Genomic DNA, 144,179 nt, shown 5'->3' on the forward strand with positions numbered 1-144,179 from the left:
AACAACTACTGTAAAAAATTATAATCCATATAATCGATGTAAGTATTGTTAAATACACAAAATGTGAACAATAGAATGATAAAGATGTTTCCAGACTAAACCGTCCACAGTTATGGTTTATTGAGAAAAATACTGATATTTCCTTATATTTTAGGCTTTATTGATGAAATTTTATATGGTAGGATGTTTGTGATACAACAGACCTACACATATGCATCAAATGTGATATCTTGAAAATCTTTTAAATCACTGCTCCCAAAGGTAAACAGGACCTTTAAGCTGCAGTATATCAAGCATTATAGTCTGTTGAAATTTTATAATAGCCAGGTTCTGCCCCACCCCCAGGAAAAAGAAGTAAACAAAATGTAATTGATAAGCAAACAGAAACAGAAACCATGCATAAATGTTGTGATGAAAGCACAATGTGACTACTTGAACTAAAAACAGCTCTACGGGGCACAAGAAAAATGTATGTTATAGTGATTGCTGCCGTCTATTGCCCCCAAAACCAGTGATCTGATACTTTCCTCATATTTTTTCACACAACATGACAGGCTTTCATAATTTAATTTTTTTTTTTCTGTTAAATGTTTTTCAATCCTTTTCATGTCAGTATCATAACCTACTCATTATTTGAAAGCAACAGCTAGTTTTGTTTTGTTTTGTTTTGTTTTTCCTGTGCTGTTAATATTTTTCCTCAGTTGTATTGCAAAAACTTGTAGTTTCAGGTGAGGTGGACTCCATTTGTGTGAGTTGTTTTAGAATGCTCAGGGCAGTGCGAGAAAGAAGAAAGGCGTGACTTTAAAATTTCACTGTTGAGACAGGCCGAAATACAGCTTTTTGGGTTGAGGTCATACACCTGTAACTTAAGCTTTTACATTGCTACACAGATTGATGTTAATCAAGCTCTTTGTTTGTACGTATTCATTTAGTTTATCCAGAAGTTTCCACCTTACTGCCCTCATCATCTGTTTTCTTTCTAAACTGTTTTTCTGTATTTCTCATATTACAATCTCAGAAACTAGACCTATGTGATTAGGTAAAAAGTTGTTATTATGTATTTCAGTAATGCCTAGATATTCGGGATATTAATTCCGCTATAGCTCAGTAGTGAAGGTAGGCCTATGCCACAGGACATGATGACATTGTTTAATGAGAATCGCTACATTTGATTCATTCTTGCAAAATCCAAAATGATGATTTTACCAATTTTTACCATGTTTATGTTCTCAGACCAAGGACTTTTCTATACATGCATAGCAAAAAAGCAATATAAATTAGGAAAATGCCTTGAGTTTATGTATGGGACAGAGGAAAGGGGGAATTATCCTTTAGCTTTCCACCGGCACTCCATGGAATACTATCACAATCTTATGTTGAATGCGGTAGAACAAGGAAACAGAAAATAAAGACATCATCTCTTTCCATAGAGGTCATGGGGATCATGAGTCAAGACGGTTGAATAAACATGATATATTACCACTTGGCCCCATGCACCGCTCGCTCGGAGTTCCACCCTTCTTGTGTTCAGGGTACTTGGGCGTTTGATTTGTAGAAAGTGTTTTCCAGTGTGTTATGGGTCACTGACGTATCAAACACGTTTTGATATGAAATTGTATCTCTTGTATATTTTGACGATAGAAGTACTTACAAGTGCATATGGATCAGCGGTATTTTCATATCATCAGAGTGTTGAGAGTTTCAAGTGGGTATCAACTATTGGGGAGGCTCTGATTACAGCTGTGTAGCAATGCACGGCGTAGACAGACTGACCTACTAAAGCTCTGTGTTTCACCGCTGATGAATTGCTGTGAATAAGGCTCTTGACTCATTTGGAACATCATAAGCCAGATTCACGAACAGGAGTTATTGGTTTCGTATCGTGATTCCAAAATTGATTCTGTTTGCCACCATGCACACACGGCAAAAAGAAAAAGGATCACTCAGTTGCAAATGAAGAGCTTTGCATGTCCACACTTTGCTTCCCTATTAGAAACAATGACTAAAGCCTTGCTCCCAGGCACCAGAGTGTGTGGACCCATTGTGGCAAGTTGTAATATGGGATTAGAAAAAAAGAAGCTATGGTCTTCACATGAGGTTCACACATGGTGCGCAGGGCAAATCATCACAAGATATATATATATAAATAGATATATTTATATATATATTTTTTTTAGCCAACCTGAGCCAAAGGCTCAAGTGAGCCATTGCGATTGTTCTTCGTCTGGAGTCCGTCGTGCTTCGTGTGTAAACTTTTTACATTTTCATCTTCTCCTTGAAAACCCTAAGACCGATTTTTACCAAACTTGGTCCTAGGGGATTAGGATCTCAATTTGTTAAAATGGGCACCATGCCCCACCCAGGGGGCCCCCAGGGGGCCAACCCCCCCCCCCCCTCCCAAATTAAGGAATCTTTAAAAATCTTCTTCTCTAGAACCAGAAGTGATAGAGCTAAACTTGATACTATGAAAGGAGGGGGAAGGGGTCCAAATTTGGGCCCTAATTGTACATTTTCATCTTCTACTTGAGAATGCCTGGTCAAATTTTAGTAGAGCTGTGTGTAATTTAGATTAGTGACTGCATGAAAGGTGAACTTGCACTACTCAGGTGAGTGCCCGGTCTCTTGGTATTTTTTTTTTTTTTTATCTAAAGCTTAGACTTTGGCATTGCAGCACATAATGCAAAAGATTAATATTTGTAAGTAGGTGTGTGTCCACACATAAGAATTAATGCCTTTTGAATCGTGTTGCAAAGAATTTATTTTCAAAAACTGTTCATTTTGAGTGTGTGTGAGCAGGAATATGTTGCAGGAGGCAGCTTCTATGTACAGGTAATACCCTGTTGATGTCACAGACAGTGCTAGCTTCCAAAATTCAAGTTGCCTTGACATATACAATTCAGATAGTTGGATACACTAGATGGTGCATGCTGACCATCTGTGGGTAGTACATGAGTGTACTTAAAGGCATAATTTAACATTTGCAGATGAAACAAAAAACCAGCATTAGTGCTTCAAAATATTTCTAAAATGTGAGTTAGGGATAGAAACAACCGCTGTGAAAATTTGAATCCGTATAATCAATGTTAAGTATTGCTAATTACACAAAATGTGAACAATAGTTATAATAAGAATGCTTCCAGACTAAACTGTCTACAGTTATGGTTTAGTGAGAAAAATGCTGATATCTCCTTATATTTTAGGCTTTATTGTGAAAAATTTATATGATACGATGTTTTGTGATACAACAGACCTACACATATGCATCAAGTGTAATATCTTGAACATTTTTTTAAATCACTGCTCCCAATGGTAAACTGGACCTTTAATGTGATCTTGCCAACTCTGACTCTGAAAATATCTTCATGGGATGATGCAAAGATCTGCTTTGTTGATTGTTCTGAGGCTCTCCCTACATCAGTTTTTTGTTTGCTTTTATAAAGCTTTTATTCGCTTTTATAAAGCTTTTATTCAGGTATTTAAAAAATGTAGGTTAATAAACATGTAGCAAAGTGAAATTAATTGTTCAGGCATTTAGTTTGAAATCGTGGCCCGTTGCATAAAACTTACCGTTGAATTTCAATGGTAACTACCGTCAAAATTAGGCATCACAGCCAATCAGCATCAAGGATTATAAGCTTTACCGCTAATTTGAAGACTTACCGCTAGAAAGGAGCGGTAAGTCCAGCGGTAAGGGTTTTATGCAACAGGGCACAGGGGCCCGTTGCATAAAAGTTACCATTATGGTAACTTTGCCATCCAATGGTAACTTCCATGGAATTCTTGATTTTGATTGGCTGTTGAGTATTGTTGCCATGGTAGTTACCATTGGATGGCAAAGTTACCATAATAGTAACTTTTATGCAACGGGCCCCCGATGTTTTCACTTACCTTTGTTGGTTCAAGAAAAAAAAAATCCACACTTTGTAAAAAGGAGTTAATCTCAGGTGGCAGTGTGTAACTAAATCTAGTTTGACTGAAATTCCAAGATTGCAAGTTTACTTTATGACATATAAAATGTATTTATATTGTCAAATATCCTCTTATGGTACCTGAGTATGGATATGAAAATCAAGTGTTGAGAAGAAAAGCCAAATATGTTAATTCCGTCAGAGCATTTTGCACTGTTCCAGAGCTGCCAATTCTCCTTTATTCTGAAAACTTACATACATTTCATGTTTTGACAAGGGAGTTATTTCAGTATATACTTTTAAACCTCCATTGCATGGAAATTACTTTCACCTACGTTTTTGTGTTGAGATGCATGTAACACATTGACTGCTCTTTGACTGCTGCATTTGCTTTGAGTTGTGCAGACAGATTTTACATTCATTATGTACAATGTATTTGATACATTATAGATCTAATGATAATTGTTTGATTGAGATTATACATCATTTCACGGTAAAGCCTGTCTAGTACAATATCCATTTCATCAATGTTTGCATTGGCTCTTTTTGTCATGTGCTGATCTACCATGACACAGAGAGAATCTTTCTTTCAGATGAAGAAAAAAAATCCTTTTTAGAATCGCATTATTTGAAACACGTTTCTAACCAGGTTTAGAGTTTCATACAGTTAAAATGCTGACTTGAATCTTGTCCATTACAGTAAATGGCAAACAGTATTCCATGCTCCTGCTATGTAACACAAGCTCCTGTCGCTAATTGCTAGTTGAAGAGGCCACTCAGTGCATATTCATTAATTGAACATTTACCTACCGTACATGTGATAGGCAAAGAGCACATGCTACCTCAAGCACAAGTGAGTAAGGTCAAGCTACACGTAAGCTGTGCCCTCAAATCATGAGTCTGTTGTAGGGTTTGACCTATTCGGACGGACAGATGCACGCCCAGAATTAAGCAATCTGCATTGGAATTATGGAAAGCACCTTTGGACTATAATTGGCCAAATGTGTTTTGAAAAACACCATGTGGAGAATTGTGATGGAAGTTTGTGTGCAAAATTACTCTGTTGAAGTGATATGAAACATGTTCTCACTATGAGTTCTTTTGACTGCTTGATGAGGGCTCAACATAGTAAAGATGATTAAGTTCTTTCAAGCTGCAAGAATTGATTTCTGCTTCAAATTACCAATGACACCTAGCAGTAGATCACAAGGAATAGTAGAGGACTGATATCGTATGATCTTCACAAGCCAACAAGCAAATACAAGCCTATAGATACGCGTATCTGTGTCGTACGTAAAAGTAGATATAAACAACCTTCTCTTGATACTCACTGAGTAGTTTAAAGTCCATCTTGTTTTTTTAAAAAGAAAAGAAACGGACACTGTAAAAGCAAAAGTAATCAGTCAAAGTGTGTCAGGCATGGGTCAGTAAGGCAAGTGCGAGCTGAACCACAGTCTTCAAAGAGCAGAAAAACCCAGGAGCAGCCTCCTCCAGGGAGCAATAACAATTTGAATGTTTTTTCAAGACAATCAGGAGTCCATCCTAGGCGGGTAACCCGATACTTCCCAGATGCCCGCTCAGAATGTGACACGGAGGGGAATCAAAAACTTCCAGTCCTGTCAGGGCTAAGCGAGTTTGGCTCCTCGACAACCAATTTGCCATCTCCAATTTCTGGTGCTTCTTCGTGAGATCCCCGCGTGCACGATATCCCCAGGAGTCGCAGGAAGGACTTCTCTCCATCCCCGGCCATCCCTCCAAACCTCCAGGCCCCCGTGCGAAACAATTCTCGGCTGCCGAAAGGAGGTTAGGTGTTTGTTGGCCGTCTTTACTCACTTCCTGCCGAAAAATGCCAGCTCTCGCAGTGCTCCAGTCCCGGGAGTCTCCGGGATGATGAAACGAAAGGGAGAGGAGGGGGGAAGGAAAAGCCGAATCAAAGCCCTGAAAGAGCCGGGTCCCAGTTTTTCCAGCTAAGGCAGCATGTCGTGCAATGACACGCTCGGGGTGAAGATGCCCGTAAATGGCGTAATTGAAAACACTGCCACATCAGGAAATCCATGGCTGTGGATGCAGTGTTTGCCCGCATCATAGCAACAGAAGAGGGCAAGGGGATGCTACCACTCACTCTCTCGTGAGGAGGAACTGCCAATCACCATTACAGCAATTGTCGGCCATCAAAGGGGCTCGCGAAAAGACGGAGTGACAGATATAAGGCAAAAGTCGTTCGAGCCACAATGGGGAAAAGGCATCTCGCAAGGATGTGATGTAAGTGGTGTCATCTGCCCCTCCAGTGAAAGTATCATGCACAGGGTGCGTTCGTCAAGATGATTCAATACATGGTTATTCAAGCAGAAAGATGCAGGTGCTCCTTGGGGATTGCAAGTAGATTCAGAGGATATACACTCATATGAGAACCTTTATATCAGTTCTCAAATTTGGTGAAATTTTTATTGTAATGAATGCATTGCATAACCTCAAATCAGCAGAAGTATATGGAAGGAATTTAAGGATAACCCTTATGATCTGTGATTTTGGTCAAATCATAGGATAAATTTAGGAACTGTCACATTGCATGGACTTGGGTAAACTGGCTTATCCCAAATTTGAGCTGCAGACATCTTGGCCCTCAGCATGATGTAAACAAATTTTACATCTTATATGAAGAATCATTGTTTGGGGTGAGACAACGCTGCACACTGGCACTGGTCTGACAGTCCAGAGCAGTGAAAATCAACGTCGGACCAGTAACATACAAGGAATGGACCAGTTAAAAAATGGAAATGGTAAAACTGGGTATCTACTGGTCAGACAGGGTCAGGTCAGACCAGGAAAAAAGAAAATGGGATTATGTGCAGCCCTGCTTAAGAGCTGTTCAGTTATCACACAATCAATGATATACAAGAAATGTGTCACCCTTGTCCATGTGTGCCATACTAGTGCTTTAAAGAGGTAGACATCAAGAAAAGATACAACAAAGATAAAATATGCATATTTTGATTGTGCATTCCAATTATTATTGTGGCTCTTCCATCTCCCTACCATTCTTTTCTAGAGGTATCTTCTTGTGTATGTGGGCGTGTTTGTTTTTGTGCTCGTGTATGTTGATTTGTTAGTTAGGTATTTCTTTTTTTATTAGTCATTCCTGTATTCTTTAACATCTGCTGCCTTGGAGTGATGCCCTATGCATCTCATGGAACCAATCTACTTCGTCCAGTGTGCAGGAAAACTGTTACGGGTGCAACTGATTATAAGGGTTTAACCAATATCTTTAGAGGACATTCTGTTATCTTATCGAAGTTTCATGCTAATTTGAAATCCCTTTGCTGGTGAGGTTAAAAAAAAATCTACTTGACCTAGAAAGAAAAAAAAAAAGAGGGAAATCAAAACCTGATGTATCAAGAAAAATGGGGAAAATTGTCATTTACTGTAGGTATTCAGTCATTGCTCTGCTCTACGTACACCAACACTTGTGGCTGTGGGGATTAGCCACTTGGCCATAAATTCAATTACCTGAAATTTCCTCAGTTGCTCCTGTCCTGTCATAACAAGCATGATTCCTACAAATTGTACTAATTATGTCTCCCAAGCTTAATGTCTTCATTGGTGGCAAATGAAATGTATAACATATTTCCCCCCATTTTGAACAAATTAACTTGATGAACCGGCCAAGGCCGAGTTAGATTGTCTTGCCCAATCTGATGCTCAATTTGCCATGGTATTTGCCTCGGGAATGATTTATTGATTCTACAGCGTCAATCTCAGACTTTCTCAACTCTCGCTGACTGTCTCTATGGACTGACTTGGGGTATCTCTATGCATTCTCCGATGCGTAGTAACAAGTCAAAAGTGATTTATTGGGATAAAAAAAAGTGCCAATACTATGATCCCCTTGTCAACCACAGTCTTCCTTCCACTTCAGGTGCTTTTCATATCTGCTTGACCCAGCTAGAGAGAGAGGGGCCATCACTTTTGTTTTCTTCTCCCTCTTGCTTTCTCTCTCTCTCTGTTTCTTTTGTGTGGCCAAAAATTGACATAGGAGTGCAGGGTCACTAAGAATTGGAAATAGGTTATCCACAAATTGATAAGCAGCCATTGAATCTCTTTCAACCAGATTCATATAAACTGGTTTTTTTCGTGGACGTGTATCGATGCACAACCATATTTTATCGATGATGTACTGTATGAGCAGAACCACAAGGAATGGTAGAATCAATATCTTTGATCAAGTTCTCAACTGGGAAGGTGCAGATGTGTATTTTTTCAGAGCTCCTGGATCAAATTCCATTCATAATATTTGTCTTTCTTTTAATTTACCCTTTTAAAAAATCGCACATGACTGAAACAATGATATTTGAATCTTGCTGAAATCCTACCTCACCTAGATCTTATCAGTTTTCTGGGCTGTCTCTTTTGGAGAGTTAATGCAGGTACTTTATATTGGTTTTGTGTTTGCATGAATGAAAAACCAGATGCACCTCCACATACATTTCTGCTCTCTTCTGTGATATTGCTATTTTATCATTCTTGTATTCCTTTGTCCTGTTTTGTTCAATCTGTCATCAGGGAAATGTAACTTTTCATAGCCTATTCTATTTCATCGTGAATCGTTTATTTGGGTTGTAGTTTGTGCAATCAAATTTTAGATTTATCTCTCAAGACCTATGAAAAAATTATGGTGTAACATCAGAACTATATGTTTCACTGCATTAATGTTCCCTGATATAATATTTTTTAATGATTGGGGCAAGATGATAATTTCTACTTTTGTTCTTCTTGGACTCTTGGTCTGTAATTCAAGATTGTAACAATCTTCTCACATACATGTACCTGTTCATAAAGGAATTGACTTGTATACCAGCATCCATTTTGTTGAGGTTTATTGCAAATAACCTCCAGATATTTTGTAGAACATCATATTTTTCTTTTCAGTCTAGAAACTTGTATACCTACAGACAGTCATGCATGGCCAATAATGTGAAACATACAGGAGATCCATTTTTTTTTTTTTGTGTGTGTGTATGTGTGTGTGTGCAATATTGATTTATAACTTAATTTTTTATGTTATTTTGCTCTGGAAGGGGCAGAATTATACATTTATCAAACCAATTAGTTCAAGTTATACCAACAAGACAGACAAATCAAGAAGAAAAGAAAAGAAATTAAGAGACTCTGAACAGAAACTGCACGACAAACTCATCCAGGCCACTTACTGTGGCAGGAAGTATACAATCAAGCCATGGACTTCCTCATCTTTCTGTGGCACAGCATTGAAAAAAAAAAAAAAAAAAAATCAAATATATTTCAGAGCATAGTAGCTTTGGTCAATTTGGTCAGCACAGATGTGTTTGTGTTTGAATGACCAAATTTCCAATATGACTTAGCACTCAATGTCAAGTTAGGCCTCCATTGTTTTTTTCTTCTTCCTCTTCCTCTCTTTTTCTTCATCTGTAGTGAGAAGAGAGCAAGCAATCCATGGCTCAGACTGTCTATTAATGCCAGCTGGAATTCATTATCCAAATCCTGATAAGATCTTTGCTTGCTTCTTCTAGAGGATAGTAGATGTGTTTCATATTTGTTATTCCTTTCACATCCATAGTCATATCTGTAGTGGATTTCAAAATCAAATGCTTCCAATCTTACAAAGATATTGGACAGGAAAAAAAAAAATCCAGGTGTGAACACACACCTCCAAAACACATGAAAAAAAAGAAAACACCCAAAACACTCACATATATATGTGTGTGTGTGTGTGTGTGTGTGTGTGTGTGTGTACTGTAAAAGTGGATATTTTTGCGCGACTAATTTTTCGCGCTTGGCCGGGTGAGAAGAGTTTCGCGTGTGTTTAATTCCGCAGAATCAAGAGACCTAGTACAGGAAGTTTAGAACATACGGCAAGCAAAAATATTCGTGTGTTTTTTTTTTTTGTTCTTTTTTTTGCGCTAGTTTCTGGTTGCGCGAAATGCGCGAAAATTTCAACACTGCAAAAATTTCCACTTTTAAAGTATGTGTGTGTTTATATATATTTTATGTATATATACATAAGCCTGTACATATATTTAGGTTTCTATATATATAATACGCGAAGTTGTTGTTGTTGTCGCGGCCTTATGTATTTCCTGTTTTATTCCGGCGTTGCTGGATTGTCTATCTCCTCCCGAGCCGTCGGCTCCGAGCAGCTGCGACCGGTGCCGTCGGCCGCGGGAGAGTATCCTGCATCGAATGGCGCGGGTTTCGTCCCCGTTCCTCCTCCGTGTCGACATCGAAGACGAAAAAGAAAAATTAATTAGATAGATGCATAATGCATGTTTGTGCGTGACGTCAGAGCTGAGCGTTTAAATATTCACCGATCCTGCGCTGGACTCCTGCTTTCTCGATCGTCCATCTTTTAGCTTGCAGAGACAGTGGGGATACTAAAGTCAAAAAGATGATGGCGTGCAGCGAAATCTCTGTCATATTCCGGCGGACACGCACGCACACACACAATGCACTCTCGGGTACGGTATGCCAGTGTGTGGCCTGCGCCTGTGTATGTATTGACGATGGTTACACGAAACACTATCTGCGTGGGCGTGATATGGACACTCATTATGGTATATCAATACACGGCGCGGTCATTGTTAGTACAAGGGCATTTACGTACAGCGACGTTCGCCATTGGCGTGCCCAAATGAAAACAACGAATGCTGTTATTTTATTGTATTTTGCACAACTGCAGGATACTGCAGCTCAGGTACGTCATTTAATGTACTCTCAAGTCGGGTATCATTGTACTCAGACTGTTCAGGACGGCTAAATATCCACTTAAATTTTGTCCTTGCCGATCGTACCCTTCCATATCAGAGTACACGCGCCGCTGTTCATTCGTTTACTATGGCTGCTGTAAATATGAATATTCATAAGACGAGCGGACGCGGGGGAAACCCTCGCTTTGCTGACCGCCAATTTTTGAAGTTACAAGTGGACATCAGATGTGTGGTTCTATGGTGCATCAAACCAAGTTTTGGTGATAAAAATAAAAAAGAGGGAGCAAATGACGACAAAAATATTCTTCTTTCTCCCATTACGTTGGAAAAGGAATATTAAAGAAAAAATACGAGGCCCTGAGACCCATGGATTCCCACGGGTGCCTACTTATTAAACCTAATGACTATGATCTCCCCCTCCCCAAATATAACAATGATGATTATAATGATAATATAATAATAATATTAATAATAATAATAATAATAATAATAATAATAATAGTGATAGTTATAATACTAATAATAACAATAATGATGATAATAATGATGAAAATGTACAGTCTGAAGCAGAAGAAGGACATTAATGATTATGATAATAAATGTACAATCTGAAGCAGATAAATGGGTGGTTCTATGATCCATCAAACCAAGGTTTGGTGATAAAAACAAAAAGAATAGAGCAAACGAAGACGAAAATATTTAATTTCTCTCAGCACAATAGGGGTCTACATATGAAGTAGTCCTACCCAGCACAAGATTACGTAAGATAGTGCAGTGAAGCATTTTTTGACAGTTTGCGCAGGGCTGTCTTCAGAAATGCTTTTTATCAAGAGCAGAAAAATGGGGGAAACAGATTTTTACAATTCTTAACATTTCCGCCTCCCTTGGTTGATCATCCCTATATTATGACTCTATTCTCTCCTCTCCCCTAAATAATAATAATAATGTTAGTAATAATAATAATGATAATAACAATAACAATAATACACTGAAATAATGATAATAATACAATAGGCCAATGCAAATGAATGGGGAGGGGGTGCTATGATCCATAACTTAAGAGTGGGCGGAAGAGACACAAACAGGTACTGGATTGTTTTGATGTTTAAATTTAAATAGCAATGATAATGAAGCTATTTGAAACGTCTATCAGTCGTAGAGAAACCTTGACATGACGGAAAAAAGATATTCACTATCCTTGACCGATTAACTTTTTTCCTTAATTCCCTTGATTCATCCCCATGTCAATGAATAATATAAAATAATAATAAAACCGAATGACTAAGATCTCCCCTCCCACAAAATAACAATAACATTAATAATGATGATGATAATAATAATGATAATGTTATTTATTATGATAAGCATAAAAACAATGAACAGTATCAATGAGATAAACGGGTGGTTCTAGATCCATCAAACCAAGTTTTGATTATGAAAACAGAAATGAGGGAGCAAATGAAGACGAAAATATTCTTTGTGTATTTCTTCTCTCATGACGTGGTTGAAGAAATATTAAAGGAAAAATACGAAGCCCTGAGACCCGTGGATTCCCACGGGTGTATAATACTTATAAAACCTAATGGCTTTGATCCCCCTCCACAAATAACAATAATAATTATAATAGCAATATAACAATAGGGGCCTAATGAGAATAATAATATGATAATAATGATGATGTATAGTCTGAAGCAGATAAACGGATGGTTCTATGATCTATCAAACCAAGTTTTGGTGATTAAAAACAAAAAGGAGGGAGCAACTGAAGACGATCAAAAATAATATATTTTTCTCCATTAACGTGGGAAAAGAAATAGGAATGAAAAAAAAAATGATAGGCCCTGAGACCAGCCGTGGATTCCCTCGGGTGCCTGCATGGATGCAAGAGCAGGGGGTATAATTAATATCAAAGTCATCTCCCCATTCCGACGGGAAGAATCTGTGGGCAGAACTTCCGGAGAATCTCATAAGCGTTTTTGATAATTTTTCCCTGAATGTTTGTTTTGGGGTTTTGTTTTGTTTTTTGTTTGTTTGTTTGTTTGTTTTTTTGTTTTTGTTTTTTTGTTCTGCGGTGGTGGAAATGTGTGTGTGTGGTGGGGGGGGGTGATGGTCATGGGTAGAAGAGATCGAGCACAAGTAACGAAAGAATGAGAAAAAAAATTATTTCATCAATAAAAATGTGCAAAATCGTATCTATGAGAAAAAAAATAAAACCCTCAGACCCGTGGATTTCCACGGGTACTGCTAGTAAAAAATTAATCACGGCATTGTCTTTTCAGAAAGGACACCTTAAAAGACTTTGTACTACCATCATGTTCATAATCATTTCTGTGTAGTGATTACAGTATGAAGAATTGCATTTTTGGTTTGATATGATTGGGCATTATGTTCACCATTGTAAATAAATATGTAATTTTTTATCTCCTTATTGCATTTTTCTTTTCTATCTTTTTGTATGTGTGCAGCGTTCCTTCTTTAGGACCCTGCTGATGTACGGCTTCCATTTCCTGGTCTGGTTTCTCTGTGTGAGAGGCATCCGAGATACGCAGTGCGGCTTCAAGCTGCTGTCCAGGGAAGCAGCCCGTGTCGTATTTCCCAACATGCACGTGGAGAGGTGGTAAGTGAACAAGAGCAAGGATGAAAAGTTTCCTGCTCAAAGCTTTAGGGGTTGTGGATGTCTTTCAGGCGCCTAAAGAAATCATAACTTTTATTATGACGTATTAACTTTTTTAACAATTGGTCTGTTATGTCTATCTGTGTTTATTTATGTGATTATGGGATAGGTTCCTATTGTTTTCAAAGATATGGAGGCCCAAAATAGCTCAAGATTCTTGACAGTTTGCCCCTATCCAGTTTTATTCAATATTTTTAATTCTGTGCCATACCATACATCATCATGTGTGTGTGTGTGTGTGTGTTTTGTTTAACACTCGCTCAATCACAAATTTTGCATGTGGTTGTAATTTTGCAAAAGCGACCATGACACCATTGGCAGGTTTTTGGTTTTGCTGTTTTCTGTTTAGTCTCTTCCCCATGTTAATTGGTCCTTCCTTCTCCAAAGATTTCCCATCAGCCACTGTGGCCCAGCATGCTTCCTAACCTTCTCCATGATCTCAATAATTCTTCAACCCATCAAATCTTAGAATCCCTGATTCTTTGGTTTGATGCTGTGTCCCTTCATTATTCAATTTTACTAGTTATACATGTATATTATTATTGCTAGTGTTCCACGATGAAGAGTACTGTAAGAGTGGATATTTTTGTATGAGTGATATTTCACTCTTGGCCAGGTAAGATTAATGTTGCATGTTCTTAGTTCTACAGAATCAATATAGAAATAGTAATTATACATAACAAGCACAATAATTTGTGCACTTTTATTTTCACCTTAATTTCATTTTGTGCAATGCGTGAACATTTTCACTTATAATATGGATAAAGTAAACATACTTTTTCTCAATTGAGCCCTGTGTTGGTCATATGTAATTGTTAAGCAAAATTTTCAAAAGCTGTCCCATTGCTAGCATTGCAACTTACAATGTATTCTTAAATTGGTAACACATGTAAGAAGATGTAAATTTCTGTTTGTTCTCAATTTAGTATTCTTTCCTCTAAATTCCTTTTAATCTTTCTGCAGTGTCAATAAATCTAAGCAGTTCTGTCCAATCTTTCTCTAATATGAGATTTGCAGTAGAAATCAGAGGTGCCAATTTTGATTATGACTATAATTCTGCCTCAAAATTTCGCGATGACGTGATGGCTAGTTTGCTAGTGAATTCAAGTTTATGGATGTTTTCCCGTGAGGACCTACAATTGTAGCTAAAAGCATGTCCATCCATGTATTCATACTCCATGCATTTCAAACGGTGTAATGCACTTTATGTCTACTGAGTAGTTGTTGATATATTTTTTTCAGGAAATGAGTCTTATTTGCGCATCATCGTGAAGTTTAGAGACCTGCGACTTCCATTTCGCTCTGTTTTATGTTTTATGATTCCTGTTTCATCTCATTACAGGGCCTTTGATGTGGAGATGCTTTACATCGCCCAGTCCCTTGGCATAGCCATATCAGAAGTAGCCGTCAACTGGGAAGAAATTGAAGGTATGACACTTGCCACACATGTCCCCTGGGCAGCATTTCATTAAACTTATCAGTCACTGAGAACTGTCAAGCTACTGAAATCCTTGCATCTGATTGGCTGAGAGCAAATTTTTTCCAGTGAAAATCATTGACAAAATGCTTGATGACGTGCCCCCTGCAATGAGTAAGTTTTGAAAAGAAACCCAAACAAGAACACTTGTAGCCATCCTCGTGAATGAAAGTGATCTCGTCGGGGATATAGGAGAGAAAGGGATAATGAGAGGAGGAGGGGAGGGAGTGGGGGGGGGGAATGAATGCCCATATTTGATTAACTTTCCAAATTCTATAAAAGCACAGACACACAAGAAGGATTACAGTATCTATTAATCATATTTCATTATATTTCTATATTATTTGGATCATGAAACACGCAAATATATAAAGTCATCCTGGTAATAATAGATTGACAGTGCCTTGTGTATGCCCTTGACACAACTTGCCAGAAAGAGTTGTTTTCTAGCATATCTCCCACATCTAGCCATTTCACTTACTGTATATGCCATATTTAACAAGTGTAAGTTTCTGAAAATCGGAACTTCCAGACAATTTCATGAGTGGTTAAATTGGCGATTGTGGAGTACAGGACTGCACAGAGAAATGTATGCATGCACATCACATTCATGTCTTGATTTTTGTGTGTCTTTAAATTTGCGAATAGCACTGGACTCGCTAAATTCCTGTAAAAATAAAAACCTCCCAAAATATTTGGTGTATACAGTATCAAGATGGTTGCTGGTCCCTGACAGGACCAGAGAGAACTGAGGTTGGACTGTATACTGTATATGGCATACATGTAGCGAGTCTAATTGTTCACGAATCGGGACTTCCCGACAATTTCATGAGTGATTGAATTGACGATCATTGAGTACAGTTATGAATGGCAAAATGTATGTGTGCACTGCCCATTCATGTTGAAATCAGAGTAAAAAAAATTTGCGTGTCAAATTTATGAAAAGCACCTGACTCCCAAAATTTGTGAAAATAAAAACCTTGCAAAATATAGGGTGTATACATCATATGAAATATGTACTTTTATCTTGCCGTATGGAGCTGTTAAATTATGACCAACTCATCCTACACTTAAAGCAGCCCCCCTCACCTGGACTTTTCACAAATATGGCATGGATGGTTTTGTTGTTGTTTTAATTTTCTTTTGTAGAGGCCAGGGATGGGAAGGGGGCTGAGGGGGATGGGTAGCATTGAGACCATATATATTTATATATTTTTTCTGTCCTTGAGCTGTTAGGTATAATCTACACTCACAGGTAGACAGGTGATTATAATTTGGAGTCAGGAGGCAGGTATCAGTACAGGCAAAGTAGGTCAGGCTACCACAGACACACCGGAAGCAACACGTGGAGTCACTTCGTGGAGTGTCACTTGAATTTGCCATAACATGATTAATGGCAACAGCCAGCCCTGTACCATATTTAGCAGGTTTCCTTTTCTTTAAAGGAACAAAAACAAGACAACAGAAATGCTTGTTTAGCCATTTTTTCCCCTAAGATTATGCATCATCTTTTATCTTGACTATTGAAGAGGGATGTTATGCCAGAGATAAAGTGATTTCATATCTGTTTCTTAATTTATATCAAAAATGTAAGAATGCATGCTCTCTTGCTTCTTATCTGTTCACCCTGATACTGTAAAGCCGGAAATGTTCATGCGAACGAAACTTTTGCGAATTTCGTGAGGAGCCAAGATTAGTGAAAGTAAACCAGAAATTTTCATGCTCATAAAACTTCTGTGAATTTTGCAAGGAGCCAAGATTCGAATAAGTAAAATGCATACAAAAGTTTTTGTCTATACAGTGCATTGAATAACACAATAATGCTCTGCACCATCATAGTCAGCAATTAGTGAAAGTTTCATACTGCGATATGTTTCTTGTTTTACAGTATTTTATACAATTCATGCCATGCTCATATTTTACCTTTAACATACAAATAAAAACAATAACAAAGGATGACTGATCAAAAATGTACTTCTTCATCCCCACCCTCACTCATTGGCACAAAACTTCTCTCCCTCTCATCAATGATGAATTAAATAATTCTTGATTATTGAATGACTAAATTCATTGATGAATTAAGTAATTCTTTTTCCTTATTTTAGTTATATTTCTTTTTCATTTTCTTTATTTAATGAAATTTCTCTCTCTCTCTTTCTGCTTTGCCTCCCTCACCCTCCCCCTCCCTTTTCAATTTCTATCTTGTAGGTACCAAGATGATTCCATTTTTCAGCTGGGCACAGATGGGTCGTGATCTCATTCTTATACGACTGCGATACCTCTTCAGATTTTGGAAAATTGACCCCAAACTGAAGGTGGAATAGGAGATCAACTCACAAGTAATAACCTAGTTTTTGCAGAAATCAATTATTTTTTTTTCAGTTACATCAGAAAGGACAGTTAGTATCATGTTATTGTGAGAATGAAAAAGGATTTAAAAAAAGAAGAAAAAGAGTGTATATTTCAGATATTTGAAAAAAAGAAAGGTTATAATTCTGTTATCTGCAAAAAATTGATAGAGTTCTTCATTATGATCATCGTATGGAATGTGATGTATGTATAGAGTGTGTTTTTGTTACCATGGTAATGTCACATGAGCTGAAAGTAATGAGAATTGATAACAGGTCTGTAGTAGAAGTAAGAAATAAAGTGTAGCTAGGTCTGACAGTATTGAATGGGATTACTTAGTGTGAAGTTTTGAGGTCACATGTCAGGATGAGATTCTTGCCGCCTGTTTTGTAGTAAGGAGAAACCATGTGGTAACTTGTGATTTGGTCTGTGGAGTAATTCTAAACAAGTTGACAAAAATTGTAGTAGTAATGCCACTATCACATCGCTTTGTGGTTCCTTAACGATGAAATATCATGACATCTATTACAGTGTACCTCGGAATATTAAGTTGCTGTATAAACAAGTGTTGGATCCCTGTGGTCCATCTCATAAATGCTAAAGTTTTGATCACAGCTGAGCGTAATGTGAATATACCTGTGATAGTGAATTATCATGGACAGAAAACAGATGTGATCTGTTTGATCTGATGAATTTAACCAAAGGAATCATGTTCAAAATATGATACATAGAGAAATAATTCAAGGCATGACATGAGTTTTGTATGAATATCAGGTATGCTGAATAACTTTGAGTATGGTATTACTGGTCTCTGAATAAAAGCCACTAATCAAAATACTCAGAATTACAAAACATGTCCCTCAATTTATCATACAATGTAGGAAGCCGTCCATCATTTGAAAACACCCCATCATTCTTGAGATTCCATTCAGATATCAAATTACTGGTAAAATATTCAATCACCCAGGCTCTCAGTTTCAAAGTCAGATATAACTTAAGGTTTGTCGTTCAGTTGGTTTGTTGATACGTTAAGTGATTCTTTTTTCTTCGTAAGTAATTTTAGTTATGCTTCTTTTTCTTTTTCTTCTTTTTTTTTGTTTTCTTTATTTAATAAAATGTCTTCCACTCCTGGCAATGACAAGCTGTGAATATGATTTCATGACCTTGACTCCAATATTCACCAGGTGACACATGTTGTAATGTCTGTAAATTTCTATTAAACTTATCCTCGCATAGGACTTGTTGGATTCTTTGCCAGTAAAGGCCATGCCTGATTGTATCTTTTGCTTTGGGATTTGTCTTTCTTCGAGTTCACATTCTTGCAATACCTCTTGCCGGAGACACAAGTCTCATCTGCAGATGAAAATATGACCTCCAAATCACGGATTTGAAATGTGACTATTGCAAATGCATATCTGTCTGTACAATATAAAAAGAAAATAAAAAATCTGGCCAATTCTCATATTGAGATATTTTTGTCCAGAATTTGGTTCTTCTTTCAGAGAAGAGATAGATCATATCAGATGGGAGTACTGTAAAAGCACATTTTTGCGCTCAACCGGGTATGGTGAATTTTGCATGTTTTTTAATTTCACAAATGGTCAGTACAATTGAGTGAGCATTTCAAATAACTCATTGCTGCCGTGGCGGGTATGGGCTGTGGCAAAACATACTACGGTAAAAAAAAAGTAATGAGTCCACATTTTGACAGCAAATTCACTATGCGCTACAAGAATAGCAAACATGAAGAAAACTACAAGTAATATTCATAGCAGTTACACCCCTACAATAAACCTATCTTGAAACCAAAGATATGAAATTATATTGCATAAGACAAGCAAAAAAAAAAGAAAAAATGTGCAATATTATTTTCATGTCAGTTTATGTCACAAGAATTGTAGAAAAATTCCACTTTTAAGATATTCAGGCATTGTATCAACATGTATGATGACTGTCTGTAGGAATTCATTCAGTGTACCTTTAAACATCAATCCATATAATTTATAAGAACATTTCCACAAAAGAAAGATATTGCTTTGTGCCATCAGTAGAGCAAGTTCTTAGAATCATGTTAATGGTATTAACTTCCTGCACCTGCACAAATTTTGGATCATATCCATTTTTCTCCTGTGAAATTTTGTTATGTGCTACACAATGCATACTTACTGTGTAGCTACACATTGTAGTATTATCAAGAGCATTGTAAGCACTATGCTAAGAGCTTGAAATGTTCATATTGTTCATTGTGTGTGCTCTTGCTTTGAGTGTATTATTGGAGGTCAGAATCACAAAGGACACTTTGTTCATAATATATAAAGTTTTCTGTTTGGTGGATACTAGATAGTAGCTTATTATCAACACCATCATTATGTATGCCTATGGGTTTCATGTTTGTGAACAAAAACAGTGTGAAGTTTGGTAAAGAATTTTATGGAACAAAAAGTTTCAGGAAATCTTTGTTGATCATGTGGCGAGTTGAAAGTCCTGGATGTGAGAATCTGCATCCAGAAAAGATGCGGTTGGCCCTGTAACCGACTAATTTTACTTGTGACGGCTTTGCGAGAACAAGTACACTCATGATGGACTGCAGTGCATGGAAATTCAGGTCATGTGGTATTTGGAAGATATCTTAGTTAAATGGATTCCACTTGTTTCAGTCTTATAATAGTAGGTAAGATATCATTCCTGAATCAAACTTGAATATATGGATGTGACTTTTATTTTATTATATTTTTTTTTGGTCAAGGGAAAGTGACCAAGTGGAAATGGTCACAATTTTAAGCTCTTATTCAGAAGTATGCAAACCCAATTTGCCTAGAGTTTCAACTTGAATTCATTAAATTCAACTTGTGTGATGCTCCTGTTGATAACCCTTTCCAGTGTACAATGTGCATTAAGTCTTCATTTCTTGTTTGTTTGTTTGTTTGTTTGTTTGTTTGTTTGTTTGTTTGATATTTTTTTTTAAACTGGTTTGCTTATCATAAAATTTCTTGTACTACAGGACCACAGTCTTATGTTATTTATCAACAGCTAAGAATCAGTTTGATGCACTGGTACAAATGTATATTACCTGATTGTAAAGGAAATTTGCAGACTAAGCCACTTTTCATGTTCCTTGCTTGGCCAAACCCTCACACAAGATTTTGTACCCTAAGCTCCCTTTCTCCCTATTGAAAGAACTAGAAGGGAAACATGATTTTGATTTGGGGCATGAGGAGTAATTGTACGTCATGAGCTCAAACTTGTAAGCTGCTGGAAGAAGACTTTCCTGGCATAGAGTGCTTACAATTATATTGTGGTATACTTACTGCCCATTAAATCTTTCTTTTTTCTGTCTCTTTTTCCCTTTCAAAGGAAAACAGAGAGAGAGAGCAAGATATTGAAAGAGATTTCAAGTTTTGATGTTGCGTGCATGTACCAATTTATTATCACAGGGTCTATCGTAGGTAGTTGCAAGAATGTTTGTGTCACCTCCGAGCTCCAAAGAAAAATATTCTTCTGGATAAGGCGCCGCATTGTTCATGACAAGTAGGTGCCAAATTCTCTGTGAACTAGCTGTAAAAAGTGAGAGAAGGCAGATGAACTTTGACAAAGTGCATCAGGGCCCTGTTGTATGAAAAGGTAAAATCAACTTTAAATTTCCCTACAACACAGGCTGCCATAGACTTACAGTTGAAATCAACTATAGAATCAACTTTAACTCTTCATAAAACAGGGCCCAGGTGTCTTTAGTGTGTGGTACATTGGTTGTATCAATTATGACGGCCATAGTCCAATACTTGGTGAGTTTTTGTTTTTCAACTGGGTTATTGAGATGAAGAACTGGCATATAGTTTTCTCATTACACTGCATTTCAATTCCCTTTCAAAAACATTCTAGTGGTGTGGTGAGGAAGATACAGATATTATTGTATTGTACAATACTTCTAATGAAAGTACATGTTGTGCAAATTTTGATTGAGTATAATGTGTGCAGATAATGTATGAGAATATAAGTTGTGTGAATTCTTCTTTCTCCAGTGCTCAAAAAATGGACCACCATGCTAGTACTGCCCTCCCCATCTTGGGTGATATGAGTAACAATTGATTACTGGTATGTTGAACAACTGATTTCTTCATCAACAGAAATTTAGAATGTAGTGCCTTATCAGGTTGGCTGCAACTAGTGCATTCTGTTTCAGAAACAGGCATCAAAATCCTGTGACCCCTGCATAAAGATCTCCTCGAAAGTGCACAAGTATCTGTGTGCTATATTTTGGCATTCGTCATTATTACTTTGGGATCAATGAAATCATCTGAATTTCTGCCAGTGCATTCCTAATCAGCACGATAGACTCTGTGTAGATGTCATTCATTTTCCCCACTTGTGTTGAGAGGGTCATTATTGCTTTACAAATGATACATGTATTGATTATGCAAGCCTTAACTGATATTTGATTATCAATAACAGCAAATACTCTTGAAATCATTGTACACAGCAGTAAAGAACAGAAGAAATTGAAAATAAAATCTTATTTTGAAGTCGAGTCAAGTTGGAGTTTTTGTAAAGCATGTTGGCAAGAATTATGAATGATGCTGATCTATCTGTGTGTGTTGACAGGGAAAGAGACCAATAAAATGAAAGTAAATTAATCATTCCAACTGTATACATTTTGATTCAACGAGTGACATTTTGAAGGAGGAATGAGTGTGTTCATACCTGGGAATTGTAACTTTGTCTTATGCCCATGGTTTGGCCTCATCCAACGTGCATGATCTAATCCTGTGTAGACCAAATGGGTTTAGCTGTATTGGTGTTAGACAATCTGGTAATTAGACCAACTGGAATAAGACCAAGTGCCTATAAAGATTAGACTGTAAAAAATGTGCATTTATATGTAGTGAAGGGTGTCATTAAGAACGCCAAGTTTTCATACCAATTTCCGTTTTAAGATACTCTCTGTGTCTTTCATACCAATTTCCATTTCAAGATACTCTCTGTGTCTTTCATACCAATTTTCATTTCAAGATACACAGTGTCTTTCACTGCTATATATTGCTCTTGTACATGTACAAGAGCAGACTGAAAATACTAACCAAATTTGTGGGGGAGAAGCCTACTCAAAACTTGCCCAAGAACTGTAAAACACGGATATACACACACCCAGAAGGAGTATCAACACAAATACAGGTATGCCTGATCATTTCGATTAATTATGTGTAAATATAGTGATGATACTTTACATACACGTACTTAAAACATTTTGACGCATTTTCCCTCACAGGATGTTTGAGAAAAGCAAATTATAATTAATGAGTGTATTGTGTGTGTGTGTGTGTGTGTGTGTATGTGTGTTTAAGTGTGAGGGTCGTCAGTTCCCTAATATTCGCCTTTCATAAGAATTTTAACCTTTGAAACTAATGGGAATGTAACATTACAACTTATTTTTCAAAGTACACTCCGATAGTACACTCTGGAAAATATTATAACAAGGAACTCTGGACAAAAATTGTTGCCAGTCTAACAGATGCTCATTAGTAAAATGGCACATTGTTATCAATTCAGACATGATGCAGAAGAACCAATTCTCTTCCTTAAATGCTCAACGTCACTGAAAATGTTAATGATTACGTGCAGTGTACGCGTATACATCCTTACTTAATTATGTATAGAGATGGTAGGGAATTTTCTTGAGCAGAATAGGGACCCCCCCCCCCCCCCATCTCTGAGTGGGCAAAAAGCTCGTTCTGTTAACTGAGCCAGAATGAAGCACACACAAGAGAGTAAATTAAGAATAAATGGGTTTGAAATCAGATGGTAAACGTTGCAGACATTGGGGGGGGGGGTGTTTTGTTTTTGTGTCGTTGTTTTCAAAAATCTGCAACTCGTCTTTTTTGACGAATTGCGTGCAATTAACGAAGTTTGTGAAAAGGGGAGCATGTGTGTTTTGTGTGTGATGTCATTCGTTTCAGCGATTGTTTGTTTGATTGTTTGTTTGTTTGTTTGTTTGTTTGTTTGTTTGTTTGTTTGTTTGTTTGTTTGTTTGTTTGTTTGTGTGGCAGAGGAATGCGGATGGCCGTTTGTAATGCCACATTAGTCATGACTGGAGCGGCCGGGGTGGATAAATTGGCATAGTTCGCCATAACAAGAACGCTCCCTGAGAGGAGGAAATAGACTGCGTGGGTGTGAAGCATGCTGACTCAACGCGGTCATTCACATCCAATACAATCACTCTTCTGGTATTGTTTTAGCACTTTTTTCCCCCTTTCCTTGAGTGATTAATTCCACGCGGAGAAAGTGCATATGATAATCTTATAGACTCAAGGATGACCGCCTAATGTACTGGAAACGATATTGTTATAAAACTTTATACATCACTGCGGCGGAGGCGTATACCACCAACCATGTCAACAATAGTCAAACAACGTCATTCAAAAACAGCGGACCGTGTAGAGGAGTAAACGTCATTCGCATCAGGAGTCCTGGCTCGTAAGTTATCGTGACTTCCTTATCATACAGATCAAGGAATGGTAAAGACAACACAAGGAGCAGATCACAAAATCTGTATACATCAAGTTCGGAACACAGCGACTGTACTGCTAACGCAAAAGCACTTAACAAATTTGGTACTTTTGATATCGAACAAAATCACATTATTACCTATATTTAAAGTCAGTGAATGAGCTAAAATGGCGTCATAATTTAGACAACGCAAGGGTGGGGCAGTCTTGGTCATGTGACTTTGCTTTCTTTTGCAAAATACCTATTCGCCATGTGCGTCAAAATGACGCGTTGCTTTTTGCTTAGTTCGAACTTTATAGTCTGGAAGCTCGTGAATGATCATGTCGGACACTTGCACTACGTATGTCCGCTTCCAATTATCATGAAATAGAACACTGAAACAAAAGTAGAATAGCACCGTACGAAAGACCTGACGGCTCAAATGCATCGCACATCTATTATTGCCAATCAATATCATTGTAATCACAATCGATGACACATCAATCAGTAATGTTGTGCGTAGTGAACGTCTTTGTGCATGTAAACGTATTTTGACTAAAGCTGTTACGAGGAATACCATTTGGCACGTTTTGCTAATCACTACAGAAATTGCGCAATACTCGATCAGCGATCTACAAACTTGTTTCTTAATATATCTAGTAACATCTCATTTCGTCATGGATACAAAAACACGGATGTCTCATAAACTTTTGCACGATTCTTTGACCCATTTCATAAACTGGAAACGTTCGTCTTGCTTGGTTACACTTTATAGATCAATATCTCACTTAGACAACACTGCTGGGCTGCTGCAGCGTCGCGTTGTCACTATATAATGATAATGATTTCATCTTTATGTTAATCACAACAACGACACAGAGTTTGTTAATATCTTCTCTCGGACGTGAAATTAGAATCTATTCGCTGACAAGACTTGAGGGAGTATTTGCCAACGTATCAAAACAAACTTCTTGGCAAGGGTGCGCACTAAACTCGTGGAAAGTGATTTGAGTCCCGTCAAAATATCGCCCCCTGTACTCCGTGTTTCCATGAAAGGGACCCGGCTAATGACATCGAGCGATTATTGCTCACTTGTATAGGCGGACAGAAACAAAAAGGTGAAACGAATCATAACCAATCACACTCGTAACTGTTGCCATCTTGTTCAGCCGGTTCAATAAACGCGCTACACACACGCAATAGTTGATTCCACGTTTCCATGTCCGGACGACACGCCATGACGATGTCGAGACACATGTTGATATTCGCACGCGACGCGCAGAGTGCGTGGGCGTCACCCATACGATTCTCCTGTTGATATTATTTTCGCGCATGGCTGCAAGGACGGGGTTGAACACCATTTGCGTCGGTTTGTTTGGGTCTGCACAACACTTTGCAAGCAAGAATGCACAAAATGACGTCAGGAACAGCAAAGACAAATTCAGCCCTTTTATCATCTCGATATCGGGAGAGAGAAAAAGTAAAGTCGTCCGAAAGAAACACAAACGCATTATTATTACAGTATTATCATTATTATATTTTACGTCTCCTCCTGCATGTTATCTATCTTTACCAAAATACTTTCACCTGACAACAACAATAAATAGATCAATCCTATGGTGTCGTTTGATATATATATATATATATATATATTATATATATATATATATATATATATATTATATATATATATATATATATATATATATATATATATATAATACATTCAAATATCAATATTTTCACATATCTATATATTCACTTATTTCATGATTATAATATTGTATGTATATAATGATAAATATTATATGATTATTTAGCAACTATTAATTTTCATTCATTTACTTATGACTATTCATATATTGATACATTTATGTATTGCTTAATATAATGTTGAGGTTCAGTGACATCTTCCAATAGTGTCTCGAGACAACTTATGATGAGTTTCTCTACCATTTGGAGTAACTTTGAGCGAAGTTGCAATGGTGCTACAGGCTCTAATTCAAGAGCTAAAAAACGTTGTTTTTCAAACTGATCCCATTAAATGATTTACTACAGACAGCGAAGATGAGCGTAAGTGTATAAGTCTGCATCCCTTCCATGGTAGTACCAACCATCAGTAATTTTGTTGTTGTTGTTGTTGTCGTCGTCGTCGTCATCGTCGTCGTCGTCGTCGTTCCCCTTGCCTTTCTAAATATCGCTCGAAATGTTAAAGGGACTGTACAGTACTGGTTGAGGTGGGTATTCATGTTTTGATCATTCCTAAGTGAGATAATGAAAAGCCTCTTATGAAATATGAAAGAGCATGTAATTTTAAGAAGGATTCAACGTTTATTTGATGAAAAGTTGTTTTCAAATGGCTGAGATATCCAAAAAAGTGTTAATAATAAAAGGCGACATGCCACAACTTTATTAGGATCTCTTTGTTTCATCTTGTTTTTGGATTTCTCAGCCATTTCAAAACCGATTTTCATCGAATAAACTTTTGATACCCCCTAGAACTGCATGCTCTTTGACATCTCATAGAGTGGTTTCTGAATATCTCGCAAAACGTTAAAAGCTAAATCCTCACCTCGACCAGAACTGTACACACCCTTTAAGGGTGTATGGGTAACCGGGATAAAGCAGTTCAGCTTGTGACAACCGTCACGACTAACATTTCGAACGTAGGCATGTGGGTATCATAATACCTTTTAGATGTGCTTGCAGTTTCGTATAACTGCTAAACAGTATTATGACAAGGATATCTGAATTCTAGATTTTGTTCACACAGTAATGTACCACTCACATTTAATCACACACGTCTTGCATTCCTATAATACAAATGTGTTATAATTTGCTTTGATACCCAAAACTGTGACCACGAACAACCATTTCATCAGCATTTTCCATAATCAAAGACACATTCCTTGTTGAGAAATGTTGAATAGTTAGTCCAATGTCTCAGTTTTCGATTGTTTGTATTTTGATCAGTGTATATAAAGACAATGAAGGAGGGGTGATAAAACACATAAAAGCATTGCAATGATATAAGGAGATATAACAAGAATATAGCGTTGAATAATAATATGGCGTTTATCGACACACATCATACGTGGGAATCATGCAAGGGAATGGCTTATAGCACAGCACGTAAAAGTCGTGACATAATGAAGTCGTTGAAATCTCATCTTTAACATTTCGTCAGAAAATGTGTACACTGCAATCAACCCTCTATACCTATTACTCTGATACTGGTTTAGCTGATTTATATGCGTCAAAATCAACATTTTATGAATATAGACTTTAGCTATAAAATCGTGAGCACTGCTGTATCCTTTAATGAGTATAGTGGCGAGGGTTTAGAATATACATAAATAATGGGACTCTGATGTGACATCCCCCAGCACACACGCGCACATACACATACGCACTCACTTTTTGTATTTTTCAGTAACCTTTATATGATTTCTGTAATTTCACAAACAACAACATTTATCTTGAATGTATAAACACAATGTACAAACAGCAATATTCTTGAGAAGAAAAACAAAATACAACCAGTGGGTGACCCGAAATACATACAACTTACATTCAAACACATGACTTACACACACACACACACACACACACACACACACACACACACACACACATACGCACAAAACTTCCTTATAATTGCAATGTATTTTGAAATACTGGTAGGCCTACGTCTTTTGAACAGATATATTCTCGTAGAATTTATAGAAAGCCTTTTTGTTATGTTTGTTTTATTTCCTGTTTCATATAGATAATCACAATCTATGATAATAAATGTATGGGAATATTCAGTTCATGACCCTAGATTAATGTCATTCTGAGTTGATTTGTAGTACAATTTGTTTTAATGGCTTCTACCTTCCGTCTGAACTGAGACGTGATATTGTTTGAAACCACGAAAGCGTACGATTTGGATACGGCTGCGTTGATATGTCGTGACGTATAAGATCATAATGAAGTACAGTGTTATACTCAAATAGCCAGCATTTATATACAATGTGGATGGCCATTATGTTTTCGCGTGAATGCACTGCATGAGAAGTAACAATGTGCCAAATTGATTGACACATGTCAGTTATTTGCCACCATCGTCTTCATTGATGAAACCCACTTGCTGAAACTATACTTCTCTGTTCATTTCGTTTCATAAAGTGAGTGATGAAAAACGATGATTAGACCTATTGAAACCAATATGCCGAGTACCCATTCGTCACGCTTATTGAGAACAAAAAGAGTTCGACATGGCAGTGTGAACGTCATCAAACCGAGCCGCAGCTGAGATATCCGTCCGCCAAAAGGACCTGTTGAAAAAGTGAAGAATACCACGTCGATATAATTGGATCATGTTAGATTTACAGTAATCACTCAGTAATGATATTTTAATCTGCTCATAAGAGACAGATAACGGCCATGAGTAGGCATGTGTCATTCTACTTGAAATTCGGACGTGCTTGACCTATTTACTTGCAAGGCCCTCTGATGATCTCACAAGCGAGCTCACCATAATAGAAGGACCTCATTCTTTAATCAAATGGGGGAGGTCGTGAGATCTAGGAAGCATCGTACATAAAGAAGGAAGCCCCGATAGCCTACATTTCGTCGAGCGGCCTGATCGCGTTTGCTGATCGTATCTGAAAGACAGTAACGCCCTCAGCCTCCGAAGCAGCGCTACTTTTGTGGACGAAAATGTTATTTCGCCTCGAGTAACACTTGGCGTCATACTTCGTTAGTACGCCACTTCGGTGCGTGACGCATAGCCCCCAAAATGCGTGTGTTTCACACTGTTCGCGTTCGATTATTGCTGTCTAATTAAAACTAATCCCAAAGCGGCACTTTTTTGTTTTAAATATTTGGCTCAAGTCTGTTTATATCGTAAGCACGGGTTGTGATTATCTATTAGCGTCGCATCGTCTCCGAGTGTGATCGCCTTCTCTCGGTATACCTCCCGGTGTTTTGTCGCTATTGCTAAATTCATGAAAGAAAATCACCAAGTAATCATTATGTAGGCTTATATAAGTCTTATAAGACTGAAACTAAAATAAATCAACAATTTGAACTTGACATCTAAACGATCTTGTTTTCACTGATCTATTTTAGGGCCTATATAGCAGCAGGTGCTGTGTGATGAGTGGAGAGATCATTGAAATCACGTAGGTCCATGTTGAAATTCACATGCCGTGTCATGTGCACATGCACACACACACACACACACACACATAGGTCTATATACAAACAAACAATTCAAACGTTCTTTCATAAGCAGCTTCCACCAATGGAACTTGAAACATTATAGGGTCGGAGTCAACGATTTAGGCCTTTACATTTAATAGATAATTATGCGTGAATGTTATAAACAACATGAAACGACCGTATTATGTTGTTAAAAAATATAACAAAAATTGACGATGATATACCATACGAAGGCATTGCTGAACCTCGTCAACCCATTTCTGGAGAGCCCCCCCCCCCCCCAGGACACTTTAATTTCTTTGGTATTTAGTATTAACATTGTATAACCTCTTAGGTTTTCCTTTATACAGAGAATGACTTGTTTGACATGTTTACATATTGCTTCGTTTCGTCGTTATTGTTGGATCATCAATGCAATTACAATTGATTCCAGAAGTCACAGTCCATGAAGGGAATATAAAACCAATATATCAAGACTGATAAACAAACTAACATTTTAATTCTAAGAAAGAGATAATGAATCAAGTGGGACACTAACATAAACCTTCGATGCGTTTTAACACTTATAATATCATCACCGATAATTATTATTAGCACTAGGCCTATAACTCACCTCTCTTTACATCCCAATATGCGAGGGCCCGCGAAACCGGGTGGTTGCTCCTCCCCCCCCCCCCCCACAATAATACACACACAAAAAAAAATGGAGCAAAAAACAAACACCACATCGAAACCCACGAGTTTCGAGGGTTCCACCCCCGGGGGGGGGGGGGACGGTGGTGGGGATGGGAGCATTGACCTTGACCTTGCCAACCACGAGCGCTATTATAGTAGCCTATAGGCTTAACCATACCGACCACCCCCACCCCCCCCCCCCCGCACCTGTGCAGAGATATTAGGAGTTCTGAGAGCTACATACAACGTTGATTATCTTCTCAATGATTTTATTTTCCTTTTCCCCGAACATTTCCATCAACCTGAAGCAAAAGTGACTGATCATTGAAAGGTGTATTTCCTTCATTATTCTTTCGACTTGTTCGGCATAGATTTACCAAGGATTGAAGCTCTTTGGATATATCAGAAGCACAGCAGACTACTGGCAGTATGGTACAGTAACGTAGACTCTACATACAATACATGTACTCGAGTACTTAGTTTAAAGATGCTGACCTATACGAACAAACACAAAAGCCAGGAACCATGAGTGCTACCGGTTTATCGTTTCTAGAGTCTGGTTTGCTTTCTTCTAATTGGATGAAGTGTTGGACCTTCAAAGGAATTTTTACACGACATGTTCATTGCACCGCTTTAGAATTCTGGGGGGGGGGGGGAGTGAAAACGAAAGTGAATGCACGATTCCGACCTCATCGAGTCAGCTGGCTGGTTCCTTCTCTCCGGTCGGATGAATCTATCGCGTTGGTTTGTGTTGACTGGAAGACTGGGGTGCTATTCTAGGAAACCTTATGAACCACATTTTCGTGACCAAATACAAATATTTTAGCTACATTTTGATATAAAAACCCAAGAAGGGGGAAAAGAACAGAGATTCTCCCGACCCCAGCGGGGTGGTATAGGCTACGATCGCCTTCTGTTTGTACGGGGAGAGCGACACCGCCAGTGTGTCGCCGGAAAAGCTTACGTCACATATTATACTCTGTGTGCTTCGGACCCACCACTACCATCCCAGTTGACCGCAAACAGAGAGTTCACCCTTACTGCCTTCCCCTAATTTCTCACAAATGATCTTGATATTATTTGAATGAGGTATGATTTGCCTGAAAGATGTGCTAAATATGTGTAAGTAAACTGGCGAGCTCGCTATTTCGTAGAATTTGCGATAAATTGATGAATCAGAAAACGCGGATGAATATCATCATATATTTAGTATACACATTAGAGTAGTCTGGCTGTCGCCGCGACATATAACACAAGGAGTATGTGAGATTGCTTGCTTTGACGGCGTGGAATGTAATCCGCGCGACTCTGGGAAGGCGAATGGCTTCATCCATGAATGAAACTTAATTTTCCTCTCGCAGAACTGCATACACTTTGGATGTGATACTTACACCATCTCAGTTTCAGTTAAGGGCTACTGTCAGTGAATCTAGGTAAGTGTCTAGGGCGAAAAACGACAAGTTCTATCGGCAATGCGCCATGTTTTGTGGCTTCTTTGGACGTTGGAGCGGTGTTGTATTGTGCTAGTGGAGCGGCGCGGCGCCGATGGCTGCCTGCCTGTGTACATGCCTAGCGCTAGGATTTACCTGTTCACCACTGACTGTGTTTTGACTCAAGCGGGATCGGGAGTGCCGTATCTGCAAATATTACATCTATCTCTTGATTGCTGATGATGGTAACTTGTGCTTGTGATGCTCAGTATCCAGCGAATGATTCGAAAGCAGTAGATTAAGGTCTGGTAGTCCTTACACGTAAACTGCTGGTCCGCACTTCTAAGTTCTTGCTTTAAATCGTTGTTGTGTATATTTTGATGTGATCGGACAACTCATCTCTGTCTATTTACCAGCACTGGCTGTTGCCAGCCAGTGCATGTGCAGTGCTGCCAATGCCGTGGAACTGGAATGCAAATTGGCTGTAAATACTAAAGCAATAAACTTCAACATGTACACTTTGACTCCACAAGACCAGTCACCAACAAGTTCAATGCAGGGAATCGTTTAACAGCGATTTTATAGTTTTTAGTCAGTAGACAATGTGTTTTGAACAATATGTAGATTTACAATTTTATGTAACTGTTAGACCACTCTAACTTGTTAGACCCTATGCATAGACAGAAAGATCCGTCTGTCCGGAGGAGTCATTTTTTTGATGTAATCCCTCTCCTCCGGAGGAGGGGATCCGTGAAGCCAGACGCAGTCTCGTCTCCGTGGAACATATCCCTGACGACCAGATGCAGACTGATCTTTTGGTCAATTCTATGTATTGAAATTGCTTTACAAATGACATTTGGACAGCAGTGGGTCAGAAAAATGCACAACAAAATGCTATACAATACAGTAGATAGTACTCCGCATAATCAGGTGATATCGGACAGAGCATTTCTTAGCTGATTAAGCAATACCCTAGCCGGAGAACATGTTTCATTCATGTCACAGCCACCACACTCTAATACGTAGCCCTGTGGCTGTACACAAGGACGCCGTGCAAAGCATGGCATCTGGTCGGGCTACCACACTTATAGCTTAATATTATGCACCTATGTGCACCACATTACAGCATACATGGTATGTCACAGAGCCACGGCCTCGTTAAAAGTTTCATAATAGCCTTCGCAGAAACCCCAATTTCTCCCATGATTGTTTCAAGGAAAACAACATTTTACAAATCGACAAATCTACATATGATGTGCATACACTAGAGCCCCAGAGGCGTACGCGCATTCTTATCGGGGAGTTGCGAATTAGTTACCATATGTGATTTCGTAGGCATCCAACAATATTTATGGCAACAATTTCATTATTGATTGTTGAATTTTGGTTGAGAAGCGTCGCCTCCTTGTGTTTAGCCAATAAATGGTTGTAAATGATTAAACCCCTTAATCTTACATTGCCCCTGATCTAATCCTGATTCTTATGTTTAACTTTGCCCATTTACCCATGTTTATGAAGAAGGATTTATTCTCTGTAGAAATTGTTTTGAAAATATTAATGATAGCTGGCATGTGAAGTAGGCTATATGCTACCGATGGCACTCTTGCCATCCAGCAAGACAGCTGATATTTCTATATTTTATTAATTAAGGGTGCCACTTGGTTTTTTCTGTGACAGTTGTTACTTTCGTAATAGTACAGTGCTGCAGGTTTAACGTTTTTACCTGGGGATATGTTTATTTATGACATTAGGATTTAAATGATCTTGTGATACTTCTGTTTTTACATTTGTGCAGTTCTGTCTTAAAAATGTAGTCTCTTTGATAGTAAATAGTTAGCTCTTGTTTTTGTTCAAAAGATCTAAACACCTTTTGATGATACATACATAAAGTACTTAAAGTGTATTGTGTGTTCTTTCCAGAATCCTAGTTGGGTTTTGTTTTGTTTTATTTTGACAGCACTGTCACACAACGCTGGCAATACATATGGTGACATGCTTGCATGACAATCCAGATTGTATTCAATCATGTAGTTTATTCCTTTGTGATCATGCATGTCCTGTTTACAAAAGTTTGCACAAATCTGTACAACATACAAAGTAACACGTGAAAAAACAAAATACCCAGGTTTTGGTATCTGTGTGTGTATGTATAGCCTAAAAGCTGACTCTTCATGTAATGAGAGGGAAAGTGTTTTTCATGATTTGAATACATGCTTCATATCCTATGTTGAGAAAAAGGGATGTTTTCATTCTTACTAGAATACAGTGGATGAAGTATGGGGGGGGGGCAGCCCTCTGGTGAAGGACAGGATTCCTGCAAAGAAAATCTTTTCATTATGATAGCTGCAATTTAAACAAAAAGAAGGAAAAGGTGAACATATCAGTGATATGATTAGTCAGTTGACAACAGGCGGGTGTTGATATCACGTCGCTGTCATGTCAGTATAATCAGCTTGTATAAGAATGAGTGCAGAAGGTGTTGAACCATTTACTGCTTGAGCCACTGGGTAACTGTGGCAACAGCCATAACAGGAATGTCTCATTGTCTTGTGGTAGTTTTTGGAGTAAATTCTTCTAGGCCGGGCAAATGCACTAACTGTACACGTATGTGAACCCAGAAATACTTGGCAAACTCAACATGATGATGTTGATGTAATGATTTCTTTTATATGCCAGAATCCTGTGAGGAAAAAAAAAAAAATTGAATTTGCTCATACTTGGAGGCAAAGTATCTTTTAACTGTCTCATTTTTTTTTCTTCAAATAGACTTATTTTATTGGTTGTAGTGGTATGAAAAGAAAGTTTCCTAAGCCATGAATGTACATGTACTTGTTTGAAAGTACATACACTGTATGCTGCAAGGGTTCTCAGATCCAGACAGTTTACGGTGCGCACAATATAATTATGTGGGTATAATATTTTGTGTATTGGGAGTTGTAGGGCATTTTGGTGTGAGGTTGAATTTGCGAACAGAAACCGTAGTTATTGAGTTGGAAATATAAAGCTTTAGCCCTTTCCTCAGAAGACAAGTTTGTGATTTCCAAACTTGGAGATGATGTACAGTGCTTTTTTTTTTTTTTGTATACATGAGGCAATATTTTCATGAGTTGGTAATTTTTGCAATTGTATTGGTTGACTTGTCAATTTCGCAACAATAGAAACACTGCAAAATTTATATTGTACAAGTGTATGGGAAAAGAGGGGCTCTGTGAACTTGCTGTGAACATGCCATCATATACATGTAGATAATCAGATATCTTGATGGATCAAGGCAGTGAACATTGTATGTAGGTAGATAAAGCTTTCTGAACTGTTGTATTAATGTAGGCAAGTTCTGTTAGCCTGGAATACACTATTTAGCATACATTAATCATGTTTCCTCAGTCCTTGCCAGTAAACAACTTGTGTACACTGTTGGTAATGTGTGTGGGGAAAAGGGCTGCAAACTTGCTTTCTTGTATCAAATATCATCAACTCGACACGACTGTCGAAAATCCTACCAAAGACGCATATTTGATCCTGTGCCAGGGGATACACTGTACTAGGAAATTCTCTAATCATGTCATTCAGAGGTTATTAGCTTGTTACTGTTAGATCATTTCCCTTGTTGTAGGGGTTACTGATATACATGAACATCAGTTAGTGTTTTGTGAAAACTGAGAAGAGCTGAACTGAGGGAGAAAAACACAAACATGTAAATGCTATCCCAAGCTTTGCGCTACTGCATTTATATTTATTACATTAAACACACTGCCCTATTTACAGTTTATATTCAGCTGTACGAAACATGTAAAGGTTTTGATGTAATGTATGTGTAATGAGCTTGCTTGCCCTATTGTAAGGTTGTACTATAATCGGTGATGTCAAATGAAATGTTAGAATCTACAGGACGTAATATTTAGAAATGACTGTAATTTTTATTTCAACAGCTGTTCTATATAGTGCACAGTTATTACCTGTATTGTGTCTACTGGTAAGTGTGTGACATAATCATGACCAATTGAATCCCTTTAAACATATATCATTGAGATAATTTGTATATGATCCAAAGCTTTCTTGGACTAGACAGACAGGACTTGTTACAAGTTGGCAATCGTTTTAGATTACTGCAATTGTAAATACTGTTAAACCAGAAACATTTGTGGCATGGAACTTTCACTAATTGGCACAGGCATTCAATGCATTGTGTAGACAAGAACTTTTGCATCCATTTTACTTTTGCAGATCTTGGCTCCTTGTGAAATTTGTGAAAGTGTCACACACTTAAAGGGTGTGTACAGTTCTGGTCGAGGTGAGGATTTAGCTTTTAACGTTTTGCGAGATATTCAGAAACCACTCTATGAGATGTCAAAAAGCATGCAGTTCTAAGGGGTATCAAAAGTTTATTCGATGAAAATCGGTTTTGAAATGGCTGAGATATCCAAAAACAAGGTGAAACAAAGAGATCCTAATAAAGTTGTGGCATGTCGCCTTTTATTATTAGCACTTTTTTGGATATCTCGGCCATTTGAAAACCAATTTTCATCAAATAAACGTTGAATCTTTCTTAAAATTACATGCTCTTTCATATTTCATAAGAGGCTTTTCATTATCTCACTTACGAATGTTCAAAACATGAATCCCCACCTCTACCAGTACTGTACAGTCCCTTTAAACAGCACTTAAAATGTTCTGGTTTTATTGTAAGTGCTTTTTGAAGCTTATTCCCAGTGATCACTGGGACATGCAGCTTGTCCCAATAAACCACTTTGTTATCAAGTTTTCAAGAATTTTCATTGATTCAATTAATTGTTAAAGAGATTGATGGCAAGCAGGTTGTGTTATAAATGCAGCTGGTGGAAGGTATTTACACAATATGTTCTTTTTTGGAATGAGATCATCACAAATATTACATTGTACATGTATGTGGCCCACTACATAAGTGCATCTGTCTGTCCCTGTCTTGAATTAATTTATTTAGCACTAAACATCAAGAGATTGTTTGTTGGTCCTTACATTCAAAAAGGGCAATGTTTTTTGTACATTGGCTCACAGCATTTGTTTGCGATGACATGGTATGAGTGACGTGTACGGTAAACCCTAAGAGGCTTTGCTGCTGTCACGCATCACTTCCATTTCTTTTCAGTGTAATCAAAGAATGTTCAGAGAGCCCATACCACGATGCTGCACTCTCACTATTCTTTAAATTGGGACACAGGTCCTTAGCTGACACCCTTTGCAACTCATTTAGGAATTTGTAACACTTTTTATGTTCCATCAATTGGTTGTTGTTCTATAAACCTCACTGGATAAGAAAGATACTCAATTTTGTGTAATGTTGTAAAGTAGGTCCAAAAGGAGCAAGGTATTATATTTTTGGAACTAGGAATCCAAATTAATACTTGAGGTCAGTAAGCCCCTGTTCTTCTTTTATAAACATGTGAACTGAACTTAGCGCCAATTATAATTGAATTTTAACCCATTGAGGACGAGTCCCGAGTATACTCGGGGAAAGTGTCTATGGGAAATGCATGTTGTAGCAAAATCAAACCGTCCTGAACAGGTTAACTTCTGGGCTTATTTTATTTTACAAAGAAAATAAAAATCAAACGCTGTAAGCAAGAATTTGTAGGCGTTACAACTTTGCCATAATCTTGAGGGGGTTAGGGCAGCAAGCCTCCATAACAGTGATTAAAGGGTGTGTACAGTTCTGGTCGAGGTGAGGATTTAGCTTTCAACGTTTTGCGAGATATTCAGAAACCACTCTCTGAGATGTCAAAGAGCATGCAGTTCTAAGGGGTATCAAAAGTTTATTCAATGAAAATCGGTTTTGAAATGGCTGAGATATCCAAAAACAAGGTGAAACAAAGAGATCCTAATAAAGTTGTGGCATGTCGCCTTTTATTATTAGCACTTTTTGGGATATCTCAGCCATTTGAAAACCAATTTTCATCAAATAAACGTTGAATCCTTCTTAAAATTACATGCTTTTTCATATTTCATAAGAGGCTTTTCACTATCTCACTTAGGAATGTTCAAAAATGAACCCCCACCTCAACCAGTACTGTACAGTCCCTTTAAGGATATTTATCGTTTTCCTGGAACTCCTAACTGTAAATGTCTGATTTAGGAATTGGATGTCATTGTGAAGTGTGAAGAGAAGCCGTGACTGCTGTAAGAGAACGACAAACTGATAATTCAATCAGTTTAATTTCACCCTCACTGGTGGCAAGCCTCTGTGACAGGTCTGCTTTCCAGTTGATGATTGTTGAAGGGGTGCCAGGAAGGTTGGAGGAGGAGGAAACATACGTTTGCCAACAAACACAAGATCCGACCTGTCAAATTACACTCCTCTGGAGTCCGGGTTAGAATTCTGAGTCTCTCTAGTGTCAGAAGGCAATAGAGGGGTTCTCCATCAGAGCGCATCAGAGGAATGAAATCTTTCAAATTAGTCAAGATGATGGTGAACTGATGCATGTAGACAAGGAAAATACAAGTGTATGGCTGAACCAGCTGCTTTCCTTTCTTAGAATGTGTGGTGCAATGCAGTATGATGCATTTAAAGGGGAAGGCTAGTAACTGATCAGTGGGAATCAGTGGAAATGTTGGGAGATGATTGTTCCAATCCTTATGGGATTCATCCAAGAGTACATTATATATCTATTGTTGTGTGAAAATGATTTGCTTCAGAATGGTCTCATATTCGAGTAATGTGCAGTTTAATGCTTCCAGGTTAGCGTCCCTGGTCAGTGACGGAGCATTAATCTGCACATTACTTGAATATGAGACCGTTCTGAAGCAAATCATTTTCATACAACAATAGATATACAATGAACTCTTGAATGAATCCCATAAGGAGTGGAACAATCATCTCCCAGCATTTCCACTGATTCCCACTGATCAGTTACTAGCCTTCCCCTTTAAGAGACTGTCTTCAGTGCAAAAGACAACATTCATACTTTTGCATTTGCACTGTGGCAGGAGTATCCAGCATGTGCCATTAGATATGTTACATGTAAGTCTTTCTGAGACCTTAATTTTATCTTGTTGGGAATCATTGATGGAGTGCATGTGGTATAAATGTCAATAACAAGATCTGATTTATGCAATATTCTATTCACAAATATACAAGGGTTTAAGTGGCAGCATGGTTACATGGTTTAGACCACTTAGCTCCTGTGCCCTAACTACTCGTACCAGTAAAGCGCTACTCTGAAAAACATTTTGGATTGTGTGTGTTCATTTTGTTCACTGTTGGCAATGAAGTGGCTGTTATGCTTGTTCACAGTCTTTACAACAGTACCACATTTGAAAGGTCATATGTATAGTAGTGTTGAATTCAGTGGAATTCTCACTGGTCTGTTGCCTTATTTTTGTGGGTAGATGTGAAACAGCTCTCTCCTTGGGCTGATTCTCATTAGACTAACATCATTTCTATTTTTTTTTCTCCCTCTCTTTTGTGTGCATGCGTCACCAACGTCACAGATCCTGGACTGCACCGATATCCAGGAAAAAGGTCACTCCATCCACTGACCGCTTGCAAATAAATCGCGCATTTTGGAATTCACACATTTCTACCCTTGTCCTGCACATTTCCCCGGTGGGGTAAAAACCCAGGAGCTGCGAGCTCTGAGACAAAGATGACGATGGCAAGTCTCTTCTCCTTCACGAGCCCAGTGGTGAAGCGGCTGCTGGGCTGGAAGCAGGGCGACGAGGAAGAGAAATGGGCGGAGAAGGCCGTGGACTCGCTGGTGAAGAAGCTGAAGAAAAAGAAGGGGGCCATGGAGGAGCTGGAACGGGCCCTCTCGTGCCCCGGCGAGCTGAGCAAGTGCGTGACGATACCCCGCTCGCTGGACGGCCGCCTGCAGGTGTCGCACAGGAAGGGGCTGCCCCACGTCATATACTGCAGGGTCTGGCGCTGGCCGGACCTGCAGAGCCACCATGAACTCAAGGCACTGGACTGTTGTGAATATGCATTTGGGAAGAAGCAAAAAGAGGTCTGCATCAATCCCTATCACTACAAGAGAGTTGAGAGTCCTGGTGAGTTAAACAGCTGTTATTGATCTACTCCACTGTTACTTTCATGCTTCACATTCTTTGAATATAATCATATTTCACATTCAGTATTATATTCATGGTCAAAATTGCAAAAATGTGTACCTTTGGCTTGAAAGAGTATGTCAAGAAGACCCTAGTACAGTATGAAATTTCAAATACACAAAGAGACACAGGGTATTTTCATGGTGTCAGTAAATGGACCTGGAGGGCAGTTGAGGAGAAAAAGTTTCCTTCATAACGTTGATGTATTCTACACGGCATTTTCTGTAGAAAATGCCGTGTAGAATACACCAAAGAGAAGCAGTAAAAGGGCTTTATTGTAATCATTTTCTCTTTACGGTAATGTTGATCACTCAGAATGACCAGTATACTTAAATTGATATGCTCAACACAGGCAAGTTCAGTGTAAGCTTAACTTTTATAGTAAAAAAAAAAAAAAAAAATCACAATAGTGTACTACAAACAAAGAATATTCATGTTATGGTGCTGGCAGTGTGTACATTTCATTTCTCATTCATTGACAAATTCTTTTTGTCTCAAAAAAAATCTTTGCTGTTTCACAGTTACATTCATGTAAAATGCTTCAGGGAGATCACTACTTTTTATGCCCTTTAGATGACAGCACCTGTCTATTGATTTGTGCTCTAATAAGACCAAGTAAAAGCAATTTCCGTACAGTTAAGCAGAGGACCATTGTAAAGCTGTTCTGCACATACAAGTAGGCGTGAGTCATGCATCATTTCTATTTGTTGCATTTCAATTCCCAATCGAACGCAAAATGCCTCGCGACACCTTTCTCCTGTTGTTGTCTAACCTTGATGATTAATGGTCGAGCAATGAATAACTGGGAATGAAGGCTGCCAATACACCGGAGATGCCATTGAATAAAAGCGCTTCCTGTGAGCTCAACAATAGGGGAATTATTGGAGTAGACTGATCATCCGTAAGATGTTTCAAGACTGGGCGAAGAGGAATCAATATTATAAGTGAAGTCAGTGAATATTCCAAGAAAGAAACCTTCAATTGAACAACCCGCCCACACATACATAGGTAACACACCAGAGAGTCCCTACATCCAGTAGAATGAAGCATGTCAACTGCTGGCATTGGAAATTTAAGACTTGAGAGTGGTATTTGTGTGCATGTGTTTTTGTGTGTGTGTGTTAGCATGGGTCAGCTGTATTTTTAGCACTGTGTCTATCGCACTGTCTTAATGTTTGTGTGCTAGGAGAAAAAGAACATACTTTTTGTGTGAGTGTGTGTGTGTTTGGGTTTGTGTGTTCACTCCAGTGCACAAAGACTCTGAAAGAAAGCCTAGGATTAGCGGAAGTAACTGAAAATAAACTTAGAAATGTAGTCATACTGGGAGGGGGGGGGGGGTCACATATGAGACAGAAACAGAGAGAGAAAGAGAAAGAAGATACATGTAGCCATTGAAATCTTTATGTCCATTAAATACTAAAGCCTGAAATATACATTTCTCATATAAGATTAATGATTTTGTACATGAGTCCCTTTTTTTGACACTTAGAAAACGTCTAGAGGCTCTTTAAGTGCAATATGTTGTACTGAAATATATGCCCATCATTTCATACAAAATGCTGACTAGTGCAAGCCTCTTGGCTATGCTGAAAAGCCCATTCTACAAGATAACTGGATCATTTCTTGAAATGATAACGAAAGTATCACAGGTGCAAGTGTAGATAGAGATTTGAAAGTGAAAATATTACATGTTCATTGCTACTCGTGTCTACGCATACAAACAATATCCTGTATGCCAGGGTACAGCATACCGAGTTGAAACCATGCAATTCTCAGATATAACTTCATTTTTTGACTGGCAGATAGCATCCGTGGACAGGTGTGCACGGCGTGGTTGCCTCTGGCTGTCCAATCCCTGCCTATCCTCCCGGCCTGTGTGAAAACCAATCCTGCCATCCCAGTATGACTCATGCAGTCTCGCACTAACCCCTCTCTCCTCTTGCTTACTTTTACCCCATCCTCTCTATCTCTTACTCTCTTTCTCTCTCCCTCTCTCTCCATCTCTGTCTGTTTCTCTCTCGCTCTCTCGCTGTCTCTCCCGTCTGCCCTCCCTCATCGCATCACTCGTTTGCGTTCACTTGCCTCTCTCTACAGGATGTGTTTTCAGTTGGGTCTGTCATTATGCCCATCGTGTTAACAACATAACACCTCCGTGTATGCTAATTCCTGGCACTTGCAGATCACACTGCAGTATAATTATATGAAGTAGCTACTTACGATGGGTTTCTTCACTGCAGACTAAGCCAGCGGAAGTCTATGTAAAATAAAAATTGTATAATTCAAGATGACATATATCTTTACATGATATCGTCAGCTAAGAACCAGAGGGACGCCTTTGCATTCTAATATTTGAGCTCAAATACAAACAAAACAATCAATTTTTCATAAAATTAAAAGTTTATTTGATCAAAAGTGGGTAGATTTATAAACATTGTTCCAAATATAGGATGAAATAGCATCTTTGTGTTTTTAATTTTCACAATTTAACTTAAAATGAAAATGATTAAAAATTGACATCATAATGCAGAGGAGACTGAGCTCTACTTTACAGCATGATACTGCACCAATAACTCAATACCCCTCAAAATTGTGATAAAGCCCTTCTGGTTCTCAGACGGCGATGTTCTTCCCACTTGAGGTACCGGTATGCGTTTTGTTACTTTAACACGTGTTGTCAGAGGTAACGTATTGAGCAATACACAGTGTACATCAGATATTTTGAATTTGAAAATTGAAGGTAAACCAAAACTCCAAAGGAAATTCTGTTATTTGTATTATGGGTACTTTTAGAGGAATGATTTAAACAGTCGTGCAGTCAGAAGTACTACAAACTATCCTTCATTGATATCTCAATCTTTGTAAACACAAAACATCACTCTTGTGTTACTTACATGACACCAGACACACCTCTCAACCAGTCTAAATGATACTTGTAATATCAAGATTAACCAAATTTCTGTGTAGTTGCTGAAATCATGTAATACACGTGTTAATTGATGCATGAAGATAGAATGCGTAGTGGTTTCTGCTAATGTCTGTGCTGTTCTCTCATTCCCTTTGCCTTGCTCTTCACTCAGACTTCATATTTAATCATCTCCAAGCTGGTCATGTCTTTGCCCCCCCCCCCTTCCCCACCCCCAACACCGCCCCCACCCCAAACCTATCCCCCCCCCCCCCCCAACCATCCTCTATCCCCCAGCGACGCACATTCTTTGTCGTGCCATGTGCCACGCTGACAGCTCATCATCACCCTGAGGCTGCCATAAGCTGGATCAGGCAATGCAGCATGGAAAGGTTTTATTGAATTAGGACACCCCCTGTTCTCACTCTCTCTTTCCATTTCTCCCCTTCTGTTTTGGGGGGTTCATTGGTTTTCTCTCCCCATCTCTTTTTTTTTTTCTCTCTCTCTCCTTTCTCTGTCTCTCAGCTCCACATTATGAATGTTGGCCCGCAGACAAAATGCCTTGATTTCCACTGTGTTGCCAGTCTGTAATGGGGTATCAAGAAAGTATTGGGGGTGGGCGCTATGCCAGCATATCTGACCCCAAGAGTGACAGTAGAGTGATGATATGCAGTATTGGGGGGGGGGGGGGATTTGATTGTTTAGCAAGGGTTCATTTGCAAGACCTATATAAGGGGATCATATTCATATTACATTTGGAATTATTATCATATTTCCCCTGATGTACACTGAATTTGATATTCGGCAGTCATATAACCGAGTGCTTGCCACCACTTCTTTTAATCACGTAATTATGGTGTAGTCTTCAGTTAGGTTTAGCATGTAAACCGTTGAATGTTCTGCACAGGTATACACTGTTATGTATGGCCAAAAATGCCAAATATTCCAATGGATGGAAAAAAAAATATATGTATATTTTTCCATGGTACTCTGAAGTTGTGTAACTGATCGGCTGCTACATACATGCACCAATATAATTTCACCATAGTGTTCCATGAAGTGAAGCAAAGATGATGGTACATGCACAGTCATAACTGTAATGCTGTAGTCATCAGAGCCAGTTTGCACACAAATGGGATAAGATTTCAGCCCGGCTTTGCATTGCTCATGACACTGCAGAGGTTGGCACACATCTGTACTTCTAAGGGTCCAAAATATGCTTAGCCATGCACGTGCAGATATTGGGTTTGGCGCATGCATAAAGATTTGAATACATGTGAGGACATTTGTCTAAAAGGTGATTATCTTGTGTGCTGGTGCTGTAGGTAGTGTACTAGCTCTTTCTGTGTAGCAGTGAGAGACAGCATGCAGGCCTTAGATATGCTAGGCAATGTTTGTGGTATTTTATGTGGGTTATTGTATGAGAGTCCCCCTCAAAAAAAAGAAAGAAAATGAATGGATTAAAAAAAAGAGAGAGAATGAGGAAACACAATCTACAATGTTCTGCAATAGTTCAATTGTGGTTGATTATTCCATTGTGCTTCTATGTAGTTTATCTTGCCTGTCGTATGGTCTTGTCTGGTCAGTGATTACATGTGATTTCTCAGAAATGATTAACAACAGCACTTAAGTCAAAGCCTAAAATGATTGTGTATTGATATGGGAGAAGGCCATGAGATACCTTGTGGCTTCATGTTTAGTCATACAACACTCAACAGAGAAATTAAGTATGTTGAATTGATCAGCCATGGCTTCAATGCTTACGAAACAAATTGTGTCAAACTGTGTTTTGCTTTTTGCAGTGGCTCAAGCTGCCTGTACCAGTAGTCACTTTATGTGGCTGTTAAAATCATGCTGCCATATTACTTAAACTGTTATTCATTTCACTGAAGTAATGCTTGGTGGTCAAATACCTTTTTGAATAGACTGCTTTTTTTTTTTTTTTTTGAGAAAAAAAGCAAACTTTTTTGTGCCATTTCATTCAGTTCCTTTTCTGCACAATGTAGCAAGTATATATGTATGATTCTCTGAAAAGTGTCCCAGTTCAAATTGAAGTCCTTTTTCATGCCATTTTGTTTACAGTAGTACATGAGGAAGGGGTGCAAAAGTTTGAGGTTCTTTTGTTTGTGTACATGTGCATTTGTAGATATCTTGATGTGTATAGAATTACAAATGTGCAAGTATCTTGTTTTCATGGGTACCCTGTTCAAGTGTACACTGCTTCCACTGCTGGCTAGCAGTGAGTAAATAAGGGAGGTCATGGCTGATACATTCATTCACCTTTTCACTACTCAAGGCTGGACTTGATTGCCCACATTATGTGGGCATTTGCAGTAGGGGCCAGTACACAGTATTGCCTGACCCCTGTGATATTGTTTAACAAATCAAACAAACCCTTGTGTATGTGTGTGTGTCTGTCTGTGTGTGTTAGGGGCAGTGAGGTAGGCTGTTCAGGAAATCTGTAAATTGCATTAACTGGAACAAGACAAAAGGCTAGATATTCCTAAATTCAGTTGACACCACCTCCTTGTAAGCCCCAACAGAATTCTACAAACTGTGTGATGAGAGAGGGAAAAGGATTAGACCCTTCATAAAACAAGGGAAAAGCATGCGTGTAATGCTTGCGCACTTGTGCATGTACAATTGATTTGTGCACACACTGTGTATGTGATTTCAAAAGGGACGAAGGGTGGATGATTGGGTGAAAACTGCAGTAATGCCATCTTTCCACACTGGACAGATTGAAGAACGCTGAAAACAAAAGAGTCTTTTGTGGCGTTCGGTGTTTGATGTCAACAAAGTGACAAGCAATTGGAGTCATTGCTGACAAAGTTTCAGCACTGCACAACATGCTGATCAAAAGGTGCATTCACATCTGAATTACTGTACAAACTGTAGTATTAGGCCTAAATATCATGGTAACTTTTTGGCACCATTCTCTTTGGCAAAATTTCATGGTAATACATACTGCCGTAATTCCCTTGGTACCATTCTCATTCACAAAATGCCATGGTATTTCGTCCTCATGTGAATGTATCTGAAGTTTACAAGTGAGGGAACACTGTTAGCACATGCACTCTTGTGTGTCATTTTTTTGTTTATCAATGTGTTTCACATTCTATGCAATCTTGTCTGTAAAACAAGCTCAAATTTTAGAATAAGAAGTGCTGGCCTTTAACCTCTTGTTTGTTTCTTTCAAAGCTGTTTATTTGCCTTTGGTGCACTTTTTCTGAATTGTGACTGTACTTGTCATCATCCAGGAAAATTACATTATCCCGAAAATTTTGCAATGCACTATGTGCCACATGACTTATCCTGGAAATTACGCCAAACATTCTTTCAGTCATTAAAGGACAAGTTCACCTTCATTAACATAAGGATTGAGAGAATGCAGCAATATTAGTAGAACACATCAGTGAAAGTTTGAGGAAAATTGGACAATCAGTGGAAAAGTTATGAATTTTTAAAATTTTTGTGTTGGAACTGCTGGATGAGGAGACTACTAAGGCTTGTGATGTCACATGAGTACAACAGTATAAAGAAAATGTAAAGAAAATTTAACATATTTTCACTTTTTTCACATTTAATACAAAAGAGCACTTGACTAGTCTCTTTCTAAAGGCAATGGGAATAATATTACCCACAGCATACAGTATGTCAGTAATGAGTCAAGGGAATGTGTACTTTTTTCAAAAGATAGAACTTTGTGAAATTCTCTTTATATTTTCTTTATATTGTTGTACGCATGTAACATCATACACTGCAGTAGTCTTCTCATCCAGCGGTGACTGCACAAAAACTTCAAAAATTCATAACTTTTGAACGGATTGTCTGATTTTCCTCAAACTTTCAATGATGTGTTCTACTAATATTGCTACATTCTCTCAATCCTTATGTTAATGAAGGTGAACTTGTCCTTTAACTTTATAGTGATGTCCCTATACCCAACATAGTACAAGTGACTGTTGGTTGGCCAGTGACATTTTGAAGATATATACCAAAAAGAGAAAATAGTGTATGAACGGCTTTATAGTGTTTTTCTAGGTGTGAGGAGACTAGTCTGTGTCAACAAGCATGGTCACTGTGTAGCCTTCGTCACAGGCCCCCTTGCTGCTGTAGTGATTGCAAGATGAGCAAGCAGAGGGTCATCTATGAGAGGAGAGCCAAGACCCAGCTAGACCCAGCTAGAGCCAGCTAGAGGGCCTTTAATGATCCTTGTAATATTTGAATATGCGCCTTTGAATTCGAAAGGGAAGTTTGCTACCAGTGTTAGATGCTCAAATATCACAGCCAATCAGCTGTTTGAAGAAACTCAAATGGACACATTTCACACTGACAGCCAATGTGCAAATTGAACAAAAAATGTTATTGGGCAAGTGAATTACCTTTGTAAGCTGCATTACTTAGAAACTGAGTTATTCAGTGTTAGTAGTGCAGGGGTTAAACTGCAGATTGCAGATCTTAAAAGTCCTATGTACTGTGTATTTACAGGCTCAGCTTCCAGCTCCTAGTTCTTAGTTTACGATTGTCAGTGCCAACTTGAGCATTCAGGGCCTTTGAAAAAGGCTAGGTCTCTATGATGACCTGAGCTGAACCAAGTTGTGGAAGCTTGGTCACCACCATTTGGGAAAACAGGGATAATAGTATGTGTGTGTGTGAGAGAGTGTGCGTGTGTGTTTGTCTACATGTATGTTCATGCAGGTTCAAGTTTGTGAGTATACTGTACGTGTACACGTGGGGGTGGGTTTGCGGATTGTGTGTGTGTGTGTGTGTGTTTGAGGTGTGCTTACTTATGGCTGAGTTTTTGCCAACCTCTGAATATATTTTGACCTAGTTGGGGTAAAAATTTATGAATGATAAGAAAATATTGCCTTGACCCACAATAGTCTGCAGGTGAGTGCCGTTTAGTATTTTTGATAGTGTACTACCTAGCCTACTACAATGTATGTTTACGTGTTGTTGGATTATCACTTGGAAGCCAGGTCAGGGAGCTGTATACAAGAAATATTATGAGTTGAATCCTAAATTGAATAAAATGTGGACATCCTTGATGTGACAAGTGACATATCATGAGTAATGTGCCTGTGAAATTCATGAAACATGTGTGAGTTTTTCATCTCAAATGACATTTCTTTTTGACTCATGTTCTGATACCCCGTGCCTCTGAGGCCCATCACATGGCATTGTAATGAAATACACGATAGATATTGACAGTATTACTGTATTTCCAGAAATAACATTTCCTGCATCCTTTCTCGTCACAGAACAAACAAAGTAATGATAGATTTGATGAATTATAGTGCATACTTTCGACTTCAATGGTTACAGTAAACTTCAGACCAGAGTCTATTAGTTCATGGTTATTTTAGTATTGCATTATATGCAAGTTTGTGTGGGCGTGTGAGTGTTTATTGGCAAAACACTTGACTCTTCACCTTCTTCAAACGAGAGTTTATATGACAAGTATCGTATTAAGCTCTCATTGAAGTTTCGAGTTTGTACATTTTTGGAACATCGTCTATTAATTTAGAAACCAAGTAGGTGGTATCTATCACAACATCAGTGTGACCTTCTTTTGTGGCAGAGAACTAAAGACAGGGAGGCATATTTTAGGAAGTTCCTGAATCGCAAATAAACATTGTGCATGTATTAATATCCACGGCGCAAAATTCACACTAATCTCCAAATTATCGGCAGGTTCCCGTGGCAGAGCTAGGCATAATGCGATTTGTGCAAGCCAGGTATCTCCGGTTGCATCCCTCGTGAAAGTATTGTGGTGAACCCGGGTTTGTGCGGTTGGTTTGCGTCACCTGGTCGTGAATCACCGGGCCAGGGGGTTGTGCAAGGCGTTTATGACACAACAAGGGATGTTTCCTCCCGTTGCTAATTGGGGGGCAATGTAACACAATCAAGCCAATCCTGCAACATAATCCCCCTATCCCTCTCTCCGTTTGTGGGCTCTTAATGACCCGTGATTATTGGGCGTTGTGAGTCGTTGATGGAGGTTGTTTCCATTTGTTAGAAAGTGATGGAAAGAGGGGCCTTCATCATTCAGCAGCATTATCTTGGGCAAATGATGAGTTTCTCATGCCACTTTAACCAGATTTACAGGCTTGCCTCATACGCAGTTATTCTTGTGTGCTAATGAGTTATAAAAGCTATGGAGATAATGTTCTTAAAACAGTGTTACCTGTGAGAACTGTATATTGTTGGTTAGCTCTGCAAATTATGTGTGCCATAACAGATTTCTGAATAGATGAGCAAAACAGAATTTGTCTCACAGACATGTAAGAAGCATACATGCATACTTCAAATTCTTAGTTATAACTCATGTCACTGTAACTAAATTTCATATGAATGTCTTTGTGCATGTGCTTGATGTGGTTGTCGCATCTTGTGTAAGTGAAGGATTTCAAGCCGTCTAGGCGTCATTCAGTAACAATTTATTGATAATTAAGAGATACCTGAGATATAATTGTACACATAGCACAAGGTGTGATGCCTACAGTGCAGTAGTATTATTACTGACTGGAATAGTTTCTACCACCATCAGTGTACATTGTAGTCGGGTCACTGGTGATTTTTGCTTTTCTCTCTCAGTTCTTCCACCGGTCCTCGTGCCGCGCCACAGCGAGTCGATACCTTCACACAGTCTGCTGCCCTACCGGAGCCTCCCCGAGCCGGCCTACCCGCACAACGCCACGTATCCGCAGAGCTTTCAGCAGCAAAATTCGCCCCCTCCTCCGCCAACTCACCCGGGTTCGCCCCACAGCTCCAACCAGCCCCAGGCATCGCCAGCCAGCTCAAATCCTAACAGTCCCTATGGTTTGCCAGGTAGGTACCATGTGCCTGGATGATCCAGGGGGGTGGGGCAAAGGGGATACAAGGGGTGGGGCAAAGGGAATACAAGGGGTGGAGGACTGGGTGTGTCTAAGGAGTGTGTTGTCAATGTTGATCCAGTTCTTTATTCCCGTAGTGCTCAAAATGTGTCTGTTATAAAATTATAGTAGGACAGGCTGCCAAGGAGCATGACTAAATCTCTTGTGCTAACAACAACAACGACAACAAATTTCAATGATGTAGTTCTGCTCGTCCTAACGATGAGCTGTCTCGAATTTTGTGTTCATGAGCGGTACGGTACACCGACTGCATCCAATGAGCGTTTGAACTGCGATAACTTTACCCTTGTTGAGAAAGCACAAAAACACCAACAAAGTGATGAGTCCAGCAGTTCAGAAGCTGTCAGTCGCATGAATCACAAACATGATGTCCTTATGTAGGCCACTGTTTGCATTGTCATGAAAACATTGTCCTTGAAAAGTTAAGGCATTAACCCTCTAGCACCTATATTGGATTCTCACAATGTCAACTTCTGTTTGCTGAAAAGAAAAAAAGTGCAATTTTCACACTATTTGGAAGGGTATGGACAAATTGAGCGTGCATTTATGGAGATGACCTGAAGAGAAGGGTGGATGCAGGGTTAGTATGGTTCAAGCTGAGAACCGTATTTGCCACATACTGTATAAGCTGTTATTTTCATGAGGGTTTAATTTTCGCAAATTCTGCCAATCACTGTTGATCTGCGAATTCATCAACCATACGAGAAAATGTTGCCATGCACAAGGGCAATAGTGCACTTAGGATAGCCTCTGCGTCAATTCGCAAAAACAACATCTCTCTAAAATGTCTGTGACTTTATTCACAAAAATATCTGGATGCATAAGTAACAGCTTATACAATTGATTGATATTTGGAAGAATGCTAAAGGGTTAATCAGTATGTGTACAAAAGCTGTGCATCCTATATGTGCAATAGAATGGGACTTGCAAAGTTGACAAGAGTCCAGCATCATTGTCTAGTTGGGAACAATACTTTTGTGCAAGGAAAAATCCACAACAAACAAATACCTTTGTTCTAAAGAAATCCACTTCTTAGAAAACCAAGAAATTGTTATGAGGTGTTTATGAGTTGGCTTCTTGTGCTAGTTCTGTCACCTTGGACTTGTTTGCTCAAATCCCATCCACCCCCCCCCCCCCCACACACACACACACACGCACACACAATCCAGCCAGGAGATTGGATTATATATAGCTTACTACCACATAATAGATGTTATGCATTTTTCAAATAAGCACCATGATAGCTCATATTACAATTTAATCTTTTGAAGTGTGGGGGAGGGAAGAATGGATATAAGCCATGTTACAATGCTTCTTCTAACACACAAGATAGTTGGCTGAATGCAAGGCAGGCAACATTCATGCAGGCATCTATTTATCAGATCACATTGTGTAAGGCAGTGTTGAATTTGTTTATTAAAATAACCAGGAATCTGCACATGCATGGGTTTTATTCCATACATGCATACATACTGTATACATACATACATACATACGTAGACCCAGTCATGCCACATCCTTTGTGGTGTATAAAGACTTCCAAGGACGATGCAATAAAAGTAGAGTGGTTGTGGTTCAGCTTTTCTATGTATAAAAAAAAAACATACCGGCATTGTTTCAGAGGGGACAGACCAGACTGTGTTTACAGTGGGTGTCTAGTCTGTGAACCTTCCCCTACTTGACTAGATAATCATTGACTGCAAAACATTATTGCGGTAATGCCAATTAGATTCCAGCGCGGGTCGCCGTTGTAACCAACTCATTCATTGCTTCAATAAAGATGCAGGGTGGCACTCCTGCTTCCCATTAATTAGCTAACACTCCTGGTTTATGTGGGCGATGACCTGCGTCAGGGACTGCGGGGGAATGGCTCACTCAAACCACTTCTTGGACCTGGATAGTGATAGTGTGACACATCAATTGGCTAAGTCATTCAAAGCAGTTCAGTGGGAAAACTCTTGGCTTTGATATGAACGTAATTTCCTTTATCAGGCATCAACTGTAAATATATGTGCATTAGTCTCTCTCGACGTACAACATGTTCAGTCAAGTTCTGCCCACAGTCATTGGTGCAGTTGATATGATGGAGAATGGAAGGATTCATCTGTGAATTGTAGTGACATAACAGAGTACTAAAGTGATGATGTCACAGTCATTTGTTCGAGTATGGCTAGCAACCGTTGTGTTCACAAATATTCAGGCTATTGGAGGTTGTTTGGAGCCAGTATCAATGGCATTGAGTGGCTATGATGTCACACCTTAGTATTGTACATATATATATAATAATTGTATGACTATTAGTGTTTTCTTTTGAAGGGTAGCATGAAGTGAGGACTTTGTTTTTGCTATTTGATAGGTACACCACTCGTAAACATATTTCACAACTCTTTACATCGCAGTAATTCTTACTGACTCCACAAAGGGACAATCTTTTGCCAGGTTGACGATAACGCCCTGCTGCTGCATGACTGTCTCGTATAATGCCATTCTTAAAAGTAGAAATTAAAGTATTGCTTGAACGAAATCAGCCCCAATTTTTTGATCACGCCAAGTGCCTCTCATGTCACTCTTTTACTTTATGTAGGCGGTGATTGATCCACATAATCTCAGTTTGAGTCTTCTGTTTACTTTGCATTTCACTTTTCTGGGCCAGGGTTCAGCTCAGCGGAAGAAGTTATTGTGGTTTACCCTTTGCTTTGTTGTTGATTTTGACTTGTGTTGAGGGGATGATATGATGATGAAGATTTGCCGTGGACAGCATCTCGGGGCATTCGTGCGGGGCTCTGCCTTGTCTGATAAACCAGATGTAGTTAGTCAGGACCCTTGTTAATTATCACCACATCCAATTACCAAGGCAAGTAAATCCCACCAAGGTTGCGCGGATCTCGTTAAACAAGTGAGTGAGACCAAGGCGTCTCTGCTGCGCCCTCTGACGAGGCTCTGGGTGGATAATGAGCCGAATACTTAGTAGGCTGTGCAACCAACATAAACCCAGGTACCAGGCACGAACTGGAGTGACGATACAAATCCGTAACCAAAATAACATTGCGCTAAGTAGGCCTTCAAAGTAATGGCTGAGTCTGCATCACGAGTGACGCTGTGCAAATCGCCATCGTAATTGCACCCCCCCCCCTCCACCTTTACCATCAATGTCTTTAAATATAATTAGCATTTCTATTCTCAAAATGGTCTTCCATCCTCTGTAATTATGACTGCTTTGCAAACCCTAAAAATTGAGTGTCCTGTGCTGTTATAATGTAACACAATTCATTACTCCTCTACAAGTTACCATATTGAAATGATTTTGGTCTTTGACACCTGGGAGAAATGCATTGTCATCATCTCAAAAAAAGAAGCTGATAACATGATTATACAATTAAACCTCAGCACTTGCATTAAATACATTGTAAGACAATTGTTTCCTGTTTACAAATGCTAAGTTATATTGGGGGAATAATAGAGAGAGATTAAATCAAACAAGACAAACTTAATGCATGAGGGGAGAGGGGACAGTTTCTAGAGAATGGTCAAAACCTTGTTTTTGGAGGTCAGAGTTCACATCAATCAACATGTGGAAAAACCTAGTAATATTGGCTTGCACATCAACAAATATATTCTGATTGGATTGCCCAGAATTTACTATATATTGTATACTTATTTGTTATTAGTGTGTTAGATTGCTGTTTTATATACTTTGCCACTCCATTGTGTTTGTTTTGTGAAAAGCTTTAAGATATTGAAAACGCTACAAGCCAGTATTTCTAAGAATTCATGGCCTCTTTGGAATGTGCCTATTGATTTTTGTTGCATTCCAACATCATTGGCAGCCTGTTCATGTTCCATTGGATTTCAGAGAGATGTACTGATTACCTAGGTTACTGCAACATGACTTGTGCACTGATGCCCCTCCCCCTTTCTCTCTTCCTTCCAGCTGACACGCCTCCCCCAGCGTATATGCCACCCGAAGATGGCGGCCCTAACCAGAATGACAACAGCTCCACGCCAATGGACACCAATCCACCCTCACTAGTGCAACCAAACCAGCTCATGGGTAATCTAATGTTCTTGTACTTGATTGTGGGGTTCCGTGTATTTGTTTGTTTATTTTATGTGTTTGTTTCTGTTCTCAGTTTACTTTTGAGAATGTCGTTCTTTGTGTTGATTCCTTGGCTTTGAAAGGTCTCCCACTAAGTCTCTTCCAGGAACTGGTGCAGAGATTTTTTTTTTTTCCTGGAAGGGGGGGGGGGGGGGATGGTCTATCCTCCTGTAATGTGATGTTTTACCATAAACTGAAGTGTCTTGATAGACATCGTTGTGAAGCTTATTGTGAAAATATGTGACTACGTGATGGTGGATTGTCCTTAAAGGCATAATTTACCATTTGCAGATGAAAGCATTAGTGCTTTAAAATAGTTCTAAAATGTGAGTTAGGGATAGAAACAACCACTGTCAAAATTTGAATCCGTATAATCGATGTTAAGTGTTGTTAAATACACAAAATGTGAACAATAGTTATAATAAGAATGTTTCCAGACTAAACTGTATACAGTTATGGTTTATTGAGAAAAACCCTGATATCTCCTTATATTTTAGGTTTTATTGCAAATATTTTATATGGTAGGATGTTTTATGATACAACAGACCTACACAATTGCATCAAATGTGATATCTTGAACATTTTTGAAATCACTGCTCCCAAAGGTAAACTGGACCTTTAAGGAGGGTACATGGGGTTACACTTCAAATATCACATCAAACTAAATGGAAGCATGATGCAAATATAATCCACTTTTATAGTTCTTTGTTTCCCCATTTTGAATGGCATCTTGAGATCTTGGGGAAGCATGGAGCCAAAGGTTAAGGTCACATTTGGAAATTATTTACTGCATGTGCAAAAGTTTATGACAAATGTCATCAGTGTTTTGTTGTAGGGCAATTTTTGTTTTTCTATTCTTCTTTTTGAAAAGAAACCAATGTGATGGTTTTTACGTAGCATTGTGCCTTGATAATAATTCCCGGTGAAAACTGCAAAAGTCTAATCGTGAAATTGCACTGTTATAGCCATTCCGTTTTTCCAGGTGCTTTTTTTTCTGCTTTGAAAGCAGTTGTGAATGTAATGATATATATAAAGGTGCAAGTTCGATTTGATTGGTCAACACCTGAGGTTTGATTGAGCAATTCCGTTCAAGCCTGGAACTCTGAACTGGCATGAAATACTAGGATCTGAAAATCTAAAATCTGATTGTATTACTGCCAATTGTTAAGTCTTGGGTAGTGTAATTTCCCCCAGCATAATATGTAGTATTGCTCAGCTTAACACAAGTTACAGCTCCATGACAGGTTTCTTAGACATGTTTTCCCCACAGATGTTTGAGGAAGATCATGTTACCAGATTGTGTAGCAACTGTGAAGTCTTGGTTTTGAGCTGTCCCAAGCAACGTTTCTTTCCATTATTTAACATTCAATCAAGCCCCGTAGTCATCAAATGTGCACATCGGTGTGAAATGGGACCCCGAGAAAGGGTAAAAGGGCATTCACTTCTGTGCGATCTGGAACAGCACATGTCGAATCAGGCCAGAGTTCCCAGCGATTCTCGGGGAATGTAATTTTTCTCTTCCCGTCTCCATTCCCCGTCCCATCTCACTTTCTATTCCGTGGAGTATCCCGTGGCACAGAATAGCTCCTGGTGAAGGCACGAACAGTGTGCTCCCAGTTGCTTACCCCCTGGCAACAGTGATGGCGATGAATAGACATGTAGTCCGACACCTCCAAGATAAATGCTTCCACATGCTGCAACAGGAACAAATTATCACCTTGGCTGCATGCGAAGGGAAGGGGTGCGCTCACGTGCCGCGAACATTGCAGAGGACTCGGAAGATGGATAAAAAAGGGCACGCGAGTCCATGAATGTGCTTCCGTCTTTCGCCGTTTTAACGCCTGAACAGAATATTCCAGCTGCTGAATGCGTGGGCTCAAAGTGTTAGTAATGCTTTACGGGTATGCATTACCGGTAAAAATGTGCTATCTTATTGATTGGTGCTACAGAGATTGAGAAATGAAAGCTGTATGCTTGCCAAAAAAAAAAAAGAAAATAAAATGAGATATTTCCTAGTTGTTTGAACCAAAGCAATGCATGAAAAGCAAGTGATTTGCATACAGAATAAGAGCAAAAAGGTAGCTTACAAATATGGGAATCTTTGATCTAAAACAAAGTTGTTCATATTTTTCTTTTCTTAAGCATGACCTATTCTTTCTGTTGTCAATAATCTTAATTATTGTCCATTCTGTATGTTGTGGACACACTGTTACTTCAGTCAGTGTGTTTCATGGTTTGTTTTTTAGTAAACAGTCTGTATGTTCAGCTTCCTTCTAGGTCTAAACAATAAAACAACATATTAAAGCATTAATTGCACAACAGTGCATTAGTAAACATTAAAAGGAAGCAAAGGGCTTTCGTAAAAGGCATCCTCGCCATAGAACAGGAAATAAGCAATTACAGTATGTTGATGGTTGTAATCTGTGCAGCACAGAATCCAGGGCAGAGATTTGTAATGTGACAGATGGAGTCATCGTGCCACACATTTTATATTTGATAGTTGCCAGTGTTGTGGTTAAGGAGACTTGGATTTCTAAATCAGCACTCAAATATACAAATGATGCACAGGATAGAGTGCATTAGTTTAGGCGTAGCTAAATACCTGAGAGTGAGCTGCGTCTCCACTAACGCCACGAAATAATCCTGTGCATCATTTGTTTTATAAAATGGGTCGAAAACTAACAGCATTTTCACGTACCTTTGTGGGTCAATAGTCCAGTCAGCTACATGTAGCACTCGCTCGAGAGAGTCGAGTCAAGCACGTCGCACTCGGAAATCCCGCACATGTACTGTACGTATAAAAGTACTGTATACGTACGCCACATAATATACTATGCATACAAGAAAGGCCGGCCGGCATACGCAGCCCGAACTAGAAGTTGTTTACAGGTATTGACAACGCGTATAGTAGCGCGCGACGCACTTGTAACAACTGATTGAGTGCGCACTGGTACTGCAGTGCAATGGTACTAAAGTAATCAAAGCCCATGTGACTCATTTCAGCGCTTCCTATTGGCTACGTTCTTGAACCCATTTATAAAGTATATTATCAGGGCAGCTGAAGTTTGTGAAATTTGAAAAAAAAAAAATGATTGTATACCAGCTTAACGAAGGATGTCGCCATCTTAACCTGTTGAGGACGAGTCCCGAGTATACTCGGGCAGGTGTATATGGGAAATGCTTGTTATATAGCAAAATCAGCCTGTCCTCAATGGGTTAATGGTGGTTGTGAATAGTGCTTAGATGGCTGGGGGGGGGGGGCATTTATTGTAGCTCTGTAAACTGGCTAAGGAAGCAAGGCAGGGATGGTGGTGCATAGACAGAGAAAAGCTACCTTCACATGTGTGTGGAACGTCCTAGTTACTGCAAAGCATGCCTCATCGACTGAATGACTTGCAAATCTTTGGGAAAGCGGCGTAGTTATTGGTAGTAGGGCTTTCTCATTAGATCTCTGGAACCGAGCTGAACAGAAGGACTTCATGTGAAAAGAATAAGAAAGAAAGGGAGGGAGGGGGAAAAAAGTTGTTGATATGACCTTGAATTATAAGGCGAGCAGAAGTTTGTCTTAGAGCCTGTCGCTCATTACTGTGGATCCCTTAATTAACAAGCGACAGGCGCGTAAACATCACTGCTGCCGAGAGTGGTGGCATCTGTGTTTTGTGTCTCTCCGTGCCTGGACAAGCGAAGCGCGCTGGCAAGTGGCTGATGATCTGGACAAGACTTCCGACGGAATTACGTGTGGAATGGTTGCCTCAGCCCGTCAGAGGGGATTGCACCTTGTTATAAGGGACGTGACAGAATTTGAGTGATGACGCTAAATTCAAGGCAGGATTAGTATGTGCATGCAAGACAATTTGATTGGTGTAACACTGTTAGGGTATATAGGAGATTTTGGAGATTACCAAAAGGATTCTGTTTAAACAGTTGTCATGATTGTGACTGAATGATGACTTCAAAGCAACTGGGGGGGGGGGGGGGGGCGCCTTCAGAGAAATTATTCAAGCTAAAATAGGACTTGACATTAGTGGTGGCCACTTTGATATTGGGCTCCAAAATTTCCAGAGAGGATATATTTTGGTGGTCTGAATGAGCAACTAATATTCTAAATGGGTTGTTATGTTTTCTTTATTTCATGACATGGGCTGCCAAAGAAAAGAGTTAGCACTATTAAAGCCCCGTAAAAGAAAGTCAAAGGGTTCGAAGGTCAAGGAGTGATGTAAATAGTACTTCTCCAGACTGACGTTACTGTCTAAATCATGTGATTCTGACATTCCCTGTGCCACAATCCTGGTTTGCAATGTACAATATATGTAAGAGCAACATATGATTGAACTTAAATTTATCGAAGGATTGGACTTGCCCCATGTGTAATTACGGAGATATGGCTGACTGTACAAGTCTTTCAGCAGAGTTGGAGGGAAGGTATGTGTGGGAGGAGTTGTTGGGGAATCCAAACCTTATGATGTATCATCTAGAGAATATGTCTTCTGATAGTTCTTTCTAGTGCAGTGTAGGATGACTACAATTTTGCTCAAATTTTGTTTCATTTGTTGCTTTTTTGTTGTTGTTGCTAAAGACAGTGAATGGAAGGTTTCCTCAGGGAAACAGTCTTCTTTCTTGAGTGGACTTTGCATGCATTGTAGGTCCGGAGAAGTATGATTTGGGACCTTTCTAAACTCTGTTGAAACGTACTAGGCAAAGGCAATCTGTCATCGTGCAAGTGCCATTAAGTCACACCCAAATGCAAAACCAATGTAAATGTGCAGAGTATTCATCGCTGGGGATCAAATGTTGCTTTTCCAAGGTATGCCCATAAATGGGTCAGTGTTTTAATAGTGATATGCCTGTGCGACACACTGGCTGGATGTACTAACTATCAGCTCACCTAGGACAATTGGCTTCCTCAGGTGAGCACGCTTCCTTCCTTGACTCATTGTACCTTGATAAAGCCAGATGTTTGGCGCTTCCCCTGCCAGCGCCTGGAACAAAGGACAGACAGGGCATCAACAACAACAAGTCGGGATCCTGAGGACAGCTGGGCGAATTTACAAAGTAAACTCTCCAAAGGGAATAAAGGATATTGTACATCAGCTAGAGATTTCCGACATCATTACCGCACTACCTGTGCGTGCTGTTTGTCAAAACATCAGGAGCATTTCCATCAGAACAGCCAATGAAAAAGAGAGGGAGAGGTATCGATATTGCGCTGTTTTCGTGAAGGCCGGTGACTTTGTGAACCAGGATATCAAGGCAAATTTTAGTGCTGGTACGGGTTAAATTTGTCGGCGGCAGTGATCACAATTCGTACCTGAATAAACATATAAAAGTTAATTGCGTGGACTCAAAGAGGAAAAGGTAGTCTTTCGTGCATTCTTGAAACCGACTGGTTTGTGACTATTCTCCGTCTGAAATCAATATTAGAGGATGAAATTTTACACCTAGGGAAGAAAATGAAATCATTCACTCCTGTAATTAAAGTGTCATAATGCTATGTCCCTTGAATACCAAAAACACATAAAGTGGAATAGGTAGATTTTAGGGTGATTTTTTTTTTCCTGCAAAGATAATCACCTGAGTTTTGAACTAAAAAGTCCACCAGCATGCCCTGCCCTGTACAGTCATTGAGCAATAGGCGTAGGTGGTGTGATATTTCTTTTTTAAAGCTGGTTATCTTTTGTGCATGAGGGTAACTATTACCTCTATCAAGGAAGTTATGGTTTTTTGCCAGCATTTGTTTATTTGTTTGTTTATCTGCTGGCAATATTTAAATACTCAAAAAATGTTTCAAATGGATATTGGTGAAATTTTTTAGGATATAGGTCCGTTGTGGTACAAGGGAAAGGTGATTAGTATATGGGATTGATATGGATTGTAGTTCAGTTCCGGGATTTCTTTTGTTTAAAAAAAAAGGATGCGTGCACCAGTTCTGTAGCATAAGTGACCCTATGGCTTTGGAACAAAGTTGGGTTGGTTTTCTCCAAGTGCTTCCAGTTGGAAAAGCATCTTCAGTCTTTCAGGTAGGAACCTCTGCCCCACTTTCAATGTCTGAGATTGGGAGGGAAATTGCTAATTTAGTAAGTGTGTCACATTTTTGTGCTTACCAATCCTTACCAGTGTCATGAGAAATTTTGCTCATTCGTGCTCAGCTACTTTATTTCTGTATGGTGTATGGATATATGCTTTAATTCGTTTTCACCTTCAGTTTTTCATAGTGCATTGCGAGGCTGTATGATGACTCTAAGAAATATTACCCACCACGCTGGTACCACCCTCGTGCAAGTTTGGTCAAAGTTTCTCCCGCGATCGTTGCATGAGCTTTTAGAGGAGGTAGTAAGAGGACTCGGGGAACGGGCTCAATGTTTCAGTCATGCTTCCCACTCACTGTGAATCAAAGATTTTTGTCAAAGAGCAGGAAGAAGAATTAAGTGAAGAAACAGCCCGCCTCCCCTTTCATCATCACCTCTAGTCTCTACCCTTCAAAATCTGTTGACCAACTGACAGGAACATTTTCTTCAGTGAAGATTTAACAACAAATGTCCCATCCTCCTAACAATGTTACCCCTCCCCCTCCCCCCCCCCCCCCCCCAAAAAAAAAAAAAAGAGAAAAGGAAAGAAAATGCTTGTTCATCTTGTCTGGCCATAATGAGGTATTGTGGAAAGAGATATGACGTTACCACACCACAAACTGCTTCGGTGTATGTCTGAAGTTAAGTGCTGAGCAAACCCAAGAACTCTTCCCTTATCAGTTTGAAAATGACTTAATTCTTTGACCCTTGGTTTGATACCAAACTCCCAATGTCAGCTCCCAATGTCTGCGTTCAAATCTTCAAGCATTTCAAGCGACATCTCAGTTTCAGATCACGTTACCTACGTGCAGATTGGCATTGTTTTGGCACTTCTTTGCAAAAATGATTTCACTTGTGATATCCAGTTTGTTGACATTCATTAAAGTTTATAGTGTTATTATGTTCATATTAACCTGTTGGAGGACGGACTGATTTTGCTACAACACGCATTTCCCATAGACACCTGCCTGAGTATACTCGGGACTCCTCGTCAATGGGTTAAAGTGTTAAAATTATGCAAGTAATATTGAATGGGCATGAATCAATGACTAATTGCTCTTTAAGTTTGGCTTGCATACCGTCTTCCAAGAGAGGTACTGTAGAAGTACATGTAAAATCACAGAGTATTGAATGTTTTGTGAGGTTCTTTTTTGGCAAAGCCAAATCATTGTGTATCAAAATGTTCAAATGGCTTTTATTTTCAAGATAGCATGTAGAACACATTTTACAAGCCATCACCCACAAAGGCTAGTCACATGATGTGGGGAAGTGTCACTATCACCAGAATTAGCCTTCAGTAACAACTTCAGTGCCTGCTCTATAACCTTTTTTACTGTTATTTATAGTGAGGAGTCGGTCAGACGGCGCTGGAGATTTTGGGCAGTCCGCCACCGAATTACATCTCACTCGCTTTGCCTACCAGGCGTCGGAGAACTTTATGACCCCGTGTGTGCAGAGCAAAATGATGGTGCACGAATTTGAGGTTTAGACCATATGTTTGCTATGCAGAGAGAAAAAAATAGATATGTATAGCCTTTCCAAGGTCTCTGGGCAATTAATTCCCAAGCTGTTGTCCAATAGAGCAGTATGTGTGCTCTCATGGTCAGAGCGTTATTATAGGAGGTGTTGATGCTGTCCTCCCTGGCTATGAGTCACGACGGGTAAATCTTTGTTTGAGTTGTCGCTGCGAAGAGCTCCGGAGGCGCCGCGCGTTCACTCCTCCACAAACAGGTGGAGGGATATCGTTTAGCCCTCTCGTCCAATCAGAATGGCCGTTTGTTTCACATGAGAGCTCTGCCCGGCATATACTCGTAACAAGTGTGTAGCTTCATAATAGCATCTCACAAGTTGATTTTGGTGTACTTTGGCTCTTAATAATTTCAGAATGGACGTGCATATTGCTAAAACTTGAGTCAGGGTTATTGGTACTGTCAAGTCCAACAACAGTAATTGTTATCTGTAGGGGAGGTTGACAGTAGAGGAATAACTTCAGGCCTTTTAGATCCTGCAAAAGTTGACATGCAATCACACTGAAAGATAATGCAAGGCTTTTATGGTTTTATCTGGCAAATATTAAATGAGATAAAAACAGCAGCATCTTGAAAAGGGAAGGCAGTCGATCCACATCATAGAGACAGAAATTTCCATTGATGTAAGGCTACAATTGACAGTTTTATTGGTCATTGTAAGATGATATCATAAGTGATTGTCTTAATGGATTTGCCCTGTACTTGCCCCTGATTGGCTGTATGCAGTCATGTGATTTGAATCTATTTTGGCATGTCCTGTTGAAATGAAAAGCATTGTCAAAAGTGAAGACAGAGAGATTGGAACAATTTTGCATCTGTCACAATAGGACAAGATCAAGTGCAACATCATTTGGTCCCATGCTGCTAGTATTAGAGTTTTATGTGAAATCTTTTTGACAAAAGCACCATTTCTCTGACAAATTAGGACATGTGTAGGTCCTAAGTGAGACAGTACAGGGTACAGGAAATGCTGTTGCAACTGCATTCAGTGGACCACTACTGGCAACAAAGAATTTTGTTTTCCTCATTAAGGCTCCACCAACCTCCATCAGTCACTGGTAGCATTGTTATGATCATTAGTGACACCAGACTGTCTCACATCAAAGGGGGAGAATAGAAAGGAAGTCAGTGCACAGGTCTTGGCACTGTTTGATTCTTTTGGCATGTCTGGTATTGAAACCGATCTATGATGGTGCTACTATGGTAGATTTCATTATCTAGTACTTGAGCTTGCTCGTTTAGCACATCATCTGATACGTTTGCAGTCAGCATATCTTCTTCTTACGTCCAGTAGGATTTTCTACAAACTATTCAAAGCTGTACAGACACAACTCATGATGAGAAGAGGCCATTCAACGTGCTGAATTTAACAGCACAGCTATGGTATGAGTGAACAAAGGCCATTATGTGGCATGAATCTGCTTTCCACTTAACACTCTAACTTTACTTTTCCCAACTGTCATTTCATTTCACTCTCTCTCAAGGCATGGAAGTCGTTTGTTGAATTGCAAAATAAATCAGCACTCTCCCGTCACCTGCCATTCTAGCCACTGGAATAGATTCTATCCAAATGAGTGATGTTCAGTTTACAACACTTCAGTTTCCTGTCATGTCTTTGAAGGAAGAATTGCCCATGTTCAAGCAAACTTATAACACATAATGCTATGTTCAGAATGGGATAGGATCAGGGAATATTTGTTGTTATTGTTGTCCATACACAGTGCATACAAGTTATTGATGCATTTTACTAACCCAGTCCGTCAATATTGATTTTTGTATTTTGCCGATCTGCTGAGACTCCATTGGTCTGCCAAATCACTCTGCATTCAGATTCATCTTTATTGATCTATGATAAGACATAAAAATTTGTTTGTATTGACATTTTTACAATAGCAGTACTAAAAGAAATCACATCACAGTATGGTAGTACTTGTTTCCATGGAGGCCATAATAGGCGTTGTAACACATAAATCAATTAGATCGCTATGGCGACTGGTGTGCCTTTGTCACGCTTTGTCACGTAATTTGCAGTATGCTCACATTGGGTCTATAGCACATCTTGACAAGTGAGATGACAGTTTCATGTGATTGGCAAGAAGCTGATGTGACATGTTTGAACGTTTGATAGCATGACCCCAAAATGTTTTGAGTGGTAATACTGTGCATTCCTTGAACCAAGTTTCATTTGGCTGACAAAATTGTTTCAAAGAGCAATCATTCATTTATTTTGGACTGCCCAATTTTTATGCCTCCGTCACAAAGTGTCGCCGGAGGCATTATGTTTTCGTGTTTTTTTTTGTTTTTTTTTTTTGAATTTCAGAAAGGTTTGCATGAAACCAAGGATTTTATGGACACCTACAGTATAGCCTTTGTATCAAGTATGCATCATACATGAGCGGCCCTTATGCCGTACCCGACCTGTCAAAGCTGTGTATCGTGCCGGGAAAGGGTTGCAAAGTTGACGGGTGCGGCGAGTGGTCATAATGCCGGCGGCCCTAGATGGGCCGTGCAGGTGTGAATAATTGCCTGAATCACAGGTGAGGTATTTAGAGGGATTAACCCTGGACAGATCTGTTGGGTCGGTACCACTGCTAACAAGTGAATGTGGTGACTCCTTCTATACACACCTGACCACAGCGAGATGAAAGGTAGACAATTTGAACATTCTCACCCCACCTGAAAGTCGAACATTGTTCTTCCTTACATTAGCCGCATGTGATTCAGCCACACATAAAAAGAAAGCCACACTTAAAAGAGTAAGAGACACATGACAGATACTATGTGCATACACAAAATGTCCCCCATCCCTCTGTCTCTCTCACAGGGTGTTCAGACGCAAAAAAAAAAAGAATTATACTAGAATGGTATAGCTATACATTGAATTTATACGTCTGAATGCTGACTAACAAAACAATGTAAAACAAAACGACGTATAGCGAAACGACAGTCAGACCATTGTTTCGTAGAAATTAGCGTCTGAACGGTCTGTCGGCTATACGATGATTCTTTATACGTCGTTTCTTTATCGAGTTTTGCTATAAACTGGCTTGCGTCTGAACAGGGGGTCGCTCAGTGGTACATAAATCATGTATCACTGAAAATCAGGTGCTGAAATGATGCTGAAGTAATGGAAGGTGCATCGTTTTAGGGATGTATGGGTTGGAAGTGACCATGCAGAGCAACAGGAAGGACTAAAGAATGCTTTATTGATCGTGGGTAGTTCTACAATCGGGGCATTTACTTGTGAAAGAAATTTATAATGGTACCATGAACATTCATCTCCACATTAGTCGGCACAAGTTTCGGTGATTCAATGCATTCAGTTTGTGTCGAGACAGAAGTTCAATGAGTGATTCTGTCTGCAGGGGAAGAAGGGAAAGTGAAATGTGTTCCACACGTGGGCATTTCTCTTATCTGTTTTGACTTTCACCAGGAAATTATACTGGCACTATTGCCTGATGTGGAAGATCCTTATCGTGCCTGTTTACATCGCAGTAGATGAAAACAAAATCTCCCGACACAGTTTCCACTCTGTTTTTAGGTTTGGGCATTTTTTGTCTCTTTTTTTTCCAAACTTGATATAGAATATCCCACCTTATCCACGCTTTGACACATTTCTCGAAAGCATTAAGCTCTCCGCAAGATTTTTTTTTCCTGCGTTTGCATGCATTATGTATGTGTGCCTGTCTGCTGAACAGACTGCAACTGTACCGGCCGCGTCGCATGTTACCGTGTTGACAGTAAGAGGAGGTGGGGGAGGGGTGGAGTGGATGGGCTGAACCGAGAGGGCATAGACGCAAATCGACCTCCTGGATGGCACACTGTGTGCATGCTAGAGCCCCGAATACCTTTAAGGTTGTCTGCCGAGACGACGACGGTAGATGGGGAAGGTGTTGGTGAGGGACAGGTGATTACGGTCTTGTTTTGTCTAACAGCCGACTCCCCGAGAGGAAGCCAAGCAGACTGAGGTGTTCCGTTACAAGAAGGTCCAGAACTTCCTGGCCCATGGAGGAAAGAAGGAAAGAGGGAAAGAGAGAGAGATCAGCACGCTTATCATTCTGCTTCTCTCTGCTCCAGTAGAATGTATGTGGGCGACACCCCGTGTATTCTTGCCCTCAGACCCTTGCCGTTTTTAAGGGTCAAAGTTGACGCCACATAGAGCAACAGCCATAACTTTCTTCCATTTTTTTCCTTCTTTCTTCTTCTTCTTCCTTATTTTCTTCTTTATTGTCTTCTTTATCATTCCCTTCTTCTTTCCCCTTTCAGTGGTATCCAGCGGTGGTATCACTCTTGTGCAAACATTTTTTTGGAAGGGGGATGGATGTCTCGAGAAAGATGCTGCTGTCATCTCCAAATAGCATCTCATCCTGTCAATAAGGCATAGTCATGTTCCAGGTGATGCATTGGCATTAGATGCTAGACACTTCCACCTTTGGATATGTGGAGAGACAGCTCTCATTGCTGGGGAGAAATATGAGAAAAATCATGTTTGTTTGTGTGTTTGGTTAACATAATGGCACAGGGGCATGCATCCAAAGTCTTTCAGAGGTTAGACCAGGTGTAAGTTCCAGTCCTCGTCACAAGTTTCTTGCTTGCACACACAGAGATAGCTTTGATGAGTAGTGTGTGCGATCCCACTCATTCTTGACCATAGTGTGTGTGTGAGATGTACCCTTTGATGGCTACACATACAATATTGAGCAAAACAACAAAATTCTTCAATTCTGTCATTGAAATATGTCTCCCCTTTGTTTGTGAAGGAAATTCTAGTGTTAATAATGGTGAGGCAGAAATACTCTTCTGCTTGATACTGTTATCATAAAGTCATTTTAGTTGCAAGTTCATCTGAAAGTCATCCTGTATTACAAAGGGACTGAAGAAGACATGAAGTATTCTGTATGTGTTAGAAACAAGGCAGAAGAAGCAGATGTTATCATTGGCGTAGCATTGAATTTCTCTTGTTGGGGGTAGGTCAGAGGTGGAATTGCTGCATTCGGATAGATACAGATTGTTTACTTCATGTTGACATTTACAGCACCGTAATAAATGATATACTGTATTAAAGGGAGACTGCAGTAACATGGTACCTTCGAACGGCCTTTTCTACTTTGTCCACCGTAAAAATGTACCAATCATAACAAATCACTGACTTTTGAATTGACCATTTTATGACTGTTTCTACATTGTATGACTGGCTTTGGTATTGTTCATCCAGTATCAATTTTAATTTGTCTTAAGGGATAAAAGTTTTTTTGGTTTTTTTTTAGGGGGAGATGCATATTTTCACTCTCAGATGAAGCTGGAAACAATATGCTATTCCTGAAACATGAGAGGGTACTACTTTTTTCTTATCTGTGTTTGAAAGGTATTGTTGCATTTTTTATGAAGCAGTTGACTGTATTCTTTGTAATCAAATATATGGTTTGCCCCGGGAACGTGACAGGCATATTCACAAATTATACTCTTTTACAGCTGACATTTAACGCCAATCCATAGGTGTTCTGTTTTTATTGAGGTAGATGTAGAAACGACTAGATGTTATGGCATGTCATAAGTCTTGTAAATCAAGATGATATGGTAGCACCTGGGAAGAATGAATTTTATCTTCATTCTGAATGATTAATGCTTGCCATGGTGTAGGCTGTATATTCTGTGCCATGAGACACAAATCGTAAAACAGCAATGTAAAACAGTTGACATACAGCCTTAAAGGGGAATCCGAGATCAGTGAAAGTGTATAGTCTGATAAGAAAGAATGAAATCTTATAAGCACAACAGTGAAAATGTGATCAAAACTGGATAAAAATTAAGGAAGTTATGATATCGTGAAGTTTAACAAATTTTCAGAAAACACTTCTCAAGCAGTCAATATGAATGTGTAAATGAGTGAGTTGATGATACACGTCAATACATTACAACTCTTAACTGGTTCGTAATTCCCTTTAAGGCAAGCTGTGTCTCACTAGAAGTGCACTCAGCTGCTCTGTGGAGTCTTTGCACTTTTCTTGAGCAAGCAATTCTTCCTCCATGTCCCTTTACATATTTCCTAAAACCTGACACACTACTACTCATGGCAATGGAAGGGAGCTATTTTTTGTTTTCCTTTTTTTTTTTTTCATGTTTGATGTTGTTTTCTTGTACTCATGTATTGTTTTTAAATGATAGCTGATTTTTTTTTTTTAGTTATATAATTTTTTGTGCTTTATGTACTGAAACACATTTGTGCAGTGGGCTCTGCGCACATGAACTCTAGCAAAGTATGAATCTCATGCAGATTGAAGTAGTTGTTCAAAGTGTCCATTTGTGGGTGATTAAAAGACCCCCCCCCCCCCATCCGCAAATAGTAGTAAATGTATCTCCAGTAAATTTGTGGACAAACATTGAATATGTGGCGACACTGTGTACACACCTTGTATGCTCACCTCCCCCATAAAAAAAAAGAAAAAAAAATGAGTGGGGGGTGGTTGGTACCAGGACAATGCGTTTTCAAAGTAATCACAGATGAAGAGACAGACAACCTGGTTGAAATCATTCTTGGAAAAGGATAGTAACTTCAGAGTTTCTTGAATGACGATGTAGCTCTCATTGGATTGAGCTTCATGACAACGATATCTTAAATTCCATTTATAAGTAGATTGTTACCTGAAATTGATATGAAATGTACACAAAGTAAAAATGTCTGAGTTCCTGCATGACCTCAGAAAAATTGAATCTCTGACATTCCTGTGAATTTGTGAGTGAAGAGATTGTCAAACTAGTGGAATAGAACTTAATCATGCCTGTTGCTGCAAATGCTTCTGATATCACCTTTCAGTATTGTAACAGTTACCCATTTCACTACTTTGTGCTTCTTTTTCTCCTCTAGTACCTACTTGAAATTGATGATTTATGAATGCGCAGATACCAAGAATTTCATGAGGGGTAATTTTTAGATTTTTTGGGGGGAGGGGGTGAGGGACTGCGGTTAGCACTAGAGAGCCCCTCCCACTTACCAAACTCACAATTTCGATTATAGCTCATTACTTTTGATCCCTTTGTCCGTTTGTGACCAAACTTGGATGGTAAATGTCCCTTGGGGTGTTGAAGGTCACCACAAGGTCAAAGGTTATAAGCAGGTCAATTAACTTCAGGGAGTTATGAAAAATATTAATTCCTTGTACGCGAATGGGCGAGACACAATTTGGCACTTGCCTTGTTTTTTTTTGGGGGGGGGGTTGGGGTTGGAAGGGGTAATCCTGCTTAAGAATACATTTTTGTGTGTATGGTATGTAGTTGTTTTTTTAACAGCATTCGAACATTAGACAATGGGAGATCATATTCTATTTTCATGTGTATACTTTATTATATTCAATGATTAAACCATATGGGAGTAATCTCACATATTAAAACACTCTGGTAGACGAGGCCCTGTCACGATTTGTATGTCACAGTAAGCCAAATCACAGTGCAGCTGTATTTACTGTCAATCCATGTATGTCTGTATGACATTCATAACAGTACTTTCATTTTCATCGAGAAAGATACCAATTGTGGCATTCAAAGTGTGGAATGTTGGAGAAGGAGATTGTTTGGACAAAGTATCAGAACACTGGAAAGACCAACTACTCCTTGCTTTTGATATGAAAGTTTGCTTGCATGGTCAAGGCTTGCAGAGTTTTTTAAGATTGGCTTTTGTATCATCAAAGGAAATATAAGTACATTGTAGCACAAGTTTTAAAGGTTTGTCAGGGTAATGAATAATTAGCATTGCCTGCATTCCAAATTTTGTTGTAAACAAGCCTCTGGAAAAACAAAACGATCCGATAGTGTAATATTAGCAGCGACACTCCCGCCCAACCCATATTGATTCGCCTGAAACACATTGTTGTATGTAGTTTATTGCCAGGGTCCCTTTTGTTGCTGGGATGCATTCTTTGCTTTCCATTTCGTATTGACACGTCCGGGAGAGGGAGAGAGGGAGGCTGACGTAAATCCACCAACCCCCTGCCTCTGCCAATAAGAAAACATTCCAAGACGTAAAGGCAACCGTAAGAGAGGGGGTGGCCTGATATGACTGCTGTGAGTACACTGTGCACACTTTCTCTCAATCCATTCCTCCCCTTCCCCCCCCCCCATCCCTCTTTCTCTTACTTCGCATTATATGACACTAAAAATCAGTGAGACCATGGCTTGTAGCTTCTGCCCAGGTATCACGCAACCATCACATACACACTCAAAAGGAATGTCTTTTGTGTAGCGAGTTGCTGTTGCACAAAATATCCCAGAAGTGAAACGAGATTGCTCAAGCTTTGTAACCAGATATTTGGCTCTCTGCAAGTCAACAGGTCTTCCCATCATTTTGGATTTCTATTTCTCGATATATGATATGTCAGAATGCCATTGAGCATATGACTCATCCGAACGGATGATGACCATAAAATACCAGAGATATACATCCTTACTGTGACTTCGTCTTCCCAAATGGCAAAGTTAATTATCTTGGAGGAAAGAATCTAGGAATTCTCAGGAGCGCTAAAGACAGGGAATGGGAAATGTACCTTCTTCTGCATTCTTTGACAGTGTGATTTTTTTCGGAAGGGTGAGACATGATGTGAATGCAGAGTGATGAGGAGTGTACCACCTCCTGCATTTTTTTTTTTTTTTTTAATAGGAGAGTGAGATACAATGTGAACGCAGCCCTCCAGGTTGCCCGGTGTTGCATAGCGGCTGAATTCCGTGGCGACTGTCACGGAACATTGATAGCTTGATGGGGGATATGGAATACTTGTTCTCTACGGCTGAATCTGCAAGGGGGAGGGGGTGGGGGAGGGAAGTAGTTGATGATCACGAGGCTTTGTTCTGTACCCGTCATCACGGTTGGCATTGAAACCAGCTCAGATGCTCAACAAAGATAGGAGTGGAGGTTAATGTCGGAAAGCGGATCTTCCAGTTTCATGGTGGATGTGATTTCGCCAGGATTCATGCCATGCCCACACCTATCATGTCGGGCCACATTCTTTGACAGTGTTTGGAACACTCGACGCCTTCTGTAGTGAAACTGCATTCCACGTTCAAGGAGGCTGCAATAATTTGAATAAAGTGAAACATACAGAATAGGGAAAGTTTGAAGTTGGGAAAGTTTGAGAAAAAGATACAACATAAGAATGTGATTTTTTTTTTTTTGTTGAAACAATGATATCAGTCGCAAACTTGAGTTAGATGAGGTAAAGTTCTAAATATTCACTTCCTAAATCTTTGATTGAATTACAGTACACAAATTACCACACATGTCACTTTTTTTTTTTTTTTTTTGGTTTGTAAACTTTCAATCAAATCATTCAAGAGTTGTGATGGTATGGCAAGAATGGCTTATGTATGGAGCACTTGTGAATTTGCTAGATTAATGAAAATATTTTATTTTTATGTATCTTTAAAAAAATCATAAAAAGAATTGATACAGTATCTTGCAGCTTCATCTGATATGCATATTGTGAATGTGATGAATATGAAAATGAAAACTGAATTATTCCACGATTTTCTCATTTTTACTTGGATCACAGTGAAATGGCACTGATTTCTTTGTAGAGTTTTTCTCAGAGTTCCCAAGTCTTCCTGCTTCCTGAAAACTTCAATATCTCTTCATGTCCAGATATAAGAGAAGAAAAAAAAATCTCCCATATTCAGGAATTAATTTGCCAGTTGAGATGCATGTATTAGGCCTATATGTCTTCTGATTGATCTTTGAAATCTCCCTGATTTTGATGGAGAAATGTTGGCAGCCCTGTTAATCTCTCCATTTACCTATTCAAACTTGGGTGTAGAATTTCACTTGTTCAAATTAATGAATTCATATTTTGAGTTGTTTTTACCGCAAGTGATTGACAAATTTGCCTTCTTCCACGTAATTGAGCACTGATTATTCAGTGTTTTACTTGTAGCTATGATAAAATTCAAGAAATCCACTTTTCAGAAATGAAGGCACACATTGTGTGCCATGTCATTCTTGGCTGCTTGATTTGATTCTTGCAATGAGGATTGGGTAGGGGAGTCACATGGGAAATGCCTTCGTAACACAAGGCTGATGTTCAAGATTGAATTCTCCTTCACAGAATCGTGAGCAGCCCCCCCCCCCCCCACCCATCCCCTGACAACTGACTGCACAGCATGCTGCAGCGCGCATCATGTGTTGGCCGCTGCAACATTTGCTGCCCGCGAGTTAGGAAGGCAGAGCATGGGGCGGTTTCATTATAGAAGCGCACAGAGTTGACGGCGCAATGAGCGGCGGGATGACTCCAGACTGACTCACCCCCAATGATCGGCTGGCCAGATCGACGAAAAAAAAGAGTCCATTCACATGAATTCTGGATTGGATTGAGTCATTACTTATCACGTAACTCCTCGCTCCGTGACGGGGACGCTCTCTCGCCGTTCGTGAGTTGTCGCCTGGCGAGGGAATCTGCTGAAATTCAGGCACGTACCAACATTGTAGGACCAATGAGGCCGTCGCTGGGTGCCAAGTCTCATGAACACCTCTGGGGGGTCCCTGCCAAATTACATTCCACACCATCTATTGTGTGCAATAGGAATCATCTGTCTCTGTGATTTAAAGAACACTTTTCGACTATGGTGCTGTTGCCCATAATTGAAAAGTAAATGAAATCTCTGTTATTTTTCCACCCATTTTGTATGCTGTTGTTTTTTTTTTTGTGTGTGTGTGTTCCCCTTTTGCACTGTTCCTTAGCTTTCATTTCATAGGAAATGTGTCATAGGATATTCTTAGCCCATTTGACTGTTTACGCTATTTTAGCTGTGTTGAATGCAGCTGGGCTATTGTACTTTGAATTTTTTGAAAACTCATTACTAAAGCCTGTCCGAGCTGAGACGTTTACTTTAGGTTATTATCATTACCTTTATACTTCTATTTTTTCATTGTTGATAATGGTTCTCTTCTATATAGTATTAGTCATTATTTGCAATTTTCAGTTTAAAGTTTGCATTTTACAGTTCCCCATTTGTATCTATGTGTGTACAAGTATTTGTTGGTGTGTGTGTAAATGTTACCATGCAAGTCACTTATTGGTTGCAGTCGGGCAGTTGTCTGTCAAGATATCTCAACTTTTTCTTCACGGTGATATCACATTCAGTATGGCCTGTGAAGTGCAGTGGTGGGCTCAATGCGCACTTCCGTTATTCACCCTAACAGGTGTAGTTATTGGAATAGCTATAACCCTGGTGATGGCATTGAGCCCTTCTTGCGCTGCACCCCCATGACAAATATGAACAGAGCATCTTGGCAGGCAGCAGGAGTGTCAATATTGGATATAGTCAAACTTTCGGCTGTTAGTAGCTGAGCTATGTTTTGATTTTGTGGACATCCCTCTTATATCTTTCTTCACCTATGTTTTTTTTTTTTTATGGGAGGCGGTGGGAAGTATGATGATCACCTCATCTAATGAAATTCAGTTTTTTTTTTCAAATGTATAAAAACGGAGCGGAAAATGTCTCTCAACTGTTTGCAAGATGATTCTGAAATTTCCTGTGGCATGATATCTGTTTTTAATGCAAAAACGTACAAATACACACACACACACACACACAAATAGAGCTATCATTTTATGCGTAATAATGACACCTTGAATGTATTTTACCCCCTTGATATGGAAGCACAGTGAGAATGCTGCTTTTCTAATGGATAGTATCATCAAATCTGTTTTACAAGCCTCTCACCAGAAAACGGGGTGCGAAATCTCTTTCAGAAGACTTTCATGATGTGGCCATTTATTTACCTTGATGTTGCTTTTCATCAAATATGAATAAAGTAAAATATTTGCTTGCCAAAAGTTACTTGTGAAGGGAGGCTATACTGAGCTGTGTATCCCAGTGAAAAGCTTGCCGAAAAAACCCTGACACTCTTTTAACATGTTGATGTAAGACTGTGGCTAGTATGGTGAACTCTTGAGACTACGCTTACAGACTTCATCATTGCATTGTCAAGTATAGTACCTAGAGTTGTTTTTCAATGATTCTACTAAGTACAGAAAATTGATATCTCTAGACATGAAAATGACATTCCTGAGGTACAATAAAATCTTTCTTTGCAACTCATGAGCCTGTTCTTGGTAGTGAAGAGGCCACTTCCGGTGATGTTATCGCTCACTTCCTCTTCCTCGTGTAATCACATCTTCTCATTTCCAAGAGCTGGTCCAGGACCTGGAATCTCAGGTCGTGTGTTTCTTTTGAAAATTTGCCGGAATCTTATCTGTCCCCTTGCTTTTTTGATGCATGGAGTATAATTGAACCTCTCTCTTCTTCTTCGTTTTGCAGCTGCTGTGGAGCGCGGCGATGTCGCCCCCGTCACGTATCAGGAACCGCAGTCCTGGTGCTCCATCGCATACTACGAGCTGAACAACCGTGTGGGGGAGCCCTTCCACGCCACCACTACCAGTGTCATTGTGGACGGCTTCACAGACCCATCCAACAACCATGACCGCTTCTGCCTCGGTCTTCTGTCCAACGTCAACCGTAATTCCACCATTGAGAACACCAGAAGACACATCGGCAAAGGTAGGTGTCCCTATGAGCTCTCGCTGAGTTGAGCTCTGGAAGAGCTGATCTCTTTGCTAGTCTTGTTTTCAACATAATTTTTGTTTTTGTTTGGAAGGAAAGGAATCAAAATATTTAGTTTTATTAATTTAGATTTGAAAGGTGTAATTTGCGGATATTTTTGACAAGTTTTTATTTCAGATCTAAAGGTTTTGTTTACTTTTTCACCGAGATTGTGGATGTTCTTTTGAAGCTAAAAAAAAATAATAGATTTGATGTCATTTTAGTGATTAAGAGATGGATTGTTCTGGATTGTGTCAAATTATTCAGGGAAAAGAGCACCTAGCAAATGAGTTTTCCAACCTGTCTGGTCTAGTAGTCTAGCTCTCAGGACTCTGTTCACATTCTGCCTGTATCTAATTCCAGCTTTTTGACCAAATTTTGGTCAGCAGTCTAACTGTCTGTGTTCTATATTCGACCTAGGTGTGCATCTGTACTACGTAGGCGGTGAGGTGTATGCCGAGTGTCTCAGCGACAGCAGCATCTTCGTGCAGAGCCGCAACTGCAACCACCGGCACGGCTTTCACCCAACCACAGTGTGCAAGATCCCACCGGGCTGCTCGCTCAAGATCTTCAACAACCAGGAGTTCGCCGCCCTGCTCTCCCAGTACGTCAACCACGGCTTCGAGATGGTATACGAGCTGACGAAGATGTGCACCATCCGCATGAGCTTCGTGAAGGGCTGGGGGGCGGAGTACCACCGCCAGGACGTGACCTCCACCCCGTGCTGGATCGAGATCCACCTGAACGGACCCTTGCAGTGGCTGGACAAGGTCCTGACCCAGATGGGCTCACCCCACAACCCCATCTCCTCGGTTTCGTGATTTACGGACACTGTTTTTTGCCCTAGTTGTCATATGTTCGTTCCTTGAGGAAAAGGTTTGAGAAGACAAGAAAAGAGTGAGAATCCTTCTCATTATGAGTGTATATCAGTCTGAAAAACAAAAGAAGAAAAAGATATGAGATCATCTTGGAGGCAACCTGCCTAACTTGTCCTCTCTTTCTGGTCTCCAGGTTGTTCCTTCTCCAGCCAAGATACCATTGCATATCATTCATTTATGTCAATTGAGCTGTGAAACAGGGGGAAGAATAGAAAGCCACTGTATGCACAGCACTTGCCCAGCAGAGAAAATTATCGACCAGACATTTGACATTTGACACTTTATCCAACCCCACCCCCACTTCCCAAAACCGAAAGGTTAGGGCTTTCATGGGAGCATTAAAATAGAAGCAGGTGTACTACAAGAGCAGAGCACAAACCACACTGCCATGAACCTTTTGGGTTTGTGCCCGTCATACTAGTTCGCCATCTTTATCCGTTCATGATCAGCCACTCAAAGAGGGCACATTTACAGGAATGATATTAACTCTCTCTCACTGCTGTGGCTAAGCAATGTCCACGAAGTGTCATACACACTGTCAGCTGCTGGTCCTGAAAGGATTATAGAGGTAGTTAGTGTAAGACAATGTTGAATCCATACACACAGGACAAACCCCAACTCCTATACGATGTGTTTCTTGATATTGCATAAGTCAAATTCTGTCTCCCTTTCGTCAAAGTGGCAAGCGACCTTAAAATCATGTTGCCGATGAAAATGTGAATCATGCAAAAATGTGCAACTCAGAAAGTATTTTGGCAAATGGCAGTGCCTGATTCTTCAGGCCACCAACTCGGAGTCTCTGTGGATTTGACAGATGTTTGAGAAAACCTGGGTTTGCCTAGCGAGTCTCTTCATGAACCAGAGTGTGAGCTCACCCAGCTGTGGGCACAGGCACAGGAAAGTGTCATCCGACATAAGGATTCAAAGTTTTGAAAGCCCAACAGTAGGATAGAAACTGCTAAGTCCAATGATTGTTCTTACTTAATGCCTTGGGTATCACATGTTGCAAGCCGAATGGAGCTTGTTATGAGCAACCTCTTAAGAAACTTCTTACATGCCCGGCATCGTTATTCATCAGCATGAAGTATCGGGGTAGTGGGGGTGGTGTTGAATGACAATCGACAATCGTCCCAGATGAAGAGATTGATTGCCTCCAATGATCAGATTTAAAGGGGGAAAAAGGATAAGGAAATGAACACCCTTTCATGAAGTCTCGGAAGTATAAAACAAATAGCGCCCCGTCAAGGCAAGTGCACCTCAGCATTTGCTCCAGTTCCTTGCTTCTTGCTTGCAGGACAATGGAACATGAATTCTTGAGTTCAACTCATTTAATCTCTGTAAGTTGCCATGATCCAAACAAGATGGGTAACCTAGTAAAGGATAAGTGTTTTGAGAGAGCAAGGAGCCATTGCTGTTTCCTCTGAAAGGGAAGAAGAGTGTTTTCCTCAGTGTACATAACTTGAATTTTTATGTCAATCATGATTACATAATCTGTACAATAATTTAAGTTTGATTTATTTTGTATTTTCCGTCATCCGATACTTTGCTATATTCTTCCAGATATTATTCTCTCTCTCTCTCACTCTCACTTTTCCTCTGTTTTTCTCTCGTTCTCTCTTTCCTCTGTCTCTGTTTCTTCTCAAATTATTTTGTATGTATTCAAGATTGTTTGGACTGCTTTTAAATTATACATACCATCATGATTTCTTACTCATGTTTTCCAGATGTAAGGAGATAATTATGCTATGTGATGAAATTTAACAACTGTGTCATTGTAAATATGTAAAACATAATCAACTTTTCTGGGCTTTATACCAAATATCTGTTCTGCAAACTTTTTATTCTGTGCGCATTTTGTCTTTATTTTTCTCTCTCTTTATTTTTTTTATTTGTCATTTTGAGTTTACTGAATGTGCAGTCCACCCGCAGATGACGGCTGACTGTATTCATTTAGCTGCGGCCGCTTTGAAATAGGCTCTAATTGATATTGTACTTTGACTAGAAGCTGCAGCAAAGCGTTGAAGTGCAACCACACCTAGCTTGCTGTATTTATCATTCAATTATGCCAAATCTCTGTCAATTTGTGTTATTTTTTTTTTTTTCATTTCTTTCTCAGTTGAAAGTGGTTATCGTTTCAGAAATTCTGTGCAAAAATATCAGCACCCCTGGTCAGCAGCCCTCTAGGGGGATTCCATTTACACTTTTCAGTTTTTTTTGTACGATGACGGCCCACTTGTAGTATGTTTTGTGTGTTTTTTATAACTTATGAAATTGGCAGTCAATCTCAGTAATTTTGTGAGTTTTGTGGGAAGAAAAAAAAACATTAGGAAAGGAAAAAAAAAAATCATGTTTCATGATTGAGGTGTACTTGTTTGATGTCAGAGTGTATGTGTTTCCTTCTGCAATTTTCCTGGTTTTCTACCCCCTACCCCTTCCCCCAAGTAATGTGGTGTTGTAGATAAGTAGCCATAATGTACAGTGTACCATGTGACTGAGTCTACTCTGTGTCAGTCCGAAAGTGTGGTTTTTTTGTAGCTGTCCGCACCCTTTGTGAGTACAATTGTGGTGCAGACTTTGTAGGACGGGAAGCAACATTTCCAATTGAATTTTGGATGATGTTATGATTGTTTCACACTACTTGGATTTTTTTCAAACTCTGTACATGATGCAGCTTCTGTTATGCAGAGGGAAATTTTCGACATACCAGTTTCCTACTGAAGGGTTCAAATTTTTACTAAACTGCCTGTAGTTAAAAAAAGAGTCTTTACAAATGGAAGTATTTCATGAATTTTCTATGTCTTTAAGCTGAGTGAAACTCTTATTCATTGGTCCATTTATCAAAGAGACTTGCTTCTTTTTGATAGTAATAATTTCTTTTTTTGAAAAGGGTTGTTGATTCTGTGTTTTACTTTGTGCGCTTATTCTACCCAAAAATATTGTTGATCCTCCAGTATCAGTATTGTGAAAACAGTGGTTGGAAAAAAAAACAAACTGAAATATTCTTTTCACTGTGGTAAAAGTAGTAATGTATGTCTTCAAGCTGTTCTCACAGGTTCAAAGTAACTTCCCCCCTTTTTTTTTTTTTTTTCATTTTTGTTAAATATTTGTAGCATCTGACATCAAGATAGAATGAAATTATTCCAAGATTGAAAATGTGGTCATCTGAGCCAAAGCTGAACCTGATTATTATAAATGCATGTATGATGTTAGTATGTCTGACTGTTTGGATCACCTGGCAAGGCCAGTATAGGGATGTATTTTGCTTTCATTTGCCATGAGTGATTGACAACCTTCCCCCCCCCCCTCCTCTCCCCTCCCCTCCCCTCCCCTTACAATGCTCTTTCTGATATACATACAAAAAGTTTAGTGTCCTACTCTAAGTAGTAGTTTGCCTTGCCTTCCAGCATCCAAGCAAACATTTGTCAGTGCAACCCTTTCCAAATTGTGATTATCGTCAAAATGTTGCCTTGTGCAAAGGGGAGAGTTTTCACTGATCTCGCCACAGTCATTCAGCCAGCATGTGTGTTCTCTGTGAAACTTGCATAAGTTTGCCATTCTAGTACGCCGTCTTTTTTTATTTGTCAAAAGTGTTTAGGGTGCTTTCTTTCTTTTGCAGTAAGTCGCCAGTTAGTGGTTAACCAGTAACACCGGTCTTGCACCGCATGTATTTACTTCTACCATCGAGATGAAATCAATATATCATACGAGGATTTGTTTGTTCAGTGGCTATGAACAAAAGCGGAAGATGCTAGGCCGTTTAGGTCAGGTCTTTGCTCACAAATTACTCAACTGACTCAGAAAGATTAACCTGCACAAAATCAGACTTATGTACAGGTACAGGGTTATCTCTTGCTCAAATTTCTAACATGAAGCGGGGCCGCCCAGACGTCTTATTTCTTCCTATTTAAACTGCGACAAGAAAACCCTGGTGCAACATGCTCACTTTCAAAGAGGAACTGCTTTTAACAGGGTGAATTTGGCAGTCCCGATTGTCCACTACTGTATGTAGTTGATCTCTTTTAGTATGTTTACATAGAGGTACTGGTTATATCAAGGTAAAATTGGCAGTTCCTGCAGTCTCATTATAATGGTATTTCCTTGTACTTATATTGTGTGTTTTGTCCTGTTGACTTTTTTTTTTTAAGGCACATTCCGAAACCAGCTTAAAACAGCCTTTTCCTTGCCTCTTGGCAGACAAGTTCAGCATTAACTGTGGCCGTTGCGTGATACAGACAATTTTGAATATGACTTTGTTATTTTATGAATACAGAAGTACCTTCAGTAAGATATTTGGATTGTGTGTGTTGGGGGGGGGGGGGGAGAAGAGAGATGAGCAAATTTGCCTTGAGTGTATTCTGTGTTTAAACCCTGCGTATGAGCTGTATTTGTAACAATTCAGAAAAAAAGTCTTATGGTGAGGCTAGGCCATGTGACAAAAGAGACCTTGTCATTTTTCCACCCACGCCACAGGTTTGATCTTGACATAGCATGAATTTCTTTCTTTTTTTTTTTTTTGTGGCGAGCATGCAACATTTATAACATGCCAGTAATAGTGTTGCGTCATGTTGAAACATTAATCAAGAAATGCCTAGCAACTACACGCATCCAAGCACTAAAGAGTGTAATTGCATTGTCTCGTTAGCTGTTGTCAATGACGACAAATGTTAAATATCAAGGAAACTTGAATGTCACATTCATATAGCCTTTGTTTCGAGGTGATCTCACACTGAGTAGTGTTACAGTGTAATTTGATATCCCTCTCTCACACAATCAGCTGCAGTGTAATTGTAGCCAATCCTTGTCCATTGTAAATTGCTTATGCATTACTGTTGTATTGTATGCCATGAAATGTGAACTCACATCTGTTGCTCCATCTCGAACACACACAACTTCTGCAGCACACATGCGGCACACACACACACACACACACACACACACACACACACATTCATACACTGTATTCCCCCCCCCCCCAAGAAAAATACAGATATGTGTTTAAGGAGACAAACACAGCACATGAAGAAAAACGTTGGGCTGATGTGAGTCCAGTATAGTTCAGAGTGTTTCGAAAAAGGGCGCGAGTGCACCAAGGGAGCTTTTGGGCCTTATGCCACTTCATGTTAAATTGTCAATGTACTTCAATGATCAGCTGCCACACAGACTTGCGTGTTCTGTCATCTGTTTGAATGACAAGAAGTAGAAAGCCATCCTTAAAAAGTTACATTGCATCTTCCTTTTTTTTTTCTTTCCATGGATGTTAGCAATACTAATCAACAGTGTTCCCTCATCCTCTTCCCCCTAGAAATAATGTACACAGTTATGATTTATCTCACATGGCTCGTAGGAATAAGCTAAGGAGTGTATGTAGAATTGTCAACTTGCCTCTTTTTTTTTCAAACTTTTAGAAATATATATATAAGTGTGGTCAGTCCAAAGTGAAAGTGTATGTGTATAAAGGTGAAGTTGATGTACTGTTAAACATTTTCTCCTGTTCTATTGGTTAAATGCTGATGATGACATAACCATTGAAAAAGAGGTCCTAGATAACAGACATTTGATGTGGAGAGAAAGCTGTAATTTAATTCCTTTTTTTACTTGTGTAGTTGCTACATTGTAGTCTGTCCGATTATTTGTTGAGCAGTCTTGAATAAAAACGAGGCTTTAGATAAAAGGTAGCCTGTAATTTACACCTTCCACCGAATCTGTGTGATATGTTGATGTCCCATCTGTGATGTACAGTATGACAAGAGGAATGTGCCACTTTCCTACAACTTACAGTATCTTCACAAAGTTGCCATGCTGCTCTGTGCAAATACTTGCGTTTCCATCTACATGGAAACCCATTATCACAAGCTTTCTATAATGCAATGAAGTATCGCTCTTTAATAGTAAAGACAAAGTGAAGTTGGCAGTCTCGATTTTCCATTGCTGTGTTCGGCTGGTAAGTTTGTGACAAAGGTATCGGTCACAATGAGGCAAAATCAGCAATCCCATCGGCCATGTCTTAATGGGGTTTCCCTGTATTTATTCTCTATCATCCATCTCCCATTTCAAGTTAGCTTTTAACAACTTGGTTCTAACTTGCCTCTTTCTGTCTCAAACGACAGTTACGACACTATATGTAATGCTTTATGTGCCATCTAGAGTGTGCAAAATTGACAATGAGCAAACATATCGTATATGTATACACATCTACACACATAATTGTTGTTATTTAAAAAAACAAAAAATACACACGCAAACATTAGGTGGAACAAGAAATGTGACACAGTGGCATAACATTAATGACTCCAAAGTATCCTCCAGAGATCTCGCGTCTTCCAGGGTACTCAATGAATGGTGGTAATCCTTGTTTGCTTATTATAAGGAGAGGGCGGGGCAGGGGGGTGTTTCCATGAAACCTATCCTTTCATAAAATGATGCATAATGAGATCATATTGAGTGAGAAGATAAACTAGTTTATCAACAAATCCTGAGAATGAATAATTCCTGACACTTCCATCTATTGGACAAGACCTTTGACCCTTGATGGTCCTCTTGACCGTGATATAAAATTATGGATACATGATAATGGTAGGTCAAATAATGACATGATTTTGGTAGAGTACTGATGACATTTAAGGGAAGCTACCTGGGGTAAATTATACAACATCCATATCATCAGGGCATCTAGTTGTGACATGTACTATTATATGCCATGTGTTTAGCAGGTCCAAATTTTCGCGAATGGGGACTTCCTGACGATTTCGCGAGTGGTTAAATTCGTGATCATGGAGTACAGTCCTGCATGGAGAAATGAACACGGTTGCACGTCACATTCATATCAGAATCAGAGTCAATATTCTCGCATGTCTTATAAAGGACAAGTTCACCTTCGTAGACATGTGGGTTGGGTGAATGCAGCAATATTAGTAGAGCACATCACTGAGAGTTTGAGGAAAATTGGACAATCTGTTCAAAAGTTATGATTTTTTTGAAGTTCTGCTCAGTTCACGGCTGGATGAGAAGACTACTATAGCTTGTGATGTCACATGAGTACAACGATGTAAAGAAAGTATAAAGAAAATTCAACATATTTTCACTTTTCTCGCATAACAAAAGAACACTCGACTTCTCTCTTTCAGAAGGCAAGGGGAATAATGTTTCCCTTAACATAAGTCGTAACAAGTCGAAGAAATGTGCACTTTATTAAAAAAAACAAAGTTTTGTGAACTTCTCTTTTTATTTTCCTTATACCATTGTACGCATGTGACATCATACACTGTAGTATAATATTGTAGTCTCCTCATTCAGCAGTGATTGCACGGATGCTTTAAAAATTCATAACTTCTGAATGGATTATCGGATTTTCCCCAAACTTTCACTGATGTGTTCTACTAATATTGTTGCATTCACTCAATCCATATGTATATGAAGGTGGACTTGTCCTTTAAATTCGCGAATAGCAGGTGACTTGGGAAGTTCGCGAAAATAAAAACCTTGCAAAATATTCAGTGTTTACAGTAGCTTTTATGTGGAAAAATTGACCTGCCAAAGAATTCCTGAAGGTATTACAAAAGATGCTTTGGCCTTCTAAAGGTCACCAAATGAAATTCAACCTCACTTATCACTGCTAAAACCATCAGGCATTTAGCTAATGTGCAACTTCTGATTACAGAGCCAGTGTTTAGGCAAAAGTTGCAAAATTTGAGAGGATATCCATGTGTAAGTGTTTGATTAAATAACCACATGTAAAAGGCTAGGGAAAAAAAAAACAGTGTAGGTTGAGTGTAAGAAGAAAATAATAGTGAATAATTGTTCCAAATGAAATAGAGATACACAGATGTAGGATGTCTTTTGTATTGAGCAATAAGTAGGTTTTTTAGTAGCATTGTAACAAGAGAGAGAGAGAAAGAATGAATAGAAGAATGGGAAGATATGATAGACAGTTTGACAGAGAGAGAAAGAGATAGAGACAACAAATAAATAGAATGGATTAGTAGGTAAGATATACACTGTAAATTGATAAATCTAAAGGGAGAGAGAGGGGGAGGGGAAAGGGGGAGGATATTCAAGCACACAAACTGAATGTAACTCCAGGGGGGAGGGAGATTCCCCCACCTCCCGGGTAGCCCTCTGTGGGTAAGAAACAAAGAATCATGTAAAGATCTTGACAGCAACAGTTTGTAGGAAATCATAGACTTTTCATAGATTCATATTTTCTTAACACTGTACATTAAAAGATATGGATATAATGACCAACTCGTGATTTACAATTACACGTACATTCTCACTGTTGCGCCTATCCCGAGCAGTTACTGAGTATTCGGATGTTGCTACTCCTCGGACGTAGTTAGCATGGTGTTCCAACAAGAGAGGGAGACATTGCATAAAGTAAGCCAACCTCATTGAGCGTCACTCGAGATCTTACGATAGAGCATAATTATCAAGATTATGTCAGTAACTGAGAAGATTACTATGGCCTGCAGTTATTGAAATGGAGTCCTATCGTATGTTTTCTTTGATTAATACCAGCATGCCATTTGACAAAAAAAAAAAGAAGAAGAAGCAGAAGAAGAAGAAGAAGAAGAAGTCATGCAGATATCTACATAACTTATGATTTGGCACTTGTTCCATTGTATTATACTGTGCTTATTATCAGCATTGTTCCTGCAATGTTATTATGACTTTGTTTACTCTTTTAATCATACTTCTGACGCGACAGAAGGTATTTTATCAAGCCCAAACCACTTGTCGGTTTTTCTGCGATATCTGTACGTCAGTGCTGCAGGTTGCCAAAGGCATCCCTGAAAGTTCGGCAAAGGTTGTCTGCGTTTGGTGACCGCGCGTTCATCGGTTTTGTCTGCTGGAGGTTTTCTGTGATGCATCGAAATCCTTTTGTTGACCAATGTGGTCGTCAAATGGTGTTTCTGGTCTCTCATCAGTAGTCCAAAGGTGAGTATCATCATTTCGCCGAATTAAGTCATCAGTGATTGCAAATCTTTTAGAAGTTGTTGAGAGCACCAAATCATTTGCTCAAAGTTGTTTTTTTTTTCATATAATATTTATTCAATTCCAATCAAATAATACAAGCGACATCAATTCACTTTGGTATTACTGTACAAACATAAAAGAATAATTCTTTTAAAGATAGCTGAAATTATTATACATTTTTATGTTTCAATAAAACAAATAACATGGCAATGATTACCGAAGGGGGAAAAAAGATTGGAAGTATTATAATATCTGAAATAAAAACCCATCCCCCAAAACAATTCTCCCGAGTTCCGAGCCAACCTAACTACCCTTCCTAACCATGTACTACTTTACTTTGAACTTTCCCCCCCCCCCCCCAAAAAAAAAAAAAGAAAGGGGGGGGGTGGGAGGTCGCCAAACAGAAACCATCGCTTTCACACTCACATTCTACCGTACGCATACAGTAACTTAAGGTTTGTGAGAGATTATCATGGGTCATGGGTCCTGAGACAGCGCCCTCTTTGAGATCTGTGTGCCTGGGCCTGATCCACAGAAGAGTTCTGTGGCCCGATCAAGTGCAGTCTTGAATGAGGCATACTTGAATAGCATAGGTAAGGCATGAGGCGGTGACATCTGGGCCCTGTTTCATAAAAAAATTGATATGATAGCAACTCTTGCTGGGATGGCGATTGTCGTGGTATCGGCAAGAATCCAGCTTCCTGATTGGCTGTTGCTATTGGAAGTTGCATTGAAATTGCATGCCTTCCATGTCTTTTGCATAGTTCTTTTTTTTCTTCTTCTTCTTCTTCTTCTTCTTCTTCTTCTTCTTCTTCTTCTTCTTCTTTTAATTATTATTCATGTACTTGTTTAGATCAACTTGAACAGGAACTTAAATTTGCTGCTTAAAAGGGACTTTCTTCCATTTTTGTTTAACTGGATGAATTTCATAAGACAGTCGACAACTAATCGATAAATAGTTTTTTTTTATTTTTTTTTTTATTTATATGTTTTATTTCGAAATCACATGAAATCACAATATTTACAAATAATCATCAATCAGCAAAAACGAGAAAAAGAAAAAAAGAAGAAAAAAAAAGTGACAAGAGCAATTCAGAGATAATATAAAAAGAGAACCACCATGATTCATCAATAAGTAGTAGGGCAAAGCTTCCTCAAAGACCCCTGTCTCATAGCACACCCAGGGAGAGTGGCTCCCCCAGTGGGGTCCCCAGGTCTGAAAGAGGACCATACCCTCTTACTCAACGACAAAGGTCACACCTTATCCTACACAATCAAAATTTACTCATTTAATTATCCCTCAAAACTACACATTCTCAACTCATCTCGAGACATCTTTAGCATTGTAATTCAAACCACAACATAAAGCCTAAATCAGACCTGGAGATCCCTGGAACAGATTACATTATATAGTTTTATAGGCTGTAAAAAAAGAAAAAAAAAGAAAAAACAATTCCAAGACCATTGAGCAAATAATTCATATCCAAGGCGCGCCAACAAAGCTAATCGATAAATAGTTAGCAAATAACCGAGCAGCGACCTCCCAACAAAATGTAAGAATAGTTACCTTTTCAAAAATAAGGAGGTTGCAGTCGACAGTTGGTTCCGATGTTGATGGGGACCACTGTTTTGTGGTTGCCGGAGGTATCCTGAAGAGACACGTCATCGAGATCGCTTTTGTGTGACCATGGTTTCAATGCAGAATATATGACTTATTCAGCCATGTAGTGCTTCAATCACTGTACGAACTAGTGTACCAAAATGTATTTTTTAAATCGTTGCTTTATGGCAATTGATGTGATGTTGTCACAGTACAGTGATGTTGTCAGAAGAGCATAGACACAGCCAACATCATTGTATATCATGCATAATCGGTGCAAGGATGTGCTATGGACAGGGTATTGTATCCACGCAAGCAAGCAGATCTGGGCCCCGTTTTATGAAGAGTTATAATTGATTATATTAGTTGTGTCATTAGTCTATGGCAGCCTGTGTGGTAAGGAAATTTGTAATCGATTTTATCTTTTGATAAGACTTAACCCTCTTGTATATAACTCTGTACGCTATCATTGTCATATCGTACAGTATGTTGGCAATGATAGTATTATGGTGATGGCCGAGGAAAGGGACGGAGGGGTTAAAATGGGATGGGGGATTTGTGAAGTGTGTTACACCTTTTCTCCTGAACCCCAGCTGTGTTGGTATCGAGGCCGCAGGCACTCATTTTGGGAACTCGGTGATGAGATTATGACGCTCATTCCAGAAGCTACACTGTATTTTCTTCTTGGTGCTCATATCTGCCCTTATTCTATCTTTGATCCATAGCATTACCTGCTCCTGTCCTTTAAGCAAAATGCGTAATTTGACAACCTCCGGTCTTCGTCATGTGATTTTGAGAATATTACTTTCCGAAATCTGTGCATGGATTTGTTAATTCACGTTGTATTTCCAGTTCTCTCATCTGTCTTCAATCATCTTGATTTTTTTTTTTCTATTTCCATCATTTTTTTCATATTCTTTGTTCGTATAATTATTTCAGTCTTTCCTACCATCCACTGTTCTTTTGGTATTCAATATTGAATATTCCTGTCTCTTGTTTGTTGATAACCCGTGTCATTTCTTGTATAATCACCTCATACTATTACATCCCTAATATCTTTTATATGTTCGATCTTTTCTACCATCAATTGATATACAGTCATCACTTAAACAGCAACTACAAACTTCTACAGCTGTTGACGGTGATAATGGTAACAACTATGGTAGTACTAAGTAGTGGTAATAATGATAATAATAATGACGATAATGAAGAAAATACGACTACACCAATATCACTTTCTTGTATCATTATCAGTGTTTACTAATGCTACGATTGTTTTTACATATTGGAATTTCGTCACACGTTGTGTAAGCAAAATCCCGTTGATTATCATTGTTGTTTTGTGCTTCTTCCTTTTTCGTCGTCATTTTTTTATCCAGTACCGGCTTCGTCGCCAATTGAGCACCTTCGTCGCCAATTGACCACCTGAAAAAAATGTCGGTGTTTGCCCACTCCTGCATTTATCTTTCATATCCCTATTATAATCATCTCGATTTACTTGCGTCTAGATTTTTATGATGTTATCATTTCCTCAATCGATTCCCCATATATTTACTCGCAGTCCATCATCCTTTCTTTCATTGTGTTTGTAATAAGAAGTGACACGTTGGTAAACAGTGATTTCGCTTTGTACGGATACAAATGACTTCATAATTTGATTTCCCCTTACAAGTTCGTGTACATTGCGTGTGTGTTTGTTTGTTTGCTTGTTTGTTTGAATGTTTGTCCGTTGAGCAGTCGAAGTTTAGGGCGTTATGGGTTTCGATTCTTGCTTTGTTTGTGGGTTTGTCAGTACAAAAGTCTGTGTGAACGGATATCAAAATATAGCAATTCTTCTTCCAGGAGAGAAATGAGTCCTTTAGCCCCCTGCAGTCTTTGCCAACATTCCCCGACTCTCGCCAAGCCATCGCACGCATTGTTGCCGCCAGCCAGTGGCCAGCATGGACCCATATCATATCATAGATAGACAGTAATAGTTCTGGGAGATACCCATACCTCCCCGGTGGTGTAAACGTTGACAGCTGCGGGTGTCATCATCGGGCGATAAAACGGGAAGGGCCGGGGACTGGCCGGGAGAAAGGGGGTCAGAAAGGGGTGTTGTGTCCTCATATGACCTCCTTACCGACAGCCGAGCTCCATCTGGGGATGCGGAGTTATTTTGACATCTTAGGAAACCATTCAGAGAGGGATACTTTTAAGCAAGAATGTAGCGTATGCTTCTTTTTCATTCTCTTTAGTATTTCACTCATTCACTATTGACCCATATCGTCAAACTTGATCAACAGGAAATAAACAGATAATGTCATGAACATTCACTTCAATGATTAATCCTTCACTGAATAAGTATGGCGACTGGCTACTCATTGTCATCAATCCTCACCCCAGTGATCTCGAGATGGCAGATAGCAAAAAATAAACAAACACAAAACAAAAGCAAAGCAAAACAACCCCGCCAAAAAACAACAACAACAACAAGGAACAAACAAATAAACAAAAACAAAGGAACAAATGAATATACAAATTGTGAGTAATCACTTTGGTTCAGAGAATTAAGCCCACTCGAGCGGACGAAAACTTGCCTAATACAAGTTTGAGGTTGGTAGACGACCAAACTGCATACATGTATTATTATCATCATCGGCATCTGCAACATCGTCATCTTCTCCGTCCTCTATAGTGTAGCAGTAAAATAAGTTTAAAATACCTCATTAAAAATAAGCATCTTCACTACCTTCCTCATCGTCAGCTTTAACATTGTCTATCATCCCCTATTTTGGTTGTCTCTCTTATTGGAAACATAAAGAGATACAGAACGTCAGATCACTGCTCGTCCCTATTACCGTCATCTATGTAAATGAGTACTCCAGAAATCAATGGTGTACTTGTCATCGTCATCGGAAACTATGCCCCTGGTTGGGATGGTGGGCAACAGTTGTATCCCTCATCCAGAGGCGACGCCAAGTGAATAAATCCCCAATCTATCAGCGGCGTACTTCGAACTCTTATTCGCCTAATGACTTCTGCCTCTGCTGACCACAGGATTCCCTGACCTGCGCAGCAAGAACTGTCACCGAGACCTCGTTGCGCCAATCAGGCATTCTGCGGGGCATTAAAGAAGCTATTTACTGGTCACGTCTTTTCCTCCCCTAACCCCTCATACCACCCATAATCTAGTAGACTGATCGATCTTGCTTGATGACTGTGAGTGAATCTGTAACATAATAACTACGACAATTCTGTCAAAAACGGTGAAACGCGACGAAAATAGAAGTGGAGGTTGATACTAGTTAATATTATTATGTTCGGCAGTGTTTTGCCATTGGTTGGAGCAGGGATGTGATCACCTCCCTGGTTTGAGCCTTAGGAAGCAATTCTACTTTCATGAGATCTGAGGTATAAAAAACAGGAACACATGTCAAATACAAGAATTTCATTCATCACTTTTGAGCAGGGCAGAGAAGGGAGAGATGTGTGTCAGTAAATTAGCTTCTGCAAAGACTACCCCAGATGGCGTCACACGTCTTGCGCAGATTCGAAGAAGTTTGGCCGAGAGAGGGCGCTATCTGAAATTCACCTGCCATCAGAGTCGGGCTATTTTACAAGCAGAAAAAGCAACATGAAAACCGTTCGAATGTGACATCATTCCAGAATCAGCTCTTGTGTAGTGTCTCTTCTCTCGATCCTTGAATATTAACATTTCTTCTTGCTTGCTGCCGAATGACACACTCCCTCTAGCGTTTTCTGCTCTTTGAATCAATGTCTGTTCCCATGGTTCCCACTCTCGTTTTCCTCGATGCCATCCCCTCCACCCACCCACCCCAACCCTCCCCAAACCCCCATCATGTTCCGCCACATTGAAACCATCGCTCTCAGCTCTTAGCGGTGAGTCATCGCAAGATGTTTTTGTTCGGGTCTCCGGTAACGGCTCCCTTTTTCATTCTCCTTCTTCTCCTTCTCCCTTCTCTCAGTCCCGAAAATGTCACGTCCTCTTAATTGGATGGAGGGCATCCCAAACGCACTCACCTGGATTGGATTGGACCTGAATGAGAGATGAGTCCCCGGATTGCCCCCTAGCTGTTCATCTGCAGTGCTTTCAATGTATGTTTATAATATCACTGAAATTGTAATCACTCGATTGAGTTCCTAACGGGTGTTTATCATCTGTAAGGACGGAAGGATGATGGGCAGAGTGTTGCACATGAGTTACGGGTCAAGTCATAACAATAACCAATCATGCCCCCTCTTCGACTTACACATCGGAGCAACCCATCAAAAATAATAAAATCCACCTGCTGCCACTTGCTACCAGCATCACCCATCCATTCTCAATATCGCATATATATAGAAGAGGGTAAAACAAAACTTTGATGTGATGTACATTTATGGGGGCACTGTGGTTAAAGCTTTGGGTTCTCAAAGTGGAGGCCCTTGGTTCGAATCCTATAACCCAGTGCGTGCGTCTTTGGACGAGACATTTTCACTCCCTGTCTCTCTTGATATAGTGCAGTTTAAAATGTCTTACATTATGGTAATTATTATTTAAAATACCTGTCCAAAGCTTGCCATTTATTGGGTTGGTTCATATGCCACCACACTTACGGCTCTTAGTCTTAGGGTTGTATGACTGCGTCCAGGGAGGTTTGATAATGTTTTTCCGTTCACCTCCCTGATGTTACATCGGATATTATGTTAAGATTATATCATTTATAATATAAATAAAGATTCAATGTTATATAACGATCTTCACTTTATTGTCATGGAGTTATTATCTTGATCTAGACTGGTTTACAACAAGAAAGAAGAGACCAAGATAATCAAACAATAGTAATAATGATAAGGCAATACTTCGTTTCATCATTGTCATCAGTCAATTGTAGTTAAGAGTGGCGTCATCTGGCGTCCCAATATTTACTGTTTGACATTGATAGAGTAAAATTGACCTAACAGAACGACGAAGCTCTCATTGAAAGGTGGCAAAACGTAAGGGAGCAGTGGAATTTTGAATGTTCATAGGTTTTCCAAGGACAGTGATATCGATCAGAGTCACGCATAATGCAAATTAGATGAGGTGATTATGTCATGGTCTTGTAAGTTGATAACAAGATGGGAGCATTAACATGAAAATACATATATGTAGTATACATTATGTAGATAGTATCATGACAAAAATCATATAAGAATATAATTTTTTTTTTTTTTGCACAACGCTCATTACGCGTGCAGATGTCAGTGATATATATGGATATTGTGCATATAGAAAATAAACATATTTCCTTGTGCTTTTTATGCTGTTATCCTAGCTTTATCTAGCCTGGTCGACCCATTCTTTCCCCTGTGCGATAACCGAGGGGTCCTCTTGCCGCAAACAGATGCAGGAATGCAGATACATGTATTATTGTGTTGACGAGTCAGACGATGCCATTGCAGACTGCAGCCCGCTACAAAACTTTTTAAGGCTTGAGTCACAACCCGCGAAAACCTCCGGGAGCATAGCTGGACGGCACACTTTCGACAGACCTGATGGAAAGCAGGCGAAAAGGACTTCAGAATACTAGTGTATCGAGATAAACACCTCCGAGACGATCACCAAGAGAAGACGACCGTCTTCGGAATGAGGGTATCAGTCGTATCAGTCGAGTATGAGCTCGCGCTTTTATGTTATGTCGCTTTTGTGTACCAATAAGCCGACATTCTTGCAAAATGAAACATCGCTTTAATAGCTTGCCCTTCTGAACTACATACAGAAGTGGATTCTTTTTTTTTCCCCAACCGTGTGAGAAGCTGAGATTTAGCATTCTCACCCTTCGTACAGGCTCGCACGGGCCGAAAGGTTTTGTGTGAAATAGGAACCTGACGTAGGCACGTGTAGTGTGGATAGTAATGCATCGGAATTTTATTTATCGGGGGTGGTTTTGGGTGGCACTGTCGTTGCGGCTACTTATGGAAGCCCGGGCAGCACAGACTCGGTTTTGATGAGGCGCACGGGCAAGCTACACGAGTGGCTTTTATATCATATATCAAAAGACTAGAGCGATATTCCTTTTCCACGTGTCGATGATGCGGATAGCGGGGCCGCATTATTAGTCAATTGGAATGCCAATATTGGCTATGTAGCCGGTCAGAAGCGGCGATGAATGCCCGAGCTCTGCAGTGCTTGGACTTGTCAACGCCACGACGAACCCCTCGACGACTCGCTCGTCACTTTCCGCCTGGACTATGGTCAGTATGATGCATTGTGCTACCAGTCGGATGACTGAAGGACTCGGTACTATCGCGGGCATTGCACATATTGTCCTTGCCTTTAGTGGAAAGAAACGTCAGCAATTCAGAAACTCGTAAGGATGAAGACTGGAATACTTCAAAGCCACATCATCGGTGTCTTGGTTTCAGCATCTCAGTGTGCGTGAAATGACATGAGCAACACACACCTCGGCCCCGGCCATCTCCATCTCGGGTTGCCGTATGAGAAAAGTATGTAGCTCGCTCACGTGATTACGCGGAGAGCTACCCTACTTATTTTTGTAAGTGAGAATACAATTAGATTATGCGAGCAACAGATGCTGAGCACCCACATCCCAACACGCCTGGACAAAATGAACGAGGTCGGATGGAGGAAGGAAGAGAGCGAAATGACACACTTATTTTCTGACACATTTTCTGAACGCAACATCTCTTTGTGACTTGGCAAGAGCGTTTTAATGTCGGACGTAGCGCGTTTGCTGCCCTTTGAAATAGATTCTAATTGTATTCTCAAGTATGTCAACTTTGGCAGGAACACGCCTTACACGTGCAGCATACAAGACTTTTTGGATTTGTCAGAAGAACATTTGTGTTTCATTCGCAAATACTGCACTGAAGTCCACATGAACCTGTATTATCACATCGATTTGTATATTATTCTGAAACCTTCTTTATCACTATAGCGTACACAAAACTTTATGGTATACAGTGTATCATAATCAATATGCTCAACCGCTTTACGGTGATGGTGATTAACAACTAATGTTGGATTTTCATCTTGATAAGCTCGAAGCTTGAGGTATCTTTACCTTTTTCATCCCCATCTGTGAGGATTTCACTCTGCAGAATCAATATGTCGAGACTACACTCCACGGTTGGTCCTTTCTCCTCTACGTATGCCCGGAGTCGTGCTGCCTTTGAGTCGGTGAGTTACCCTGCAAAAATTTGCTTGTGCATCACTCAGACAATACGACATCATGCATGGAAACTCGACGATATTCACGATAATAACAGGGTGGCTAGAAGCACGTGAGGGGCGATGTGGTTAATGAGTGGCGGCCGAGTTGGCTGGGGGAGATCCCCCCCCCCCCCCCTTCGTGTTGCACGGTCTCATGAATGTTATGAGGAGTTTGTTTGTGTGTGAGTGTGTGTGTTCACAGGCCTGTGTGTTCATAATGTGCTGAGTGAACGAATGTATTAAACACGTTTGCCAGCTGCCAGGGTACTAGTACAATGGCTGTGTGTGCATGTGTCATTCTGTAGACTACTACATTCTCACCCCAACATAAACACCTATTTTGGGGCAATCCAGGGATTTAGGGGGCACGCACTGTAACATGGATACATAATGTTATTAAAGTACCGTATGTTCATGTGCTCTGAGCGGCAAAAGAAGACGCACGCGACCGGGGACATGATTTTCCAACAACAAACTGTTTCGTGTGAACTGCTGACAAAAACGATAACCTTTTGTCATGTGAAGCTGCGGGTGCCAATTTTTGAGTTGTTGTTTTTTCCTTATTGTATCAACCTTGACTGACATTTGGAAATCAACAAAAGGAAATGCTTCCTCCTCGCCTCCTTCCGCAGCACATTTTTTATTTATTTTTGATTCATTCTTTTTCTTTTGAATTTTGTTACAGTGTCATTACTATCACCAGTACAATATGAGATATTTTGTCAATAGTGCCAATCGATTTCAATCTGATCTTTTAATTCCGAAAGTAAGATAAATCATGGAATGTTGTATGTATCAACGGCGTATCAATGAACTGAGAAAAATGGACTTGGTAAAACAATAAAACAGAATACAGGTGTACACAATCGTGACATATTAAGATGCAAAAAGATATTAAATCATAATAATGTAATATGATATGATGCAATATAATATAATATAATATAATATAATACAATATATTACAATATATATTGTTTGTATGGGGATATATATATATATATATATATATATATATATATATATATATATATATCCCCATACAAATTTATACATGTATACATCCTTTGGACAGGTATAGACTACATTTTTTGTTCAAGTCGATAATACGGATAAAGGGGAAAGGGTATAGGGGACATTGCCCTTTCCTTTTATCACCCCCTCAATCTTCTCATTCTCCCTCTCTCTGAATCGGCTCTTGCTATAACAGAATAACGCTTGCCACTTTTATGCAGCGTCAAGCCATGTAATAACGACCAGCTAAAAATTCTCCAGATCCGCATTGTGACCTATATATAGAAGCCGTCACACCATATTACTGAAGCTAACGTATACAAGCCCGCGTACTTCTATTTCGGCAGTCGCCCGGTCTAACGCTATACTCATACTGGTTATATGCAGCAAACTTCGAGATGGAATATAGATTCTAGAGCTGGAGTTGTCGGGAGAAAAAAAAAAAAACAAACCCGCAGCTTCCCAGCTGTGCTCCTACCCTACCCAGTAATATAGCCTGTTCCATTTTCAGCTATTTTTTAAAGGAGAGATAATATGGAAACAGTACTAGGGTATAGAATACGTTGTTTCTCATGTAAGATATCCATCAGGTTTTATCTTCACATGTGTATATATCGCCGTAGGTGTAGATATTGCATGATATGATATTAATAACTCTCCCCTCAATTTATGTAAATTATATACCTTTTAAAATTCATCCTTGTTCTTTTCCGCGTGGCCGTTTTCAATGAATTGTTATTAAGATGATTCCAATTTCAGTATATAGCATGATAGATTGTAGGTATCATAAAGGTAACAAATTTGTGTCATGCATTCAAGCGCGCCGGAACACTTCCGGTTTTGGGGGGGGGGGCAAAATCTCACCGGGGGCACATTGTGACGATGTGAGATCCTCGGCGCGGGAGCGAAGCGAGTGAGCGGGGGGGGGGGGGGGGGGAGGGGGGGGTGGAAAGGGGGATACCCCCCACACACACACACACACACACACACTGTAGGGAGCTGTTGTAAAACGGGGTACAAAAGTCGCGTTTATAGACCATAGAAAGGGGATGGCTAGTAACCGATCAGTGGGAATCAGTGGGAATGCTGAGGGATGATTGTTCCAATCCTTGTGGGATTCATTTAAGAGTACATTATATATCTACTGTTGTGTGAAAATTATTTGCTTCAGAACGGTCTCATATTCAAGAAATGTGCAGATTAATGCCCCGTCACTGACCAGGGACGCTTACCTGGAAGCATTAAACTGCACATTACTTGAATATGAGACCGTTCTGAAGCAAATAATTTTCACACAACAATAGATATATAATGTACTCTTAAATGAATCCCACCAGGATTGGAACAATCATCCCTCAGCATTCCCACTGATTCCCACTGATCAGTTACTAGCCATCCCCTTTAAAAGCAAATTTCTAAGGAATTAAACAAAGTGAAATATAATCAGTGCAAAGGACTATGATTATTACATACGGGAGTACATAATAATGTGATGCTGTGACATCCTCGGCGAGGGAGCGAAGCGACCGAGCGGGGGGAGGGTGTGGGAGGGGGGATCCCACGACAGGGACTTTTTGTAAAAACAGACTATAAAAGTCGCGTTTATAGAGAATTTAAAGCAAATTTCTAGGGAATTAACATATTGAAAAAATCAGTTGGAAGGACTATGATCATAACGAACGGGAGTACATTAATAATGTGATGGTGCGAGATCCTCGGCGAGGGAGCGAAGCGAGCGAGTGGGGGGGGGGGGGAGGGTGTGGGAGGGGGATACCCCCTCCCACGGTAGGGACTTTTTGTAAAAACAGAGTATAAAAGTTGCGTTTATAGAACATTTAAAAGCAAATTTCTGGGGATTTAACATATTGAAAAAAATCAGTTGGAAGGACCATGATCTTAACATACGGAGGTATATTATGTGATGGTGTGAGATCCTCGTCGAGGGAGCGAAGCGACCGAGCGGGGGAGGGTGTGGGAGGGGGATACCCCCTCCCAGGGTAGGGACTTTTTGTAAATACAGACTATAAAAGTCGCTTTTATAGAGCATTTTAAATTAAATTTCTGAGTAAAAGAATAGTAAAAGAAATCACTGCGAAGGACTATGATAATAACTTTTGAAAACTTTTCATTTTACTTTAAGTACGGACAGAACGAGCGAGCCACTTTCACTTTGCAATTTATCTGAAATGTATTCATTAAAAGCTTAAACGTGATCGCATCGTTCGAACAATAAAACATATTCTTATACTGCTAGAAAGCAACGAAGAAAATGAAAAATGTAAGGTTTACTAAAGGTATGTTTCAGTGGGCACACTCGAGGACACGAGGCTACCATCTATACACTAAATTTACTCATAAGTTACTATTAGTGTATAGATACAATAATGTATGTTGTTAGTGTTCGCCCCGTAAGGGGCGAACATTTTTGCATTTTCAGTTATGAAATTACAACATTTAGACAAGAAATATGCCTTTATTGTTCATTTTGGTCTTTAAATCAGTGATTAATTATTTGTTACAGGGGGCACTTTGGGGGGTCAAAAACTCGTTTTGCCCCCCCAACATTTTGTTTGGGGGGGCAAGTGCCACCCCTGCCCCCCCCCCCCCCCCCGCTTCCGGCGCCCTTGCATGCATTCCCTGCAAATTCCGAGATCTACGTGGATTATTGATATATGCATGCATCATGAGTTATTGATAATGCAAATATGAATTCATTTGAGCGTGTAATCGTCTTGAAAGGCAGGGAGCATATAGATTATGAATTTGTGATATCACCGCACTTAAAAATAGCGTAATGATAATGAATTTAACGTTTCATAGTGGGGACACTGTGGAGGATGAAAGTAGGGGCACTGTGGCATAGTGGATAAGACTTTTGACTTTAAAGCGGAGGTCCCGAGTTCGAATCTCTTCACGTGCCTTCGTCCTTGGACAAGATGTTTTTACCCACCATGTACCTTGTCACAGAGGTGTATGGGTGCCTAGCGACGCTAAGGATATGACTTATTAAGAACAGTAGCAACACTGAATTTAAGAGGCTACACTTATTATTATTATTATTATTATTATTATTATTATTATTATTATTATTATTATTATTATTATTATTATTATTATTATTATTATTATTATTATTATTATTATTATTATTATTATTATTATTATTATTATCATTATCATTATCATCATCATCATCATTATTATGAATATTACCATTAGTATTGCTATCATTGTGGGAAAACAGTTATTCTTGGTACTTATGTCTCATTTTTGTCGATCTTGTCTCTTATGTTGCCGTTTTCCCCTCAGTTCATTTAATTTTAGCATTATAACAATGATACAAACGATATTCTCAATGTAGAAATAATGTTGGTTATGCAACACATTTCACATTTACCATCATTTTTTTAACATGTTTAACGAACATGATAGCTTGATGTAGCTGGACTGAAACGTTCTGAGACTCATGCGTAGAATTCATGCTTTCCGTTTTCTATCTGTGCCGAAAAATGCGATATTGGAAACAAAATTCGTTTTGAATTTAAAGGGACTGTACAGTACTGGTTGAGGTGGGGATTCATGTTTTGAACATTCCTAAGTGAGATAATGAAAAGCCTCTTATGAAATATGAAAGAGCATGTAATTTTAAGAAGGATTCAACGTTTATTTGATGAAAATTGGTTTTTAAATGGCTGAGATATCCCAAAAAGTGCTAATAATAAAAGGCGACATGCCACAACTTTATTAGGATCTCTTTGCTTCACCTTGTTTTTGGTTATTTCAGCCATTTCAAAACCGATTTTCATCGAATAAACTTTTGATACCCCTTAGAACTGCATGCTCTTTGATATCTCATAGAGTGGTTTCTGAATATCTCGCAAAACGTTAAAAGCTAAATCCTCACCTCGACCAGAACTGTACACACCCTTTAATTTGAAAAATATACGGCGGTTTGCGAGATGCATGATTCAGTATTTCATTGTGTGAATATCAAGGGCAGAAAGGAAAGGAACACTTAGAGAACATAACGTAAGTATAGAGCTGTTTTTCTGGGGAAAAAAGAAGGGAGGAAAAGAACGCATCTTCGAAAGGAGCGAAAGCCATGAAGCGACGGAGAGGATGGGTAATAGATGGTGACGGATGAAAACAAACTAACAGGGTTAATAGATGACATTGAGGTATGGTGTGAGGGGATATTAATATCGCAAGAGCGAAAGATGGACGGTGTCCACTCCACGCGGTGATAAATTTCTTTCGTGAGATATGGAAACTGGCCAATTTTTTTACACGACCGCGTTAAATGAAGCTATTACCATGGTTACTCGGGAACGCCAGAAATGAATGACCAATGGACTAGTGGCCGTAGGAGGAAACGGCAGCTGGACAGTCTACTTCGAATAGAAATGTATGCTGACTATAAAAGAGTAGATATATTTGGTATATTCGTACATGACAATTTCAAATAACAATACGTCGTGCAAATTGATACGCACACATGCACATAAACATTCACACACATACATAATACACGCACGCTTGTGCGTGAATATTATGTAATTGCGAATCAAAGAAATGTCTCATAATAATCATTATGACTGGCCTCATTGTGAGAATTCCGTGAGCCATCAACGATAGCCTTGACTATTGCCAACGGTCAATATTTCATAGTTATAAAAATATAGTCAATATTTCATAGTTATAAAACAGTTGGCAGATAAGGATATTGGATGATCTTTATGATTATTAAATTTATCATTTTCCCCTGTGATGAGAGGGCACATAATTTTTAGATCGACAGTCTGCGCAATGTAAGCTCTTAATACTACCTATAAAATCTTTTGTAGAATCACACTGTCCGTCCTTACAAGATATTTGTCCGTTCCAAGGAAAACTTCAGGCAAATGAATACCCAAGGATCGCGACAAATATGAACGATACCTCGTGAAATTATCATTAACATGGCTCGTCATTACTTTTGTACTCGTTTGTTTTGTGGGTTTTTTTTTTCAGGCCAGGATTGTGAAAAGCATCGTTTGACATTAGATTTTAGTTACCAGTGTTTTGATATTTATTAAAACGTATGAAAAAATAAAGGTAGCTGTTGAAAGTGATCGTTTAATGCTTCAAAAATTAAAATATTGGAGTAATCGTACATGCATTTACAGTATACTCATCTCCTATAACAAAATATAACGAACCGTTTCGGAGTTATATTGCTAACATGATTTTGATTTTGTTCATTGATATTGTAATAGTATTAGCATAAATTTCACAACTGTTGTATGCTTAAGTGTTTCTTCATCCAATTGAACATCATTGTTCCATTCAGTCAGCAGATATAAAAAAGTAAAAAAAAATGAAGTTGATCCACCACAATGTGTGAAACAGAGTACTTAAAATATGTATCGACTACTATATAGTACCAGTTTCTTTGCCATGTTGGTTCGAGTACACAGGTAAATATTTGTATATCTACAGCAACATGCGGCAAGTCCACTTGTAACGAATTGAATTTCGCGCGCTTGATGCAGAAACCAAAGAAACAAAAAGGGTTTTGACCCCATCTCTCTCACCCTCTCTCTCCCTATCCGTTTTTCAGCGGCAGTGCTGCTGCATAAAAACAAGTGGCAAAGCCCTCTAACACGATGCGATCGCAACGAAGTTGAATCTTGGTCTGAAATGAACGTATTCAAGAGCTAGACTTCAGTGGGAAGATATAATTATGATATTCAACTATTATAATTTTGCTGCATCCCGTTTCGATGGGGAATTTGGCGCTCTCAATCGAACTGGCCAAGAATCAAATCCATCCTTCTTTCTCCTTTGAGAGATTGCTGACCGGAAGTCGTACTGTTGTTGTTGATGTTTCATTTTCCCTTCCGTTTCATGTTATGCACATCAGTCGTGAAAGTCTTAAACACCTGTCCCCCAAATATTTGGTGGCATATAATACGATAATGAATATGCACATTCTATATATCATACACGTGCACAGCCACCGACCAGATAAAAACATACTACATAATATACCACTGAATGATGAATAAATAAAGATGAGGGTGAGGCCGTATTGATCGAGAAACCTATGGAGTACTGTGAAGATTGGTTTCATCCGCTAGCTATAGTATATAAGTACTGTGTCTTGACATTGGCCAAACTCCCGGTGGTGAAACCATTTGTGGACCATGGAGTAGTTCCATGGGTGGACTGTGGTCGACAGGTGACCGATGTGAGTGATGTATATATGTGTGTGATGCCAGCCCGATTCCTCATTAATTCTGGCTGATTGATTGGAGTTCCCGCGCGCGGGTCAACTCAAAGCTTTGCAAGATGATCGTTGCTCAGATGGGTGCTATACTAGTCTAGCGCGTGCAGACGGTCGCTTTTGATCATTTCATTATACGTGAGATAGGTGTTATTCACGGGGATATCGAAATATGACTATGTTTATCTTATGCACATCATCTTCTAGATCTCCTGAGATATTGAATTTATATTTTCCAATTTAGAAATCAGGTAATGTGGAATCAGTTCTTCAATTTTCTTTTTCTTCTGTTCATCAGAAGAGCTGCGAAGAATCATACTTTCCCAATACTGATATTTCAGCTTTGTATTACATGTATTTAGTCTCTGTGATTCCACCACCAATTAGGCCTACTCTCAGAAAGTAGTACACACACAGCATGCTGTACAATATGTATTGCAGTTTTATTTCGTACATAAGTCAAACGTGTTATACATTACGGGAAAGCGCTGTGTTGATGTGCGCGTCTGGGGAAGGGCGCACTAAAAGCGTAGTGTATACTATAATAGGTGTAAATTTGAGTATGAATATGATTATGTTGGCATCCCCCCCCCCCCCCCTCTCTCTCTCTCTCTCTCTCAACCTCCCTCTTTCTCCACACTGTCTTGAATTGTCATCTTGCAATGGCGAATTCTTCTTTCAAGCCGATTGATATTGAACTGAAGAACAAGGAACGGCAGACCGGAAGTATCTTCGTATAACTGTCTCTACTGGACCTCCTGAATCATCTCGCCCATCTCAGGTCCGTCTCTGCTCATTGCATCACGCCGGGTCATGCTTCGTGCCCTGGAATGCCAAGAAGATTCTTACCCAATAATTCATCTTCCTTGAACATACAGTTTTTGCAGGATACACGCACCACCACAGGGCCCCCGAGTGAGAGATGTTTGACCGATTTGATCGTCATGAGTTGTGATGGTGGTCAATGGTCTCGACACTGTTTGACAGATGCAGCGATTGATTGCTAGTCCTTCAGATATCTACAAACTTTTATGTGGCAGTGAAAATACAGGAAATCAACTGCTGTACATGCAGTGTAGAACAAACTGTCCCAGTTTACAAGGTGGAAGTTGCCATACCGAGAAGATTTAACTATTCCCCCTTTTGTTAACTTTGTTTCGTTTTTGTGTAAGGTTTTACGCCATCGTTCTACCAATATTTGAGTATTTGTTTTTGTGTGTGTGTACCGGTAATGTTTTTGTGTAATGTTTTGTACCATTGTTCTACCAATATTTAAGATTCTGCAGTTATCTGAGTCGAAAAATTAATATTTGATTTGTATTGAACATGACAATGCAACGTATTCATGCTGTTGTGCGATGTGCTGCGCTCAGGTGAGCTTAATAATAGCTTCTCGAGACCTTTAATTTACAGGACCAAAAAGGTAATGACCTCCTTGTCAGGACTAACTTTAGGTTTATACACCTGCTGAAAAGTTCCTTTACATATAGACAATAATAAAACTGCAAAAGAAAACAACAACAAAAACAAAAACAAACTAAACGAAATCCAACCCAAACCTGTTATATACGTGTATAACATACTGAGTTTCATATTAATGCATTTATCCCAACGTGTTTCACTTCAAGGGGAAATCCAGTCCAAATATAAGTTAGTCTGATATGAAAGAGTAAAATGTTACGAGTTCAACGGTATAATTTTGATCGAAATCGGATGGAAAATGATAAAGTTATGACATTTTGAAGTTTCGCTGGTTTTTTTTTTCAGGAAACAGTTCTTGAACAGTCAATATGAATATGCAAATGGCAAAGTGAGCATGTCATCCCCTCAAAACTTACCCTTTTTAGTTTGTACGTAAAATTTTGAAATTTCTAGTTTTTCATTCAAACGCAATTATGCCCGAGGCTCAAAATCCTCGTATATTAACTTTTCACTGATCACTATTCTGAAGTTATTCAACCAGGAATAACATCATGCTTCAGACTTCAGTGACAGAAACACTGAATTTTTGCCATTTTTTTTTTTTTTTGTACACGAGCAATGGAAATTGTGAGGGTATGACATAGTTAACTCACTCATTTGCACATTCATATCCACTGTACAAGAGTTGTTTTGCAGAAATTAGCAAAACTTCAAAATGTCATAACTTCTTATTTTTCATCCGATTTCACTCAAATTTGTACCGTTGAACTCTTAAGATTTTCCTTTTTTTTATCAGACTAACTTAAATTTGGACTGGATTTCCCCTTTCAATATTTACATTTTCAAAGGGGTGAGGGGGAGAGGGAGTTGGGGCCACAAATGCACAAATGCTTTTAGAAGTCGTCAAAGGCATGATGCTGATTTGCTTGGAAAATTATTTACCTGCTGCGTGCATTATACGCTGACAAACTGTAGGCCGTCGAAATTTGTCAGGGAACATGTCCATCACAAGGGGGTATTATAGTAAAATGTACCTTTGTGGCAAAATATACTTACCCTGATCATAACTTACTATATAGCTCATATAAGAAAATCATTCTCATTCTTAATATGAATCTTCCCTTATTTCATTTTGATATCTTTATAATAGTACGACAATGTTAATCAAACTTGATTATATAGACTCTGCAAAGAACCGTTCTATTTGCTGGTGCATGAATGTGGTGAGACCTTCAAAGCTTGAACAGAACATCGCTTTAAAAAGCGATGATTCATACATTCCAACACACACGGTATGCACACATAATGTTTCTGGGGAAAAAGACCCCCTAAAAAGGCCCATAAAAAAAGGAAAGAACAGAAAAGAAAACCGTGCCCATCAATCATTCCCAGAGTGAGAGATTTGATGAAACATCCTTTCTGAGAAGACGCATCACTCGATTTATTCCTCGTCCGAGAGTGAAAGCAGAAGCTTGTTTTTTTTTTTTTTTTTTGTGGGCTTCATTTATTTCTCCCACTCCTCACCCCCCCCCCCCGTTTAATAGAGGACCATGACGTGATTTCACATGATGTAGTGCAGTGATGCGCAACAGTGAAATTTTGTGCATCGCAAACAACTAACCCCCTCCCCCCCCCCCCACACACACACACACAGACAGAGGAATGAGAGTAAACATGGCAATTAATTTCCACGTATCGTCTCCCGTTCAAACACGTCGTCATTAGTAATTATAACGAATTGTGTATTTGTGAAATGCGTAATTGCTGGTACACGATAGAGTAACTCAGACGACCTCAAACATTATGCTATTTGTCATGCAATAATTGAGTAATGTTTAATTGAATTCAGATGATTTTAGGTAAAGGTGTAGAAATGAAAGGGGTCGAAATACGCTTAAAGGGAAGTCCACGCCATTTTAATAATTGCACATAATGGAGTACATAAATCGACGGCTCCATGTTTAGATTCGTGGAATTAATTGTGGTCATTGAGTAGAGAAATCAATACTCTGAAAAAACCCACCAAATTACACTGAACAAAGATGATGACATAGAAGACTCACATATTTCATAAATGTAGAAATGTAATTCCATTACAATACCGCTTGCTTAACAAATTCATCTGTGTAGAATATGCATACTTTCATTTCATTTCATTTATTTCATTCCTTCTTTCTTTTTCGTCAAACATAACACGAAATGTATCAGAAGATATAACATAGGCATGTATTCGACTTTACATGGTAGATAATGGTTAACAAATACGAAATTATACATGCATACCGGCAAAATACAAAGTTATGTTTGGAGGAAAAAAAGAGAAAGAACTGAGAGGTTCACTGAAAGCATGCTTGTAAATTGTGAACCACTTTCTTCTTTTGTTCTTCCTTGAGCCCCCACTCATGCGTTCTTATGGTGAAGCTGATATGTCATGTTCATTGTGGTTTGTTATAAACTTTGAAAACATTCTTATTCCTCATCCCAATTACTAAATTCTGAACCTCTGTACCCATTATAAATCTATCTAGTTGTTCAAATGTGGAAGTCTGAAAATTATCTGGAGGTCTCCTTATTGTTGTCAAGAGACCCTACAGTGATTAGATATAATTTCGAAAATGAGATATTCAGTGAAATTTGTGTAACATGTCAACGGGGAACGTGTTAGGCGATATCATCACCACGATATATCACCAACATATTCTTAATGTGATAAATATCCCTGTTTCATGTTCAATTCTACCCTGTAACTTTTGAAATCAACTCCCTCCGTGGCTTTTTTAAATGCGTAAGATGCGTTTAGAACATACACCATCGACACACAAGCGTCATGACCGATGAATTACATACTTGCCATCTCGACCCCCATCAGGGGCTCTTCATGTCAATGAATTACATGTTTCCTGCCAATGGTGGTCCGGCAGAGAGATGCCTCTGTCGGCCCCGCGGGGTCCGAACGAAAATACTGTCTCGATGTCACTTGTCTCGATGGGGTAACGAGACCAATGTGACATTAATGAGATCTGTTTAAGCCATCGCAATGCTCGCTTCTCTACACCGGCTTTAGTTAAGAGCAGTCAAATTAATTACCATGGTGCACACCGCAGTCAACATGGCGCCGAAAACTTATGGTCGCCGCTTTTTTTTTTCTTTCAAAGAGGAACTAGATTTGATAATGATAACTCCTTCATGTATACGCACGTATGCAAAGACTCAACTTTTTCGGTTTTTTTTTTTTTTCTTTTGGTCAGGGAACTTGCTAATTGTACAAGCTCTGCTTTTTGTGCAAGTTCCCTCCATATCTGTATCCCCCCATATTATTCCTTACTAGCGAGGGCTATTTAAAACTCACAGTGAATTCATGATGATCAACTGTATAAATGTTTGTAGGTGCAGCTGCACATACACGTATATTATACTTTCGTATTATTGTTTGCATTTGTATCAGCTGTTCACGACACTTCCGAATGGATTATCCTATTTTGCAATTCTTTTGTATCATTTGGATATGGAAACAAATAAATGAAATGAAATGGAATATAAGTAGAAGAAGAAAAAGACGACTATGAAGAAGAAGAAAAAGAAGAAGAAGAGGGAGAAGTCGCGTTTTATCAAATCAAGAAGGCGTTGTAGAAATTTCAATCTACTTTTACGTAATGATGGCGGCCGCACAGATAACGCGGATACACCCAAAACATCAAACACAGACACACGCACGCACACAACCCCAATGTACTTTTTGTATTCTTTATTTGAATTTTGTTCGATGATATCAAAATCATATTCACAAAGGAACAAATACGCAAAAAACTTAATGACAGCTAAGAATAGGCAGTTTTGCACTGATCACATAATTTATGCTGCTTGATTACATGGATTTGTATAGGCCTACTGCAAAGAAAGAATTCATACAGATTCATTGAAACATAGGGAGTTATACCATGGAGCTACAAACGTAGCTCCATGGTTATACAAAGACTTGCAGCCATTACATCCAGATACGTGAAAGTCTTACAAAGGATAATTCATGGCACCTTGATCAACTTGATCAGGCTCATTAATGCTGCTTGATCACACACAATGTATACTGTCATGTAAAGAAGACAATACACAAAAACATGCCTTAAAATAGAAACTCATACATCAGCGAACGAGATCCGTATTTTTAAGCATATCACCTTTCCCACCCCACTTTTTTATTGTGCACACATGCGGCCCACGCACATGCACTCAACTGCTCAAGCGCACACTCCTAAAAATCCAAGTTCGAATCTACTCTGTAAATGCCATCACGAAGGTCATTGGGAAGATGCAGCTGTACGCCAACTCTATCTAAAGTATCAATTTCGACTTATCTCGCCTTTACAATTTTCATATTTGCCATGCCCAAGGGAGGAAGACGTGAATACAGACGTCTCCGCATACAATAAGAAATGTCAAAATTCATTCTGAACAATAGTAAGGCTCATAACCATCCATACAAGGAACAGATTATTAAAGATATATATATATATATATATATATATATATATATATATATATATATATATATATATATATATATATATATATATATAAAGAAATCATACCGGTTATACCGGTATGTGCTGGGAATCTGTGCAGAGAAAGAGGCTTCCTTCAGATATTTTCTTTACCTTAAGTTTTCTTTGTTTGTCTTTCCTATTAAAGAAGACTCTGGTCAAAGGCGTTGAATGGGTTCCATTAGCACCTCACAGGAAAGTTTCGCTTTAGATCTTCATGTAAATATGAAAATTGCAACCATTCAACAGAAGACTGAATATTCGAGAGAAATTAGGCGAAATAACATGGCAAGTGTGGTGAAACTATCCATCGATCACATACAAATTTAGATATTGATTAGCTCAAAGTCACGTGACTCCACGTCACTTACGGAGTAACTTACTCGGAATGATTATGATAGTCGATGAGACAGACAGAGCTTTGTGATGTGTATGCGTTTGTTTGTATGTGTATGACTATGTGTGTGTGTGTGTGTGTGTGTGTGTGTGTGTGTGTGTGTGTGTGTGTGTGTGTGTGTGTATGTGTGTGTGTGTGTAAGTTTGTTTGTATGTGTGTGTGTGATTGTGAGTCATCAGCTAATTGGAATAAGGGTAGGATTAGAGAATTTTATAGGCAGGGTAAGGGGGATCAGAGAAGGAAAGCTACTATGCTAGGATGGGGGGGGGGGGGACTTAAAAATGACAGATTAATTAATTAATGGTAAAGAAATATAGATTTTTGTTTGTGTTATGGGGAATGGGAAGTTAGAGATTTGTCAAGTATTCAAAAGATTTTATTCACATGCGTCTGATTTACCTTTCAACTGGAGATATATTATGCTTTGTACAATGTTAAAATCGGTGCATTTGTTTACCAGAACATTCAAGTAGAATGTTTTAAGTGTACTCAGGGAAGTGATTTTGTCTCACCTCCCTGGTGTATTCCTTCGCAGGAGATATCACCTTGTATATAAAAATCAAAATATGAAAGTTCTGCGTCGGTGTGTAGTAAATAGATATCAAGAGTAAAAACAGTCGTATAAACACCGCAGGAACCAAAAAATTGGACTGACGTTTCGGTCAAAGACCTTTATCAAAGTAAGTCTGACAGACTTACTTTGTTTATACGACTGTTTTTACTCTTGATATATATATATATATATATATATATATATATATATATATATATATATATATATATATATATATATATATATTTGTGTTTATACGACTGTTTTTACTCTTTGTATATATATATATATATATATATATATATATATATATATAATGAAAGTGTGCATTTGTTTACTTTCACATTTATATTTAAGTAGAATGAGTCAAGTGTACTTCACAAAAGATGATGTTTTTAACATTCATTTATATATTCAAACATTCAAGTGGAGTGTATAGCATCGAGTGAAATTATTGAAATAGAACAAAAATGTAGAGAAAAAAAAATAACCATCCGTCACACTCTGTCCTTTGTACAGATGATGGGCTATGTTTCGGCGGAAAAAAGGTAGCTGTCAAAATTCAGGCCAAAATATTGTACGTTCAGCTCATTTTATTTTACTAGTATTTGGGACCTGCTTCAGCCAGTAGCTGTTCTTCACCTGGTCCGTGCCGATAAATAACACAACAACAACACACACACACACACACACACACACACACACACACACACACACACACACACACACACACACACACACACACACTAAATACATCAATAAATAAATGCAAGAACATTATATAGTTGATGACTGGCCGCGGGGGAGGGAACATAGCAAATGTTCCACCCGAAGGGTTTGAAATGCTATTGAGGAAGGTTATGTCCCTCGATAGCATTTCAAACCCTGAGGGTGGAACGTTTGGTACATGTTCCAGACAACAAAAGTCATCATCTATGGGTTAGTCAAAGAGGTTCTATGCCTCTTTGGGGTTAGTCAAAATACAGTGTACGTCAAATACGTCAACGTCAACAACCAGCACAACGCACTCGATCGCTCGCGCAGAAAATGTTTTCCCATGGGAGAACATTACAAAAATGTTTTCCCATGGGCGAACATAACCAATGTTCCTCCATCACGTGACTGTGTTTTGCCAATCACTAACCGGTATTTGACTAACCCATTTAATAATATAATTTAGTAAACAGAAGTTAGATACTAAGTCTTGTTGCATAAAGTCAGCTGAGGAAAGTAATCATCTGATACATCTCATTTTATTCGATTTTTTTTTAAGATTAAGTTGTCTATATTTAATAGCATTACAATGATAATTACTGTACCGGTAGTCAATGATGTAAATATAAAGTAAATACTTGCAGTACTTGCAGTACACTGTATACATCATACAGTTGGATTATTAATATCGATATTAATAATCCAACTCTATGGTATACGTCATGTAAATACACACACACACACACACACACACACACAAAGTTTGGCTGTCTGAAGTCCCTAGTGACAGTCGACGTAGGTGGCGCTCTTGCTGTTGGCAATTTCCCTTTCCCACCCGACGACTGTGTGCTCGCGGTGCCCGTGTGAATTGACAGCTGCAATGTTGACAACAAAAATAAAGGGGGTAAACAACCAACTGTTAGACAGAAGTAAGGCCAGCCACATGCAGTTTACACCTTTTCCTGAAGCGGCAAAATCAAACAGTATAACTGCCATGGACTACCCGTAGGAACATCTGCTGCTAAGAAGCAAGGTAGTATGTGAATTATCATTTTTAAGAGAGATAACACTTTAAAAAGTTAATGTAGAAGTTCAAACTTCGTGATAAACAGAGCGGGACACGCGTTACGCGGTTCAGCAGTGCAACCTTGAGAATGGCTTGGGGTGCTAGCCCGCTGGCTCTCTTGACACGCCCCATCGCATCACTTGAGGAGATATGGTGCTTGATGCACGATGCTGCGCTACATGCAATATTAGTAGCTCATTGGGATGATTATGAGTTTAGACCACCATGAAACCACAGTGCAGTGCTTGGAATATTGAATAAAATATCTTGTTTGATAAAAAAAGAAGAACATGAAGGAAAAAAATCCCCCCGAATGAAATGAACAGACTTTGCGTTTGTTCACACACTCCTGTCTACGAGAGTAGATTTACAGGTGTAATACTATGACCATGTGAAAAGACAGCAAGTAATTTTTACATTGCATTACTCTCTAATTTGGTAGCCTATACTGAGATACAACTTGCACTGTGATATGTTATACCATCTGGCTGGAAATAATGATGAGAATGATGGTCAGTTTACCAGTACTAGGTCAATACTGAATGGTAGCCGAATGGCAATATCTCACCCCTGAGTTCCCTGCTATTAATTTATAAATGGCATAACATGACATTTTTGCATACAGATAAATTTTGATTGTGCATCACAAAACCAATAAAAAGTCGCAACACCTGGATTTTATAGTCAAAAGAGGTGAAATGCTTTAACCTAGTCAAATTGTAGTTTATTATATTTTCTAAAAGAGTAATTCTACATAATTTTCAGGATTGGGATCATAAGATGACCGTGAAAACCTAGCCCGACCAGACGCTGTTAATACGCTACGCGAATACAGCGTCTGACCAACGAGCGGGCACCTACAAAGTGGGGAACCACAACACAACTACAAAACTTATGAAAATTTATACGTTCTTTATAAACAATGTACACGTTACCAAACGTTACTCACCTTAAGTGCATGCTTGTATTACAGAAGGTTCGTAAGTCCATTGAGAGCCCTCGTGATAAGTCCGTGGAACCAAAAAATGATACTTTCTGGCGGATTCCCTAACACTGTCAGGGTTCATCGTTGCAGAATTCAAAATGGCGCCTTGATCTCTGCGGAAATCTTTTGTGTGCGTGCGATGCGCTGCTTGAGTGTTGGTGTAGCAGCACGGTCGACAGCGCGACCTTTTGAAAGGGCATTCAGATCATGTGACCTCCCGGATATTGGAAATGGCCTGGCGTGAAAGACGATGTACCGTTCGTGAACCGTTCACACATGCTGCATATAACCATCATTTTAGGTAAGTTATTAAATCTAAATTTCAATATTCATAGCATAGATATGAAGTCTCATTATCATTTTGTTCGTCAGATGAGTTTGAAGTGACAAAAAAAATGATCTAAAGTATCAAAATTCAATCCGATCGCATGCGATCGTTGGACCCTCTTCGTGTTTGGAGCTTCGTTGGTACAGCCCTGTCGCGCTACGTATGTACAGCGGCGACTGGGCTGTGTATAGTTAGTGAAAACCATGATTTTTGCAGTTTTTCTCTGATACTACATGTGTATTGTGGAGTAGCATGACTATGCATGTTTTAATGGCCTCTTTCATTTTGTTCAAAACTCTCTACACTTCATTTCAGACTCTATTAATTTTTGAAAGGACAATGCTTCTGCTTTGAAAGTTAGTATCAGTAATGAGTAGAAAGTACCAATAGAAAATGTCAGCATATGATAACCTGATGATCCCGTCATTATGGTTACTATGGAGTATTGCATCTTGTTTGTCCCATTCATTACGTGGAGTACTGTTTGGTGAGGATTACTCTTTAATTGAACCTAAGATTCAAAGCCTCTCGGTACACCTTCCCAGAGTGTATACTTTTTCCCCCCCATTATTTAGATGAAATATATGTAAGGAAAATCCATTTTTACCAAGTTATACATCATTTTAAAGTTTAGAATCTGTTCTTTCAGATTCTGCCCTTAACCCCTTGAGGACGAGTCCTGAGTATACTCAAGCAAGTGTCTTTGAGAAATGCGTGATGTAGCAAAATCAAACCGTCCTCAATCGGTTAAGTAAAAGTCCATAACTGGTGACTTTTTGTTGGTTTTGTTATGCAGGGTCACAATTGTAATCAATCTCTGATTGTTCAATCTACTTGGACTTTGTGGGTTTTGTTTGTGTTCTCAAAGAAATGTGAGCTGTTGGAGTGAAGTTTTTCCAACTATTTTCCCCTGATGATTGCTGTAAATGTATCAAAAAACATGTAAACTTCACTAGGATTTCAAACTCCTAAAAACTTGGGCATTCACATGGATTAGTTCCTCAGTTAGATTTAGACAGGATGGGTAAAGCTTCCGTGAATAAAAATGAATGTCATGGTCTGGCGTAGACACGATGGCATACTTCACCCAGAGCAGAAAAAGATGTAACAAACACGAAGAGACCAGCCAGAATGGTAAAATGTTTCTTTGTCTTTGGTGATATAATCCTAGTCATAACTCTGTAGAGTGTTCTCTTGATGATTACTTACACAGTGAAAGCAAGAAAATGAGCAAACGTTTTAATACATTACAAACGCAGGTTTGTGGTTTTCCCCGTGTGCATAATGCATTTGTTGGATGTGGAACTTGACATGGCTTTCTAGAACGAGCTCATAACTAAACTGGACTCCAGATGCACCTGTGCACTCTCATTTTGATAACAGTCGATGAAAAAGTCAACATAGTTTGAAATGTACAAAATTATAAGAAAGCCTGCAGTCAGAGCTTGGCCCCAGTAAATCCACCATCACATTACCAATGTCTAAAGATATTTGAAGCCTCCTGAAGAGAGAAAAAACAGATAGACAGTACTCAAAGCACAGTCTCCCTACACAATGTAACTCTCACCAAGTCTAAATTGCATACCAAAGAGCAAGGAGCAGTGTGTGTGGGAATGTCTACAGGCGTGAGATTTTTGTCCCAGAGGTCCTCCTAAAATTTGACTTCTTGACCTGACACTGACTGAAAACTTGTGAGAAACTATCATAGTATCTAGCCAGAATTAGTAGCTCTATGATCTGACACTGCGAGCAAGTATTTTAGGTCAAATGGAGTACTATGGTGACCTGTCGATGTTAATGAGTGTGCTGCATTATTTAAGTATCACTGTCTCAAACATGTCTTTATACCAAGATTGTAGGCATTAAATTACAGAATAGATCAATCCATTGTTAATCTTGAAAGGTAGTACCTGTTAACATTTAAAGGATCCTACAGTATATATCATCAAGAAGTGACAATCATTGAAATAAAAAAAAACTGTTGCTTTAAAAACTTACTTCATGAGCAGACATAAGTGTAATGCATGCTGTGAGTGAAATACTTGACTGAAATACTTTTCGATTTGAGATGTGCTACTGGTCCAAAATTATCTTTCAGATATGACCTTCTTTTTTTTTGGGGGGGGGGGACTGTATCAGGTGATTATTTTGTCTGTTTTTGAAAAACCAGGTGAAATTAAGCAAGAATTAATTCTTGAAAATTTAGAATCTTGACTTGAGGGCTAAAATCTCTGGAGGGAGTAGAGCAGTATTATGTAAATAGAGCCATGCACTGCATGGATTACAGGTATCACCAAAACAGTGCATCTGTGCAGTCACCCCTTGGGTGTCAGTAGACAGAAGTCAATATTTGCTCAGCTCCAGCGCAGCCAGTATCAAGGTGGCTTACTGCACGTAGATGCAGTAGGTCAAGAATCGCCTGGCCTAGCCCAAGGAAAGAGTGCACCAGTCCATGTTTGCACATGTGCACTCACCTCTTGTGTGCACAGGAAGCGAGCAATTATGTTTGCCCATTTGGTGAAAGGGACAGATACTTGTCTGGATGGATGAACGTGATGTCTTCATTGGATATTCGTGCAGGACTTGTTTTAAAATGCTCTTCCTCTTGAAAGACCCCAAGCCCTTAATTTTTGGCTAACCTCCATTTAAACCATTTTTCAGCCGCAATGATATAATGAAGGTATGGAATGTAGATCAAAATACAGCTTTCAGGTTCTGCAGTGTGAAATTGAATATTTCTTGTCATTTATTCATTTTTCATTTCTGAGGTAGTAATATGTGGTTGTATTTCCTTAAATTCTTATTGGTATTTCTCTACTGTGTATTTTTATCACATTCTTGTTTTACTTCATTCATTTATTCATTTGATGATCTATTCATGTAAGATTTCATATCATTTCTCAGAAGCCTCACATATTTTACCCTCATACTATATCACAAGGAGGGGAAGGGGGTCTTACACAAAAATTGGCTCATCATAGCATTTGCAGTTCTGTGAACATTATAGGTATTATACTGCATCATTTTGTTCTTGGCTGACATATGATGATCACGGTTTATCTTAATGAATACCCATATCGACGGAGAGATGCCCTTTAAAAACTAAGCAGTTGAAACTTTATAAAAACAATGATAATGAACTTACAGACCAAAATTCACAAAGGTAGTTTGAATGTAGTCCCTGGATAATGCAAATTTCACATCCAGTAATGAAAGCTTTCAGAGGGTCACATGGTTAAGATTTACTAATTTCATGCTTGTGTTACAAATTTAAATCAGGGATTTGATGAAAATTAGTATACTTTTTTAATTTGGGCTAAGCTCCACTTCTACTTCATGGTGTTTGTTCCTTAAAAAGTTAATAGTAAATGTACGTTGTAGGTTGTGCTCTGATACCAAATATTCCTTCATTAACATTACAGTTGTACTTGCATTAATTCATTATGCAGCAGATATGTTCTCAAGGGTTACACATCATTTGCTCCTGCGACAATTGCTCCGGTCTTATTTTCTTCGAGGATGTAGGGTTAGGGTTAGTGTTGTGATAGGGTTTTAGGTTTAGTTTGATGTGAAGATTTGGATTAGGGTTAGGTTTATGTTTGTGGGTAGAATTTATGTTTGGCGCAGCATGCAGATATTTCATGGGAGCAATTGTCGCAGGAGCAAATGTCATGGAACCTTTCCCAAGAGATGTGTCTCCCTCTATACTCTCTACCAGATGATACCTTCTAACAAATTCATAAGATATAATATCAGATATTGCTCTTGAATTTTGATCATGTATTCAAGTGTCAACATGTATGTGTGTGCCTGGAGTCATCCAGGATAAGGCAGTGTCTGTGATACAGTCTGTCTGTCTGTCTGTCTGTCTGTCTGACACCTTTCGCCTTGACATTTACTGGCCACAGGGGGTCAGACCACAGGGGTTCTGAATCGAGTTCTGAATCATGTGCCCATTTATGAGGGAGGGGGGAAGTGATTTGTAAAAACTCCTGAGGATGCATGAGAAGGGAGGAGTCCTGCCACATTCAACTGTCCTCATTAGCATATTATCATTGAGTGATACCACTTTCACCTGTCGTCATTTGCATATTACCATGGAATCCTGCCACTTTTATGTGTCTTTATTAGCATATTACCATGAAGTCCTGCCACATTCAACTGTCCTCATTAGCATATTATCATTTTATGAGTCATGTCACTCTCACCTGCCCTTATTAGCATTTTACCCTGGCAGCCTGCCACTTTTACCTGCTTTTGTTTACAGCATATTACCATTGAGTCCTATCACTCGCACCTGTCTTCATTAGCATATTACCAAGTGGGATCTTAAAATGCAGACGGGCACATTGCCACTTGAACTGATGACTCATTGTGCAACCACACAGATGTGATGTAGTTAGGAATGTGCCACCAATTTGTATTCAGACTGTAGCCTTCGCAGACATCTCTTGAATGGCTCTTTCATGACCTACAAACCCACAGCGGTGCTTTAACCAGTCAAAGGCAACGTGACAAGAAGTTGATTGCAATTAACCACGTTGATTTTAATGAGAGTCGAGTCTGTGATTTGATTAGCTGAAGTGTATTTTGTAGGTCACTGAATGGAATTTTGATTTTTAGTCCAGCTCCATAATTTCGAGCAATCATTGTACAGTATATGAGTGTTTCATTTGCAAATACATTTTTGTAAGAGAAGGAACGGAAGAGCACATAATCCCTGGTTGTGTAGACAAATGAGGTTTTACGATATTTAGACATTTGTTACTTATGCCAAAACAAAACAATCATGTTGACATTATTAGTACTAAGATTGGTGTATGTAATTACTCAAATCTATAGACCAAAATCTCAATGATAGTCTTAGTTTCAAATCCAGATTATCACTCAAATGTTTCAAGAGTTTCTCGTGGCAAATCAATGTTGGTAAAATCAGTGCATGTTAGTGGTTCTCTCCTACCACAGAAAGAGAGTACTGCCCTCTAGTGCTTACTAGTGTGCAACTACACTGAGGCTACAGTTGGCTATCACCGAGACACAACTGTGATGAGATGATATAGACCCAGAAACCGTGTAAATTTACAGCACTGGACCACATACATTGTACTTGCTAGTGATCATGACATTCATTATTGGGAAAGAGCTTTAAAAAAAAGCAACAAACAATATGAATAGACTTTTCCAAGCCAATACCTCTTTATTGTATATGATCATACTGTCATAGATTTACATCTTAACCACAACTGCCAATTCACACTGAATCAATACTATGTGTAGGAAACTGTTAAAACTAGATTGTACATGTATTATGGAAAATAATTTTATTGTGTGGTCTTTGCCTTAAACCAGGTGCAGTTATTAAAGGGACTGTACAGTACTGGTTGAGGTAGGGATTCTTGTTTTGAACATTCCTAAGTGAGATAATGAAAAGCCTCTTATGAAATATGAAAGAGCATGTAATTTTAAGAAGGATTCAATGTTTATTTGATGAAAATTGGTTTTCAAATGGCTGAGATATCCAAAAAAGTGCTAATGATAAAAGGCGACATGCCACAACTTTATTAGGATCTCTTTGTTTCACCTTGTTTTTGGATATCTCATCCATTTCAAAAACGATTTTCATCAAATAAACTTTTGATACCCCCTAGAATTGCATGCTCTTTGACATCTCATAGAGTGGTTTCTGAATACCTCACAAAACGTTAAAAGCTAAATCTACACCTCTCCCAGAACTGTACACACCCTCTAAACAAAAGAGGATGCAGTGTATCTTGCTGTAATGATAGTGAAATTAATTTATGATTTGTTTCTGTCAGGCAGTGAAATATTTTCCTTTTTTTTTCTCAAGTATGCCATTCATTCAGGTGTAAAGTTATCAATGTTATATGAAGGAGGGTGTTTTGTATAGGCAGAGCATGGCTAAATCATACAAAGGAAGGTGTACGATGGAGAAGGATTTTAGCCTTTCTCTTTTTGTCGACACTGATTTGAAGCAGATCAAATAGCAGTCATTTCACAATAATTTTCAACATATATACGTAAACCAAGTGGAAGGAAGTTTGAAATACTTGGATGGATTTACATTTGATGATTATTGCATTTGCTGATTGTTGTGCAGCAGAAGGTGAATGGTTATTGATGGATATACTTCTATGGACTTCCAAGGACACAGGGGAGAGAGGGAAAAATGACCCGAGGCATCACTGTGATTAGCAATCTTTTCTTAATGTTTCGAGTTTGCTGCTGAGCCCTGTAGATCTTTAATATGACGTTGCTGTGAATACTTGATGGTGTTCAGACTGTGTTCATCCTCTTTTCTCTCTCTTTATTTCTTCCCTCTGCATATCTTGGCTCTCTCTTTCTCTCTTTTTTTTTTTTAAAGTGAAATGCATGACTTCAATAATTCAAACCATGATTCTCTGCATCCTATTCAGATGCACTGGTAATGATTTTGACTCTTGAGACAGCCTGCTTCATATCTAGGCAGGAGTTATGAAATACATTTGAAAAATGAAACAATGAGTGAATATTCTCTTATGGTACTAGCTGCCAAATCTCGATCCTGTTTCGGATCACTTCAGGGAGCATCTGGAATATCAATCATGCATGTTTTAAGATACTGGATGCATTCAGGTTTAAATCAAATCAAACTGCTTGTTAGAATAGGCTCATAGCATCATCACTTATGTGTATGTCTAATAATGATTAATGCTAAAAGAGAGTAAATATATCATGCTGTGAAAAACACAACTGCGTGGTGTGAGTATTAGAGTGGGCAAATAGTTTTTGGAGAAACTGAAATTCGTACTGAAATGTTCTACTCTGTGAAATTATATGCAAATAAAATTTACTAATATTGCATGACACTCACACACACACACACACTACATGTAATCACAAAAGTTTCACATTACAGTACCATTTTCTTTATCACAGTGAGCATTTAAGTGAGCTGGTGTGTTGTATACCATTATAGTTATTGGTTGTTGTGTCTTAATCTTCTATAATTTTTTTTTTCAGTATTTCTGTCTGATTTCTTAATGTTTTTTTCTTTGCAACATAATGCTGTCAACATCAGTTTCTTTTCCATTTCACTAGAGTAGCACACGCAGGCTGTCTTGCCAGTCAGTGTGTCTCTGCAGAAATTCAGCATTAACCCGTTGGGGACGAGTCCCGAGTATAGTCGGACAAGTGTCTATGGGAAATGCGTGTTGTAGCAAAATCAGCCCATCCTCAGTAGGTTAAGCCACTATCTCCATGATAAAAGACCATGAACATGAGCTGGTATCCACTCTAGGCAGAGTCTCAATAGGGAAGGGCACCCTCTATCTTTGGAGGTGGGCCACTCTTGCTAAGCTTGATCACTGAGTGTACCCCCGCCTCATGTCTTACCATGAAGGATGCGACTACAGTATATTATTGCTTGGCATTCATATAGGTGAACATGTCATAACTTTGTGTTGTCTGACTTGATTTAATTATATGATCTTCTCACATAGCTAAAAGGCTCTGAAAATTATTTCACAGAGATTTAGAAGAAGCATGCGCTCAATTCCATTCACACACCAATGCAGATTGATTGCAATAAGCAAAGTTTTCTCCTTTTTTTTATGGGGGGGGGGGGAGAGGTGGATTTGCAAAATATATCAGTAAAGAAACAAACATGAGAATTAGAATAAATGACAATATTCATTAAGGTTTTGAAAACATATTTCAAATGTTAAAATGGATTACTGATTGATGTTTGTAGCAATGTAATGCATAGTTCTCATTAATTTTATTAAAAAGTAGAAGTAGGAGATTTACCATAGGTTTTTAATATCTGGGTTTTCAAAAATGCATGGATGAAAAGCTGCAACATTGAACAAAGTTTGCAAGCAGTACTGAATTGTTGTCAAGTATAAAGTTCAAAGTATTCACAGTTTGACCAATTGCAATATCAAATTCACGTCATATTGGCAACAGTAATTACATTTCTTGATTCCTTGTCTTCATTACCATCATGAAATGTTTTGATGTGGGAAATGCTTATTTTCTTGTTTAAAAGAAATAATTGAAGGCAAACTTAAAGCTTTGTGACTTATCATCTCATCTATATCAATTCAATTCAGTTCAATTCAATTCAATTCAATTCAATTCAATTCAATTCAATTCAATTCATTTCAATTCAACTCAATTCAATTCAAATTCAATTTAAGTGAAAACAGAATGAAATCTTTTTTAAATGTTCTTTCTGAGGAGCTAATCTTTATCGTGTGTTCGTCACCACGTGAGTGGGTAGGGTAAATGTAGGCCCTACAGTGTGCATAGGGAATGATCTATTCTCATCTCACTTGCTACATTGCCCACGTGGGCTGTATTTCATCACAGAAAATGAGCTTGGCACAGCCAATTATAAGAATACTCTGTAGGGAGTGAACGTATATATCCACAGTAAAGTTCATGGTCTTGACTTCAAAACCACAATCAGGATAATAACAGCCAGGTATTGTATCCCATCAAATCATATTGTAAATTGGCTGCTCACTAGTAACCATTTTCATGAGTTGATTAACTTTACGCAGCACAGCCTAGTCATCTATGATGAGGACATTCAGAGTGTAACCAGTGGCTGTGATACGTAGATGTGTCGAAAGCACTTTGAAACCTGTAGGTATTTTAGGAGAGAGCTATGAATAACTTGTAGTGGGGAAGGGGTGGTGTACTTTGCTGTGTAGGCAGCCACTGTCAAAGCCTTTACTTCTTGCATCAAGAAAACAAGTACATGTACCTCTGAGAATATGATGGCTTCATTTTCAATGCTATTGCCGAAACCCATCATCAAGTTAGGAATGCCCTCGAAAATGTGAAGAAAAAAAAAACTTTTTTTTTTTTTTTTTTTTGTTAGCTGCATTTAGACACAGGATTTATTTTGTTTTTTTTTTGTGGTTTTTTTTTTAGCTGCATTCAGACACAGGAATTTCTGTTTTTGCATCACGATGCAAAGATCAATTTTATTTGTCACTGTTCACACGTGGAAAAAGGTAAAAATCATTCTTCTGCAAATGACGCGCTTTGACTCTCCAGTCAGTGCATGCTTAAACAATGACCAGAGTTTGCAAACCTAGTGTGATGAGTTCATTATGGCTTCTTTCCATATCCTTTACACATGCTGTGCGGGGCAAATTATTGTGACAGTTTTTTTTTAAGTTATTAAAACCGGGCCAATTTTTGCATGGCGAGAGTTAGATATCTTGTAGTGTGTCCACACATAAGAATGAGCTGTTTTTATAATGCACTGCAAAAATCTATTTGTATAACATGTTGATTTCCAAAAGAAAGTGTACACTTTTCAGGCCAGAATCTCGTTACGTCACAGAACCGTTTCATCAGTGAAGCAGTACTGAGGATTAGATCATCATGAAATTGTGAAGACATGCTTACTGGCAAAAGGAAGTCAAGATGCCTTAAATTATGGCAAAGTATGGTAGTAAAGCAAATTATTTGACACACCCGTTATATGTTTCATGGTGCCTTATTTTTGCGAGTGTTGCAATTCTACAGGTAATTGCAATATTAATAGCACTGTACCAATGTACTGCCTCCTGTTACACAATTCAATGTATTAACCTGTTGAGGATGAACTGATTTTACTATAACGCACATTTCCCATAGACACCTGCCCGAGCATTCCTGCGAGTCTTCAACGGGTTAATAGCTTCCAAGGTGGGATATTGTTCAGTTTGCATACATAATACTGGAAAGTGGATCATACTTCTCTCTTATTCTATCTCTGTGGCTTTCAATTGCAAATTCCATTACAGTCAAAATTAACCTACTGGTTTCATTCAGAAAGTATGACTTGTATGCATTACAATATATCGTCGGCTGAGAACCAGAAGGGCTTTACTGCAATTTTTTTGGGGTATTGAGTTATTGGTATCATGTTGTAGAGCTTGATCTCTTCTACATTATGGTGTCAATTTTAAATTATTTTCTTTTTCAGTAAAATGTTAAAAATCAGAACCACAAGGGCACTATTTTACCCTATATTTGGAACAATACTGATAAATCCACCAATTTTGATTAAATTAACTTTTTATTTCGTGAAAATTGATTGTTTTGTTTTTATTCATGCTGAAATCTTAGAATGCATTAGTGCCCTTCTGGTTCTCAGCTGACAATACATATCTTGATCTGAGATAAAACCTTCATGCTGAGCAGGAAGGAACAGTTTACTTGCAGAGTATTTTTTCAGTAAAATGTTAAAAAAATGTTAAGAGCATTTTTCAGTAAAATGTTAAAAATTAGAACCACAAGGGCACTATTTTACCCTATATTTGGAACAATACTAATAAATCCACCAATTTTGATTAAATTAACTTTTTATTTTGTGAAAATTGATTGTTTTGTTTTTATTTATGCTGAAATCTTAGAATGCATTAGTGCCCTTCTGGTTCTCAGCTGACAATACATATTTTGATCTGAGATAAAACCTTCATGCTGAGCAGGAAGGAACAGTTTACTTGCAGAGTACAGTATATGCACTCTGATCACCAGAATGTTTGTGGCTGAGCTGTTCAGCATTGTTTTCAACATCTTGGTTTGATAGCAGCATTAAATAGGCTTTGATACAGGTTTGCTTTTTTTTTTTTGAAGGGGGGAGGTTGAGAATTTGGCACAATTCTTTAAATGCCACTTGGAAGCTAGTAGTGAGGTATGATTTTTGTCTTCTTGTTTTTTTTTTTTTTAACTTCAAGAGTAAAAGTATTATACTTGTTTTTTCTTCAGAGGCAGCACAGTTTGTCATTAGAGAAGTGCTTACATTTTATCATCTGGTATTCCCTGAGTTGATTCAAGTGGGTTGACAAATGGCATATATATATATTTGTCTGATGAATAAATATACAGTCAAGAAGAGCGAGGTGGATTCTTCCAAAATGTAATTACCAAATCAAGGTTTGTAGACTGGGGAAGTGAGGCATTAGAGCCAAATATTTTTTTGGCTCAATCGTCACGCCCCTTTGCCTCAATCGATTTGATTTAAGATTTGATATCGCAAGTGTGAGTGGTGCCGTGCGGCAAGATATTTTCCATCTTCCTGGCAAACTTGCTTGTTATCGCAGAAAGATGAAACTTATCCAAGCAAGAAGAAGGGCATGTTCCACTGCTTCCTTTTTTTTTCTTTTTTTTTTTTCTTTTTTGGGGGGGGGGGGAGGGTCCTTGGGAGGAAAAAAAAAAATCAATTAATCTGAGTGAGTCACAAAACCCCAGTATCTCAGATCCACAGGGTTTCCAGCGATTCTCGGTTTCACTTGCTTTTCACTTTCAGAGTTTATCTGGGGCCTGTATTTTTTGCAGTGTACCGCGAACATGATGCCGGAAAAGTAAGTTAATTAGCTTGGGTTAGAATTAGATTATGGGATTGGTCAATCAATTTAGTCAGAGGAGGAATGACCACTTGAAGCTATTCTGTCTTGTGAAAATAATAAAAAAGGAGTGAATTTGTTTTCCCATTCTTGCATACTTTTCTTCTTTTTTGGGGGGCTCTGTAGGCCCACCCCTCCTTTTTGAAAGCATGATACAAACAGTATGTGAAGACATGTCTGATTAGTGGATACATGCCACTCTATTTTAAGTACTTCGTTCATGCTCTTAAATAACCGATCACTAGAGGACTGTTTATACAGGTTTATATGTGTATATGATTTGTGTATCCTATAACATTTTTGTGTTCATTGAAATGAAATTGTGCTTGCTGATTGGTCCACATAGCATCATGTGACCAAACATAACGTTGTTATGTTAAAGACAAGATGACCATGATGTTACCATGGTATAGTGCACTATACAATGAATATGACCTCATATTCATGGTGTAGTCATTGATAGCATGTGTCAAGTGCTATTGGTGTGGGCCTCGTGGACCACTGTGTACCGGTATAATAACATCAACTGCATGCACGTAGTGCACTACATGAATGTTTTTGCTGCAATACTGTATGTAAACAAACAAAGCTAGAGGAATATGTTTGTAAGTGAAAATGTCTTGTAATTTAATTTCAAAAGGTACATAACAAATATATCAAGCGCTATTTTGAGCCTTTAGTAAAATTATAGATTCCTTGGTGACAGAAATTCCACTTTTTTTTTTTGGGGGGGGGGGGGGAGGGGGGCTGTCCCCCTTCAGAAGATAGTTCTATTTCTGTTTCTTCAGAATCCATAATTTCCATTAGAGGCTATCGGTGCATGGTATATATATATCACTATTTGTATTACATGTATGTGTGTGTGTGTGTGCAGGTGTAATGCATAAGTGCTTATATACTGAGTGTGTATGTGTATGTCTTTTTATGGGGGGGGGGGTTAGTTTCAGATGGCTGTTTCATTTTACCTATTAAGATGCAATGATGCACACAGGAGTATTGTATTTATGTGGCATTTTATCATGCTAAAGCTACAGCTGTCCTGTTCAGCTCACATTCTGAGAATTAAACTGATTGAAAATTTCTGTGCAGAAACACTTCATTAATCAATGTTTATACATTTTTTTTTAATCTCTTTACATGGGGGATGTGAAGGGTATAGAGAGTGGATCCATGGAACAACTGTTTGATCTGAATGCAGAGATGTAAGCCTATTAAGGAGTCAGATTATTCGTGAGAAAGATGTGACTTGGGGCAAAGGAGCGTGTAAAACACTTCATGACAGGTGTAATCGGATTGAGATTTTTCATGGACCCATCGGATCAGTCCACTCCCCCGGAGGCAATGGTGGCAGAGAAAGAGAGAGTTTTGGTACTAGTGGGAAGGTTTGAGATAGTAGGGTGGAGGGAAAAGATATGGAATAGAAGGAGAAGGGAGAGAGTGTAAATGCAAATGAAGGATAAAGTGTGAGAGAAAGAGAGTAAAAAGAAGATAAAGATGGAAATATGATAGGAGAGAGAAAAAGAGAAGTGGATGACAGATGGGGGGAGGAGAAGATGAAGACATACACTGTATAAGAGAGGAAGGATGTGAGAGGAGGAATAGAGATGTACAAATAAAGACAGAGACATATTAATGATTGGAGTCTTCTGTTGGTTAAAGTTTAACAGATCGGAAAGAAAAGAGACACATTGAAAAATTGACATAATGTGTTCTGAAAACATGAAGGAGAAAGGCAAGTCTAGTTATTAACATTGTGTTTGCCAGAGGAGAAAAGTGATGAAAGTCTGCTGAGAAATAGTCATACAATGTGTGGGCAAGATGCCTTAAAATGAGGATGAGATTGCTAGGCAACTTAAAAGAGTAATGGGATGGGATGAGGGGGAGAGGAAGAGAAGGAGTCAGACAGAGAAAGGAGAAATAGAGCTGTGTAATCAAATTATTAGCTTTGCCAGCAATCCAGGCATGTGTGCCGATTCCTGGTGGACCTCAAAATCGTTTGAGAGTGAAAAGCCGCGGCAACTGAGCAAACGATTAGGCCATGACAAAGGACCTGGCCTTCTTGCAGTTTGCTTCGCATCATTTGAGAGAAAGAGAGAGATGGAGAGGGAGAGAAAGAGGGAGTAGTGTCCGTATTGCCCAACTCTTCCTCATCCCGTAACCACCGGCTTTGTCATTTAAATGAGGTTGGCTGCAAGGAGCGATTTGGATTGGCGGAGGGACGTGTTAAAGTGCTCATCTCGCTGCAGCACACTTGACATGGCATCGTGGGGAATATGATATTGATTAAACACGTGGGTGATGATCGCATCGTAGCGACCTTGCGGATGCGGTCCGGTCCTCCCCCATCAGTATTAATGATAGTTTACTGCCCCCCCCCCCCAAAAAAAAAAAAAAAAGCGAAAGAAGAAATGATAAATGGATGACTCCCTTAAGATGAACAGGTATCCAAGCTTCAAAGCAGATGCTTCACAAATACATGTCACCATAAGGAAAGGCAGCTCTTCGAGAGAGAAACTTAAACTGAGATGGAGTTGACATAGCATCACACCACGTGCCTTGGTATAGTTGGTAGTATAGTCGGTGGTGGAGACTGAGGCATCAGCTGCTCCAGTACGGTGATGCTGATATCAATTAAATTCTGTCGCTTTGCCAAGAATGGGTCACTAGAATGGAATAGTGTTTCATCTGTTTGTCTTGTTTGTGTTCAAGTACAACCATACTGAGTGGACCATTTGCCATCTCGAAGAGAAAATGAAGATGTTATCCTTGCTCTTACCTGATCTGGAGGAGAAGACAAATTGAAGAAAACTCATATATCAAGATGAATTTCTTCTGCATCATCCACCATCATGATATAAGAAAGTTGCTTTTGTGAACAGTCATCAGCTAAGTAAACAAAAAGAAAAGAAAAAAAAAAGAACTTTTATGACAGTCTCTGATCTGATGGGAGGGTAAATAAATCTATTCTTCCGCTGATGGAATCAATTTATGGAATGGACTTTCCATGCAGGCTGGTACAAAGGATCAAAGTGACCATACTAAATATTTAAAGAGGCCTCTCCCCTCCCTCACCCCCCCCCCCCCCCACGCCTCAACAAAACTCAATTGTGATCGTTAAAAGGATCTGACTCAGAGACAACTGCCCGACATCTTCTTGGAATTAACTCTGATTGGCCCTCGATGATTTGGGATGGATTTAAATCGTCTTGCAGTGGTGTCCTCGTAATGATTGTCTGATTTTGTCCTCTTCAGCATCGCGAATGTTCTTGCAGAGGAGATTTGAATATGATTCATCTGCCTAATTTTTTTTTTCTCTCTCATCTGCAAAGAAGTGAAGTCTCCATCCATTTCTTTGGGTACATCTGAGATGGTGCTGTCTTCTCAGTTCTTTGTCTACAGTTGTCAGCTGCATTCATGGCTTAATGACTCTTCCAAGAACTGTCTGCAATAGATTCCAAGCCACTTGTGCGAGCTGTTTTCATTTAAAAAAAAAGAAAGAAAATCATGTGAAATATTTACCTACTGTACTAAGTGACTCTCTATCAATGGGTTCATCATTTTACTGTTTTTTTTTTTTAATTGAAAAAATGTTGGCTTTAACCTACTGTAGACAGTTTGAATTTGATTTGATATGGCGTTCCCCAGTACACACAAGATAGAGACATCTCATCTGAAGATTATTCTCTGCAGTCGTCACCGTCATCACCATCATTACCGCCATTGTTCTGCATCATCTTAAGCTGGAAGAGGAGAATTTTGATACTGAAGAAGTTTGGAGATGACATCATTCATTTGAAGAGGCACTAAAAGTGAAGACACTTTTTTGTGTGTGTCACTGAGAGGGATGTCTCCGCCAGATTATTGGACCTTTTTCTTCTTTGATGTTTTTCTGACGACTGTTACCCGAGCAAATTACTTGCATGAATGTCTCTCATCATATTCATCATCCCGAGTGATTTGTGAGCGCTGGTTACAGGCTGCCGAAACCCTAACTGCCGTTGAACATTAAATGGCTCGAATGTGCTTGATTCCCGTGCTGAACCATCAAAGACCATTACCACTTCCATCGCGCCATCCTCGTTTCCTGTTTGCCCGGGGTATCCACCGCTGCACTTTTTTCTCGCCACCCCGGGAGAACAAAGCAGCTCCCCTCCTGCCTTTCCCAGAAATGGGAGAGTTATATGTCTAATTTCAGTTGGTCTAATAACTGCTAACAAAGCAATTCCCCCTCCTTTTCTCTCGCTCGCTCTTCTCTTCTCTCCTTGCCTGTGCTTTGTGTGCATTGTGATTACAAAGCTCCGGCTATAACGGCGTTGCATCCAATTCCGACCACAAGATTATTGCGGAAATTTATTGTATGAGAAGTGGAGTTTCGATGGTGGTGGTGGTGGTGGTGTGTGCTTTGAAGGCAAGGCATTCACCCCCAAATGGGTGAGCATCATGAGCGAGTCCAAGTGAGCTGGATCGAGGGAAATGACCGAACCCCCGAGCAGCTTTGCCGCACCTCTCACTGTTCCCCATCCTCCCACTGGATTATTAGCGCTGTGGAAAAAGTTTATCCCGTCATAATTTTCGGGCCAGCTGAATGGGCGGATATTGCCCCGGCATCAGTGGAAGAGACATTTTTATCGTATTTCGTCAAGATATGCTCCATGTAGACAAAATCTCAATCAGATGATGCAGTCTCCTGCACGGTGATGCAGTCTCCTTGGAGACCGGGATATGCCAAATTGTTTCCATTTTATTAAGCCCTTATCCTTTTTGGAGGAGCTTTGTGTGCCATTTGGAGTTGACGTGAGGATGATGATGAGGAGGAGAAGGAGAATGAGAATGGCTGATTACCGTGACGACACAGCGTACTGGTCTTACCTATTGTCCTTTTGCCAGCTGCCTGTATCTAGGGACGTGAGCCACTGTTGCACCCCTCACTTACAGGTAAACATGAATGTGTGTACTTTAAACAGGGTGACTGTGAGGTGAAGGCTTCACCCCTTCCTGGCTATGCAGTGGTAAAGTCTTATTTAAGAGTTCATTCAAAATCTGAGATGTCATTCTTCATTGTATCAAGTAGTCAATTCATGTGTAGTTATCCCTGGTGGGTCGTTTATGTCGTAAACGTACTTGGCATCACTTAGTCTGTTGATATTCCAATCTAATGCCACCTGTTTTGAATGCAAAAGACACCTGCGTGTAGCACCCACCAAAATATTATCCAGTAAAGTAGTGGTATAGGTGCTACGCACAACAACAAAATGGCCAATATAGAATCCTGCTGCCGACGGTAGCTCTTGTTTTTCAGAGAAAGGGACTAATAATGAAGAGTGTGTTTGGCTGTGACTTGTTTTATGGGTGACTTATGGGCAGTGTGTCACATTCCCTACAAAGCTCATGTGATTGTGTGGGATGGAATGTTTTGTGAATTCAGGGCTGGGGCTAGCAATATGAAGTACATTGTACATTGGGACTTTGTGCTGCTTGGATTACCTGTGAAGCTTGACATGGTAGAATTCACAGTGCTTATAGTCACTATGGCAAACCTGTATGAATACAGATGAGGATGATAACCAAAACACAGTAGATCCCCTTTTAAGAGATACAGAAATACTTGCCTGAGCCACAATCACTTTAAAGAATGCAGTATCTAAAAGAAGTCTTATTGGCAAATGTTTTAATATTGAAAGCTGTGTTCTCATCCAAGGCAATTTTTAATGTTGCTTGTCTGCATTCCAAGTTTGTAAAGCTCCAGCTTAATTTGGGAAGAAAATACAATCTGGACAGTAAATCTAGCTTTACATCTTTGTAAAGTGGTTCATGGATGTGAATTCACAGTTATTTGCGAATTTGCAAGCAATTGATCACATGCTCACAAAACTGTTGAAAGCTTTGGAAAACAGCGTAAACATGGCCATCTAGACGTAGTTTCATTGTACTAAACTTCAGTATCACTACTGATTGTGAAGTGACCGTGTTAAGCTCAATATTGATTTGCACACCTGCTTTATAATAGTGCCTTGCTTCAAATGATACTAAAAGAAATGAAAGGTTGTTGTTTTTTTCCAATGTCCACAATGATGGAAAGGTTGTAAAAAAGGAAGGTGGTTTGAATCAGTTGGATATATGTGTTTGGTACCCGCTTAGATGCAACACAGATGTGAAGCACTTGTAAGCGCAAAGAAACAAGTATTTTTTTTTAACATTTAAGTTGTTGTCTTTGCAACATACACTTTATGTATCTTTTGTATGTGTGTTTGTGTGTATTTCACTTATTGCATTTTAATACATGTATCTCTCCAAAGTTCCTCTTGTGAAAAAAAAACTGAACATCCTAATTTCGTGCAGATAGAGCAGTAATATGCCCATAGCTTATGTGAAAAATATAGAGTTATGATTATTATAAAGAATTAAAAGATCATCCAAATATGCCCACAAAGATACCATTGTAGCAGTGTGTCCATGCACCATCCGTCTGACCCTGTTCACACGTGTTTTGTGTTTTCTGTAGTATTTTGAGCAGTCGTCTGATGAAGATGTGAACTCACCCCAGTGTCGGAGGCCCCGCAGGAAACGACGGCGCAGGAAGAGGCAGCCCGAGGTACACTGGTGCACCCGAGTTGTCATGGCTCTAGCTTGTGGTTGATGTTGTTGTTTTCATTTCCTCCTCTGAATGTCCCGAAAAGTGACTGTCTGTTGTTAGATGCAGTCATTTCTAGCGTGTATCCTTATATCATCGTGTGTGCGTTCTTTACTTTTGTCTTGCGTATCGTCTTCATTTTGCATGGTGCCGTGTTTTGTTGAGGTCAGCTGCCATGAAATCGTACATTGCAAAGTATGTCATTTGCAGTCGTACCTATTAATCGTATTTTGTGTTTTGATACATGCAACTACATGAAAGGCTTTGTCGGAAAAAAAAAAAAGTTTGAATAAATCCTATTGCCTTAAATAGTCACATTATGATGTCATCCACTACTTGCGTAAAATGAATAGATTGTAATAAGAAGTTAAAGATTTGGAAAAAAACAGAGTACTTCTGGTTTTAATCACCAAATCCAGTATTCATTAAAAGATGCATACTTACATGTACTTTATATTGCCTCATGTTACAATTGAAGGAGTAACGGTAAACCTCAGGGATGGCTGTAGTAAGATAATGGGATAACACAGTTTACTATTTCAAACTTGGTGTTCTTTAAATGTGAGCCCAAAGATGATGAAGTTCATGTTTTTAAATTTGTTTTAGCATTGAAAAATCATTTGAAACTTGAAACTCTGAAATTGATAGCATGGAAGATATTGAAAGAGCAGGATTGTAAATTTGATATATTATATGAATATATCAGTTGACAAAATGATTTTTTTTAATGTACACATGTCCTATGCATCTGTGATGCATTTTGAGGCAAAAGGATATCTTAAGCTCTATGAGAGGATTACAGTCGTTGCCCTTTTGCAATCCTATATGTTTGTGGGGGGGGGGGGGGGGAGGAACTGCTCTGTGTACTATACACAAAACACATACACAGATACGTACACACACACAACTCACACACAACCATATACACACATGCATACATATACACACACTTACTCAACCTATGGAACCTTGCACTTGGCAATGACTGTGTCATCTGAAATAGCAACAAGGTCAAGCACACAGTGTTGGACTTACCACATCTTGGTACTGTGGTGTGGCAAGTAGTCTTGCTCTCAGACCTTTCACATCATTAATCTTCACCCCTTTTATCCAATACATCCCACACATGCATTTGTGAAAGGGGTCTGGGAGGGGATGATGTATCCAGCACCCTGACATGTCAGGTGCACCAGTAGCAAAGAGCAGCTTGTTGGTAAAGTGATTCACCAGGCTTACCCACTGCTATCTATGATGTTAACCCTTAAAGTACTGCAATGCCATCTGAAAATGCTTACTGCATCAAATAGGTTGCCAGGGGTATTGACTGATGCATATATTGCCAAAACCATTATTTGCAAGGCATCATACAAGTAGGATGTGTGCAGGTGTGTTTGTATGTGTGTGTGTGGGGGGGGGGGGGAACTGAAATAAGCCAATTTGAACATAAAAATCATGAATTGTGTCTTAATACTTCATAGATGTCAAGTCATTGAATTTCATGCTGACAAAATCCCCTTTACTCATTCTTAGCCAGGGGTAAGACTACCATGTACATATACACTAACAGTGGCCTCCGAAGCAGAGCTTCAAGGACTGCATTCAGTTGGCTCTGATTTACCCACAAGAAGATTGAATTGAATTGTAAGTTGAAACTGAATGCTATTTGGATACTTATTTGAATCTTGAAGTGGAGTCAGTATCGAGGACCGCTCAAGGCAAGTGCATGCCTAACAGCGAATGTGTTAAAGGTATCTTGCCATTCTTCCGGAGTCAGCCTTTCAGGAACTCTAAAAAGCCTTTATTGTAGTTACCAGGAAATGAAAGAGTTGTAATGAAGAGTGATACAGGATTAGTGGATACCATGTGATACATGTAGGCCTACGAGAGCACACAGATTAGAGAGTTGGACTGCAGACTGCTCCTTGTACAAATGCCATTGATGAGGTGTCAGTCCCACCAAAGCGGTTACCTGTTGGGTACTGTCCTTCACCCCAGTGTCTCTGTGTTCTCTGCTGCCTTCAAATTACCACAGCTGCCTCAGAGACCTCGCTCGGCCAAGTCGGAAGATCAGTGGTGGCCTGTCGCCTTGGTTTTGGCGGATTAATCAATTTCCTCACAGGTAAATCGGAATGCCGACCCTCTCCTTGCCTATCGTGCACCATTAAAGAGGAAAATCCTCAGATGTCTGTGCAGCTAGAGATAGTGTGCATATAACTAAGGTTGGTTGCATTTTTGGCTTGGGCTTTATATTGAAGTCTCTTCACCATCAACATTTATCGCTTTGCAGCCATGATTCATGTTTTGCTTGCTTGACCTAACTGCTGGTTATACATGTAGACTGATATACTGATTTAAAAGCTTTGGTTGAGATCTATCAATCAACTTTTTGTAGCTTCTACCAGGTGAGATTGATTAAACAGGACAATCTTATAAATGTGTTTGTAGAGTGGGTGGCAAAGAATGATTGTCTGCTGATTAATTCTGACTGTCATCTTTAAATGTTGTTGACATTGTACATGAAATTTGTTGTCGACCGGAGTGGAAGAGTCTAAAGTGATACCACATGTGTTGTTCCCGTCTATATTGTGGATTAAGAAAAACCTATAGTATTGTAGTGGGAAATGTGTGTAGTTTGTCGATCCAGGCTCAATGATCTGTAATATTTTAAAAGCATTGGGGTAGGAAGGGTTTATTAGTGTGCACATTTGAACATATTAGTTCCTGTAAATGGGTTTGCCACATATGCCAACTCTGTGGAGACTTATCAAACCTTAGAAGTAGTGACTTTGATTTAACAAAAGTTTACAGATTGCCCCATTTCAAAGCAGATAGAATGCTTTTGCTGGAAGCCCTCTTATAAGCTACTGGACAAAAACAGGAGAAGGAAAGAAAAATTATTGATAGAATAGATTGTATGTAAAGTTGCCAACCAAGGCATGATTTTTTTAGGGTACAACCCTGGTTGGAGTGTACATGTAAATTTGACAATATCTTGGATTGATGATTTGGAAGTTGTGTATAATCCATCTGCTCTGCTACTTTGCGCAACCCCAAAATCACCAATGTTTCAGCATAAACTCCCATATGTGTAATTAAAAAAAACCCCAAAAAATTGCAATCATGTGGATTTTGATAGAATCGTCATGTTTGCACAGTCAAGATGATTCATTACCATCCATCAAGGGAGCAAAGGGATTACATTTCACAAGGTAGACTTTTGGAAGAGTCTGGGGGGTGTTTCATGAAGGAACTTGTCGGATAAAATATCTGACAAGTCAATTATATCCGACAAGTTTTGAGAAATTCTTGAGTCTGATTGGCTGATTTGTTTGAACTTGTCGGATATAATTGACTTGTCGGACATTTTTATCCGACAAGTTCCTTCATGAAATGCCCCCCAGATATCCCTTTGACCCTGAGCTGACAAAAATGCTGTTTCAGTGATACACTGTATCATCAACTTCACTAGTATAATTCTACTATTGATACATCAAGAAATTTGTAAGGTTGTAGAATTACAGAGCATGCGATTTCTAATGTGATATTTACTGAGAACAATTTTTTATGTGAAAAGTTTCCTTCTGAAATGTTTGGCTGCGTTTAACGACTTTTACATGTTTGAAATGCGTTTCAATACCCAACTTAAAAAAAACCCAAAAAAACTTGTTTGCAAACGCCTTCCAGATGGCATTTCTCGAGTTGTTGCATTTGTTAACTCTGTCGTGAGCCAATTTGGAGGCCTTGCCACTGCGCATCTCCATTGCACAGTTTGACCTTAACAGTGGAGATGTGTAGTTGGCAGTGGTAGGCGTGGGCATGTCCGAGCTATGAACACGTTTCAAAACGACTTTGCATTATCAACTCTACAGAAATGCGTTTCTGGCTCAAACGTGTTTGCGATCGCACTTTTTATCAGCATTTCAGAAACTTGTTTCTAACCCAATAATTAAAACAGTTTTGCATTTATCAACTGTCTATACTCCCTGAAAATTGTTTTGAAACCTTAATTCTTTGTCAGAAGGCAATTGATAAATGTGCCCTTTGTAGCAATACCATTTAAGCGATTAATTTCATGTGAGCCAGTACAAACCACTGTTTTTCAAATACCTCACAGCTGAATGAATAATTGTCATTTTAGATATTTCATTGAGAGAAGCGAAAATAAAATGATTTATCGTTACAGCGGTGAATGAAATCATAAAAAGAAGAAACAGCAATGAGTGAACTGATATATGAGCTAAGTGATATTCACTCTGTCTGCTGGTATTTTTGGACTTGGATACCCTGGTAATGGCAGCAATAGAAAGGGGGAAAAGGGGGAAGAAATTGGTGATTGATACTGGTGTTTCACCTTATGCCTGTCATTAAAATTCAGGTCAAGTGACTGTCGGCAGTTAATGTTTCTCTTTGTCTCTGTGACTCATCCGTCTATCTGTCTCTCTTTCTCTCCCTTTCTCTCCATCAATCTCTCTCTCTATACCTGTCTCTCTTTCTGTCTTTATGTCTGTCTGTCTGTCTGTCTGTCTCTTTTTTGTGTGTCTTTGTCTCTTTCTCTATGTCTGTTTTTTTTTATTTCTCTGCCTACTGTAAAAGCGATCATTTTCATGTGGCCTTCATTTTTTTGCAAATTCTGTAGATCACTGTTTGGCTACGAAAATGAAAATGTCACCACCTGATTTTGATAGCATATTCAAAATTTGTGAAGTGAATTGACAGGAATTAGTGCACTTATGATAGCTTGGTTTCAAATTGCGAAAACAACATCTCAGATGAATGTCTGTGATCTCATTCGCGAACATATCTGTACCTGAAAATAACACCTTTTGCAGTATCTCTTTTTCTCTTTCTACCTGTCTGTCTCCTTCTGTCTCTTTCTGTACATGTGTGTTTCCATCTGTCTTTAAATCTCTGCCTATCTCTTTCTCTCTCACATGCATCCTCTTCCTGTGAGCCCTTTCAGACAAGCTGAAAGACCTTGTTTTGTAAACATATTTCAAAGATGTGTTTTATGGTATGGTATATACTTGAGTACTTGTGCATCTGAATTCATGGCAGAATCTTGTCACTCTGAGAAAGTTTTTAAATTCATGCTTGGCCATTCATGATTCGACATTGTTTTCCATGACTTTTGCCTGTCTGTTGGTGCATGCTTGCTGTCTGAATGAGATATGTATTTGTTGTGTAAAAACAGAAGTATCTATCTGTCTACTTCTGCTGACTGTACTCTTTAGCTATGGACCCACAACAGTGTATCTCCAGTTCTGACACTGCCCTGGTGCGTGAACGTAATTCATATATAAAAGCTGGATTCTTGGTTGCAGATACCTTACAATAAATTCTTACAAACTGCAATGTTTCTGCACATATTTGCCCACTTTCTTTGTGAACAAGATCAGGAATCTTACATGAGAACCATGTCATCTTGTCAGCCATCTGATTGTTTTGTGCGAGTATTCATTGCTACCAAATCTTTTCATCAAGTTTCTAACAGATCAGATGATGTTTTTGAGCATATTCTGCCATCAGTGATCCTGACAGAGCTCAAGTCTGAAGGGAGGATGCAGCTTGCTAGCATACCTGTCCGCATTTCTTCCTCCTTGCTTCCGACCCCCCTGCCATCTTGGGCTGCAATGTCCAGTTGCAATGATGTATTTGGGACGAAGGGGGAGTGTGGGAGAGTGAGGACTTATGACAGAGGCTGATGAATAGTCAGAACCCAAGGGGTGGTCAGTCATTCATCTACTGGTAGGCCTCTCTGGGGTCATGCCTCAGGTAATGATGTAAACACCAAGAGACCCCAAAATGTAAACAGACTGGTGGAATCCTTGACATTGGAAAGAGAGAGAGTTCAAGTGCTTTGCCTTGCTCCAAGAGGAAATATTGCAGACACTGTCAAAACAGTTTGAGATATATTGGTAGTATTTAATGTGACATGAATACGTCCATCAGTATAATGCACATGTACCTCTTTCTCTTGTGTATGAAACACAGTCACTTGAACACTGCTTGGAAGGACCTTATCTTTCGTTTCCATAATTTCCAAGTCAGAGTCATCTACAATTTATCACAATTAGTTGGGCGCAAGCCAGTATGGTGCCAACTTGCTAGACTTTGTATAGTGGGTTATGCCCTTTTTCTGCTCAGCTGACAAAATTGTTTTGATATGTGAATTTAATTTCTTCAAATGTACTGATTAATGTTCATGTAAGGGGTACCAAAGTTGCCTTCTTGTTCAAAGTTTTGCCACAGAACATCTGCAAGTAGAAATTAACACAAATTAAATTTCGAATCAAACTTCTAATATGTGACACAAGCATAATATATGTCACAGAGACAGAAAATGACCATTAATTGCCTCATTTTTTGAGGAGGTGGTCACTGTGTCCTTTTTTTACTTTGATGAAAATTATTACAATTTATTATGTACATTTTAGAAAATGTGAAATATTTTTTTCGACATCAATTCTTTTGTAAGACCCTACAGGCTGAGTGTTACAGCATGTACCATCAGAGTCTGTTATTAGTGTTTGGAAACCACCAGAAAATGTATGGCAAATCAGCTTTTTGTAAATTACTTCATAATCATATATAAACCAAAAAATGTATAATTTACATATCTTGAGGTTGTAAAGTTTCACTCCTTTGTGAGTCTGAATGTTAACAGTATATGTACAAACATTAATAGTTCGCATGGTTTCCATGAAAACCATGAGGTATCAATTCTCTACTTGGGTTTTGGGAAGCTTGTAGATACACCCAACACATGTAAAATGGGAAAACACAAAAAACTTGAACTGTGAAAATTATGAAAGTATTTTATCCCAATTTAAATGCATTTGGGGTTAGACTACCCATTATTCATTTGTGAGGGAAATGACCCTTTGCTTTTATTTTTCTTTTAATGGAGGGATGGAACCAGAAGTTTGGACATGGATGGCTATACTGATGGATGGGTATCTCCCTGCACAGGTCTGATGTGTTGAGAGATTCATGTCTTTTTACGTGTTTGGCATTCTGACCCCTGCGCTTGAACTACTGGAGTGTAAACACGGGTATCTGCATCAGAAATAAACAATGAGGGCCCATCTTGAGATAGACTGATGCCGGCTAACAGAGGTTGCATTCCTAGTGCTGGATTGAGTTGTGGCAGTCCAGTGTGGAGCAATATGTTTGATCACCTTTTGGTCATTTTCGTGAAATATTTGCTGTTAGAAATGATTTTAGCATGAATGCATACTATATTGTATGCATGAAGAGAGGGATGTATGTATTCAACAAGAAATCATTAATTACATTCAGTCTGGTTTTAATCCTTTCTTTATTCTTTTATTCTTATCAGAGAATGCCTTGGGGAGATTTATGACTTCCGTTACTGCATGAACAAGAGCAAAACTGAACGTTTAAACTAAAAACAACAGACATTGAAACTCATCAGGACTATTCCCTGCCAATTTTTGTCATCTACCATGGCATTTGATGAGCACATCAAAATAGTTGTCAGGGTCACAGCACTTGTGTAATAGTACTTCTGGATTGTTTTGGATCGGGAAACATCAATTTCACATTTTTTCCCAGCGGGGCAGGTTTCCTTTCTTGGCCTTGTGCTGAGGAGATAACATGGATGACACTAAATTGCACATCCTCCAAAACACAGGATGTCAAATTTCTTTATACCCATTCTAGGAAAAAAAAAAATCATCCTTTTCATTTATGAAATCAGTAATAAATTCTTTTTAAGCACTGTGACCTCATGTAATTGTTTCATTGCCATGATTGGTTACAAGAGTAGGTCAGATACTCTCTCAACATTCAAACTGTTTCTCAAACTTTCGTGACACCAGTATTCAAGAATTCTTATAAACTCTTTGCTAAGCTATTGCTTGATTTCAAGCAAGTTTGTATGGATGAGTTCCTCCCATGAAATTCTCAATACAATGTACAAATTGTAGATCACAAAAGCTCACAATCACTGCAAGTAGTATAATGCCACTTCACACTTAGAGTGATGAAATATTAACGTCATTTCCATTACAACATGGAAGATAAGTTGCTGAAGGCTTCTCAGCTTGTCCAGTTAATTCATCAAATTTCTGAGTAGTTAATTGTCATCGTGTTATTTGCCAATTTGTCTGACCTACTGTCCACTCCCAGACAACTCCCCAGCGGCTGGCCATCAATTATAGTCAATTGACTCTGATTGACGGCTAATTCTATCTTGTATAGAGAAATGGAGTGGCTACCAAGTCTGTAGAAAATCACTTTGAGATATGTTTCACTAGTTCAGAAATATATGATTTTGCTTGTTTTCTGTAAGTTTCAGAATTGAGCAAAATAAAACAGAAAATATCAAAAAGATTAATGTCTCTGATCTTTGATAAAACTTTTTTTTTTACGCAACTCCTAAAATCAGCATTACTAATGACACTTTTGTGCTATTCATCAACTATTACTTAATAGTGTGCATTATAAAGCTTTTGAATGTGCTGAAGCACTATATTTACTGAAAATTTTATGAGAATCTGGATATATCTGAGCCCAGGCAAAATTGTAATTATAAGTCTGATGATGTATAGATTGTATATCCTGACTGATTTTCACAGTTGATTATGCTGAAATTACTCTCTGTAGTAATAAGCAACCACTGAAATGTGATCTATTTTCACTGCTTTAGAGTTCATGGTAAGATATGAAAATATCTTGTCACTGTTGGTAGGATGTCTGTCAACTGATGTTTTGAATAGTCACATAGAAATCTATATTTTGCCATTTCAATCGACATCCATCTAATTCATTGCCGCTGCTGTTGTAAAGGGATGTGAAGTGCAGTGTTTAGATATATTTGGTGTGTATGTGTGTGTATATGAGTGTGTTTCTCTCTTTTGTATGGGGTGAGGGAAAAGAGGGAGGGGCTTAGCTAACCTTAGCAACGACAATTTTTTTTTTTAAGACCATGCTGATGATTGATGCACAAAGTATGTTTGTGTAGACTAGAGAGAGAGCTGTATGGGGGCTGTTTGAATGGGAGAAGGAAATAATTAATGATCACATAACATGCTCATCAGGTGTTCTATTTGCAGTGAAAAACAAATCAGTGTATCTCAACTCCCACTGTGAAAAACATCATGCAATGTTTTTTGCCGGCAATTAAGGGACCTAGTAGCCATGAAATGCAATGTATGGACATTGGTAATCTCAACAAACTATGAAAGTATCATTTGTATTTTATCTAAGGTGGGGGGGGGGGGGGTGGGGGAAACCATATGTGACCTGCTACAACAAAAGGATCCTAAAGTCGCTGACGGCCGAGCCGAGAAAATCGAGTTTGAAGTCACATCATCAAAATTGGTCAAAACAATCAGATTTCTGTTTTTGGCATTATTTTGTTGACTAATGTTTTGTACATCATCTGCCAAAATTTCGAGGCTAAATGAACAAAGGAAAAGCAAGAAATCAATGTTTTTCTGGGTCATGATTTTCCGACTTTCAATGTAAGAGAAACTTGTCCGAAGATTTGGATTTAGCGCCGCAGCTAGACTCCGTCCCCTAGCAACGAGGGAGTGATCTTATTGGTCAGTGCGTGGCATCCTGATTACCGTTTGGTCGTGCGTAGACCACTGGCGCTAAGCTTGAATGAACATGGCGGAGGTTGCCAGAAGTGTGTCTTCTATTGTCAAGCGGTGAAAACTGTCTCGCCTCCCCTTGACCATGATAGCGTTGGAAGGACAACTTTGAAGGCGTTTTTCTCGAAACTCTGATTTTCTCAACTGCTTGACATGCGCTGATAAAACATCGATATCTCCTCAACTGAGTACTTTTATGAGTTGTGCTAAAATATGAAATTAAAGTAGAAGAGTAAGGGAATAATGTCATGACATTTTCAAAAGATTGTCCTCCCCAACTTTCGGATCCTTTTGTTGTAACGGGTCACATATGTGAAGGTTAGGATCGTCTTTTTATTGATTTCATTGTCATTAAAAAAATATCATTACGTACGACCTTGGCATCGGTTTTTTTATGTCATAATGATTATGTGAAAAGCTGAAGTGCATCTTTGCAGTAACACTTTATCTCTTTCATATAGGCCTATGTCAGTGTGTATACAACTTATATAATAATGCACTTTCTCTTACTTAGAAAATATCACAAACACTTACTGTACAGTATGTCCCCCAAAAAAACTTCAATCGGATTTTTGCATTGATAACTTCCAATATGATTAAACTGTCTGAATGCTATTTCAGGGTCTAAAGATATAACATCTTACCTACATTTTGCAGAAAACCCATTTAATTTGGTTAAGTGGTCACAGAGAAATGTGAATTGTTGTGAAGCATGTCATGGATGTGACTCTTGCATGTTTAGCACTTGGATGCATGGACAGAACTTGGAGGGGATTCCTGACATGCTCTACAAAAATCCTCATTTCTCTTTGACTACTGAAGCAAATCGGATGGGGTTTTCTGCAAGACGTGGGTAATAAGTTATAGTTTCATACCCTGAAATTGTATTTGGATTGATTCACAATTTTTAAAGTTATCATTGCGGAGGGTCCCGTTGTAATTTTTTGGTGACATACGATATGTGCCAGCGATATGATTGTAAGGGAAATTTCAATTTTGAGGCTAGGGAGACTTTGTTGTTTAATCAAGACCACCCACATGTCAGTAACCATGTGTTATGACTCCTCTAGTTTGATGATTGAAGAAAAGCAAACTCTTCAATATCAATCCTGACAATTTGCCAAAATCATACATGTCCATGTCTAAATTTAACTGGTGTAAAAATGGAGGTCCATGAAGAATGTATCATCATGCTTCTTGTACTTTATTACAAGTTTGAGTCACAAGTATTTGTAGCATATCGTTGGCATGCCCCTGTATACTTACATAATTGTATCTGTAGCAACTTCAACACAATTTCTTCCTGTTGTTGCTAAGCAGGCAGTAGAGAAACAGATGGGGGGGGGGGGGGAGGAGAGGAGAGAGAGAGAAGGAGACAATACAGAGAGGACAAGAGAGAAAAAGAAAAAGGTTGTGGTAATTACAGTTTTGCATCAGCAATCTAGGAATAATTGCAAGATGCTTGGAATTTTTGTGTGTGATGCAACACAACAGAACCAATTATTGTGAGTCAACCTTTTGTGTTTCCTCGTGTGAAGAACCTTCCATACTTGGGCACACAGCTTAGACCCCGTTTACAGTGCGGGGCCGGGCTCGGCCGCGGCCGAGCCGCGGCCGAGTTCGGCCTCAATTGCGCGGCCGAGCCTCGCAATTTTGTCCGTTTACACTGCTGGGCTCGGCCGCGCTTTTGATTCAAACCTTTCAATATTTTGTCGTAGTGGCGCTCTGCTTGTAAACAAACGCAATTTGGTATTGTCTGGTTTTCAGACCCTTTGCCAAATGAATTCTGTGGCGACGAAGTCGCCGTTCGGGCAAAGGCCTTTGCCGAAGGAAATAAGATCCTTTGCAGGACAAAACCACCTTAAACTATACTAGTTTTCGACGTTGAGGGGGTTAATATCCTGAATAGCGAAAGATACAGGCAGAGGGTTTGGAAGCCAGACTAAAATTGGCCGCGCAATTGGCCGCGCATTTGGCCCAGTTTGCGTTTACACCAAGAAGAGGCAGGGCTCGGCCGCGGCTCGGCCGCGGCCGAGACCACCTCCAGAGCGAGGCCAAATGCGAGGCCAATTTTGGCCTCGCATTTGGCCTTTTGCGGGTTTACACTGAAGCGGGGCTGGGCTGGCCGAGCCTCGCACTGTAAACGGGGTCTTATATTCTAAAAGAAGTGGAATGCGCCAGTATCATGGTCCTGGGAGCACAGATTGCTGTCTTTCATATGATTATGTGGGAGAGATCGAGAGAAAGCTATGGGGAGAGAGGGATGGTGAAAGGGAAATTAATGTGTCAATTTGCATCAGGGAATGAGCGAGGGATAACAGCTCAACTGGAAGTTTTGATATTTTTGCCAAGGTATGATTATGTCCACGGCCTGTCAGTATTCTTTTTTTTTTAACTCTTTTTTTTTTTTTTTTACCCTGAAACCTTTGAATCGTGATGCTTATCAAAAGTGCATAAGAGGGATATGAAGGGGGAATGAAAGTGTGCCCTCTAGTTGTTACCGGACATCGTCCTTCGTGTTGGATTTACCCCCTAGTTTCTTGACCAGTGCTGCATCTAGTTGTGACGACAGGTCTAGAAATAAACTCTGTTTTTTTTTTGTTTTTGTTTTTTAACAACATCATGTATATATATATATATATATATATATATATATATATATATATATGATATGTCCATTGAGTATTTGATATTCGTCATTTATTTTGTGTTGGAGTACAGGTACTATTAATTTGAGGTACTGCTAATTTCACATCTTCACAAACAACATGAATTCATGTCCCGGATGATTCTTCTCAAGATATGTCAAGGAGAGAGAGAGAGAGGGAAAGAGAGATAGACCCATGATAACCTGAATAAACAAGCATGCTAGCTCAGTTATCTGATACATAACTGCCATGGGTAGAAATGCCTCCGTACGCGCAGTGCGTCAGATGATATCCGCACTGGAGAGTTAACATGACGCAGAAGGGAAGGGTGGGGAAAAGGCCACGAGACTCGGGGTCGTGGTGAGTCAATGTTCTGTTCAATGATCTTTTACTGTATGTGAAACTCTTGTCTTGTCTGGACTTGAATCTGAAGTTTCTGATAGCAGCATAGATGTGCAAGAAAATCTGCCATGTCCTTGGGGAGAGGATATTCATGTTATTTTCGTCAAACTTGGAGGACACCAGCTCATGTGGGCTGTGTAGAATCTATGGTAGTGTTTGTGGTCTCTCCCAGAATTATGACAAAAAGTGTTGAATCAATTATTTGATGATGGTGATTATGATAATGATGGAGATGACAATAACCTTAAGCAGATAAAATGCTGCTTGGGTAATGGTGATAATTAATGATAATGGTGATAGTTAAATGGAAATGATAAACAGAGAAGAAGGAGAAGATTCATGATTATGATAATGGTTGTAAATGGCAAAAAGGATCACAATCATCCTGATCTTGATGAAAACAGTTGTTGATCCTGAGCATGTCTCGATGTCAGACAAGGAGCGAATAAATTGTCTCACCATGAAGTATTGTCCTGGCTCGTTGATTGATTCCAATCTTGTACCCTAGATGGAGAGAGCTGGGCCTAATGGAAGGCAACATTTTACTCCCACATTCCCATCGCGAGATAAAAGGAGCTTTGAATGTAAACCAAGGTCTTTCCCCGTGCTTTCGGCACAATCCTTTACTTCGATGTCCATCTTAATACATTTCCAGTCTTGATTGCCGATGGAATTTGAGCCACCATTATCTTTGGTATCTCTCTTTGTCTCTGTATACTTGGATAACATTTCATTGTTGGAGTGGCCAGTAAGGCCTGTCTGTACTTCTGTCAGTCTGTGTGAGCAATGGCAGATAATCTCCCTTGGCAGGGACCTCCTTACATCACGTTGCCATAACAACGCATCATGAATGGCTCATAGTCATCCAGGCACCTTTTTCATCTCTTTTCAGGTTTTCATGCTTCATCTTCTCACGCCTTTCATATTTTTTACCCAGCATTGGTTGCTATCAGGAGCGCATCCCAGTTAGTATGAATATTTAATGAATAAATGAATATAAATGTATGTCCTTACATGTATATTTAACATGTATATCTCATCCGAAAAATATGCTATAGGTTCCTGTACAAGTTGGATTCTTGCATGTTGATATGGTAGTAATGAAAGATTAAGACACACCTGACTAAAAAAAAAATTGATATTTCCTTTTATCAGCTATTAAAGTATTCAAAAGCATTCTGTGTATTGTAATATGATTGACACTTCGGCATGCACATTTTAATACTGAAGCTGGCAAAAGTGTTATTCAAAGATGCAACGATATATCATTTGAAATTTGAACACAGGACCAGTTGAGGCATTAAAATCACAGGACTTTGACACCGATTAGCATTGTGGCTAATTGCTGAGGTTGGGTTTCACACTCAACCCACAGGATCAGCACTCCGGTTAAAACTGATGTATGGGGTCCATGTGTGTCCTTTCACTGTAGTCAACTGGGATTGGAATGACAGAGAATAGTCTTGTCCCCATGTGTTTTGTTACAAATACATACACAAGTAATCATATTGACGATATTGTTCAAGATTGGCCGAGGTTGATACGATTGGAACATTTTGATAGGCACATTTGGATACCTCTATGTTTGTCCTGACTCTCCTCTCTACAGTCCAATCTTGCTTCTAACGAGGATTAGAGCAGTGCTCACATTTCTCTGTCATCACCGGAATCTTTGGAAGAAGTCGATGATCGAGGATGTGCTGGACTCCGTCGGCTGTGCTTCTGTCTATTTGGTCATTGTCCGTATCTGTTGCGAGTGTTTTGTTTCTTTTATCGTGTCGAGTTACTGAAATGGGATCGTGATCGCGCAGCGCTGTTTGCTTCCGCGGATGGAAGGGAGATTTGTAGCATATCCCAAAGAGAGAGAGATCCTCTTGCAGTGTCATGGTGAACAGTGTGTGGTTTGGCCAGGTTTTCTCTCATAATTTAACAATTACTAAATATCAGTAAAATAGTGTTTGATTGAGTGAACAAGCAAATAGTTCTAGGTTGACGCATCTGCCTTCAGGAAAGTGTCTTAATCACACAAAATAGAGTGTTTCTTCCTTGCTTGCATCTATTCAAGTAAGGTAAGTTCTCACTTTTAAGCGTGGAAGTGGTGGTGAGTCATCTCAAAGTTACATGATTGACCATATTTTGTTTCAATGTTAATATTTGTTCATGCACTTGCTAAGAGCTGTTTATGTTTAGTGTCGGATGTTTTAAAGAGACAGTCACCTATTCCTAGTATAAGGGGCTTTGCAACTAAGAAATGTCCCTTTTTTTTCTGTGTGAAATATGAATACCACGGTATTTGAAAGTACATTGCATATGTGACCCGCTACAACAAAAGGATCCTAAAGTCGCTGACGGCCGAGCCGAGAAAATCAAGTTTGAAGTCACATCATCAAAATTGGTCAAAACAATCAGATTTCTGTTTTTGGCATTATTTTGTTGACTAATGTTTTGTCCATCATCTGCCAAAATTTCGAGGCTAAATGAACAAAGGAAAAGCAAGAAATCAGCGTTTTTCTGGGTCATGATTTTCCGATTTTCAATGTAAGAGAAACGTGTTCGAAGATTTGGATTTAGCGCCGCAGCTAGACTCGCCCCTAGCAACGAGGGAGTGATCTTATTGGTCAGTGCGTGGCATCCTGATTACCGATTGGTTGTGCATAGACCGCTGGCGCTAAGCTTGAATGAACGTGGCGGAGGTTGCTAGAAGTGTGTCTTCTATTGTCAAGCGGTGAAAACTGTCTCGCCTCCCCTTGACTATGATAGCGTTGGAAGGACAACTTTGAAGGCGTTTTTCTCGAAACTCTGATTTTCTCAACCGCTTGACATGCGCTGATAAAACATCGATATCTCCTCAACCGAGTACTTTTGTGAGTTGTGCTATATATGAAATTAAAGTAGAAGAGTAAGGGAATAATGTCATGACATTTTCAAAAAATTGTCCTCCCCAACTTTTGGATCCTTTTGATGTAGCGGGTCACATATATCCCTTTCCAAATGTAATGTACTGGTCTGAAAGGCATAATACTGCAAAATCCCTCTTCAAAAAAACAAAAACAAAACAAAACTGACTGCATTTTTTTTTGGGGGGGGGGCAAAAAGATGTGTACACACAAATTATAGTTTCAATATGTTTCATTGTAATCAATTTGATGGGAAAAAATGGTTTCATTTTAGTATTGTCATAAGGAGAATAATGGTAAATAGATGAATTTAATATGTGATTATATTTTATTGGTACATTGTAGTTTGGTGCTGTCGTTGTTTTCATTCCAGTGTTCCACTTCCTACAAGCTTGGCTTTTTCGTGGGATACTCTTTTCCATTGTTATGATTACTTACTTTTTTTGTTACCATGACAAAGTGTGCATTTTTTCTTTTTTATGATATCATTCGTGCATATACTTTATATTGTATTTAACGAACTGTCCTTATCAGATGAATGAAAGTCAAATTGACAACTTGTCCCGCTTTGAATCATGTTTTCTTTTTCTTCTTTGATGGAAATAAATAAACTATTGAATTGAATTGAAGTTCACTGTAGAGATGCTCTGTTTTCTGGTTTTAGGCTCTTGAATATACAGCAAAAAGATGATATTCTTGTAGTGTATCAGTGGTTGGTAGAGGGAAAAATTAACTTGTGCTGCATCAGTTGGACATCATCACTTTTATTTCTCCTTCACCCACCATTGTAATTTGATTGACTGATGATGTGAATTTGAAAGAAACATTAAAGAAGAACTTCCTCTCTGAGTGTTCAGGAAGATCATTAATCATATTTCAACTTTAGTAACTGGAGGAAACTCCTGCTAAACTTTTATTTTTCAAATGTATAAATGAAAAAAGGGAGAGATACGTGTAATACTGCAGGAAAGTTTGTTACTTTCTTCGACTAGTTCTTAATTCCGTATTGTCTTTGTAGAGTCTCTTGATGATATTATCATCACTCATTGCTGTCAGTGATCCATGCCTACCCCTCAGGGGGTGTGGGTGGGCGGGAACAAAATTAGGGAAAAAGAAGATGGCAACATCTCTCTCAAACTGCCGCAGGCTTTGCTCTGCTCGCTCACAGAGTTTCTCTCTCCCCTTCTGCACGGGAGGGAAGTCATTTATGTCCTATTTCCTCCCAAATTTTGGTCCCGACTCGGTATTTGTGGAAATTGTGTGGGCTTGGACTCTCTTGTTTGGGGGATATTCTCAATGTTATGACATGATGAATCATGAATTTAGCGTTAAGTGTACCCAATGGGTCCTCCCCCTCTTTTTTCTGCCTCAGTAGAGATATCTCTTTTTAGATATATATATATATATATATATATATATATATATATATATATATATATATATATATATATATATATATGTATTTTTTTTCTGCCTCAGTAGAGATATCTCTTTTTAGAGATGTTTTCTTTTGTACCTCTGTAAATATATCTCTTTATAGAGATAT

At 39.0% G+C, this 144,179-nt stretch overlaps 2 protein-coding genes across 2 annotated transcripts in view; both read left to right on the plus strand.

Annotated features, from left to right (window-relative positions):
- Positions 1–18,171, plus strand: part of LOC140234760 (dolichyl-phosphate beta-glucosyltransferase-like) — a 41,378-nt gene extending 23,207 nt beyond the window's left edge. The window contains exons 7-9 of the mRNA XM_072314798.1: positions 13,114–13,265; positions 14,665–14,750; positions 17,008–18,171. Coding sequence (XP_072170899.1) covers positions 13,114–13,265; positions 14,665–14,750; positions 17,008–17,123 — 354 coding nt within the window. The 3' untranslated portion in view covers positions 17,124–18,171. The remainder of the gene's footprint in view (positions 1–13,113; positions 13,266–14,664; positions 14,751–17,007) is intronic.
- Positions 18,172–30,805: 12,634 nt separating this feature from the next.
- Positions 30,806–76,485, plus strand: LOC140235263 (mothers against decapentaplegic homolog 9-like). The gene is made up of 6 exons (XM_072315296.1): positions 30,806–30,944; positions 38,406–38,960; positions 48,523–48,756; positions 52,753–52,872; positions 72,815–73,054; positions 73,517–76,485. Exons 2-6 carry the CDS (start codon positions 38,561–38,563, stop codon positions 73,915–73,917), a joined length of 1,395 nt encoding a protein of 464 aa, XP_072171397.1. The 5' UTR covers positions 30,806–30,944; positions 38,406–38,560; the 3' UTR covers positions 73,918–76,485.
- Positions 76,486–144,179: the final 67,694 nt, after the last annotated feature.

Source organism: Diadema setosum, chromosome 11, assembly GCF_964275005.1.
Source record: "Diadema setosum chromosome 11, eeDiaSeto1, whole genome shotgun sequence".
Lineage (NCBI taxonomy): Eukaryota > Metazoa > Echinodermata > Echinoidea > Diadematoida > Diadematidae > Diadema > Diadema setosum.

Bases quoted from the DNA above. Each gene is read 5' to 3' on its own strand.
- LOC140235263 (XM_072315296.1), top strand. From the start codon at position 38,561: ATGACGATGGCAAGTCTCTTCTCCTTCACGAGCCCAGTGGTGAAGCGG. The intron at 38,961-48,522 runs GTGAGTTAAACA...TTTCTCTCTCAG, and splicing joins CAAGAGAGTTGAGAGTCCTG to TTCTTCCACCGGTCCTCGTG. The intron at 73,055-73,516 runs GTAGGTGTCCCT...TATTCGACCTAG, and splicing joins CAGAAGACACATCGGCAAAG to GTGTGCATCTGTACTACGTA.